The sequence below is a fragment of the Chlamydotis macqueenii genome, chromosome 4, assembly GCF_036417535.1.
Source record: "Chlamydotis macqueenii isolate bChlMac1 chromosome 4, bChlMac1.mat, whole genome shotgun sequence".
Classification (NCBI taxonomy): Eukaryota; Metazoa; Chordata; class Aves; order Otidiformes; family Otididae; genus Chlamydotis; species Chlamydotis macqueenii.
In genome coordinates, this window is record NC_141559.1 from 38,934,776 (window position 1) to 39,071,313 (window position 136,538).

Sequence of the window (136,538 nt, forward strand, 5' to 3'; positions counted from 1 at the left end):
TAGCTGGTGGAAGTTTCCCCCTTCAGAAGAGCTCCCTTGCCTGGAAAGACTGGACTGAGTATGCCAACATCTTGACGCTGTTCTTTTCCTCCCTGTTTAATGGGCTACCATAAATAGCTCCCCACGGCTTGCTGACTTCAGCAAATTTCAGTCTTAAGATGTCTGTCTGTACATGGAATAATGGGAGTGGCCAAACAGAAGACTTCATAGGTGTCATGACATCTACATTTTAATCACCTTATGCATCTGATTGGACGCATTACGATTATTAAAGAGTACAGCCATCCAGCACTTTTGGGGGCATTCTTTTAACTCCCAGCATTATAAGGGTGGAAAAAAAATTATCCCATCTGAAACAATCCTCTAGAGGCAGTTCTTTTGCATATACTTGCTGAAGAGAATCTTTTCCATTACAAATTGCTGTGACTTCCCTAGTTCTTTCCGTACCATACTCACTGTCCAATGGCCTAGAAGCCCACAAAGGTAAAAAGAAATGCTTCTTTTACATTGATGATTCGAAGCTTTTTAAAATGAAGTTAAAAGATACTTCCAATATTTGCACTTAACTTCTTAACAGTGTAAGAAGTAGAATTTTAAAAAGTGTGACTCACACTTCAACTGTTTACAGAACTTTGGATTATCTTGAAATTGATGATTGTTAAGCATCTTGTTTCCACTACTGTATGTTTTATTGAAATAAAATATTATCTGCTGAACAAAATTACTTCTTTTCCAAGTTGCTTAGCAACATTTTCTGTTGCAGGGTTAAAAACAGCTGAGTGAAATCCTGACACATGGGTTGCCTTTAACTGGGGCAATTGGAACTCAATTTAATAGAATTTGTTTATTCTGAAGGGCAAAGTCTTCTCAATGACTGTAACTGCTCTTGATGAGGTATGCAAGGATGTCTGTCCTTACCATTATTTCTGGTTTTCACTTAAGTTGATTATGGATATATTCAATGTCATCTTTGTTTCTATGAGGAACACAATAATATTCATTATTTCTGGGCTTTTTGTAACAACTTTATTTTTTTAATATGAAAACTACAGTATATCTTTTTAAAAGTTCTTTTACTAGTAAAAATATGGCTGACTAACAAATCACGGTACAAACATGTTCTCCTGCAGCCTCCCATCATGTTTCAGCATTAACTTTTTTCACATTGCTTTGGTAAAGGTACAGGAGTTTCAGCACAGCTACTTATTACAGATTAGCCATCTTTCAGATTGTTCCGCTAACTGTAAGCTCTAGACTAACTAGTTGATAACTGCTTAAGGCAAAGGTACAAAACAGGACCAAATACCGAAAAAGCTCTAACATGCCTCCCAAAAGACGAGAGAATACATTTCACAGATTCTTGTCTAACAGGTGGAAGCTTTTACTTATAGTTCAAAAGAATCCATTCCATCATTAAACAATGCTGTTAAAACTTCTAGCATGCATATGTGGTCCAGCATAAGGCACGTTATTACAGGAAAAGATAGTGCGTAAAGTTGTTTGCAGTAAATCAAACATCTTACAAAAAATCTGCACCTTTATAGAAACATATTGCAATACTGCTAAAAACAGTACGGTTTGGGATATGGGGCTTATCTAAAGCTAGTAAATAAGCCACATCCTCAACACAAAGTGTGCATAGGGAAAAACCTGAAGTTAGTTCAGCAGGCATCTCTGGAGTTGGCAGGGTTTCCGCTGGTGACGGCTCTTGAAAAGGCAGGCTGATAACACCTCGTAAGACACCACTTCCTCACCAGTAATGAGTTCTAGACGTACCACGCTCACAAGCTTTGCGTCCACCACATTAGCCAAAAAAAAAAAAAAAAAAAAAAAGGCGGGAGGAGGAGAGTATTTCATGTATGACATCGCTTGAGCTGCAACGGAAGAGTCTAAGAGCCACAAGTGACTCCCTAAACAAAGTTACTTTCCTCGGTGGCTTACATACAACATCCATACGAGTCATCAAGTATTTCTGAAAGAACTTCAGGCTCACGGGGAGCTGCTGAGGGAAAACAAAAATCCACGCGAACTCCCTCAAAACGGTCGTTTAAAAAAAAACCAACCAAACAAAAAAAAAAAAAACAAACAAAACCTGGTCCTGGCCCGACATCGAAGCGGGCAGCTCAGCGCGGCCCGGGGTCAGCCGCTGGGCTTGAGGGACTCGTAGCCCTCCCTCAGCAGGTCCCGCCATGTTCTGAGGAACCGGGCGTTCTCCGAACACTTGGTGGCGAGCTCCTCCACCTGCGCCGACACGGCCGACGTCGCCTCCAGGAGCTTCGCCAGCGAGAAGGCGGCCTGGGGGAACGGCAGAGAGGTTGGGGGTCGCCGACGCCGCTCCCCTCCCCCCAACCCTGGCCCCATTCCTGAGGGGACCCCCTCCGCCCGCCCGCCCGCCGCGCCGGCACTCACGTCGCCGATCTGCATCTCCACCGCCTCCAACAGCTCCCGCGCGTCACCGGCCGGCAGCTCCGGAGGCCGCGACCCCTCACTGCTGCCGCGAGTCCTCCGGGGCCCAGCACCGAGCGATCCCTCAATCCCCGCCGCGGACGGCAGCGGCCCGGCCTCGGCCATTCTCCCGCTCTGCTCCCTGGCCCGCCCCCCGCCCGAGCTCCGCCCCCGGCGTGCACCGGTGAGGGGCGGGCACGTCACCGCCCCCCAGCGGGGAGGGCGGGCTGGGGTGATGGGTGCTGCGCTGCACGCCGGGAGCGGTAGTTTTTCCCGCCGCTGGGCCTGGCATGGGGGGTTCAGTCTGCCGCTCCGCTTCCTCCCGGCGTCTCCCCTTTAGCTGTCAGGTGAGGGAACCGGTCCGCAGCGGTTCGAGCGTTGCCCCGCGCGGGAAGCTGTGAGGGAAGTCTTTCTGCCGGGAACTCTGGGAGCTGTAGTCCTGCCGGTGAGACGGGGCGGGGCCGGGGCCTGCCTACTGGCAGCCGAGTGCGCATGCGCGGGGCGTCCGAGGGCCGTCGGGGGGCGTGCGCGGGGCGGTCGCGGGGAGCGGAGGGTGCCGCGGTGGGTCGCGGGCTGCGGGCCGCTGCCATGCTGCTCTCAGGCTGCCCGTTCTCCAGCCAAGGTAACGCACCGGTCCGCTCCGGAGGCGGCTGGCCCTCCGACGGGGACTGGGCTGAGGCTGTGGCGGCCGCCGTTTGGCGGGGCGGGGCGGGGCAGGGCGACTGGCGCGGAGCGAAAGGAGAGCAAAGGTCGCGGCTGGGGGGCGCCCGGGTGTCCGGGCGGTGAAGCGACCGCTGGGCCGGGTCCGGCGGCGGCGCGGCCGTGGGTCCCCCTGCCCCGGCGGCCCCTGTCCATCTGAAGGCGCCCCTGAGCGGGGGGGCAGGGCGGAGCTGTGCGTGAGGGCCGGCCGGGCCCGAGCTGCGGCTCGTTGGTGCGTCCTGGCTGGCTGTGAAGCGGTGCAGAAAAAACGTGGGGGTTTTGGGGTGGTACTGGGTGTCACCTGTCTTACAGGGTAAAATAAAGCAATTGAATGCGTGCACTCATGAAATAACTGCAGAGACAACATCCTGACAGCAGTTATTAAAGAGCTGCGGAAGAGTAAAAGCTGCTTCTTAAAGATTATTTGCTTCGTGCAAATGTTTCACGTCACCTTACCAAGGCTGTAGGCTCTCTGTAGTGTGGTAGCACAATCTCGGTTCAGTCACTGGGCAAAATCTGCCCGTCCGGGGTTTGGACCTACCTTTGTAACTATCAGACGTGTTCTGAGCTGAATTTCACTTCTTTTGCTTGTGTGTGAAATAATTGACATTTTCTAACTATACTATGTAATTCATAGCACCATCAGTTCTGCTGAAATAAAAATATCTCAAGAATTAATTTAAGGTGTCGTATTTTAATGTGCATGTATAGATGTAGTTGTTATGCTTATAAAATGCGCTGCTTGTTCTCAGATCCTGCCTGGTTGCAGGTAAAGGATGATTAAGAGTCATGAGATGGTAGATAATACCTTTCATGTTATGTTGGTTAAGTACAAAATTGCTGTTAAGAAACCAGAATAGATGATACTGGTCTCTAAACGCGGGGTAATAAGTATTCTGACTGCCACCGTGCAGAGTTATAATGGAGAATGTTTGTGCTGGCCTTGCCAATGACCGTTCTCAACAAAATGTTTCAGTCATAGGAGGCTGGTGATTTTACTTATGTAGTTTTGCAGAAATACTCTACTTTAAATATTATATTCTCCTCCTTCACCCCTGAAATTAGAGAAGTGGACTCTTTAAAGGAAGGAAAAATACCTGTCAAGGTGCATTAGTTCACGGACCTTTTAACTATAACTAGTTTTGGTACTAACTAACCATACCAGTTTTCTGAGTATAAATTGCACCCTTCTTCATAACTTTTTTTGTGAAAGAGGAAAATTAGAACAAGAATGTGACATGTAATAGCCCTTCTGAACAGAGTCCTATTTTGATCATTTTAAGCTTTTGTTTAGTCCACTTGCTTAAAAAGAAATTCTAATTTGTTCTTGCAACAATGAACGTATCTGCAGCAAAGGTAAAGATTACCTGTATCTACTGTTCCTAGCTTTGGCTAAAGTATACTTGGGTTTAAGTCTGAGCTTTTATTGTAGACCATGACATTTATTTTAGGTGAACTGTCTAATATCAGTAACCCAAACTGCATGTCTCAGCATGCGTTGAGATGTCAGACAAGATGAACTTGCATGTCCTATATCTGCAGTTGTTCGATTACTTTTAATGAAGTCTGAAATAAATCTTTTGATGTTCAAAATAAAATAGGAACTTGAAATGTATTTCACCTGTGTACATGCGTGTTATCCTACGTCAGCTGTCAGAAATGGCTGGCCAGTGTATTGAGTGGTATTATGTGAAGAATGCTTAAAGGGGAAGCTCTTTACTCTTTTTTTTTTTTATTATTTTATTTTATACAGCACATTCCAAACTTGAAAATTTAAAAATCTGTGTTGATGACTCCTCATATTCACGTCACCTGGTAGCCTTTGGAGGGGGAGCTGTCATATTTGTTGTGCCACTTGTGTCTCTGAAAAGTTGAAAAACTTTGACTGATTTGACAAATTAGTTTCTTGTTTTTGCAGCACGTCAGTGCTTTCATGCTCTAAAGTTGATAAAGAGAGACAGCCTTTCATCAACACATATCGCAAGATGTGCATTTTCTGCTGCTGTGCCTCGCATAACTACACATTATACAATTCATCCTCGGGACAAAGACAAACGATGGGAAGGTAAGCAAAAAAAATGCATTCTTTAAAAGTTTCTTTACTGTTATTATTATTGCTCGGTTTTAAAGACACTGAAATGTGTTGCTGTTTTTTTCTTTTTACAGAAATTCTGTACTCTTAAGTACAGTACTAATATTCCGAATGAAATTTTGTGGTTACTGTCTCACAATGAGTGTCTTTAGTGCTATAAAATGGGATCAGATTAAACTTGATCCTAATTATTTAAAGAAAATATATAAGCAGCTTTTGCTTTAGTGACTATCACAACAAGATTTAATTCTGTCAGGTATGTATCTGTTGGATTTTTTTAGTTGTTCTTACCATGAGAGTTTGTGAGAAAAGAAGATTAATATATATCTCTGACTATTCCAGTCTCTACATTCAGCAATTTTAATGTCTTCAATTCCAGAAAAGACACTGATTAATTAGTGTAAAATAAAGTCACGTGTTCTGACTAAGGGTCTTTTTTCTCTTTTTTTCCTCACTTACCTAGAATTTTACTGAGTGAAACTTGCTACTTACTTATGGTGCATAGAGATTGGGTGTATGTTTTTATGGTATCTCTCCTTACAACTTGAAAAGAGCTAATTTTACGTTGGAATGCTAATCTCCTCCTGTACTCTTCCAAGTATTGAAATGGGGGGAAATGTGTTGAATATTTAGCCTCCTTTTATGCGAAGTAATACTTCAGGGATACGCAGTAGCCAGTATCGCAGAGCAAGGATTAGTGAGAGAGAGGCTGGGGAAATTGGAGATTGGTTTATGTTATTATCTTTTTTTTTTTCCATTAAAGGGGTAAACATGGAAAGATTTGCAGAGGAAGCTGACGTTGTCATTGTTGGAGCAGGCCCTGCAGGTCTTTCTGCAGCTATTCGACTCAAACAGTTAGCCGCTGAGCATAGCAAAGAAATACGTGTTTGTCTGGTGGAAAAGGCTTCTCAGATTGGTGCACATACCCTGTCTGGCGCTTGTCTTGAGCCAAGGTCCTTACAAGAACTGTTTCCAGACTGGAAGGAGCGAGGGGTATGTATGAGCGTAAAAGCACTGCAATTAATCACAAGCTTGTAATGAACTCCATATCTGACTCATTCTGGTGTGACTTAGTACCTTGGTACCATTGGCACTTAACATAATTTTAAAATATGTTGACCTAGCAAAACAAAAAAAAAAAACCCTCTACCTTCTTTTTAGTCTATTTCCTCTAGTTTGGTAGTGCTAAACTCTTATGTCTACATGGATGTGCCTTTACGTGGCATATTTTTTGTTCTCTATGTGGATGAAAAGCCTTTGCTTTTTTTGTGTAGTAGTCTTACTGCATCTAGGCAGTATGTCTGGTGTATCCTGGCATGCACTACACTTGCTGCATGTGTACAGAATCCAGCTCCCATGCACAAGCAGTCAGATGGTAGTTTCTTAGCAATTTCAGGCTTGTGGTTCTGTACAGTAGTTCTTCTAGTCTCAGGAAACGATGCGTAGTACACTGATTTTTGTGCAGACATCGTGGTGTAATGGAGGCCTAAGATGTTTTTAGGAGGGATGACAGCAAGAGATGAGCTGCCATCTCTGTCAGAACAGCCATCTGACTTGCAGCCGGCTGCCTGCTGGCACCTGGGAGCTGCAAGAAGTGGACCATCGAATAATTGCTTTGTCTTACTGGGCTAAACATGCAAGTTGAGCTGCCTTCTTTAGAAAGATCTAAAATATTGGTGTAGTACAAGCCTGTGTACGAACTATAGAAGTTATTTGCAAGGCCCTGTTCCATTTTTTTTTTTTTTGCCTCAATAGCTGTGTTAATTCTTGCCTGATAACAGCCTCATAAGGTACTTTTCTATAGAAGTGCTTTATAAAACCTTTAATTAACTACCAGTTTGATTGTTTTGCTTTATTTGTTGTTGTTTTTGTTGGATTGGCTACAAAAACACAAACCAAAAACAGAAACAGTACTGAGAGTTATTTTTTTTACATAGGCTCCACTTAATACTCCTGTAACTGAAGACAAGTTCGGAATTTTAACGAAGAAGTACAGAATTCCAGTGCCAATTCTTCCAGGTAAAGTTTGGTGAGGTGGTAGAGAGTCATCTTTCTCAATATCATTTTCAACTTTTCCATGAGTGAAACAATTGATTCAATGTAGTACAGCAAGTGTATGTAGAATGTAATAGCTTCCAGTGATACGGTCCCTGTAGATGATGGCTGCAATAACACATGACATTACTGTGAAGATAGTCGTTGTAGAAGAAGATACAACATCTGATGTATACAACTTTTGTTACTTTGCTTAGTGTTCTATGTTTTATGTGCCTGTGTCTTTTTTGCCTAGGACTTCCGATGGTTAATCATGGAAATTACATAGTACGTCTGGGCCACTTTGTGAGTTGGCTTGGCGAACAAGCAGAAGCTTTGGGTGTTGAGGTTTATCCAGGCTATGCAGCAGCTGAGGTAATAATGATGTCAGCATGTATATGAAAAGCATCTTTCAGAACCTGCTTCACTCCCAATTTATCTGTGCATTCACAACATTCCTCTTGAAAAGCAGTGAAACAGAGTGAAAATTGAGTGAAAAACAAAGTGAAAACTCTGTTTCTGTGTCTAGATTCGCTGGCCCAGATCCAGCAAAGTGCAGGTGGATCATATAGTATGTTAATAAATACATAATCTTCAAATTTAACCATTAAATATGTAGTCCCTAGAAGTTCTGCATTAGAACTTTTTATGAATGGATTAAAATGACAGATCATTGAAATGTTTTGTTTGTTTGTTTAAATATTTCCAAAGGTTCTTTTTCATGAAGATGGTAGCGTGAAAGGGATAGCAACTAATGATGTAGGCATTCAAAAGGATGGAGCACCTAAAGTAAGTAGCTGTCTTCCCCATAACTAGGGGTCTAATTGTGGAAATTGTACTTCTAACATCAGTAGTCTTGCTGCAGCCTAAGAAAAAGTATAAAATTCAGTACTTGTCTTCCCTCTCTGTATATAAAGTAGTGTCAGACTTTGGCTGATCTTTAGTGGAATCCAGAACCTGTGGTAAGCATGTCACCTGCCTGTGCAACACGTAGGGAGAATTTTGGCACCTCGGAATAACTCAGAACAAGTTTCACACAGAATTATCTGGCTACAGAAATTCTGGGTATAAGTGGTTTTTTAAGATGTACTTTCTTTTATGAAGTTTCTTACTAGTTACGTAGAGTTTCAAAGAAGTACTCACTTTCACATAGAGGTGTTGGCTATTTTTCCCATTTAAGGCAGGGGATGAGGAAAAAAAGACTAATTCTTGTTTTAAGAGAACATAGCTATTGGAGGAGGAAGTGGTCGCAGGGAAAATGAATATAAAGTTGTCTGTTCCCTGCAGGGATAGACACGTTCTTATTGTCAGGTATGCATTGTCTCCAGTAGGAGGCACAAGTAATGCATACAACTGGTTGTGCTAATAAGGGTTAGTTGGGGGTTTGGTTTTAAAATTGGAAGTAATTATGATTTTTCTTTTCTTCTTTTTTAAAAGCAACCTCAAAACCTTAGATTTATTTATTTATTTATTTATTCTATAAGAAACTGTCTATTAACTCCTTTAATGTACATAATTAGTGTGCCACTGCTGCAAACATTTTGAGTATTCAGGTGTTTTAGCTCTCAGCTGATTCTACCTGCAGTGTATAAAGGTTCAGGTAAATAAACCTAGTTTATGCAACCTTCAGGGCAAGAGTATCTTCAATGTGTTTGTACAGAGCCTAGTCGGATAGCCTGTGGTTAGTGAATAGAGTTTCACCTTGCAGTCAGCAATGCCTATGGTAAAAAATACATAGTAAAAAGTTGCACATTGATTCTTGTTTAGGTGCTGGAGAAGAATGTTAACTGAAATACGACTTTGTCAGGTTACCAAAATGTTTCAAATTCATGAGCGTCTGATATTTACAATGTGAAGTTGTAGTTAATGATTTATTTTATATAAATCTACTTTTGCTTCCCTTTTGCTTCCCTTTTTCTTCCCTATGTTTTAACATATAAGATTAGTGTAATATTAATAGTAATTTTATTCTGAGGTAGTGGGTTCTTTTGAGGGCAGGGGTAATGCAGGTTTTTCTTATCTAGCCTCTGTCTAGCCTCAAGCCTTTCTGATCTAGCCTGTGTCTGTCTAGCAAGTGTGAAATTATAGGTTAAGATTTGTTGTTCTGTCAGTGTTCCTTTGCACTGTGTGAATGAATGGATGTGATATAAGTATCCTCCAATCTGGAAAAGGTTCTCTTTTTCAGTAATGAATGGCGATTCACTGTAGTGCTGCTCTACTGGAATCCCCTTGCAAGATCTGCCGGAGGTGCATCATGCTTAGGTAGAAAGAATTGCAAACCATAGCTTGCAATGATTTGTAGGTTCTGAGCAGTGCCACAAAGCACTGTAAAATCACTTTATGGTCCTCCAGTTCCTTGCTGTGAGTTTGATGTGGCACAGATCTAACTGCTGATGAAATGCTCTACTTTTGCAGGCAACCTTTGAAAGAGGCTTGGAACTCCATGCTAAAGTCACGATCTTTGCTGAAGGTTGTCATGGACATCTAGCCAAACAACTGTACAAGAAGTACAATCTAAGGGAGAAATGTCAACCCCAGAGCTATGGCATTGGACTGAAAGAGGTATTGCCTGTGTAATTTTAACAGTTAAGGAAAATACTGTGAAACAATAAGGTAGTTCCTATTTGCTTTCAAGCTAATTTGTGTAAGACATTAGAATGACAGATTTTGCATAACGCTTTTAGACTTCAGAATCTGCTATTCTGAAGCAGATCAGAGAAGATGCTCCCTGAATGTTGTGACTGTTTTGTTTCAGCTGCTGCTTCTCTTATATCTGTGTTATAACTAGAGATCCCTGTGAATCCACTCTGTTAATGTCTCATTTTTATTTCAAATTACATTCATTTGTGAAATCTGTTTTCAGTATTTTTACTAAATGAGAGAGGAACTCATGCTGCCTCATTTTAGAGATTTTTAGTACCTGAGGAGAGGAGGAAAGACTTTCTGTGGGTTTTCTGTTTATTAATGAGAGAGAAAAGAGCTATTCCAGACGATGAATTGTAGTCTTTGAAACACCTTCTGGGTGGTCTTTGAAACACCTGCTTGATGAGCTGCTTTTTTACTCCCAAAATCCCTTCACTGGTCTTACAAAATTGGGATAGGGATCAGGTTTCCTTTTTGAAATATTTTATATTCAGGAAATATAACTCACGCAAAAGAACTGTGTTATTCAGAATATATTCAGAGTTTGACTGTAATATATTCTTTATTTATTACTTTAAGCATGTGCTTCCAGCTACAGAATATTTGTTAAATAACTAGTTTACGCTTCTGTAGAGATTAACCACTCTGCAGATGTTCCTATGTATGACGTAGTCTTAATTACAGTTTCTGATACCCAAGTTGTTGTTGAAGTATGGTTTTGCTATGTAGTTCCCTTGCTTCCAGATGCGTGTGTCTACTTTAGCAAACAGTACAGACCGATAGGAGTGAATCTGTAATGTGAAATAGTTGGTGCGGATGAGCTGTTATCCATGCTACGCACATTTCGGGTTTATTTTTACTTCGGACTGGCTCTGATCTAGTCCTATGGACTGAGTGCCCTTTCATGACTGGAATGCTTTAGATGGGCTTCTGCAGCCTGCCTTACAGTTTAGTTTCATGTGAAAAGAATGCAGTTCATGCCTTCCATGGCTGCTGTACAATGTGAACCAAAGCACGGTAAGTGGGAGGAATCAGGAGTCCTGCTCAAAAATGTGCTCCTTAATCTAAACTGAAACATTAATGTAGATGTACCCTCTGTGCTTGAGCTGATGTAATGGTACTCAGCTGCCCCTTTGGCATTAGACTGCACCTGGCACATACCTTCAGGATGAGGAGATGTCTTCTGAAAGGAGCAGAAAATTAACTCACTGGTGGAAACAGGAAGGTGCGTCTGTGAGTTCGCCATGGGTCAGACGAGCGCTGGAGATGTGTAGGAGAAAGCAGAGAGAGGACAACCTGTATGACAGCAAATATTTAGATCAACTCAGGCATATTGTTAAGCCTGACTTTGAAAAACTTGCAAGGAAATTGCAGTGATTCATAGGAAAAAATTACTTTTTTTTCCTTTAAAATGTTAATGTAAGCATTGCGTTCCTTGGCACATAAGTATCTATCAAAGTCACTAATATAAAGGATCTTGTGGTTGAATGAAAGTTTTGGGTGTAGTGCTGGAATCTGTCATGTTTTCTGATGTGCAATATTTCAAGTAAGGGAAGTATTAGGAAATTCTTAAATAGTAATCCAAAAAAGTATACTTACTACTTGGTATTTTGCTGTATGACAGCAAATTAATTTTCTTTTATGTTTAATTGTATGTTTGTCTTTTATTGTATTATTGAAAGGCCATTACTTTGGCAATATGAAGTTATTATTTTGGTCATCTTCATTTCAGTTATGGACTATTGATGAAAAGAAATGGAAACCAGGAAGGGTGGAACATACTGTAGGCTGGCCTTTAGACAGGCATACGTATGGAGGATCCTTTCTTTATCACTTAAACGAGGGGGAACCTTTAGTTGCTCTTGGATTTGTGGTAAGTGAAGTTGTTTTTTTCATGCTTGTTTGTTGTTGTTTGGTCTTCATTTTTGTGCAATTTCTTTTCTCTGTTTTAATATGAAGATGGAAACACAAGAATAGCAATAGACCAAATTTACTGCTTTCTCAATCTTGAGTGTACTTATTCCCATATCATGGTAGGTTAATTTGTCATTAGTCTGTTTTTAATCCAGTGTCTTTTATTAAGAAAAAATTGAAAACTTAAAAATACCAAAATTTGTTTGGTTGGCAAAAAAATATAAAGCCAAAACTAGAGGATTAAACAAAAGTGTGCTCACAAAATTTTTGCAAGTTAGGAAATGGCTACATCACATACACTTTGTACAATGCCATTTCCTCATTCGTTTGTCAACATTGAGGGCACCTCCACTTTATGAGAGTAGCATATGAAGTGGAATTGCTCTGCAGTTCCACAAGCAGCATCCCTTCCATTTCTGAGCTCTTCAGTTTGTTCTTGCCGTTCTTCACCCCCATTGCCTTCTTTAGCAGCTGTCTGTCTGAGTTGGACAGACAACTTCTTTCTTCTTATTCCCTCTTTATCAGAAGCACTGAGATCACTAGAGACACAGTCTTCTGTTGTTCTGCCAGCCAGTGGTGCAAGGAGCAATGGTAGGAAATGTTTTTCTGGGACCTACACTCCTAAACGAAGCATGCGCTATTTGTCCTGTGTGTGTGCTTTACACAAATGTCGTAATAATTACGGACACAGTTTGGACTCCTACCAGCATGGCATTGAAGTGACCCTTTGGTCTCCTAGATTGTGGAAGGATTCCAGAGTGTGTGTATGGGGGTGAAAGTTGTATTTTTGTCTAACTATTTTGTAAGAAACATTGAAAAAATTTGCTAGGTTTTCTCAGACATGCATACTTGTCCTGTGCCAATTTCCAGTATTGGAATTAATAAGTACAGACAATGGATATTCAAATTCTGTTTGTTTTTAGAAAGGTAGAGAGCTTTCATTCTCACAGAGAATGGTAATCAGTAATGGTCATGTATCTCCAGTTCAGACAGGAGAAAATCAACTTTTGTGTGAACATACAAGAACTTTGTCTTTGAACTTTACACCTGTGTCAGTCTGAGTTGATTCTTGTAGGAGGATTATCTTGCCCTTATTTTGAAAATTGGTAATTAACTTTGTCTAGCAAGGAAAGTTGGCGCAAGCAGTGTTCTTAAAACAGTGAGCTGCCAGAGAAGCCAAGGTACTGTTTGTTGCTGACTCATGATCTACTTTGTTACTTGTCTCAAATAAAGCTTGCAAAAACCAGAAATAATCCCTTTCTCAAAAGAGAAAATTCAGTGACATAAGTCCTTTTAAGAGTATGTTAAAGATGGGAAATGCAGAGTATATCTTTGGGCAAATGCATAAGGTAAGAATTGTAGGCGTCCGGCCAATTTGCAAAGCCTTTTTTACCCCATTTTTTTTGCTTTTATCGTTACCCTCCCTGTGCTTTATTACAGTGGCTCACCTTATTGGAAATTATAATTGACTCTGCTTGGAAATTATAATTGACTGTTTAAAAATATGTGAGCACCACGACATAACTATCTAGAAATAATTGTTTACCTCTCCTTCCAGAGAGAAGAGATTTTGAAACACAAATTTAAAGCAAGTTTTCTCACTTATCTTGCCCATTAAACCATTATTAATTTAATTTCACTGTTTTATTTCAAAGTGGTTACAATTCAATGAAATATTTTCCATGCTTCAAGTTTCAGGTAGGGCATAGAACAGTATTATAGCAGCAAATTCTCAGATTTACTTCTGCTGTACTGTTAATAGGAAGTATTTTTGGCAGTAGTTTCTTTCAGTAGAAAGATCCTGAAGTTGGTTTAGTGGAAAATAGATTTAAAGAGTTGATGTAGTAACATGTGATTGTTTTCTTTTAAAACTTTAGTTGATGATTCATAGTTTATTTTCATTAATGTTGCACTTTTTTTTTTTTTTTTTTTTTTTTTTTTTTTTTTTTAAAGGTTGGTTTAGATTATCAAAATCCCTATTTGAATCCATTTAGGGAGTTTCAGAGGTGGAAGCACCATCCTAGTGTACAGCCTACTTTGGAGGGTGGAACAAGGATTGCCTATGGTGCCAGGGCATTGAATGAAGGCGGTTTCCAGGTAATGTTTTCATTAAGTTTTTTACTTTGAATTCTCACTAGCCATGTTCTTAGTGCTGCAGATTTGGGTCGCATGCTGTTGGGAAACAACTGAACTATAACAGAGATGAACAAGGCCCAAAGTTTTGCTGGATGAACTAACAGAAAAGCCTTGTTATCTTGCTGGATACTAGCTGCTGAGATTTCCTAGACTTAGGCTTTGTCATACTAAAAATATTCTGACATAGTCACTTTACTTTCTAATTGAAATATGAAGTGAGTTTATATTGCAAACACATGTATTCAGCAGCAAGGAAGCTACAGGCATTCTTTGTTGTGCCTGGAACCCTGGGGAAGCGAGGGTAGCACTGCTCATCTGTTTGTTTTTTTTTTTTTGTGGGGTACAGGGGTGGGTATTGTTCAAATTACTTGTTTATTCTAGCAGAGGGAACTTCTTTCCGATGCTCGTCTGTGATGGTGTTGAAATTGTTATGTAGCTTGGCAGATCAAAGTCTTCACCTCCCTGGCTTCCTGCAGTTTTTGCAGTACAAGAAGAATTTCAGCAGCAGTGTAACTCTTGTCAGAGTCTTGCGGAGCTAGGCTTTGACACCAGTGTGCATGCCTGTGACCTGAGTAGTGTGGATTCATGAAGCAACTGCTTGATCACCCACATGATACACATTTCGTCAGTCTCTGGGTTGATTACTTTGTCCACTCTGAAGTGGAAAAATGTCTTATCACATTGTAACACAGCTGTGCTACTAGCTTATTTCAGAAACCATTGTTGGTCCATTATTAATACAGATTGTTAATAATGTTTGGTTTTATTTGCTGTAGATAGAATTATCTAGTTAATAATGAAGTCATACTTTTAAATAGCTTTTTTTTAATACATGCTTTCAGTAAAAAAAAAAAAAGCTTTATTAATGAGTCACTTAGGAAGATTTTTAAGATTAGCTCTTCTTTTGCATGTGTTGCTTTGATTAATAACACTAGCACTCTGACTCATTTGCATCACTGGAGCCCAGGAATATTTTCTTACATAAGTCGTTCTGTGGCTCCAGTTTTCATTTTGGTGACAGTATTGCATCAAATTGATGGTAATTTTATACACCAGTCTAAGCTTTTTTGTCTGTTGTAGATAACCTTATGACCATGTTCTTTAGTCTTTAACAGTAGTGATGCTAAGTTGGTGGGAAGAGAGCAAGCTAGCTCTTGGATATTTCCCTGGTTTTGTAGCTTTTTGGGATATATGGAGGGAGGAGACAGTTTAATAGACTACATTTATATAGCTGTTATTTCTTTTGTTTATTGAAATTGCAAATTCAAACACTTAAGAAGTTCCCATGCAACCTCTGTTATGTCTCAATTCTATCAAAAACTTTGAGAAGATCTAAGAGTTTTGTGGGAAAAAAAAATAAAAGGTATTCCTGGTTTTGAGCAATGTGTATTATGAATATCAGGGGAAAAAAAAACCTTCATACTGATGAATCATGCAAATGTCAGACACTAGACTCCCTTAACAGGTTTTGACCACTGAGCTGAGCTAAGGGGAGGAGAATGTGGGGTTCCCTGTCTGCTGGGGGAAGGACTCTGCAGGGAGCAGGAGTCTCGCCTTCTTCCCTCCTCCAAACCAGCTTTGTTTTGTCTGTTTGCTGCTAAGAGGGTGGTGGCATCTTCAGATTGAAAGGATTTCACCGTGTATCACCAGCCCAGGGAGGGCTTGTGCCATGCTGGCTTGATGTGTTCTTTCAGCTGGCTGTGAAAACAGGCTCCAAGTGCCATAGTACTCATAACAAGACAAAGCTGCAGCACGTGTAACCTTCTGTGTTCTGTGACTAACCTCATTTACACTTTGACAGTATGTTGGTCACTCTGTACCTATTATGTGAAACAGTTGTTGCAGAAGGAAAATACTTGATTACCATCTTTTTATGTAAATCAAAGAGTTAGCCAAGAAATCTTTCTCTGCTTATGTAGTGCTGCATCATTGTATCCTATTAGATATGACAGATTAACTGTTTTCAGCCCAGGGTCTTGTGAAAAGAGAGGGCATCCTACATACTGAATTCCTTTGATTCCTTTGAAATACTGTTATATAGCTGACCTTGTGACTTCTGGTCATTGAAAAGTTAGTTAAAAGTTGTAGATGTGTTTTCAGTCCAAATTTGGTCCTACGAACCAAATCACTAAGTCTGTGATTAAAGAAGTTGCCCGAAACACAGAGGATATGCTGTGTAATACAACGCTTTTTAGTGACTACTCTATGAATATTCAAAAGTAGCCAGCCCTAGGTGAATAATAAACAGATAACAACTGAACAAGCAGAAGAAACAAAACATTTGTTTCAGATTACCTTGAATTCCAAGGGATACTTTTTTTTGGACATTTTTCCTGAAATAAAACTATTTGTTTGGGGTCAAATTATTTAGGTTGTTAAAAATGAGTTATTTCAGGTGGCTTTAATAAAAGCAAGATGCTAGATTCACAGGCACAGCTCAGTACTACAGACTTTCAGAGGAAGGCTGTGTTCATAACTTAGCTTTGGCAATTTCAGATCTGGGATTTGATCACAGCTTGCTGTTCAAAATGCTGCAGTCAATCCGCATTGTCAGGCTGTTCCCTGTTTAAAACTATAATCTCATTGTATGAGGGTGAGAATAACTGTTTGATAGTTGAGGTATGCCTTAGTTAATCTAAGCCTATAACATAGTATATTAATGCTATGGACCTGATGTTTGCAAATTGTCTGGCTCTCTTAGGTTTGTGAATTAACTGTACTCAGTGATACTATGCTTCTTACAGAACGGGAGCAAGACAGCGATTTTGCACCAAAAATATATTTGTTGGCTGCTGAGCAACTTCTGAAATAAGTGAGATCTGGAGGGGGTGGAGGATGGACAGGGAGGGCATTGTGCAGTTTCATAGAAAAGATTTGTGGAAAAAAGCACAGGGTAATAAACTGTGAGATGAGATGCATACAGCTTACTGTGTGGAAAATGGGAACACAAATGCCTCCCCCAATAATTCACTTAAACTTGAAGGAGGAAAACCGTATCAGTGGGTGACATTACCACAGTCTTTTTGCAGATTAAAGCAACTGGAGAGGGGATATAAGGAAAATATTGTCTTGGCGTTATTTTATACTAGTCTCAGTACAATGTCTGTATTCTTATTTGCTTACTATGACAAAATTCCTTGATTAAGTAGAGCAACACTGGTGTATTTTTAGATAGTGCACATGCAAGTCTAAAAATGTAAAGGACACTCAGGCCTCATGCTGGTTTCATTTCCAGAACGTTATGTTCACTTTAAAAAACAAAACCAAACCAACCACCTTTCTTTCTGCTTCCTCTTCAGTCAATACCCAAACTCACCTTTCCAGGTGGATTACTAATTGGTTGCAGTCCTGGACTTATGAATGTTCCGAAGATCAAGGGGACACATACCGCGATGAAAAGCGGCATGTTGGCTTCAGAGGCCATCTTTAGCCAATTAATTAATGAAAATCTCCAGTCTAAGACAATAGGTAAGATCAGTGTACTTTGATTTGTAAGTACCTTGTGTTCAATGGGAACCACCAACAGCTTAGCCATAACTAAATGTGATCGAAGGAAGTGGTTTGGAATGCAAATAAATCATGAAGTTAGTGTTTTGGTTTAAAAAGATATCTATTGTTTATTTGCTGTTTATACTGTCAAATTATTTAAGAAAGAAAAAAATTAATCAAGTTTTGCTTATTTATTCTTAAGTATTGATCCTATTGCTAGAAAAATATGCTTCTAATGAGCATCTGAAAAGTAAGCATACCCTTCCTGTGTAAGTAAACAATAGTATGTATTTAATTCCTACAAGTATGTTAAAAATTAGCACTTCATGATTTCAGTGACACCGCAGAATCAGAGAAAAAAAAATTAAAGGGACAGATTAAATGTAAGCAAAACAGGATGAGATTTTTTCAAGTTTGTTCTTTGTTGATTGTTAGGATACTTTTTTCCTTCAGTCTTCTTTTTCTGTCTTTACTTTTATAATCTTCTCAGTTTGAGACTACATGTATTTCCTAATACATGTAATGCAAGCACATGGAAGTAATCACCTGATCCTGATCACACTGCAGCGATTTATTTAAGCCTTGGTTGTTCCCTTAAATCTGTTAACAAAGACTGTACAGAGAGAGAGAACCCAATTAGAATTTCAGTCATTCTGCAGATGGACACTAGAGCCAGGTGCCAGATGATTATTCTTTTAGAAATCTCTTCTCTATAGTGGTGGATTCAGTCCTCGTGAGCTCTCCTTGAACTGAAACATGCAATACACATTGCCACAGAGGGTATGCTGAAGAACTAAAACTTCAACTGATGTACCGGGTTAAAATGCTCAGAACCCATCCGAAACAGTAAACACTTTTATCAGGCAATGTGCCACTCATGTTTGATTATGGGCAGGTTTTATATGCTGTTGCCAATTTTGTCAAGACAGTAGAATATTACAGCCCGCTTTCTTCTCCATGTGTAGATGATGAGGTTTTTTTCTTCAGAGCCTTATGTGAGATAGAAAATACGAACTGAAGCATGTTTTCATGTATAGACAAGGCTTCAAACTTATTATTTAGAACATCTATTCCTGTACAGTAGTAATGGAGAATGGTGAAGGGGAAGCTCTGTGAAAATTCTAATTTGAAGAAACATTTTTTTTTCTAAGATAATTACTTGGCTTTAACTACACTGCGGTAGATATGTCACGTGTCAACTGTGCAGTGTCTAGCACTTGTAAAGAATATGATCAAACAGTTTATATCAAAAGTTTGTAGTCAGATATATCTCACTAACTTGCTGATTACAAAGGAAGAAAAAATGTTCTCTAGCGCTGACATCATCCATTGGGCCATAGTTGTAGTTACTGAAATCAGAGTGTTTATGGTTGCATAACTTGTAAAGAAAAAGCTTTTCAACTTTATAACATTAAAGTTACAAACCAGGCTCTTGGATCACAGGTAAACTCTCCTGGTCAATTCTTAAGATTCTATGAGTGAGTAGTTGTTTTCCCACAGAGGTGCCAGTAAAGCCACCTGGCCGTTTCTCTTTATATTTTGCTAAGGCTTGAGGCAATTCAATGCTGCTTGTGGGTCATTTAATAGAGGCTACAAAGGAGCAGTAGATATGTATCTGCTGATGACTGCCAACAAAATTGATCTCTTCAAGAGGCTGAAATATGTTGTCTGGTACGTTCCTAGCTGACTATTCTGAAATTCTCATTTTGCTGCCTTTGTTGCTAACAGTTGTCTTTATTCAGCAATTATTTTTTATTTCAAGAATAGTCTTTATGTACTGTAGGTACCTAACAAGTAATGTACTGCCTTAGGACTTGATGTACAAGAGTATGAAGAGAACTTGAAAAAGTCCTGGGTCTGGAAAGAGCTGTATGCGGTTAGAAACATCCGGCCATCCTGCCATAGCTTACTTGGTGTGTACGGAGGAATGATTTACACAGGTATATTTTATTGGCTACTGCGAGGAAAGGAACCATGGACATTAAAACATCCAGGTAATTTCACTATCTCCTGAAAGAAGATACCGAATGTGTATGTCAGTCTTCTCTGGTCTTAGTTGAAGCTAGAGCACACCTGGTCAAGTAGTGAAGCCTTAAAGTGTAGAAAAGAAATCAATGATAAAGCATTGAGGCAGACTTTGCCGTATTACTTAGCATAAAATGTAAATGAAGACATTTAAACACTATTCTACTTACTATAGTTTTTTTTATTTCATGAAAAAGGCTACCTTTTATGAAATACTTCATTCTGACGGCAAGGGATGTTAAAATAACTTAACGAAACTGTTTTTAAGTATCTGCACATTACAGTAATTCTGTACTGAAACTTATTTATTAAAAATATATTTAGGACCAGATTTTGCTCAGCTCAAGCCAGCCAAAGATTGCACGCCTATTGAATACCCAAAGCCTGATGGAAAAATCAGTTTTGATCTCCTGTCGTCTGTGGCTTTAAGTGGTACAAACCATGAACATGACCAGCCTGCTCACTTAACTCTCAAGGATGACAGCATCCCTGTGAGCAGGAATCTGGCTGTATTCGATGGACCGGAACAAAGATTTTGTCCAGCAGGTAGGTAATAAAAGTGTGTGTCTGAGCTGCTTTTGCAAGATGAAAGGCTAAGTACTTCCAGAAGAGGCCACCTGGCCAACTACTTCAAGCACTGTGTCCAAATCCTCCTCCTAGAAGAGGGTTCAGGTGCAGGTCTTAAAATGTTAACAGTACATTCATGATGAAATAATTAGTAAACATGGAAGAAGGCAGTTGAATCACACTCATAATATACTTCCCTCGTAACGCTTGCTGGTAAGTAGTAGAGCATACAAGCAGGAGTAAACTGTTCAGTGAAGTAATAGCTCTCTTTTGCTCTTTGCAGGAGTTTATGAATATATTCCTCTGGAAACAGGAGAAGGGTCAAGACTGCAGATAAATGCTCAGAACTGTGTCCACTGCAAAACATGTGATATTAAAGACCCAAGTCAGAACATTAACTGGGTAGTGCCTGAAGGTGGAGGAGGACCAGCTTATAATGGGATGTAAACTGACAGGAAATCTATTCAGTGACTTCTGATCACCAACAAATAAGTTGCAGTATTTTATGCTGCAGTGTAATTAAAGTACAACACTGAATTGAATGTTAAAGAGTGGAGACTAATGTGCCATTCTGAATTTTAGGTATGCCCATTGCATTACATGGCAAGTCAGTGCCTTCTGGTTAAACCCTAGCCTTATTTAAATAGGACTTCTTTACAGGAGTTGTGTGGCAGGCAGAAGAATGTTCTTCTCAGGACTGAAAAAGGAACTTTGCAGCTTGGATTTACTGCTGAAGTTCAGTGATAACAGGAGCCATACCAGAATTGTGGCTATGATGAAAGAATTTAGTACCTACTCTTAAAAAAAAAAAAAAGTAGTATTTTCTATCTGGAGTGATTTACTATATGTAATCCTACCTTGCAGTAGGGAAAATACATGTCTAGAAAATTGTCACTGCTTGTGTGTTACACATCAAATTTACAGTTAAATTTTTCTTTTCCTGATGATAATATGGAGCCCATCTGCAATACAACCTGTAAAGCGGTTTAAAAAAAAAAAAAAGTGTCATATTTGCACCTTCATTGTATGTCTACCACCATTTTTATTCCTTACAAGACATGAGGCCTCTTCTAATAAAAACTATTAGAAACTGCCTAAACTGTCTTGGTGTGAAACCGAGCTTCTTGGGAAGCACTAACTTATTAAGCTGCATAAACACAACCCCGACAGACTGACACATTAGAAATGCATCTGAGTTGCAAAACACAAGCTCTTACAACTTAAAAAAAAAGAAAAGCACTTGACCTTTGAACAGTTTTGTATTTATTATTAGACTTTTGAGTTGTAAACATTGAAAACTGCAGTACAGGGCAAATGAAAGAAGCAGCTCCATTTATCCTTTTGCATGAGTTAGTGCATAGGTTTAAATGCTTAGAAAAAAAAAAATCAAGCAAACATTTTAGCATAAGCTGCCTTCTCTTTCTCCTTTTGGGCTTTTATCTTCTGCTTGATTTTGAGTGTTTCCGTCTGGATAGCTGCTTAAAAAGAAAATCCATGATACAGTTACAGTAATCTCTTTACATTAGGTCTCCTCATATGTCAAGACCAGGTCACGCTGCTGCAACTTACCCATGTTACTTTGTTTGATAGAACTGCACTTACTCTTCTATTAGGTCAGATACTAGCAGCAAAAAACCCTTGTCTCTTACTTTGTTTCACCTGGTAAGGTACCCAGGTAGAGGAGGGTGTAAGTAAGCATAATATTGGTGCCAACAGAGAAATTATGAGCTAAAAATCTTACCCCATTAGACCAGGAAATTGAGAAAGTTACTAAGAGCCCTGTGAGATAGGGAGATGGTTCAAGGGGCATGCGTAAGCAGCGCAACAAAAGCATCGCTGCTGTGTAAAAAGAGGTTTTGCACCTCAGTGGGCTCTGCGCTCAATACATCAGCACTTAAGTGGTCAGAAGCCAGCATTTTAGGCATCACACTGGTATGATTTCCTACTAAATATTACCCTGGTTACTTGTTACATTCTTTAAAAAAGTAAAGAATTTACGAAGAAACAGCTTTATTTTACCTTTGTCTTCAGGAGCTATTTCATGAGCCTTTTTAAGATCAGCCTTAAATAAAAGGGAAATATAAATTAACGTTCTGATTAAATGTTTAGATTTAAAAAAATAAAAAAATACTGTGATCATTACCAATGCTTGATCGAGGTCTTTTATTCCCTGCCATCCTTGAGCCCGTCTGTAGAGAGCTTTAGTATTTGCTGGATCTATTTTAAGAGCCTGTAAATTTAATAAAATTGTCACATTAACATTTCATATACTTCACAGCCTCCCATCTCCGCAAATGGCACAGTTCTCACCAGCAGACAATCTCCCCAGTTAGTTTGAGGGTAAGCTGTCAAAACATTAACTGTGTAAAAAAGGAATGCTATATTGCAGCACACTGAATAGCTAGCTTATCAGTTTTAATACCACTGCACCAGAAGTGATCTTTTGTGAAGGACGAGCATACATGAGGATGAAATTGTGTGCCTATATATGTACGTACACACACACACACAGAGCTGTCAAGGTGTTGCTGCAGTTCATGTTATCCTAACCTTGAGTCTCACAACACTTGATATTGCAGATCTTTCCTTCACACCAAAAAAAAAAAACAAACATCAAATGGCATCATGAAGACAACACACAGATTTCCTGTAAAGCTTTTTCACTGTAGGCTAGAAAGATACATACAAGCAATCCATCTCATGCTTCAGGAACCTTGCCAAGTTCCGGTCGTCATGCCTTTTTTGAGCCGAATGGTTTCACTAATGCGTACATGCCAGCTCTGACATGACAATATCAAAATAAGAAATACAGTGGCTGGGCAAAGCGACTGTTCCACTATTTGATTACTTAAAGTTAACTTTTTTAAGTACCTCAGTTAATTTGGCTAGCTAGCTGTTTTGGTTTTTTTGCCTGTGAAAAATTACTTTCCTTTTTTTTTGTATTGCAGATAATTCTATAGTGTGTCTTTTTAGAAATTATTTTAAAGAATATAGTTTCGTAGTGATTACAGGAAATCCCTCTGCATGAATGTGTGGCTTTATTAATTTCATTTATTAACTTTAAATCTTTAATTAAGAATTATAAACATTAGAGGATGCATCCAGATTTTTTAAAATCACTTCTTTATTGGCTGTTAATATAAAGTATGAAGTATTACCTGGGTGCTCATCCTGATCAGTCTGCTATAAAGCCTAGAGCCTCTTCTGTGTCAAGGATTAGAAAACTGTTGTGTACACACAGGTAGCATTCCTTGGTTTTAGCTTGACCATTGTGCCTACTGCTGTTCTAAAGCAAGGTTTGTTTTAACAGCTTCATCCATTCGTAATTCCTTATTTACACTAAATAATGCATGTACTACAGATTGTTAATTTAAATTGGTTTTGGCCTTAGGAAATCATAAAAATGAAAGTGTACAGTTTCTCATTAACAATTACTGTAAACTCTACTAGTTAATCTTAGGAAACTGGTCTTCTGGTTAAAACACTGATACACTGTTGAGCACTTCTTATGAAACATAAGCCAAATACCTTACAGACATCTATTACAGCTATGGAGTTGCCTTTATCTAACAATTCTGTAATCTTAAAAAAAAAAAAAAAAGGAAATGGTGTTTGGGGTTTGTTTTTTTTTCCCCACAATAGCAAACACTATGATTAATAACTTCTATCTGTAACACTTAAAAGCTGTTTCAAATTTACCATCTTCTAGATGACAGATATGACATTGCACAGCTTTATTATTTTGTTTCTTTCCTCATTCCCCATTTGTCCATTCTGAACATAGGTTTCTGAAAGTCTTCCATGTGCTAATGCCATCAGCGGGCTAGAAAGCAAGCCAGCTCTCTAAACACCCCTCACACACAGATTAGCAGACTCATGCTTTCAGCAAGAAGCCCTAGGAGGTGCTGCTCAGGATCCTCTGCTAACAGATAAGAGCATTCTTTACTCTGTTTCCTTCAAAATTTTCAAGTTTTACTGAATTACTTAAAGTTTCCTCAAACGTACTAAATTCCATCAGCATGTCTACATCATTGTTCCTTTTTATTTTCTTTAATTCTGTTATTCAATATTTCTATATTTATTGTTTCCTTCTTTCTTTCTTACTGATTTTATTTCACCACTAAGCCTACCTGAAAGGGCTTACATTAGAAAGTCACTTCAATTAATAAAATACAAGACGATCAAATCTAAACTAAGTAAAACATTTTGCTCATACTAGTCTTCCGGAGAAAAGTATTCCTCTTTCCCTGAAGACAGTTTAACTCTTTGTAGTATACAAATTAGCTCTGCAAACCAAACTGACAATGACAGTGTGCATTTTTTCTGGCAGTAAGCAACTGCCCTCTTTTGTTTGTTTCTAATGAGTCAGTTCAATGTCACAGTATTTTTAAAAGCCACATACTGGAAAGTTAGTAAAAACTTCACAATCAGCCTTCTACTTTGTTTACTTTCAAATCATAAGCTTGTCAGAAGACTCTTTAAAAAAGCTTTGTATGTTCAGTCTCAATTTTCTACATAGGCCAATTGTTAATCAAAATACTAAACAACAAATTTACCTCTGAACAACTTTCAATGGCTCCCTGCCAATCAGACAGTTTTAGTTTACAAGCGCCAATGTTTAAAGCACAGGTCAAAGCAACAGCCTTTAACTTTGGTTTGTCTGCCTCCTCTGCCACTGCTTCAGAAGCTTCTACATACCTGTAGAAAAACAGATTTACAAAGAACATGCATTAGTGTTGCAACTTCCATTTTGTTCTGCCCTTAGCTATCTTCCCAGAGATATGTGCCTATCCCTACTGGTGTTTTTAAAGCAGCTTCAATTCCATTATTGCAAATATTTATTAAACTAAACTACAAGACCTACCCTAACAAAAACCATAAACTTCCTGGTGAATGTTTTCCTGTACCTCCTACTCCTCCACTGTACTAACAGCATTCTTTTTCTTAGACAAGTGCGCTACTCTAGATGGCATTAAACCTCAATGACGGTTTACTCTCAAAAAACACGTTGCTCATCAGTGGCAAAAAGTCAACACCACCACTGCAGCTTCCACATTCATGGGAAGCTTCATCTCTTCTTCAGTTCCCTCAGTAATATTTTAATTAGTTTAGGCCTTTATGGCTAAAATCTGAAGCTAACTTTACTTTGAAAAAGAGGGTGTTTTATGATCTCTCTTCACCTGGAAAGAACTCCACCTTCTTTCCACTGTCTTCCTTCATGACTTTTTTCCTGAACTTCAAAACTGACACTGGTTCAGGACTAAGCTGCCTCATTTACTGCATCTCTACTTCACAGGTAAACTGAAAGGCAAACTGTATCTCCTTCTTAATTTACAATCTGCTAATGCTGTCAGTTTTTTATTTCAAGTGGCAAAGGTCTGTTGTGGATATAAAAGTCCTAACTCACTCTTTTAATGGCCTACTTAATAGTCTTTCTGTGGTTCTTATTTAAAAAATAAAAATCATGTGTTTGCATACCTTCACATTTTAAGCATGCCATGATTAATGCAGTCTTTGCAGATCAGTGCCTATGTAAGTTCAATTTTTGCATGCCCTATCTTTTGAGTGTTGCATGGTTTGTATATAACTGGACCACACACACAAAAAAGCAATACTTAAAAAGTACATTAGATACAATCCCAGGGATTTTTTCCACTTGCTAGATATCATGCAAAAGATGAGAATCAGAAGAGAGAGAAAAGGGTAAAAAGCTAAGGAGAGTTATAATACAAAATGTGTTATGTTCAAAACAAACAGAATAGAATCATAGAATCATAGAATGGTTAGGGTTGGAAGGGACCTTTAAAGGTCATCTAGTCCAACCCCCCCTGCAATACACCTATAACGTTTATAAATCACACCAAAACATGAAAGACTGCAACCATTCTGGAAACAAAATTAGAGCTTCGAAGTCAAAATCAGTAAGATGAGTATCAAGGGAGATGATAGTAAGAAGTAATACATTTTTTTGACAAAATGTGTCAATTCTTACATGCAAAATAAATTTTAAAAAACTAGTTAAGCAGCAGTAAGACAAGAGAAAGAACAGAAGGTTATAATGGTTACTGTTGGTAAAAAGTAAAAATCAACACTGCCAGATGGTTTGCTAAGTGAGTTGTAGATGAGACAGGGGAGATACCCAGGTAAGAGCTACTCTATTCCTATCAGTTCTGGTGAAGTGCCAGCTGAAGTACACCGTTCTGCCTAAAGTATTAGATTTTAAGATACAACAACAGGGCATGTCCATAAAAGCATGGCCTATAAAGAAGAGCTGGAATTACCAGATTTGTTTAATCTAGAAGTTACTATCCTTCCCACCCAGAAGGACAAATAACTACCGAACAGAAGCTGTCTACTCAAACTGGAAGAGCCTTTGCTGGATGTGCTTAAGAGCGAGTAAGACAACTCATTTTAAGGGACGGCATAATTATACCTGATATTCACCTAAGAATGGCGGGACGAAATAGACAGATAGAACACAAAGATCCTTAAAGATCCTTTCCAGCCTTTTTTCTCCATGATTTCTGAAAGGTTTACATAGAAATCCTTTTTACTCTGGAGTTTCTGTTGGTCTATGATGGGCTTTTTGAGGGCAGGGGGAGACACTGCATCTTGGGTTAATATCTGTAATTAAAGGATTCGTTTTTCGTCAGTTAAAAATTCAGTTGAAACATTAAATGTGCCTGAATTCTTTTTTTTTTCATGACTATTACTGTTAGTTAACCAGTCATCATTAAGAAGGTAGGGATAAAGGCCAAGATAACTTTAAAAAAAAAAAAGTAGTTTTTAGGAGAAGCTCATATACACAAAGCAAAAAGCATGAAAAGAAGGAGCAGTATGGAAACAAAATCAGAAAGACCGTGATTTTGAAGGCAAGTCTGAATTATACATGAAGTCAGGATGATGGTATGGAGCCTCAGAAAAAAATAATAAGTGTCAGATTTGGGGGTACTCTCTCTTGAACTTAGCAATTTCCTAAACTTACTGTTTTTCAGAAATCAGAGAAAAAGTATTTCCCTCCTTTCCTGTCCATTAACTATCCTGTATAATATTGTGCTTTTCTTTCCAGTTATGCACCAGCACAGTAAGAGTATTTTTAAAAAAAGGAGCATTTAGTCAATTCTAAACAATACTTCCTGCCTATGGCTCTTACCTAGCAATGAGTAGAAGACCCATTTGAATAAGTAGCTAAAAATCAACTAGATGTTTGAGAAAGCTCTTTCTTTAGAACAAAAAAGAGCAGAGCAACAGGCACTTTTTAAATGCACGTATCATTGCTTGATAGCAGCAGTAATTCGGGTTACAGGAACTGTAACCTGATTGAATGATGATAGCCTTACCGTAAACTTTTACTATACTTTTTAGCTGCCACTGCCCAATTTTGCGATTTGAAGGAAGTATTTCCTATATTCTTTATGTCTTCTGCTATGGCCACAATCTTGTCAACCTAATAAAATAGATGGAAAATATAAAGTATGAATGTACTTATGAAAGAAGTCTTGAATTACTTAATGTTTAACAGTAGGATCCCATGTCCATCCTCTTCCAAAGATTATAAAAATCTCAGAATAAAAATATTCCTAATTTAGACAAATACTAGCTTCAAACCAGTCCTATAATATTCTCTACTTTATGTAACACAATAGTCTGAAAGATGAAATTCCTAATGGGTTTTCTACAGTATAAAGGGTGAGAAAATACCAGAGACAACACAGCAGTTCAACTCCCTCCTCTAAATGCTGCTACCCACACAGAGCTATATATAAAGGTATTGACCGTTATTCATAGAAAAGAAGACATGTTAACAATGAAAGTATTCAACCAAGACTGCCTTATTCTTGAGAAAATTTTGTCTTCTGCTTCTCAAAGCAGTATTAGTCACCTGAACTCTGCGTGCTCTCAAACTAGAAGTCCTATCAACACAATTCTTCTTCTCTCAAAACACTTGAAACATCTATGGAAAGAGAAAAAGAACAACTGCCTGTCTTTATCAAATCCATCATTTCTATTTCCAGAATGGCACACATTTCAAGTGTTAAGTTACTTTTCCAGTGGCAATAAACAGTTTATAATTACTACTGTCTATCCCACAGTTGTCTTAAGCTCTGTCAAATGTATACATTGCCATTTGTAATGCTATCGGTTTACACTTCTGCCCTCCTCGAATTAATGACCTTGAAAAAAACTGATCACAGCATGAGACCAGTGTCACCATGATTTCTGTAGTCAGTTCACAGGAACAAGTTTAAAATTAAAGGAGGCAGGCACCTGCCAACTTCAGTTCTGAACCACAGCAAATGCTGTCCAAAAACATTTTCACAAGTTGAAGTGCTTCTCAATAGGAAAGATACAAGGAGTTTCTGGTTTCTAGCTGTAACTTTTTTTACTATTCTAATTCTATATTGGGAATCTACACGTGCAGCCCCCTTTTTTTCCCCCTCACAAATCACTGTTTGTCTATTTCGCTTTCATGATACATTAAAAACCTGCAGAAGAGCTGCTTTCACCAGTCTGCGCCCTAACTCCCAACAACAGGTCTTCCTTCAGTTTGAACAACCTGAAAAGCAAACAACTGCTGGGAATTGAGAAAAACTAGCTCTGATATAGTAAAAATATTTTTTAAAGGTTGATCCTTTATTATTTCTAGTAAGTGAGGCAAAATCTTTTTAAGGGTGGATATTTAAGAAGTTGCACAGAAAAAGTGCGTAGGTACAACATTAAGTTAGTCACCTGCAGGATGGAATTCTAGTAATTGTAATTTTCACTACAGCACAAACAAAAATAAAAAGAAACAAAGAATAGAAAAAAAAAGTGTAATAATTGTAAGTAATTGTGGTTTTAATTATTGGGGGAAAAATCAGCTGCCCTTAGAAGTGAAAAAAAAAAAGAAACAGTCATCCCTTCCCACAGCATTCTCTTCCCTGAAATTGCATGTCAGCATTTAATCAGAACCTTGATCGATTCTTGGAAAAAAAGGCTTAATGAACATCATCACAGACACCGTGTAGCTCCGATTACCTACAAGTCTTGCATTCTGTAAAATACCTTGAAAGAAAAATACTTACATCTTTCAAGTCTATATCTGAATCTTCAGGAAAATCTGGATGAGCATCTCCAGATCCATCCTGGGGAACAATTCCCCAGTCATCTCCTTCTTTTAGCTCTCCACATTCTGCAATGACGCACAACTGAAAAAATAAAGTGTAAACAGCAGTATTGCTTATTAAGACAATTTAAAAAAAAAAACCCACAACTGCTGAGTGCTCTTTGAAATTCAGTAAAAACGCTTTTTCATCTGTTGTTTGGGTGCATCGATTTCAGAAAGCTATCACATCATTAGCCTATCCTCATCAAAAGGCTTTTATCACAGGAAGTGTTGAATTGCCAAGCTGCAACAAAACACAAGACATAGAAGTTCTACTACATTAGAGAAGATGGTTCTTTTCTTAAACTGCTACGTCTTCTAAAGTGACAGAGGTGTTAATTTTTCAAACAACCCCAAACTGACATGACCTGCACACTGATGGCTTTTTCAGAAATACTACTTCTGACATAAAATTCATAGAATTGTGTATCACTTAGATAGGGTTGTGAATTCCACCTTTTAATGTCGTCACCCATCCTACACTTCTAGCCGTGCATTTCCACCTTCACCCTGATAAAGGCTTCCACCCGTTCACAGCCGTATTGAACAACAGATCAATTGTTTGTGCAGGAGAAATTTACAGTGAAAGAACAAAAGCCTCTTAATAAGCACAGTAAAATGGAAAATAACGCTGTTGGTAAAAATAACTGGTTAACGTTTAATAGTTCTGGACATTACACCAAGCATTTAGAAGAAATGAATGTATCTCATACAATGGAAGAATACACATCATCTCTAGGTGCTTTGGATTTTGCTTACCTTAGCAGGACTTTCTCCTTTTACTTCAACGTTTTCTAATATTTTAACTACACCCATTCCTTTGATCACTTGGCCAAACACCACATGTTTCCCATCCAGGTGAGGAGTAGGCACCGTTGTAATAAAGAACTGAGAGCCATTAGTACCGGGTCCTGCATTTGCCATGCTCAGCAGCCCTGGTTTATCATGCTGCATTGGGGAAAAAAAAAAACACAACCAACATACAAAAGATCTGTTATAAGACTATACATCAGATTCTGTAAGGCTATTAATGTATCTAGCAAAGACAGCCATAATGACAACTTGGTAAATCAGAGAGTTACATGCAGTTGGCAACTAATTTCACCTAGCAAGACTGAAGAGGGCAAATGCCCAGCTCTGCATCTGCACTTGCCACCTAGCAGTCTAGCAAGCAGAGCCACATGTGCGACTTGATGCTGTAACATCTGTCTGCTTCACGTACACTCAATCCCCTGCCCAGCTGCTGAGTTCAGACAGACCATCTGAGAGACATGTGAAGGTCCTCACTGGGTTATTCAAGACCACTGGCCTCAAGTAACAAAGCAAAACCCCACTTACACCAACTTTAATGGTGCACTGTCAAGATGGGGTATGTATTGTTAACTTTACAAGGGCTACTCACACAAAGTATGTTGTAGAACTGTGGGGTTTAGGAGACTGTGGTCTTTATTATTTAAAGGTTAGTGGGGTTTTTTTTAACTCCTTCACTTTCTAAGAGAGAGAGTTTTTATTCTGTTGGAATTTTTAACCATCTAATTATTTTGGCTCATACTAGCACATCACAAACTAAAAAAAAATTACTAAACAGCCTAACATGAGAAGATATTGTTTATCTTGTTTCCCGTAAGTACTTTTTCTTTCTTTGAAATACGAATTATCTTGCTCCATCACACAGATTATTTCAATTTCACTTGTACTGCAGAAATGTACTTCTCATATGTGTTGTGAATCTCTTGTTGTTAAACTGGCATGACACTAAGATGTTATTCTCCCGAAACTGATCTAGTTACTGAATGCAAGGAACTCTGTTTAACGTAAGTCAGTATGTTATACCAAGACACCAGTACGTGTCTGAAGCACGCAAGCTGTGGTATTCCTAAGAAACCCGACACTGTGGGGAGGAGGGGAAGGCAGGAAAAAAAAAAAAATAAAGAAAAAGAATAATTACAGCACAGAGGAGACAGAAGCAGATACTGCTGTGAAGTAGGCCTCAGACCTCGACGGGAGGTTGATTAGTTTGAGACAACAGTCTGAGACAGCTGTACTTAAGCATCTGGTTTGTCCCTGTAGTCTCTACCACTCTGAACCTGTTGTTTTGAAAACTGTTTTCCCACATAGCGTTTAGATTTCCAGGGTGGTAGAGAGAACTCCTTGCCTGAGGTGTTAATCTAGTCATACAGCAGAAAGAGTCTTTATCTTTCAAGCAGGAACTGACTCAGGAACTCCAGGAAAAGGTTGTACAGCTGAGAACTAGAATTGTACCTAGCCAACAGAAAGCTACTGGAATAATCTTGGCTTTGTCTCTTCTCATCTTGAAACTCATCCTGAGAATCAGAGATGGCAAATGATAGAGAGGAAGCCTGTGTTCCACAGCAAGAGAAGGCATCTGGTAGCAAGCCTGCAGAAATGCAGCCTCCAAAACAGGCATCTGACATTCTGCATCGTACTGGATCGTATTTCCTGGCAAACAAGTTAATCAGAAGGGTTCCCTCATAGATTTTTTTCAAATACTATTTGAGGCTGTTCACTGATTCACTGCCCAAGAGGCAGAATAAGACCTGCAAATCTTACTTTTCTTTTTTTTTTTTTTCCAATTACAACTAATGCTAGACAGTAATGGTTTGTAAACAAAGAGACAAGTAACAATAAGCTCTGGTGTTGCCTTACACCTGCACGTTTACCTTTTATCTGTAAAGATTTGGAGGACAAGTTGGAAAGTTAAGAACAGAAGTCTGGTGGCTCTGATGTTCACACTTGGATGAAACCCCATTTCTTTTGGGACCAAGCCTCAACATTAGTCTCATGATGAGAGCCTTTATTTATAAACAGAACTGTTGTAATTCATGCATTTGCTTGCACTGCAGATAGATAGTCTTTCTTTTTATGGTTTTTGCTTGTCATTTTGTAAGCTTAGAAAGCAAGTAAGAAAGTCCAGACAAAATCAGATTCTCTGATAGATTCAAGGCTTGCAAAACTATGCCATGGCAGCAACACTGCTTGAGGACTGTGTAAGTCGGGTGTTTCACAACAGCACAGCCATTAGCTGGAGAAGTGACACTAAAAAAAGCCTAGTGGGATTGATCTGACATGGTAAGCTGAAGTCTTGCAGTTTATTCCGATTTACAGGAAACCATACGAACAGGACAAGAACAAACAGGTAGTTCCAGCGTCCTCAAATGTCAACAAAAACAATTCATTGTTGTCCGAGAGTGGTTTAAGGACACTTTGCAGGACTGCTAGATTAAGTGCAAGATCCAGTGAATTTCTGCATAGTAGAGGCATTTTAACTCCCACTAAAATCCCAATAGACTTGGCCAACAGATGATAAGAATTGAGCTCCAAGATTCTGTACAAGATCCAAGTGAGTTTTTCAACTCATCCCTGGCACACTGACAACTTTTGTTATAGCTGAGCAGTCGGAGAAGTACTGAAAGGGGGATCATTTGCATTCCATTCATAATTACCTTCAGATCTCACTTGACAGTACAACCAAAAAAAGTAACGATGACACAAAGTCTCCTTCTTCAAGGAGCCAGAGATCCTGTGACAAGCACCAATGCGGGAGAGTAACTTTAAGCAGCAGTGCTATGGGCACCACCATAGCAAATGTCAGACTTCAGAGAACACCTCTCACAACTGTAATTAACTCCACAATGAATGCTGCAGCTACGCTTCCAGCTATTGCTCCAAGCTTGGTAATGGACTTCAATGCCTGATTAGCAGAGGACTGACATATTTTCTTTTCTGAAAACACTGTTCAGAGGCAAGCACAATGGCAGTCAGGGCTTTGTTTTAACCACTGAAGAACGATGTCTGCAAGTTTGTTAGTCAGTGTTGTTGAGGAATCATTCATATGCTATCACATACTAACATGATGTGAAAACAGTTAAGACCAATGCTGAGAATTGTTACACCTGCAGCAGCGGGCGCCCTGGCTGCTGTTAAGGGGTACTTGCAGAAGTTATTTTTGCTGTTTCCAAGTAGTACTCCCACCCAGGTTCAAGATGCCCTTTATGTACAGCTAAGAACACAGATGAGCACTCAGAACAATTATTATGGTTCCCACTTTTCTTCAGAATAGGTAAGTCTGCTAGCCAAAAAATCTAAGTCACAGTGTACAGGTAATACTTAAATTTAGATAAATTTAAATTGTAGGCTTAAGGTACACTTGTAGGCTTAAGATCCGCTGTACGGGATGGTGAAAAGCAGTCGTCTTCCCTTTCTGGAACACTCGTTTTTAGAAAAAGGCAGAACTAAAATACTTTAAAAAAGAAGATTTAAAAATACAGAAAGCAAACATTTCTTCTTCAAAAGCATAAAAAAGAAGTCAATCTTATGTCAAAAGACTGACCCTGGAGGCATCAACTGCATTTGATTTTGATGACAAAGAGAACCCTGAAGAATGGTAATAGCCATTTTAAAGGTTACACCTTTGTAAAAGAAACAAGAAAAAACACAGGACACATCCTGAGAAACCTGTTGTTCAGAAATTGTACTTGTTAAGTTGTGTGTATAAAGCACGTGCACCTGCAGTCTTCCTGGTGTCACCAGATGTGGATCTTGAGGACAAAGACGGTTTTAGAATGTTCTACTCTCACAGCACAGCTCCCTCCTCTCTTCCCGCAGCTGAGCTGCCTGTGGGACTGCGCTAATAGTTGCTAGTAATGCAAGAGTGAGCTCGGATACAGGAGTGGGAATAAGTAATGGGAGGAGTAGGAATTTCTGCCATCAAAGCCAACATCTTTTAAAATGACATCTTCAAATGGAGACGTTTGCATATTCAAAATTTTCCTTTGTTCACAGCACATTTTTCCAATATTTTGGGAGAAAAAAAGCCATTCATAAACAGCCTTTTACTTCTCATATCATTGAAAATAACTGCAGTGGGGAAAATGCTTTCTTTTAAATTTTCCTTTGGATTAATTCTGCAATGTACTGTGGATTCCTCACTCCTTAAGAAAGGTATTTTTCACATCTAATCTTATGACTGTTATTAGTATATTAAAGAAGCATGCGATACATTTAACTCTAACACACTATATGCTTCAGTGATAAAATCTGCCAGTCTTTTAAAATAATATCCCCACTACAATGAGAACTAAAATATTGTTTCAAATTAATTTCCAATAGTGCAATTAAAAAGGACATTTAAACTATGGTTGTCTTTGTCTTAATGAGGTTGACCTCATTTTCTATGTATTCATACATGTACTTGTTCTCTATTCAACAAAGACATTAAGGACAAACTACTTCGAGGCTTTTTTGCTGTGTTCTTTCCAATGCTTAGAAATACATTAACCTTGGACTAAAAAGAGCTAATATTGAACGTAAAGAAAAATAATCACTGAAACTTAAAAAACTACATACAATTAGTATTTTCAATAGAGTACCTTATAATGAAAGTTTTCATCTTCAAATGTTTCACCATATATACTTTCTCCACCTGTGCCATTTTGGTTTGAGAAATCTCCACCTTGGACCATAAATTGTTTAATAACTGTAAAAGAAAATAATTATAAAATACAGCAGTAAGGCAAGAAAGGCATGAAGAAAAACAATTCAGAGATGAAGAGCAATCCCTGTCACCAGCACCTGCTTCTAAACACAACAAAAAAGCACCTTTTATTTGTCCAGTGTCCCCTAAGTACTCCTTTTCAGTTAAGCGGGCATCACTTGATATTTAATCCTTTACCTGAAATCCATTTCAACCTATTCACAACTCATCATAAACTAGTCTTACTATTACTAACTTAGTAGTAAATTTGTAATTTACTATTGTCAATGCACGGTAAGAACATCTAGTCATTAGGAGGACCAAAAAGTCAGAAACTTACTTTCAGTCAAGTTATTTCTTAAACCAATGTACCAAAATATTATTAAAGATTATTTCAAATACTGATAATGGAGCACTTCAGGTACCAACAGGAAACCAAAGGATTTATAAGACTTACTTCTGTGGAAAGGACATCCTTTATAATGGAGAGGTTTTCCAGTGGTAGGCCCTGTTCCCTTTTCTCCTGTACATAACGCACGGAAATTTTCAGCAGTTTTAGGTACAACGTCAGCAAATAATTCAAAGACAATGCGTCCAACTGAAACGACAAAGAGATAGTGAGATATATTAAGTCGCGTCCTTGGCATGGTGATGTGTTGAGCACTACAAGGCAAAGGAAATTACTGTTTCAGACGTTATTATTTTTATTTAGATTACTATTAAATTGACATTTTGAGGTCGTTCCACTGCAATTGCTGGCAGAGCTACATTAGGTTTTTAGCAAGGTTATTACCTACAATGAATTCCACTATCAAGAATCACTTAGGGGGGGTAAAGACAGATTCTTCCAAAAAAACTACCAAAAATGCCAAACACATTTTCTGCAAAAAAAAAAAAAAAAAAGCACGGGAAATCACACCACATATTATAGCCAAATTATGTATTTTAACATGCATACTTACTTTATGTCTATTTGAGCATACATATGTAGCTTGTTTAATCAAAACCAAATACAACTAAAGAAGACTGTTCTGTGGAGACTTTCACTTTATCAAAAAGCTTATGCCAAACATGTACACCAATCTTACTCCTCATTCTCTTAAACGCCAGTTTTGCTAAGACACAGTAATACTTAACATGCATATGAATAATGGCTACTTAGAGTTACAGGTGCTACAAGCAGTCGTTAAATCCAAAATACATTTTTTCACTACAGGAAGTGAAATCTGAGTAGCTAACAGATCCTGTAATAGCTGATAAGTGGATTCTGTGTCAAATTCTCATCTTTTCACAAACTGGCTTCTCAGAGAGCTATTTCTCACTCCTAGCAGCCGCCATCAGTTGATGCTCCTGTTTTCTCATCAGCCTCACAGTCAATTAGTTAACACAGCTTCACCCTACTGGAAGCTAAATGTAAATATATTAATTCAAATTAATACAGGAACGAAAACAAATTAGACAACTGAAAGTCAATAAAAGGCAAATCATCTTACAGACTTTCTTCTTTCACTCTTTTGAGCAGCAGAATGAATAAATGAAGCAATATCTTGACAAAATGGCAGCACCTATCTTAACCCATGCAAATTCTGAAAACCTACGTTTTCAAATATTACCCCAGCTTCCATGTTGTTGTTTTCTTAGTTTCATTTTGACCGTTTGCCCAGCTTTTCGAATGACTTCTGGCTGCACCGGCGATGCCAAGAGAACCATCAGGACGGCCGGTTTGCCAGAGCTTCTGCCCTCGCAGACCACCACCGCCCGGCGTGCCGCAGGCCGGCGGCAGCCAGGTGAGGCCTGGCACGCTGCTTCACGTCCGCAGGACATGGCAGGGGCGGTGGCACGGCTCAAAGCCAGGAGGGGCAGCCCGACACGAGGGAGGCCGGGCTCGGCACGCTGGCGGCACACGGAAGGGGCAGGCCGCCGCCATCGGTACCTGTGCGGCGTGGGGCAGCGTGCCCGTCTGCCACGCCGGGTAGGGCGAGGCTGCTCAGCGTGGCGGGTCGGGGGGACTGATGGCAGCATGTGTGCCTGCTCCCCTGCCTCACCCGCCGATGCGTCCCCTCAGCCGGGAGGTCCCGGGTAACGGGGTGCCAGTGCAGCCATGCTGCCTTTCTCTCTGTTTTGCTCGGGCCTGTTCCTTCTGGCGGGGAAACCTCCGAGGGAGCGCGCAGGGCGCCGCGGGAAGGCCGCACAGGAAGCCTCTCCGCGGCGGGGCCACGTTTCTCTCCCTCCCCGGCGCCGGGTGTCTGCGCGGGCAGCCCGCGGGGACAGCACCCGGCCCGGCGAGCCGCCATGCAGCCCTCCTCGTCCAGAATGTCCCGTCCCGCGGGCTGGCCCGGCCATCAGCCGTGCCGCTCCCGCCCGGCCCGGGCCGGGCCCGCGCGTTCCGCACAGGGGTGCCCTCACCCCCCACCCCAGCCCCGGCCCGGTCCCCGGCCCCACTGGGCAGTTCTCGCCCGAGTCCCCGCCGCGAGGGCCCCTTCCCGCCCCCACCTCGCTCGCCCCCGATGTCCACATCGAAGAAGGCGCGGGGGTTGCAGGCCTTGCTGGGCCGGGCGAGAGGGGACGGGTGCGACATAGCGCAGCTGCCCGCTGCCGCGCTGGCTCCGCCTGCTCGGCCGCCCGCGGGGTCGGGGCCGCTCCCCGCTCCTCCCACCGGCGAGGGCGGGCGGCTGCCGGAGGGGCCGAGGCCGCCTGGGGGGAGTTGGCGGCAGGGGGCTGGGGGAGGTTTTGTTGTCCGCGGTAATGGCAGCTGAGGGAGCCTGGCCGGGCCGCGCTCCTCAACCGACAGCGGGGGGGCGGGGGGAAGGCGGGTAGAGAGAGAGATTTTTTTATTTTGCTTGGGTCTATGTTTTATGATCGAAATGCAGGCTTTGTGGAAAGCTGTGAGCCATGGAAAAATGGGCAAATGGTCAAAAGTGACTATTGCCACATAAATGTTTAGAAACACTGGGTAACTCCAGTCTTCTTAAGGTCTGAAAACAAAAGGTGTTTCTTCCCAAAGTATGAATATCACAATAAGTGCTCCAAGGCAAACAATCAGCCACTTGTGTTGACCAACGGATGTAAATGCCATCAAACAACTTTTCAGGGGTTCCTCAAGGTGCTGCAGAATTCCCAAGCAATTGAATGGTCAAGACAGCCACATCCCATGCTCACTGGCATCACAAAGGCAAGGTATGTGTTTAGGCAAAAGCAGAAGGGGCAGAGGAGTGCTGGGCTCTGACCTTGCAGACTTACAGTCCTGGGAATGCTGCTCATCAAAATGAGCCTTCTGTATCCCTTGAACTTCTCTAATCCATCCCAGAAACCTCTGCATTCGTTCTTTGATTCATTGTATCCTCCAAAGGCTTTCTCCTCTAATTAATATCATCTTTGTATGTTTGGGTTTGAGCTTCATCAAGCTGGTTTTCATCTCTCACTCGGTATGTTCTTAATATTAGGCGTGTTAGAGGGCAGTTGTAATTCCCGTATTGAAAGAAAAGATAAAGTAGCATTGATATTCATAACACTGCAGTCCATATACTGCACTATGATTGTTCCCACAGCCTCTGTACAGATGTTGGATAGCAGAGGTGATAAGCACCAAGTGCTGTTGCATATTGCATCTGGGAACCCTTAACAGAAGGAAAAACCATCTGCTACCATCTGGGAACACTTAGTGAAGAATCAGTGGAACCACACTAAGGCATTTCTCTCTCTGAGCCAGCTGTATCAGGGATTTCACATGCTCCACAATGTCAAAGGCCACTAGAGCTTTGAGTCATCTGTAAGTCACCAGGCATCTGGCCATGGTCACTGGCTGAGATATTTTTGTCATTACACTTAGCATAGGTGAGGTGCGGTGGCGTAGGAGAAGTGATCTCAGTGAGGCAGTTGCTTGCCAAGTGAGTACGCTCTAGAAGAGATTTCTTTAGCAGATATCAGAGTAAAGTGTGTTTTGTCGGTGTATGTCCCCCGCAAGAGCTGCTGGCAGCTTCCTTTCAGGAGGAAGTAGTGATTCATTCTTCCAGCAGCAGACTTATGCAGTCCCTGCAGTTTTTTTTTCCTGGCCCAGTTGGAATAGTCTAGATTCTAGATTAGTAATTTGTATTACAGTTGTTGCTTGGAAGTCCCTATGTGCAAGGTACTATAGAGGGACAAAGAATGAAGCAATCCCTGTGCTAATTTGGAGACATAAAGTGAACAAGAGATAAATTAAGCAACTTTCTCAGTGTCAGTAGGAGATTCTGGAAAATACATGAGCTGAATGAGTATCTCCCAAGCACTGCAGTAGCATAATTACTGTACATATTAATTTATAGTCATTGACAGATTGTAAAAGACAAGTATAGTGTGACTTCTGTCAAGAACTTACTGAGTGATTTTGTGTTCAAGTTAATATATTAAGGTATACACTAAATTGATAGATAAATAATCTATTTCAAAGTCAGGCTTACTTTATAAAGTCCTCTAAAATGTGTTTTCATTGCCTGTGTGATCCTCTAATGCTTTGTGATCTTGTAATTTGAAAATATTTCCTATCACCAAAATATCTCTCATGTTTAGACATTTCCAATAGTTTACATAGTAAATACTTGTAAAGCAGTACATTGAAAATAGGCACTATAACTGAATTGTCTGTTCAATGTTTTAATTTAGATATTTATTTTTCTGCACCTACAGATTTGCCTACCAAGTAAAATTAGTTTGAGTATTGTCATTAGATAAACGCATGTTGAGGGTGCTAAAAACCTGAAGCTATTGCCTTCAAGTACAGGTCTCCCCTCCGCCACATACAATTGTATTTGCTGGAGTATGACACTCCAGCCTAATTGAACTCAAAGATCAGTCAGAGCAAGGGATGTGGATCTCATATATCCAGCCACTTCTAAAATCTTAGTTTTCACCTCTTCTTCCCTCCCTGACTAAAGAAGTTATCATTGATAAATGCATGGAAATGCATGTATCATTCTAAAACTTGTACTCTGATGGAAGACACAATAAGCAAATTTATTTCATAGTCATTCTAGCCTGTCAAATAGCATTCATGAAAGAATAAACTATAAAATAAAGATTATTTATAATTGTTGCTGATTATGTAAGATTGGCAAATAGGTACGCATTAAGACTAGGATTTTTTTTGCATTTGATTAATTTTCTTGCTCTTTTTTTCACCTCTAAATCTCTGTTTGACACTGTGAAGAAAATAGAAACTTAAACTTTCCACCAGAAAGTGAGTGCTTATGCTCAGTGCAGAACTGCCTTGTCTAAGAATATTAAAAGCCATTTTAGTTTGTATAGGAGTAACCATATGTTTGTGAGGTTTTCACAGGACTGAATTGTAACTTCAGAATACCGCCCAGTGGAGTACTGATGGGATCCAGCTGACAAGCGACTGAAACACATACCAGCTTTTCAGAACAGCTATCAAGAAGCTTCCAGTATGCAATTTTTGGTAAGAGTCTTGGTAAGGATGCTTCCACTGCTTCCTCTGGCACAGAGCAGCCACTCAGCCTTTCCTGCGCCATGTGACACACAGGGTGCATCATGTGCTATTCCCATGTGACCTGGCACCTCAAGCATGTCACCTTCATGAGAGAGAGAAATGAATCTGTTTTCTCATCATCAGGCTTGTTGTTCACCATCTGCACCAAGTCTTTTTCTACATAAAGCTGAATAAAGAGGTCCCAGATTAAACCCATACTGAGCAGTTATTGACTCTGAGATGATTCCTCTAAGCAGCATTAAAATGCAGTGTTAAACAATGAACGAACCGTATGTTCTTGTCTCGGGATGTTTTAAAGAGAAAATTATCTACACAGAGCTGAGATAATATAACAGAAATGGAAATAAAAGTAATGCCTTTACTCGTCACTAATTTTCAGATACACTGATCCCTAAAGAAATGATTTAGCTAAGAACCAAGCAAAAATAAGCCAACTTTTTAGTTACGTATTTTAGCTCTGCTTAGAACATGTTTTAGAGGCAAATAACCAGAGTAGCATTTAGGACCCTGGGACTTGAGGAGGCATGGCAGAGAGTGCCTGTGACTTCTGATGACAGAATAAGCCAAGGAGAGGCCCAAAATATTTGCTAGCTGCTGGCTGCTGTTGGCACAGTGGTGATGTGGGGTGTTGGTTTTGTGGCTAAATTCTTGCCCTCACCTTTGATACAAATGTATGTCCTCTATATTAATGCAATTTCATGTAGATGTATAGTGCTGTTTATCACAGTTATCACCAAAAGGTATTAAAATATCAATGATGATGACTATCTTCTTTATTATGCAGAAAGCCTTTTGGGTCTGCCTCTCATGTGAGTAGGATGGAGTCCAAGGTGAACTACATCAGCATGGATTTAAAGACAGGAGTGCAAACAGCAAATAGTAAATCCCACAACAGATTTTGCCGTTGAAAATCTTGGGCATGAGGATTTCCAGGTAGGCTTTGGATGGAGTCTTGGGCAGGAGGCTTAGAAATACAGTCTACCAATGGTAACAGCTCTGCTGTTGAGAGGAACCAAACCAGATTCTAAACAATTGTCTGAATATTCACAAATATGTACGTCTTCAGGCTCTTCTGAAGGAAAAAGTTCTGCACCTTTGCTTTAGGAAATTTGACAAGATACATAAGTAACAGTGATTTCAGAGGATTGTGAATACCTGTTACCTTCATACAATCCAATTCTCACCATATTACTCAATATTTATGTGGTAGTGATTAAAAGAAGACACCCCTTATCTGGCCTTTCGCTCTATTTTTATCACCAATGACTGTTGAAAATTAAGCGTTTCATTACATACCTCAGTACTTCCCAGTAATTTTGAAACAATTATTATTTCCCTTTTAACTGTCTTTCGTTTTCAACTGACTGTATCTTCTATGTAAAAAGTCAGTGAAACTGCTTATGTATATAAGACAGCACCTTTATGGCACAGCTCAGGGGCTGGGAAAAGTTGCAGCAGCAACAGCGTGAGTTACGTTACGCTCAGTTCATGCGGGATGAGTAAGCTGGTTTGCAGGGGGCTGCAAGCCCAAGCTCTCCGTTTCTGTTGGCTTCTGACCCTGCTTGCAAAGTAGAATACATTTTGTAATAGGTTTTTTAATTCTCTGTGGAGAGTAATTTAGGCTTACCGTGCTAAATAGTAATAATGACAATATGGAGAGAGAATAATTCTTGCCATTTCTTGATATCATATTTTACTTGGCATATTTGAGGCAGCAATAAGAATTGCATTTTATTTATTTTACAGAATCCTAGATGTTGCTGATGCATTGCAAAGTGTAGCAAGACTTACCTGCGTTCCTGTAACTTACACAGCATGTGTCACCGCACTAAGCCGTAAGTCATTAACAAGAATCCTGGAGTAACAAGCTTTTTGTTAAATCTTCAGAGCTTGCCTGTTCTGGCCTCTGCCGTCTTTGTGTAATACCTCCAAAGCCTGGTTCTGACGAAAAGGTCTAGGAGCATTTTGGACTTGTATGTTCAAGACTGAGAGGGATGGAAAGGAAGTAGCTGTAATGGAAGTCATCCAGGTCTGAGTGACAGGGAGGCAAAGTGTGACTTGGCTTTCAACCCAGTCTGTCCTGGCTATAAAACCCAGTTCCTACATTTTCAAGAGAGAATCTTCAGAGAAGTTAATGCTCTATGAAACACATAAATACTTATCCAGGCATCCAGCTATTCCAGGATTTAAATGATCCTTTTTATCTATTGACAACTTTCTAACAAAGTCCCATATATTTCTACATTAAGAATCTGAGTTCTTTTCTGGCTGGTGTTTCATCAATTACGTTGTCTTTCTTGGCACAGAAGGAGTCTGACCCTTAGTCAGAGTATTATGAATAAGGGTTTGATTCTCATATGCCACATTTTTATTTCCTGTACTTCCTTACAGAGTGAGGGCTGTAGAAACGTTATCTTGCTGCAAATGGTCTTTGCTTGACAGATGGTATGTTTTTTTTTTTCTTTACATCTGCTCATATTTTGCATTCATGGGTTAGTGAAAAATCACCACGTTTGCTTTGCCAGATGTTCTTTATAGCCGAACTCCCTTTAGTGTGGGACAGCGCGTACTGACTGTGAAAGTTATTTCATAGTCCTTTGCTGATTCTGCTGTGTTTTCCCCATTTTCTTTTCAGAAATAAGCTTCAGAACACTAGTGTCTCAATGTTTTGTGATCAGTTTCAGACCACAGTGACTGTCACACAAACAGAAAATATCGAGAACTAATTCTGCACCGAGCGTCAGCCAACGTGTAGGGTGCGTTTAGACTGCTATTTTTGCTCAGATCAGAAGTACATTTTTCCCAGTTGTCCTCACTGACTTTGTCTTGCTTCACAGTTTGGAGTGGCATCTGGGCGTGCAAAGTGTATAATTTCAGATGAAACAAAACCAGATGTTTTTCAGAAACATATTCAGTGTGCTCCAGCCACTGACACTCATTCTGCCAACAGGACCAGATTACAACTAGTCCAAAATAAAACCCTGTGAAACGTTCGTGATGTGGATGTCAGGCTCTGTAAGACAACTGTCTACGATTCTGCCCCCACTGGTCAGCACTGCTTGCTAGTGCAGACATAGCCATGGAGTGGCAGCCCTGGTGTTTGCAACTCAAGACTGTTCTGTGAGAAACAGAACTGTTCTGTCCAGTGCTTATTTCTGGAGCTGGATGCCTAGTTTCTCGTTCACAATGATTACTGTGTCAAGAATGATGTCTTTCATCTTGTCCAGCCACGCCCTACTATTCACTTCCCTTTCAGTGTGCTATCATCTCTGTACCCTCACTTTTCTGTCCTTCAGCTTTGTTTGGGTGGGTTGACCTTAATGACTGGGGACATCTGGTGGTGATGGTGGAAGCAAAGAATCAAAAGTAGTAAGGACATCCAAGCTGGAAGATTTATGTTTGTGTTCAGTCTCACAGATGAAGTGGTTGAGAGCCTTCAAAATGGTGATCCCTTCTGAGAATGGACCTCCAGACAGGGTCAGCTGAGAGTTGCAAGATTCAGTCTGGTGTTATAGAGGGAGCAGCTGATCAGATTATCAGGCCAGTCATCTCTTGATTTTTATTTTAAAGAAAAATCAGCTTCTCCAGTCACTGAAAAGCTGGCTGAGAAGCACCAGTATGTCCTCCACCTCTTCCACCACAACCAGATGTGAGTTTGCAATCAACTGTAGTAATGATCCATGACAACTATTGTAATGATGGCCATTCTCTGTGTCTCATCTCCAAGTTTCCTGAAAAAAACACGAAGGTCTCATGATTCTACTTTTTTTTTTCCTTTTTTTTGGCTGTGCCACACTATGCAGCTACCTAGCTGGTTAAAAAGGAGCATTTGAAGTTGTGTGCTCTTGGTGGGTACATGGTGGTGTCATCCTGCCAGTCGGCAGGCAGAACCACACAAACAGCCCTTTCCCCCAAATTAAACAAACAAACGTAAAAGTCCAAATAACCCCCAGATATTGCAGCATTGTCTAATTATTTTGTGAATTAAATAAAATTAAATAGATTAATGAAAAAGAAATGAGCTGCACAGTCGTAGCAGGGCTGCCTTTCTGCAAAAATATAATCGCTTGTGTGGTCAAAGGATGAAGTCAAAGACCAGGACTACAAAAAAACTTGGTTTAAAATTTTCCTGGACTGATGACTGGAATTTGTGTGTGGAGCAAAACGGGGAACACGAGGTACCTGAAAACCCAGCAGATTTTTGTCGAGCCATGGGCTTGGCTGGTGTGAGGCAGGAGGGGACACTGGAGCGGCTGCCACGCGCTTTGCTGTCAGCCCAAATGGGCAAATGGCCCCATCTGACACAGGCAGCTGGTTGGTTTGTTCACACTTCCTTCAGCGCATGGAAAAAAATTCTGTAAATCACATGTACATGATTTCCATGTGTGAATATACAGAGGACACATATGTACGTATGTGTATATGCACGTACACATGCATCTATATATAGAGAAATGTACTGTAAGATGTATGGTATGAATCATAGAATGGTTAGGGTTGGAAGGGACCTTCAAAGGTCATCTAATCCAACCCCCCTGCAAGGAGCAGGGACATCCCTGACTAGGTCAGGTTGCTCAGAGCCCCGTCCAACCTGGCCTTGAATGTTTCCAGGGATGGGGCATCAACCACCTCTCTGGGCAACCTGTTCCAGTGTTCCCCCTCCCTTATTGTAAACAGTTTCTTCCTAATATCTGATCTGAATCTACCTCCCTCTATTTTGAAACCATTACCCCTAGTCCTCTCACAACAGGCCCTACTGAAGAGGGCCATCTTTCTTGTAGACCCCCTTTAGGTACTGGAAGGCCACTATAGGGTCTACCTGGAGCCTACTTTTCTCCAGGCTGAACAGCCCCAACTCTCTCAGCCTGTCCTCACAGGAGAGGTGCTCCAGCCCTCTGATCATCTTCGAGCCTCCTCTGGACCGTCTGCAACTGGTCCATGAATGTATGCACGTGCTTGTTACTATGGACATGTAAAACATGTACCCTGTCTGTGTAGAGACACCCGCACCACAGGCCCACCAGGCTGTCCCAGCACAGAGGGAGACCCCCCCCCCGTCCGCCAGCGCCCTCAACCGCCACCGCCCTGCGCGGGGCAGGGCCCGTGTCCCTTTAAGCCTGCCTCCGGCACCTTTACCACGTGCCGGGGGCGGGGCCGCCAGCGCCGCGCAGCCAATGGGGAGCGTCGGAGGGGCGCGGCGCGTCCCCGTTCCCTGTTCCCGTCGTGCGGCTGCTGGCGGTGCGCCGCGCCGTGCCCTGTCCGGCGGGCGGGCGGACTCAGCCCCTCGGTCAGGAGACGGGCGGCCACCGGGAGCGGCGCGGCTAAGCGGGCCGGCGCTCCCCCTCGCTTCGCTTCCGCGCAATGCCGGGCGGCTCCGCGGCGGCGGGGATGCTGCCGCGGCCACCGGCGCCCGCCGCCCGTTGAGCCGTTGCGAGAGGCGCGGCGGCAGGGGCAGGGCGGCAGCATGGCCCCCACCCTGCTGCAGAAGCTCTTCAACAAAAGGGGCGGCAGCGCGGCGGCCCCCCACGGCCGGGCTCCAGGGGAGGGGCCCGCCTTCAGGTGAGCGGCGGGGGGGCAGGGCGGGCCTGGGCTCCACGTGGGCTGCCCCGGCTGCGGGGGGCGGCCAGGCGGCGCGGGAGGTGGCGGAGAGGCCGGCAGGCGGCGAGGATGCCGGCCGCAGGTGTGCCCCGGCCCCCGCGAGGCTCCCCTTCGGCCCGGTTCCCGCAGGGGCCAGGGGGGAGCGGCCTGCGGGGAGGGGGCACCCCCGGCGGGGAGGTAGAGGGCGGTGGGAGACCGCGCCGCGCCGCGCCGGGGGTGGCTCTTCCCCCCGCCCTTCGCTCTGGTCGGGTCTCTCAGCCATCTTATTCCCGGGTTGGAAGCGGCATGGTGGGGGGGCCGCGGGGCGCGCACGGCCGGGGGAGGGGCGCCAGGCCTGCGCTTTCCTCGGCTGTGGTAACTCGTGTGCGGGTCTCATCAGCGCAGGAGAATCAAAACCTGGCTGAGTTGTCGTGACCCACATACACGCGCGTAGTCTGATGACCCACTGAGCGCTGGGCAGCTTTCCCTGCGCTCTCGGCTTCTGATATCTCAGATCCTTACAGGTGAGATTTAGTAGCTATTGCTACTTCGGGGCTTGGATACATCATCTCTATCAGATATTGAGTTATTACTGCTTTCTAAACCCCTGGGAACAGCATTTTGCTTCGGCTGGTGGTCTGGGGCTTTGTTACTCCTAGCATCTGTTCTGCTCACAAGACCAAACCGGTCCTGGTGAGCGCAGTGACTGTCACATGGGTGTCCGGTAAGCTCTGTGTCTTTTTTTTCTGTTCGGCATGAGTTGACTGGTCTTGTGATCAGGCAGTGTACCGGATTCAATTGGAATCTGGGCTTGCACTGCTGAAACTGTCAAGAACGGTAAGGGAGAGAGGAGTGGAAAACGTCTTGATCCACGAAGTGCCGTAGTGCCAGTATGAAAGATCACAGTCATGGAACCATGATGATTTCAAAGACAGTCTGTGTGGGCTGTGGCCAAAGATGCAAGATCGTGGTGAAAAACAGAGTAAGATCAAAATGGCATTAGGACATTTGGTTTATAAGGTGATTACTTTGAAAATGGTAGCATGCAGTACTGGTGCTGCATTCATACCAGAGGAGAGTTGGTGAATTTCAGGAGGCTGTGAAGTCTGTATGCTGTACTTGCTGGCTACTTTTTGTAGCACATATTCATCACATGAATTAAGTGCCTCCTTTAATTTGAAAAAAACCCTCAGATATCTTTTCTGACTCTTTTAATGAGTCGCAGTTCCTGGGTAACTATTATTTTGCCTTGTACTTAAAAATCTTATCAAGTACTCTACATCAGAGACTGATGCTGTTCTAGTTTTAAGGCTATTGGATTCGTCAAGGATCTCCATGAAGGCAGATGCCTTGCTCATTGTGTCCCCTATTAAAATCAGTGAGATTGCTCAATCTGGAGTATTGTGTGAGATTAGGTCTTGTGTTTGTTTTCTTCTTCTTCCTATTTCTTAGGTAAGATATTCCACATGTAGTTTTCTATTTGAATAACATCTAAATAATGTAACACTTTAAACAAAAACTATTATCATTAAAACATTATTGTAGGTAGTCATCACTCTTTTTATCCTCTATTTTCTCCCATTCTGTTGCTATCTGATTAGTTTTTGCCAAACTCATGGTTAACAAAGTTATTTGAGAATATTTATTTATTAAAAAAGTTATTTGCATGTGGAGGGTTTTTTTTGCCTGTTAATATTGCATTAAGCTTCTTCCTTATGACTTTCAAATGTGCTGTAATGCTTTTTCTTTTTTTCTGGTGATTTTTTTTCATGATTTGCAGGAGCATACTTATGGGATCTTAGAAACCCTACTACAATGTTTTTAATAGACTTTCTGTTGAGTGATAATCTCCGTTGGCAGATATGTGATTGGACCTAAGTAAGAGGGAAGATTTAGTCTTTTGGTAGCCTCTGTATTAAGCGTATGTTGCTGATCACTGTTAATGGCAAAGTGGCAGGATCATTTTCTGTTCTAATGGCAAGCCTATATTTTTAAAGATTTTGGTTATTTTCATTCCCTCTTTGTGTTTTGTTAAGTGAGGTGTCTCCACATTCTATGTCTTGCTGTGCATGGCTCTCCTAAGCAGCTGTGTGAGACCAATAGCAATCTGTATCCCGGGACCTTGAATTGTTATGAGGGTCTTGAAAGCCTGAGTGTCTTCATGCACCCTCCTTGCCCAAAGCAATGACAGAATCACCAAGCATCTCTTTAGTAGATAATACCTCCTCATATTGACTTAATTTGACAACTTGTTCTTCAAATACATCATGAGGAAGCTTTGCATTTTTCTAGTCTTCCCAGGAACACCAGAAGTTTTGCACTTTAATGGGAACTAAAACTTGACCAAATGTCGATGGTGCTTACTCTCTTTAGCTCTGAGGAGAACAGCAAGCTACAGGGTCCATGCTGCTTACCAGGATGAGCTGGCACAGCCTCAGAGAGAGAGACATGGTGCTTATAGCTGAATTTGGAGCCACAGGAAATGGATTTCTTGGGTGCATGAGCATTAACATCTTAATTTGGATCAGGAGTACTCTTTTAAAGAAAACCTCTCAATTGTCTCCACTTAGTTGACTACGTGAGCCGACGTGCGGTGGCTTTGGTGCGTAAACTGTATTCCTGTTGTATTGAACAAAATTAAAAAGTGTGCTCCAACCACTAATGGGCATTCAGTCCCTGGGACCAGATTACAGCTGGTCAAAAGTAAAACCCCAGAACATGTGTAGTGTGGGTGTCAGGTCCTTAGCACCAATTAATTCACTCTGTGGATCTAGTCCTGTTGGGCTGCACTGTGCGTTCATGTACACACAACTATTACTTGCTGGGTGAGGAGAAAGTAAACATGAGGTGTAGATGTTAATACAGAGCTGTTGGGATAGTAGGACTTTCTACTGTCCCGCACCTCTCTTCAGAATAATGGAAGTATGAAGTGATAGAAGGGTAGTAGTTAGAATTGTAAAATATCTTAATTTTTTTTTCTAAAAAGAGACATTATAAACCACCTAGAGAACAGATGGGTATTAGTGACATGATACTGTATTTGTTCTAAATAGTTTTATACGCAGATCTTCGATTTCAGTTTCTATTACTACTGTTTTTTGCTTCCCTTAACTGAAAATATCTGTGTGCTTGTGTGTGTATGTGTATAATGCATATGTAAAAATATACGTGTGTATATACAGACATATGTATGTATACACACACGCCCCCCCGCCCCCCCCTTTTGACAGAGACATTTGAGTGACTGTAATTAAATATATTTCTTTTTAGCCTCTTACACTCTGAGGAAATCCTAATTACTTTGTTTCTGAGAAATGTGTATTTATGAGGCTAAATTCCCCTAATATTTCTTATGTCATTATCAAATGTTACTTCCCTTCCAAGATTGATGTAGAGTAGGTTGTACAGGTTTTTGGAGTGCTACCAGGGTCATGTGCTCAGCAGAACGGTAGCTCTTACTGCAAAAACACAGCATCCTACTCGTGAATTTTAAATTTTAGGGATTAACTGGAGTATTTTATAAGCACGTAGTATCTCAAGACTGAAATATCTCAAGTGCTGAGCATATCCTTGAGTAAGATATTGGAGACTGGCTTTAAGGAAATTGATTTGGTTTGCAGATAGTTTGATTGTACTTAAATTTTTATCAGTTCCTCTGTAATTGTATTTACTGATTCTAGAATGAATCTAGACTTCCCATCACTTTTCAACGTGAAAAGTTGACATTATCCTTAAACTGAGGGCTGAGGATTCACACTAGTTTCAGTCGTTGTTAGGGCTTGATGTGTGGGTTTTTTTGTTTTTGTTTGTTTGTTTTTCAAATGAAGTGCATGTATCCAGGAATGTAAGAATGAAAAGAAATGCCTTTGTAGTTTTTGGAAGACTGTGCTTTCACAGTCACAAGACTGTAATTTCTGCATTGCAACTTCTGATGAAATTTCTTTGATACTGATATGTCTAATGAAGGAATGTAAAACGGGGGAAAAAATCTCATTTTATGTGGATTCTATTAAAAAAAATTGTGTTATTTCAGCTGTGTCTGAAACTTGGAAACAGGCTGTTTCTTTAGCTTTAAGTATCAGCTGCTCCTTCTGGTGTCTATAATGAAGCGGATGTCATGTAACTGCAGGATATCTATCTGGTAACAGTTTGTTAGCTTTGGTATATGAGATCATTTGTTTGGCAGCTGATACTAGTAATTCTTTTGGTCATAATGCTTAAATACTTGGTGAGATCCTACTCGCTAAGCATTATTTCACAGCATTTATTACCAGCCTGGCAATGTTCCACCTTCTGGAAAAGGAAAGAAGGTGGTAGTGAACTTTGAGTCTGCTTGCATGTCAGTTTGTTATATCTTTGTTAAAATAAAACACTTTTTCAAGTAAATTTTTTTGTAGCCTAACTGGGTTTCTCTTGAGCTTCTTGCAGCTTTGTAGACATCCACACAGCACTAATGCCACTGAGTACCCGTGTACATCTTCACACATGGAAATATCATTAAACATCTGGTTGTAAACCCTTCAAAAAGCATTTGAGAGAAAATCGCTATTTTATATGCTGTAGGAAGGGCAATGCATCCCAAGGCTAGATCTGAGCGTGAGGGCAGGGAAGGTTAAACAGCAAGTTTAGTCCACATACCTCTTGACTGACAGCTGAAGGTACAGTGTTATACTTCTGCTCTGGCATTAGCCTTTCCTCAGTAACAAGAGCTAAAGAGTAAATTCTGCAGAAAGAGATTTATTAGTCTCGCTCAAAAAAACAGCTTAGAGAGGAAGTGATTGAAAGTATGGTCTTTTGACATGGAAACCACGCTTTCAGCCTAGGGCTGTTTTAAAGGAAGACAAACCAACCCGAAGTCCTCTGGCTTTTGAGCTTTGCAGGAACTAAGGCTGTTCTCCTTCTTAAGTTGTTTGGATTTTCCCGCCCCTACGCACTTGTCACTGAATAACCTCTTGGCTTCCTCTAGCTTTGCTCTGAGACTAATTCTCATTCTGTCTTAAAGCTGCAAGAAGACACCCCCTTCTTTTTTCTTTTTTGACACAGATGGCTAAAAAAAATGTGTGGAAATGCAGAAGCTACTGATATTCTGAGAGGGATGGATGTACCTTGGTTATTTGATTTCATTCCGTGAAAAGATACATGCTTGCCCTACTGATCAAATTGGTTTTGCCAGTGGGTTATCTTATTTCTGATTTACTACTAACTTCTCCGTGTGGCATAACCAGCTAGCAGTGCATTTCCTACACACCTGACTCTTAAATTGATGCACAGTTGGATAGTAGGTGCTTGATTCCTTAGTCTTGGTGTACTTCCACTGTTTACGTGTCCAAAACTGTGTAGGTGAGTACTCTGCCACATGCTGTGCTCAGCAGAAAGTGATTTGGAGGTATAGTAGCAACAGAAAGTCTTGGGGCTACCTTTTTTTTTTTTGGTAGCACAACTTAAATCACAATACATTACATTCTAAAGCAATGGTGCTAATGTGGTAGGGGAATACTTATCTGTTGATATAAATGGATTGATGTGAGTGAGAAAATGGAGCTGCTTGGGGCTGAAAAATGTGGACATTCATCAAGCTGAATTTGTATAGAGACTTGTAAAAAGCTGATGCAGAGCTTTATTGCCGGTAGAGGCTGGCTTCGTGTAAGCTTAAGTGAACTTCATAACTTTTCTTACGTAAGCTTAGTTGGAGTAGAATAGCTTTATTAAAACTTCAGAGGAAAGGAAGATGGAAGAGGTTTGACAAAAATGTTGTCATGATTAGTCGTTATGTCATCTGACTTTGACATTGTGGGATGTAGGTGTTCCAGTGCATGGTAGTGGACTTTTGCTGTAGCTGTGGTCTGAATAGTAAGTAACAGGAGACCGAAAACCTAGCAAGAAATATGTGACAAAATAGTTGGGATCAGAGGTGCTAGAAAATAAATAATTGTTTTCATAAAAAGCAATTTATTTCTTGTTCTGGCATTTCAGTAATATTGAAGCTGTTCAGAACTTATTTTGCAAAGTGAATTCTTTGGATTAATGCTGACTATGTATGCTACAAACCTTGGTGACATACCTGTTCCTTTAGGTATTCCTTCTGACACTAACAATCATGTGCTTTCATCTGTAATCTGCTTTGCACCTTAATGATGTTCAGGGGTGGCTTCAGTTTCAGAGCCATGTGTTGTGTTTTATATCTGTCAACAGTTGTTTCTACTAAGTACACCCTTGATTAACAGCACACAGTTGTCTTGCATGCTGCTTAGACGAAGTGTGTAAGAGGAATGTTCTTATGCTCTCCTAATTATCAGTATTTGCTATGGGAAGGTTTCCATGGGTACACTTGTTAGGCGGAAGATGAGGAATGCAATTCTGTAGTTTGGTGGTTAACAGGCTCACTAGAGAGAACAAGCAAGAAAAGGAGGACTTCGAATTGGGTACTTCTTGTGTGAAGACAGCAAATGTGTCTGCACCCTTGCATGCACTTCCTGTGGTAAAGTGTCAGATCTGACTAACAGGCATGGACACATAGGTCATCTCTTCTGGGTGTGCTCTGCTTCCGCTTCTTAATTGTCAAGCTCAGGTGGTTCTCCTTTCTGCTTTCTCCTTATCTTAATAGTGCCTTTCTTGCCTCACTCCATATGTAGTATTTGTATGTGGTTTTCACTGGAATACTGTAGCAATGTCATGTTTTTGTATACAAATTGAGACAATCAAGACAAGCTTCGGCACTGATTACAGGACAAAGCATTCTTCTGAGGCACTGAGAGGAGTTTAGGAGTTTCAGTTAGAGTGCCTGTACCTTCCTCTCTTCAACTGGGGCAAGTACCGGGTGCTTTTGCATGACCAACAGCCAAAATATCTTTATTTTGTCTATCACATGCTTCCTGGATATTGGTGAGATTCTTAGAATTGCACTGATAAATGGGCGTGAAGGTTTTCCATCACAGTTGCTGCTATTAAAACCGAGTCATGATCTTCCTTCTGTAGTTTGTGCTGAAGTGAAACTTGAGCTGTGTGTGATGTAGTTACTGAATCAGTATGGAGCTTTCTCTGCAACGTGTTCTCTACTCAGTGCAATACACTTCAACTTTTCTCCTCCAAGGTGCTCAGTGGAGTTTCACACACGCTAATGAAATCAAGTGTATTAAGTAAACAATCTGACAATATTTATTTACTTTTCTAATAGAGGTGCTAATAGACTGAATTTGGCATTAGCACTTTCAAACTAGAAATCTGAGCACTTCAGTGCTTTATATTTTATAATAAAGCCAGGAAGCTTCTTGCAATAATAGCTCTTACCTTTTATTGTCATGAAGTTTACTGACTTCCATGGAAGAAAATAATGGCTTGAATGAACTCAGTGCTCTGGATTTCTGTGCAGAGTCTTGCACTGAATTCTGAATCTGAGTATTATATGATACCTGAAACTGCTTAACTTTTGGGATTGGATATGTGAATGCACAGCTTCACTGCTACTGAAAATCTCGGCAGAGTATATTAGATTACATTTTTGAAGGAAACTCCAGAGAGAATGGTCTGCAAACTGTTGAATACATAGTTCCAAGCAGATTATTCTTAAATTGTTACTCTTTCACTAAATGTGGATAATTTTGCGGAATTTAATATAATATTATAATGTTAAAGCCCTCTGCAGTCTGGAAAAGACAACTATGGAAATTTTAAAAAGTCTGCAACTCAAAGATATTAGCTTATGCTCAGACAAATTTTTGTGTCTATCTTCTGTTTTTCTGTGTGGACACATGAGCTAGTCCAACTATTGCTGACTAGTTGAGTACTTGTATCTGCTGTCTTTCCTTGCCTTTCCTTTCATGTTCCCACAAAATGACCTTCTAAAATCTTCCCATTTAACACTCTGCTCTCTAACTTGCACTCTAAAATGGGTTGTACTTTTTAAGACATATCTGCTATAGGAAAAATCATGGGCCTTTTGTTTTTGAAGTCCTGGCTTGTTTAGTATGACTGAGTTAAACGAGCTGGGCAGAGACCTGTTAAGCTGCTGGAAGGGAAAGCTGGTGACCTGTGATTCACAAGCATAAGAAAGAGGTGAGTTAGATGCAGAAACCACTTTGCCCAGCTGTACAACAGCGGGATTTTCTGTGTGTGTTAAGTCTCTGGTCTTGGCAAATGGTTGCCGTGGTGCAAGATGCTATTCACTTCTCCCATGGTGTGCTGAAATTGATTATTTGCTGGACACTTGTCACTTCAATGTTAGTGTTGATAGAATAGTGAGTGTTGGAGCCCTCCTCAGTCTTGTCTATATAAACGTCAGTGTCAACCATCTCTTGCAGTAGTTTGTGTAAAGCTGCCAAACTTCATGAAGAAATGGTTAGGGAGGGCTCATATGTTCTAGTCATCAGCTGTGTTGACAGGGCTGGAATAAAGAGCTGGGAACTGGTAACCACTTCAGTTCACTTGGCAGACAACTGTAGTGACATGGACCTGAGCTCTTAGTTGATCTTGGCTTTTAGCCTGGGGGAAGGTTGCTCTCACATGGTAGCCAGTTGAAACGTCTTCAGGAGTGCCAACCTCTGCCTTACCAACTGTTAAAGAGTTTCTAAATCACATCAAGTTAAAGAGTTGGAAAAATTAACCCTCTCTGATTATGAAGATATTTGACGTATGGCTGTGGATATACAGCATGCTTCCTAAATGCTAAAACTGTTTCTTATATGATACCAAGTTCTAGAGCGGGTGAGTAAGACCTGATGACTTCAGTTATCTGGGACACTCAAGGATATAAGTCATTTGTCCACTGTAGACTAGACTAGAGTACAGTTTAGTCCAGAAAAAAATCAGGTACTAAATGTCTTGTGTTCAGAAGTTCCTGTGTGGAGTCTTACAGGAATATGTTTGGGAATTCTTTTAAATGGAACTAGGAAAATAACATGTATTTGAAAACTAGCTTTTTTTTTTCCTGTTTGTCACTTTAAGGTGGCACTTGGTAATTGTAAAAATGCCTGTGTGTAGCTGGACTGGATAATGAGTCCAAGGGTAGGTATACAGTGGAGAGGAAAATGAGAACAGAACCGTGTATTTTGTAGTGGACTTGAGTTTTTTTTGAAGCAGTCAACTCGATGAACCTGTGTATACATTTACACTACATCTGCCTGATTTCTTTGTTTTTAAACAAAAAAAGATGACTTGAACATCTGAATTAAACTTTGCTTATTGCTTAAAGAAATAATTAAAGAAATAAAGAAATATTTGTGTTGAAATGTGGTGGTGTCATGTCAACTAGAAATCTGATTGAAACAGTGGCTTTTTATTTGCATTACTGAATCACTAAAAGTTGGCTAGAGTATAGCCTTCATTAAACTTGTATCCCTGGGCCCTGGCTTGACTAGAAAAGTTTTTATCATTGAATCTTCAATGTGTGAAGCATTTTCCTATTGCATGACAAGATTACACTGTGCTCTTCTTTTTTTTCTTTTTTTTTTTTTCTTTTTTTTCTTTTTTTTTTTTTTTTGTCCAGATATTTTCTGATTGACAGACTGCTGCTTGCCAGCCAAATGTTAGCATGTTACTGGGTGTGGTCAGCTGTAATTATTTATAAACCTGGCTGTATAAACTTTTAAGTCTAACATAATACCAGTGTTTTTGAGAAAATGTTTAGGATCATATGTGAGTAGTTAGAGCGGTTGGCCTACTTTAAGCAAGAGGCTATTTCATAACTTAATGATTATTTATACATTCAAAGTCCTACGCAATTGGTGGTAAACAGAACGTAACTCTCTTGCATGGTGATTTGCAGTAAGCTTAGGTTTGGCCATGCCAGTCAGCTGCAGAACTGTGGTTTGTTTGTTTGGTTTTGTGTGTAGTTTTTTTTCATTGAGAAGGTATTACTATATGAGTGACTTAATTTCCCTCATCTTCTGTATGAGATCCTAAGATGTTACTCCTCCTTCCTGTTCCAGTGAAACTTGAAAATAAATGTATGTAAGCCTTCAAGATTCAGTGCTGGTTACTGGAAAGCTACCTTCAACACTGCCTACAAGAGAGAGTTAAGGAAAGTGGTTTTGGATGGACTAGACAAATTATCATAACAACAACAGGAGGAGCAAAATGTATTTTTGGCTATAACTAGTGAAAAATGCCGGAGCTGACGTTATATCCATCCGTGTTATCACTTCATTCAATCTAAGTCAGGATTTCCTGGCATTCATCTAGACAGAGGCGATGGACTTTGCTGTTCATGCTATAGCAACTTTTGGGTGATCGCGCATGGCTTCTTGTGTATGTGTTCTTTCCCGTGTCCTTGCTGGTTGGGTAAATCAATAAATTTTCATAAATATTAAACATACTTTAGTTTTTCTTCCTTCCCTTCCTAATTATTGCAGATGATAACTTCTCACTTATAATCTCTGTTTTAAGAGAATGAAAAACTGTCTTATTCTTACCACAGTTCAACATAACCATTTACAGAGGCTCACTGATAATATGTTAGCTGATCAAAAAACCTGGACTGCTTCAGCTCTCCGCTGCTAAAGCACTGTACCTGTTACCTTTGGCTTTATATATTGTGAATTTGGGAGGATATACCTAGAATCAGGTAACTTCTAGTCTTATTTTAGTGAAATCATACTGCTGAAAATGTTTGTTAGTTGACATTGACCCTTTCTGAACCAATTTCCCTTGGAAGGAAGGACATGAGGTCCCTGGGTGCTGCTTGCCTCTAGCCTTGCTTGAGAGCATTCTCTTGTGTGGTAGGTGCATGTGTTCAGACCAAGGACGAGGAGGGGATTTGCAAAGTTTTCTGCACCCCTAGAATCAAACTTACAAAGTTTGGTAGGGAATGCCACATCCTCTGAAGTTTACAAAGCCCTCTTGTGTGCATAGACTTTTCTTAGCAGAAATGGAGGAAGTTTGTAAAGAAATTGGTTCTGTTAGTATGTGGGTGTTTTTAGTTACTTTGGGTGAAGGTATTTGTGTGTGTCTTCTAGCAAAAGGAGTGTTTTTCAGCTAACTAGAAAAAAACATGGAGGGATGTTGAACATCGAACATTGATGTTTATATCTCTGTATCAGCTGGCATTAAGATGCATTTAAGTCTAATAAATAGTACTATTTCTTAGTCATTTTTTACTTTCATATTTTAAAACTGCTCCTTTGAACAGAGGCTTGAAAGGTGCATACAGTCTTTTTCTTATTAAGTTAAAAAAAAAAAATAGGACTTTACAGAAGAGGGAGAAGGAACAGGAAAGAGCAGGCAACCAAACCCTTGCCTCAGGATACCGCCCCTGAGGAGTGGTGGTGATGCCTCTGCCGGCCTGCTCATTTACGCAGGAGATATTAAGGTCTGAGATCCGTCAGTGCTTTCACACAGTGTTGAAATGCAACAAGAGCTGGTACAGTGTTATAAATACCAGATTCTGCCTCACGTTATTGCTCAAAATTCTCCTTCAGATGTGCGATGTATAGTTCTTCCTTTTGTTCAAGAGAAGGTGGGGAAAGACAGAGGCAGTAGAGCTGGCAGGATAAGAGATCTCTATTCATCTCATGTTCTGGCAGAAGCAGTTCTCAGACGTGCCTTGGCAGTGTCTGCATTTAGTAGCCGTGTTCCTGGATGCTGGCCCAGTCACATGGCGCTGCTGGAACAAGTGACATGGGAATGATGCATTAGCTGAGACCCAGCGTTGCGTGCCGGAGGAGGTGGGGTGGCCCGGCTGGCCGGGTGGCCTGTGCCCCGGTGCTCAGCAGAGACGCTGGCCTGAGCACCGCTTGCTCCCGGACGGCAGCTGCCGTTTGGCTCAGCCTGTTTGGCTCCAGTGAGAGCTGGGAGTCGGTTACTGGGGGCTCCTCCAAACCCTAAAGAGCATTAAATTAACAAGTAAACCTTCAATTCTCTGAAATTATAAAGATTATTACTGTGAAACAACTTCTGCAAAATATTTTACTTAATTTAGATAAACTGAGCTCTCCTAACTGTTAAGGCTATAAGGGTGAGGGAGGAAAGTTGATTGGGACTAAGCAAGGCTTTCTGTACTGAGGAGGAGACTAGGTGGTGGATCTAGGATGCTAACCTTATTGCGTACTTTAGCTTTCTTTGCTTAAAGTTCTAGTTTAACAAAAATAAACACACTTTTCTTCGTGATGAAAAACAAATATATGCACTTCTTTGTGCAATTACAAGTCATGGGCTCTTTCCTTTGTTGTTGAGGAATTCCATTTCTAAGGCTAGCAACTGTGAGCACTTTCTGTGCAGTTTATGGTGCTGCTTCAAACACATTCTTGTTGGGTTTTCTGTTTGGTTGGGGTTTTTTGTAGTATGAGTTGTTTTGGTTTTGTTTGTTTTTTTTTTTTTTTCCCACATTATCACTGAGGCACTATATGAAACCTAGCTCCCAAACTTCTGACTTGTAGATGAGCCAATGAACAGTGAATCCAAACTTACGAAAGTTGTCTGAGTTGTGAAACACTGCTTTAATAGGGTACTCTTGATGTTTGTGGAATGCTGATGCGTGCAATTTCTGGTGACTTTAACTTGTGTAGATCTGTTAGCCTCTATCAGGTGTGTGTGGTTCTTGTCGCCATTTTTTGTGCATGAGTGTGATGGTATTGCTTTCTAGCAACGAAGATGATGAAAAAATGCTTCCAACCATGCAGAAATCCTTGTATATTCTCCTCCTCTAAGAAGGTAGTCTGTGGAATTCTAACTTTTCAGTGAATGAATATATCCAATGTTGTTTTGCTTTTCATACAGTAACAGATAGTATTATCTTTTTTTTTTTTTAGAAGTAAATTTTCTGTGTAGTGATCTGATATAGGGAACTTTATTTTTCTTCAGCAGGACTCTTTAAACAGGAAAACCTAAACAGAGGGAGAGAGAGAAAGAGAGAGGTGCTGCAAATAACATGTTCCTTGGCTTGTTGCATGACTAATCTGCAATGTATCCCGCCTAACTTGTGTGAAACTAGTAACCATGTATCATGCTTGAACAAGGTGGTTCATCTGAGGTTAATAGTGCTTTACCTTATTAGGAGTACCTGAAATCGTGGTGGAAGAAGAATGTGGTGTGGCATCGGCACAACTCTTCCATAGCCAAGGTTTTAAAAGAGGAGGAGCAATGCGGGGTAAATACTTCACATTGGGAGGGAGGAAGGGAACCCACAACTTCTGCATAAGCTATTCAACAGACTAAAAGAGGGAAATTCATCATTAAGTAATCCAAAATAGATTCCAGTTCACCTTTAAACATGCGTTTTGGCACTCATCCTGAATGTCTGGGTCGTAGGCATTTTCTATGTATCAATTTTGCTAAGTGTATGTTTTGCAGAAACAAATGCTCACTGAAACAGCAGGTATGATTCAACTTTTCTGTTTTCCTACACTCCTCTAGCTTGCTTCTAAAAGCTATTTAGAAGATAAAACCTTACTGAGGACTCTGCAAATATTCTGTTAGATTTGAAAACATTATTGAAGTTTTAGTGGGTAGCTGTAACTTCTGCAGAAAATTAATCTTAATTAGATAACTCCATCATATATATGTCCTCTTTCCTCCACCCTAAGTTTTCATACTAAAGTGTTGCCTTGAGCTGAAATCATTTAGGCAGTTGTCTTGCAGTGGAGGTGAAGGATAGGAAATGACCTACAAACAGAGCAGGTGACATGCTGTCACATAAGCCTAGAAAAAGAGTGATTAAACTCAGCTTCCCAGAGGATTTTGTCTGGAGAGCAGGGCACTTTCTTCCATTTTCTGTATTATCCACTGCTTGGACTCCGGGTGTTTTCCATGTGTGGGTTTACATTTCTTTCAGAAACTGTTCTGTGGATTTTTGGTGGTAATTCCCTAGGTACTCTGGGATTTATAGTATTCTACAGATGACCTCATCTACAGATGAGGTAGTGTTGTGAAGCATTAGGAGTTCCTACTTCTGGTGTTGGACGTGAATCCAGTATTGTGGTCATTTAACTGAATGTTTCAGAATCTTGTTTTGGTTTTTGTTTGGGGAAAAGATAAGACAGAAGTGAATGCTATCAGTTGTTGATCTTAGTCGAAGTGTAGGAACTTGGCCATCAGTTGCTTGTTTCATTTGCACTTCAAAGGTGACTAGGAACACTGATGTTTAAGGTAGTCCTCCTCAATGAGGTGAGGGCTAGGAGCTGCTCTCTCCTAGATGGTTTAAATAACTTGAGAACAGGCCAAAGCTTTTCACTTGTTTCCCTCACTTGGGAGAAGGAGTAATTGTGATCTAGTACTTGTCACTACTCTGGGAATTGAAACTGAGGGTTTTTATTGCCATAGGCTTCCCTCTGCCACTGAGCAAGTTGTTGAATCTAACCGTGTTCTAGTTTTCCGCTTGACTTTTGTCCAGTGTTTAGAGGCTGGGGTTTACTGAGATTACAAAATCCTTTTAAGAAGGGTGCTGTGCTATTTAGCAGGTGGCACGTAGCACTGGGTTTTGAAATCTTACTGTGTTTTCCAATTCTACTGCTGTATTTCTGGATGACCATTAGCAAAGTTATTTTCACTTTTTAATCTGAAAGGGAACTAGCACTGTGGCTGTTATAAAATGTCTAAAATTTCACTGGTGTGGGGAAAGCTATGTAACACATGAATTATGAGCAGACAAGTATGGACAATTTTTTTTTAAAGCAGGGATGGGGAAGAGGACTTTGTTCTGCAGTGGAATTGCCTGAGCTTGAACAAAATGTCAGGTTCTTTCGTTCTATTTAAAAACTTAAATTTTCTTCATCAGAAGTATTTTATTATAATTTTTGTCGTCAATACTGCCATTAAATTGTTTCAAACATGTGCCTATAGGTTCTCATCCACCAACTTGGTGTCTGTGGCAAACATTTTGGTGGTTTGTTTCCCATGCTACTTTTTAAAAAAAGCTTTCCAAAGTAGTAGTTTCAGATTTCTAGCCAAGTGTAAATACTATTTGTCCTTAAAAGTAAAGCATTACAGTGCAGAATAACTACTGTGTTTTTTGGTGTTGGTAATTTTTTTTAAAGTGATAACCATATGGCAATGATGACAGATTCTTATTTGCTCCTGAGCTATATGAGGTTGCTAGGGCTTGTCAGATGACACTTGCTCACATGAGAGCCATTAACAGGGTGTTGTAGCCACTGTTAGAACAACCCTGCAACTAAGGGCGAGTCACTGCAAAAGCAACTATGCTTTTTTTTTTTTTTTTTTTTTTTTTTTTTTTTTTTTTAAAAGAGGCCATATGGTTCAGTCTTGTGACTACATAATTGCCAGCTACCTAATCACATACCAGGAAACAAACATAGTTTAAGTCAATATTAGCTGTTGTATTTGCTACAGCTTTGCACCGGGCTTGGTAGGAAAAAATCTAACAGCAGCAAGAGCAAGTCTATGATGGCTTCTGGAACTTGAAAGTCATGTCTACTCCTCTGTCTGGATTAATTGCAGCAGTACATTAGCTACAGCTGTCTTTCTGCATTAATGGCTTATAGAATATATGAAGATATTTTTGCCTTTTTTTCCCCTAAGAGGAAATTCAGCAGACTGTGTTCCTGGCAAGAAAGCCGATGGTAAATTACCATCGTTAATGGTTGATCTGTAGTAAAGAAATCCGCTTGAGGCTGTACCTCTGTTTAGTTTATTTGAGGGAGCTTTACGAGAGGATTTGTAGCAAAAAAATATGTGTGGGGGTACACCAAAAGCTACAAATGGCACAGGGGGACAAATAGAAAGAGCGAGAAATAACAACGATGTACAACTTGGAAATAATCTCTGTTGTACCAAATTGGATGAAAGGATTAGAAAATCTTTGAGAGACCAAAGTGTCAGCTGTGTGAGCAAAGTGAGTAGAGTGCTGCAAAACAGGTATGCATCTAACTTATATATATATATATATATATATGTATGTGATATTTGATGGAAAATGGACATTTTTAGTTAATACTAGATTTATAATCATATGCTTGAAAGGCTGTTTTGTAAATAATCGGAAAAGTTGTATTAGAAGCTTATTCTTGATGATGGTGACTGGTAGTCCAGAAAGTCTTCCCTGTTGTTTGAAACTGAATCTACATTCTTGACTGTCATGTGTAAGATTTATGTATATGCAAACTGAGGCATGAAGGGTAGCTGTCTGTCTTTTCAGTTAAGGTTAAATAATCTTACTTTCTCTTTCTAGTTTTCTAATTAGTTTATCCTCTTTTTTTTTTTTGTCTGTGTTAGTGGGTCGAGTAGTAACAGTGTGCAGAGCAGACGAGAGAATACTGTGAAGTAGGAAAAGAATGGAGAGGAGAACTCTCTGCTTTACTTGTAAATGACCTCTAGATCAAGCATTACATCAAAGTAATCTGCAGTATGAATGGTGTTTCTTTGACTTCTTTGTGGTGTCTTTTTCAGATGTGTACCAGCGTGTACTGGTATGTAACCGTGTTGAAAATATGGTTCAGGGCAGCTTTTTCTGAATTCTAATGCTCAAGGGTGTTAGAATAAGTACTCCATGTTCAGGATTGCTGATCTAAAAAGCAGGAAAAAATATAGATATATAGATATGTTTCAGTCTTTTTATTTCTCTAGCCTATAGATGTTGCACTGAAGTAGTGAGTGGTTAGTCACTTTCAAAAATGTTTTAAGGTCAGCTGAAGTAGTTTTTAAATATAAATTTGTAGGTCACTCTTCAGTTACTGCATGTATGCTGAGTATAATGAAGGTGAACCAAAAGCTTTCTTTGTAAAGATCAAGGTTTAGAGATCTATATTAACTGAAAATACTGATTCAGGACAGAATGGGGCAAACTTCCTGTGACTTTTTTCCAGAAGCAAATGAGTCTGCTTTCCCCTAAGTAACAGAGATCTTCTTGTTGAACAAGCCAAAGGAAAGTAGCTTATATGCCAATTTAAGAGAAATAAAGCAAGCGTAAGCTTAATATGGAATCTGGGGAGAAAATTTGCCAGGATATCTGTCAGTTGTTCAAAACTTGTGGCTTTCTTTCAGAAAAAAAAAATAAAAAATGTCCAAAGTGTTTTAGTATCTTTAGTAATCCTTGTGTTGTATGAATGTAGACAGCTTGATTTTATTTATTTTGACTTGAAGGTGATGATTGTTAGTTTTAGTATCTTCCACATGCAGGAAAGATCCACTCTGAAGGTGAGGCTGGATAAACTGAGCTGTTCAAACGGACTGCTGACGCTGAAGGGAGTAATCGCATTGCTCTTCTTCCTTTGCTTTCTGGCGTCATACTCTTGTCCTTTTCCCCCTCTTGCTCGCTTTTGGCCTTTCCTGTCTTTCTGGAACTTGCTCCTCTTAGGGAGTGAGTTCAGCTCACTAAGCAGGCAGAAAACTGACTTGGGAACATGAAAACTCAATTAACATTCTAACTAGCCTCAATACTTACTTAGAACATATAGGAAACATTGTCTTTGTGCCGTTTCCTGAAGGTATACACTCTGTGGATGAAGAGGGTTAGTATAATTCATGCTGCCACCAAGAGGTGGAGGTTTCATTGCCTTCTACTTGTTCCTTCCTTTTTCCGGCTACATTTCTGATCCATTTTCATGTGCTGGGACAAGCTGCTCCTGCTGCAGAGAACTCTGCAGAATGATATAGCAGTTACCAGAGTGGACTTAGGAAGGGTCACATTGTAACAAAATGTGGCTTTTATGGTCCAGTAAGAAAACGTTATGTTCCATCAAAATAGCTACACTTAACCTGAAATATGAACATCTGCATAAGCTCTTATTGATTTAATTTAGCTAATTTCTAAGAATATGTAGGACCTGGCATAATACATTTGTTTTCAAGCCAAAGTAAAACATTTCAGTTAGCTGTCAGTCTCTTCGCTTCTGTAGCTTTCTAGGGCTGTAATGTTATCGGAAGCCTGTTTTGTCATTTTGCAGTATGTTGACACTCAGGTGGCTGAAAAAAACCTGTAGTATAATTTTATTCATTTTATTTGAAACATTTGTTTTATAAGTCAATAGCAATATATATTCCTTCAGCACAGATCTCTTATCATTCTATTTATTAAGTAGTTCTTAAACAAGAATTGAACAAGTAAAATCTTTCTTGTATAAGCAGAATGAGAAAATTTTTATATAAACGGAGCTAAGGCAAATGATGTTTCAGTTCAGTGAAATTTATTTTTGAAGGCTTTTTTTTATTAAGCTGACTGAAAGAAGTAACAGTTGTTATCCAAAAGTAGTGATTGTAGCGCATTTATTTGTGCTAAAAATTAATCAGAAACATGAAGCTTATCCTGGAGTTTATGTATTTGTAATCAGAAGGAACACTTTCAGCAGTAGATACGTATGCAAAACTACTCTTATTATGTAGCTTTCACATAGCTTCCTTCTGTACTTACCTATGGTTGGGTAAGCCGTTGTAGATAGAAATGGAAAAAGGAAACAACAGTGTGCCAATGTACATTTTACCAAATGAGTATAAGGAAATCAACTGTATCTTAAGACATGAAGTAGGAGAGTGTCGGGATTGATGGTGAAGAGCTGGAAGGGCACTTCTGATATGAGTAAACATCAATATTTGTTATAATTGAACATGGAGTAGACTGTTAGAATCTCAAAATGTGGTGCAGCTGGAAAATAAGGGGCTTTTTGTAAGTGTGTTGAGGGTTTGCTTTCTAGTCCATAAGCGGAAGAATTAATAATTTTGTTACAGAGTTGTCCATGAAAATGGAAAATTCAGCCTAATGATGTGCAAATTCTAGTGCAAGCTTTTCACATAATGCTTTCAGAATCTTCTCTTCCCCATCCTCTACCACAAAAGCATCATGAGGATTTTTTTTGTTGCCTTAAAGTTAACATTAGTTCATATTGTGGCCTTGTAGGGGGAGGGGAAAGAGTCTTATCATAGAATGGTTTAGGGTCGAAGGGACCTTAAAGATCATCTAGTTCCAACCCCCCCTGTCCTAGGCAGGGACACCTCCCACTAGACCAGGTCACTCAAAGCCACATGCAACCTGGCCTTGAATGCTTCCAGGGATGCGGTATCCCCAACTTCTCCAGGCAACCTGTTCCAGTGCCTCACCACCCTCGCAGTAAAGTATGTCTTCCTTATGTCTAATCTAAACCTACCCTCTTCCAATTTAAAACCATTACTTCTTGTCATATCACTACATATCTCTGGCGAAAGTTCCCTTCCCAGCTTTCCTGTAGACTCCCTTTAGGTACTGGAAGACCGCTATAAGGTCTCCCTGGAGCCTTCTCTCCTCCAGGCTGAACAGCCCCAACTCTCTCAGCCTGTCCTCACAGGAGAGGTGCTCCAGCCCTCTTATCATCTTCGTGGCCCTCCTCTGGACTCACTCCAACAGGTCCATGCTATAGTCTCCTTCACAATTTCTTTTTGGAGGATAGCAATATGTATCCCTTGGTCAAACTTGGTGGTTGACGTTGATTAGTGAATTAACAAATAATTGGGCAAGGTGAACTATATGCATATAGGTTGCCTGTGAGCATAGGAGCCTTTTTTCCTTAAGAAAAAACAGGCTAAAATATCTCTTGTTTATTTCAGATATTTTTGGCCTTACTTTTTAGAAGCAACTGATGGAAGAGTGAAAGGTTTTTTCTTTTTAGTTGAACCCTTAAGCTGTTACTTTCTAACACCTAAAGGAATGAGAAGCTATACAATGCAGAAGTGTGGTGGGTTTTCTTCATTAGCTGATAGATTGTGCAAGAGAATCTTGCCTCTTCTTCAAAAACTGTATGTGAAGAAGAAACAAAGCACATGCCTTTCAGCATTGCTAAGTAAGCAAGAAGCTGACAGAGATAAGTGTGTAATGGTTTGAGGTTTTGGTTTTCAAGCGTGTGAAAATGGAGTTAACCAATGAGTCTGTGTACTGACTGTATTCTTCAATACTCTGCTTTTAGGAGATTATTGAATACTCCTCCTGTCCCTGTTTTCGGGGCTGTGTGTTATATAAGCTGGCTTAAAAAATAAAGGATGGAAGTACTGTAAGCAATCTGCTCATTAGCTTTTGTGACGGTAAAAACATCCCAGTCATCTGATTAGTCTTGGTTCTGGTGCTAGATTCCATGTGGAAGTAATGAGACTTCGGGTTTTTATGCCTGTATAAATTGCCTGTAGATTTGCTTGATTTTATCAAATGAAGTTTTAGTAGGATGGATCTCTTCTCTAGCGGGTAGGACTGCTGCAGGAACTGCATCTGTGTCGTGAATAATTCAAAGCCTGAAAGCAAAGGCTTCAGTAAAACATAAGTTTGATATTTGGTTAGTAGTGTAAGAAGCATTATCTGAAGTTAGTTCCCTAGATTTGGTCTATTAGTTACAAAAAGCTCTGTATGATAGATTTGGTGTAACTTCTTAGCTTATTGCTGTCTGGTACTGGAATCTGAAGTTCTGAAAGACTGCAGCAATATGCAATTCTAGTGTGCTGGGTGGAAAAGGCACTTCAGCAGGCTGTTAAATTGGCTTCTACTTCGCATTTGATACAAAACCCAGTTCATGTCTTAGACAGAAGCTGGCATCTTACAAACAACGTGAATCTTGGTTTAGTGCAGAATGTGGGAGTTCACCTTTTCATAAGGAATCCTAAATTCATGCAGCACAAGTATTGAGCATACTTTTAGCATCGGTGGGCAGCTGTGTGACTGAAGAGGTATCAGAGTATCTGGTCCTGAAGAGCATCAGATTCATGCGGCAAACTAGAATGAAGTCTGATGGCTCTGACTTCTCTTGCATTCTGTGTAACTGGATTTTGTAATAGCGTTGCACAGGCAGTGAGCGGGCTGAGAACCTAGTAACAGACTTTGAAAACAGATGGTGTAGTTGCAGCTCTCTGTATATGTGAGGTGTGTAGGATCCTTGTTGGGCAACTGTCAACAATGGTATCAGGTCTGATCTCATGCAGGTTAACTTAATGCTGTGACTCCCTTTGAAAAGGAAGAGTTGAAAAGAAGTCTGCCTGACACTCCTAGCATTTTGGATGCAACATGGTAGAAACACATCAACAAGTTTCCTCACTGTTAATGGCAAAACAGCCTTTAGATCATTCCATGATCTGGCTTTGATGTGTGCTGGACTCGTGTGTGTTATGTATATAGAGTATACTTGTATCGGAGAACCTTACAGTCAACCTACAGCGGTAGGTATCTGGCTTATCCTGTCCCAAGGTATTTAAAAATCGAATAAAACCTTCCAGATTTGTGAGGTTTTTCAGCTTTGAAAAAGGTGCCTATTTAGGTTTATTTTTCATTCTAGCTACACAGAAAGGGGAGTTGATCTCTGAAATGTGAGATGATGCACAAAGAAGAAATTAAGCTGGCTTTACTTACTGTGATTTTAAACTTGCAAGTCTCTGAGTGCACTTCTAGAGCAGTTGCCCATGGTTACCTTACTGACGCTAGCAGGAGTTGATGGTGTTTACCTCACTATTGATTTTTTGGCTGTTAAGAGAGTGTGGAATGAAACAAATAGCTTCAGAAATTCTTGTCTTTCAGCTATATAGAGTTTTTGTGCTTTTCCCTCAGTTCTCTACCTTTCTTCACTGTAGCACGTAGTTTGGGAAGATTCCTAAATGAAACATCCTTTTGGGTAGGAGATCAGTGTGTCCTTGACTGAAGTCTATTTTGCAATTTGTTAAACCAACAACTATTAATAACACTTGTACTCTTACCCCCTAGATGTGGTCCATCCAGGTCAGCGATGAGGCAATATGACTGAGCACTGGTGCTGTGTGGCACTGCTTTACGCTGTACTAGGTTTTCTACATTAATCTCAGCTTGTCAGCTATGTAACATGAAAAGCATTTTCCATAGCAGAACCCGAGGCCAAGCAAGCCTCCGTGCTGTGATGTGCAGACAGACTCCTTTTGGAATTAGGAAATAGTCTCTTACCATCACAGCCATGATCGGTTGTGCTCCTCAGCTTCCTGCAGTAGCGCGAGGAAGCAAGTCGTGTGCCGTGGTGTGTCACTGAGAGAGGGGCAGATCCTGGCTTGGGAGAGTTTTTTTGCTTCAGATTGCATTTCAGTGGTATCTTGGTTTCATCTACTAAATGAGTTTCATTGTAGTTGGAGATCAAGTCTTGGTAATCATGATTGCTTTGTAAACCCTGAAATGCTTCTGAAAAGAAAGGGGAAAAATAACAACGTGAACTTGTCTTTCAGTTACAGGAATTAAACTTTGGAAAAATCATCACTTATATTGATAGGAATAGGTCAAAAGGATTTGGGTTTGAGTTGTTTAGAGGAGAGAAGGATAAGGGAGCGTGTATAAGCCTTGAGCTTGTGAAAGGCTGTAGTGAAGAGGATGATAATCTGGTTTTTGTTGCCACTGAAGGAATTGCACAAAATAGTATGCTTACCTTGCAGTAAGGATGATCCAGACTGTGTACAGAGAAGGGAGTAAATTTAAGAGTACTTAAGCCCCTGGAGTAGATTGCTGAGACAAAGTTTTGTGTTACTGTTCTGGAAAATTTTGAAGAAAGGTTGAATGAAAGTTGGTCTGGCTGTGACTGCTTGTGTATCAGTGGCGTTTGTCTTAGATGCTCCTTCGAGTTCTTTTTGGTCATAGTTCTGTGATCGTAGCCTGTTTCTTGTAAATGCTGAGTAAAAGATGTATTTGCCGAATACCTGTTTCTTCACTTAAGCCTGTAAAGTAAGCACGCTATTTTAACATCTTGTGTTTATAATCTGCAGCTGGTCCTCTTCAGAGTTTGACCTGAATGAAATCCGCCTGATAGTTTACCAAGACTGTGAGAGGAGAGGCAGACAGGTCTTGTTTGATTCCAAAGCAGTCCGCAAAATTGATGAAGCTGTGGTTCAGGTATGAAATGCTAATTTTGCTTTTGTCATACTGATCTCTAGTTTTCCTTCCCAAAAGCAGGAATTTTAAAATGACAGAGTCAACTTATTAATCTTAGTTGTGATCTTTTACTTGGTCTCGATTCCGTGATACCTGCAGCAAGAGTGAGATTCCAAAAAGCCTGTGAACACATACCTGGTATTTGGTGTTAATAATATAAATATGGTATTGAAACATAACAACTTAGCCCTGATTTGCTTTCAAAGCAAGCAACCTGTACCTGTTTAAAGTGGATATTTCCTTAGCCTTTTCCAATTGGGATTGCTTTTTGTTGTTAGCCCTGATTGTGCAGTCCCCTTGTTCCTGTGATGTCTAGAATGTCTCTAAATGTCCTCGTCTTCCTTTGGTGTTTGGATTAGTAAAATTGTTGGTTTTACGTGAATTAAAACAACTCCACTTTGGCTAACTATGCTGTAAAGTGTAAGACTGACTTGGTAATATATGGCCATATGAGTTTTGGTGACATGCATAAAAGGAAGAGTAGATGTTGTGAAGATGTAAATTCTTTGTGCTGCTCTCCTGGCACGCAAATTGTGGAGTAATGCTTCCAGCAAACTTAGGTAATTTTAAGACAAATAAAACAATAATAGTATTTTCTGTTTTGTGGTTGTTTTGGCGGGTTTTGAGTCTGATATGGGTTTTCAGGTTTTTCTCCCCCCCCGCCCCCCCAAATTATTTCGTTTGTTTGTTTGTTTGTTTTGAAGCTTTTGTTACAACTGGCAGCTTCAGCCTGTCAGAGTAGCGTAGTTTATTGTAGAATCACTAGCTATATATATGAATAGTTGTTACTTGTAGAAGTTACTTACGAAGATGCTTAAAACCCAGCAATCTCTATTTCAGTCACACTGCGAGTATGTCATTGTGCCAAATCGGTAAGACTGAGCATCATCAGCTGATGGGTGATCATCTGCTTAAGAGGGTAAATGGGTCAGACTGGTCTGTTAATCTTGGTCCCCTTCTCCTCCTGGCTAAGGTCATTACTTTGTATCTTAAAGTTGATTTAAAACGCACAGCATGTGAGGAAGAAATGTATTTCTGGCTTAATTTAAATACTCAAATGATTCCACTTGCTTGAATACTTTAAAGTTAACTACAAAATGTCCTATCAGAAACTCTATGCAACGCTGACATAAAATAGATTATAACCTCCCTCATAGCATATGATACAGGCTATAATCTGTTTTCTAGCCAGCTACTAATCTACATAGCCTTTGAAAACAGCCAAAGCACTTTGAATGGCAGGAAAACACATAGGTGTTAAATGTGATCTTGAACGTTTGGTCGTTTGTTTGGTATGTGATCAAACAGCAAGTCTAAAACTTGATTAATTTAAAGTTAAGGCAAAGTTACTCTTGAGCTCAGTCCTGTTTAAAGTGAAGAGAGTGTGTCTGTGTGTGTATACTGACCTTTATCCAGTTCACTGAGATACAGTAAAGCTTGTTCACATTGGCTGTTCAAATACATTGTTTGTCTTTGAAGTATGCAGTAAACTTACCTGGGAGATCTAGCAGTTCTGTATTCCATTTAACCATTTGTTTGTTTAATATACTCCATTTCTTTTCAGTGTTTTTAATCTAACCTCCAATTCTTTGTGCAGATGGTGTATATCAGACCACGTTTATTAGGCGTTTTTTGTCACTAGCTCATTAAACACGTGACTACTGACACTGGTGCATTTCTAAACCTCTAATGACAGTCACATTGGGACTAGATGAGCAATAGCACATAAATACTATGCTAGGAAAAACTGCACAAAAGGAGTGCAAATATAGGATAAAATGTATAAGTCCAGGGTTTTACTTTTTTTGACATGCTAGTGGGCTAATTTTTAAGGAGCTGTACTATCACTGTAATTTAAACTAAACTTTAAAAAAAAAAAATGGCAGATCATCTGCTCTACTTTTCATGGCTTGCTCTTCCTCTTTTTCTTCTGCATCTTTCCTTTTATCCATTTTATCATCTTGTCATTGTGACTTAAGTATTCTAAAACTTACTTCAGTTGCTGCACTGTAGTATTTAAAGTGTTCATTTTAAAAAATCAGTGTTGTGGAATATTGGATTCTACTTTTATTTCCATTTAATTTCCTGTTATCAATCCTTTCTTGTCCTGTTGAGCCTAAAACATATGATGTAAATTTGGCTATGGCTGCTTTTTGCTACCATCTTGGCTATTACTATTTCTTTTTCCTGGCTTGCTTGTTTTTTCTATAAATTACCTACATGTACCTTGTTGACATTGTAAAAAAATTAAAAAAAAAAAATAAAAAAACCCTTAGTTAATCTCTGCCAATGCACATTCCCAATGAGGTAAACTGTGCTAGTACAAAATGAGACTTATAAAAATACACTTCATTATGATGTGCACTAAATTAATTAATTTTTACATTAATACACATTAAATATATGTTTATTAAGGGATTCTGAATTTCTTAAATGTATAAAAAGTTTAAGAGTTTGAGATAAGCTTTCAAAGATTGTCTAAAGAGTTTTCATTGCTGCAAGGTTACAGTTTTGCTCCCTTCATATAAATAATTTCAAGTGCGTGCGAGAAGTATGTTTGAAATAATGTGGCCCTTTAAACTGACATCTAATGGACATTCAAACTGGGGGGGGAGGGGAAGCAGCCATTGAAGAAAACAAGAAACTCGTTGGTTTTTGTTCAAGAAAACTGTATTAAGCAAATACCAATGAATAAAATGTAGCTAGTTTTACAAAACATGTACAAGTAGTATTAGTGTAATAGATATCTTTCTGAGGCTTCCTTTACACCTTTCTAATGAGTTCTAAGATGTTGTTAAAACATAGTGACTTGAGAGTAAACTTTGAGTTAAGGAATCATCTGGATTTAAGCATTCATTTGCTTGCCTTTTTTTTTTTTTTTTTTTAACACCTTTACAGATTTGGTAATTCTACCAAATGATGTGTTATTCGCCTCTTGTTTTGCTGGCTATTCTTCTGTTTAAGAAATCTGTTAATCAGATGGGAAGCAAAAGGTATATGCAATTTGAGTGATTAACTGTGCAAATGATTACAGAAATTGGTTTGTAAGCAACCCATTTTGTTTACATAAACTTTGGCAAATGTTACACAGAGCAATTCATAACAATTGGGAATGATCTTCCAGTGGAACTTTGACTAATTACTCTGACTATGTGTGATACTATGAAAACTTGTCTGACAATATAAATCTGAGGGTAGTTCTGCGTTTTCTCTGATGCTGGCCTTTTAAAAAAATCTCTTAAAACTGATACATATTTTTTGAGCCAAATAAGAGTGTATATTATTTCTGTTGCTTACCTGTAGTTTAAGAAAAACTGTGCTGTGGTATGTTTACAGATGGGAGTTCTGATGTTTGTTTTAATTGTTTTCATCATTTTGCTCTGTTTTGACATAGAAAATGGCAGAGGATGCTTCTGTAAAGACTTCTGCCAAGAACTGCCAAGCAAGCAATGGGAAGATTTCTTCCCATAGTCCCTCAATAAGCTGTATGCAAAATATCAAAGAACAGATACCAAAGTATCAGGTAATGTTCATTACTTTTCTTGCATATGTTTATCCATTTTACTGAATAAGTTTATGTATAAAAAACCTTAACTTAACATGCGTTGAATGACTAGTTATTCTTCTAGTACAGCACAAGTTAGTCTGAACCTTGAGATATCTACCCTGTCTTTAAAGTGTTGTAAAGTAAGAATATGTGGGTATATGTCTTAACCTTAACCTTTTGGTCTATCTTGGTCTTGTCTTTGAAAGAGTTACAAAATATATTTAATAGCATTATTATTTGTGAAGGGCATAAAAGCACTATAGTGTTCTCTGTTCTTGTTTTGAAAGATGTCACCTATGCTTCAGGTCAGTTCTGAAGCTGTTGAACATGGTATATTAAGAGTCCCTTTAGCCTTTCTTAGTATAAAATATGAAAAGTTTGAGAACTATTTTTTAGATACTCTGGCTGTTTCTCAGTAAAAGCATAAACATTTAATCTAGAAAAATGTAATTTGAAGCATGTAGAGGTCAAGGTAGGGGGGAAAAAAAGATATTTAACTACAAGTAAGTGATTTCCTTCAGAATTAGCAAAGTTCTCTCCGTATTTGCTATTGATGATCAGTCTTTGAAACAAAATAAGAAATTGGTCTGATTATACTTAGAAACACAGTCTTCTCAAACTATTTTCCAGTCAAAATTGTTTCCAATAAGCTTTATATGAGGGTATGGAAAGAGAATACATTCATTTGAGTAAGGAAGAGGGTAGTTGGGGATCCAGAGACAATACTTGGGGATCCAGACCACAGAATTGAAGTCCTGTGGACATTTACAGGTTTCATTAAGCGCTTTGTTGTATGGGAACATTGCTGGACACATCTATTTCCTTGGAAACGCAGTAGGTCTTTTTCTTCCCTTCCTTGCCCTTCCTTGCCTTTGGAGGTCCCTCTGGAACAAGGGTAACAATGCTCATATAGTGAGCAAAACAGAGTACATCTTCCATCAGTATTTGCTTGCACTTGTACTCGGTATGTTAGAACCACACAGGATCTTAGTCTGCATGGAAAAGCAGAATTTATTTGCATTCTCTGTTCAAAATGTAGCACTATGGCACTATACTGAATTGAAATAGTATGCTAAGTTATTACTGACTTTGCTTTTCACATCTTATTGTCTGTGTAGTACACCAGACCAGCCTCTGATGTCAACATGCTAGGAGAAATGATGTTTGGCTCAGTGGCAATGAGTTACAAAGGCTCTACCTTGAAAATTCACTATATACGGTGAGTGTCCTTTTCTGTGATGCACTGTCTTGTCAGACACTTGGAATTGTTGACTCATTGAAATGACTGTTTATCCTTTCAGCTCTCCCCCGCAGCTAATGATAAGTAAAGTCTTCTCAGCCAGGGTAGGAAGCTTCAGTGGAAGCAACAATAAGTAAGAACACTTTTTAATTTTTTTTTTCTTCCCCATCAATGCAGTTGTCTTTCCTTCTTTCTCCTTTTCTAGTCCTTCTGTCACTGCTTCTAAATTTAACTTAGCTGAAGTGGAAAAATCTAGTAGAAAATCAGAAATGGCAGCTATGGAGGATTCTCTTGATAGATCCCAGCCAGGCCACTCAAGTTTAAAAATTAAAATCTCTCTAAGTTTCTGAAGCTTAATTTGTCCAGGGCATGCAATAAACTTCAGAGGTTAGGTGCTTTGGACAATCAAAGCCTCTATCTCTTTCTAGAAGGGTGAAGGAGGGATATGTGTTGAGAAGGCTTTGTGTCCCTGTACTCCACTTCTGTTGTCATCAACAATGACAGAATGTAAACTGTTTCTCATCTGTTCCCCTTTTCCTTGTCACAAAAATGGTCAAATGTGAATAAACTGAATCACATACAGAACACGTACAGAAACTTACAATAATTCATGGCATACAGAATGGCATACTGAAGCTTAGAGCAATTCAAAGAGGGAGCCTATATAGAAAATACATGCTTATTTCCTTACAGTTTCAGAAAACCTACTGGTCCTTGAGTTTAGTTGTAAAGTTAATCTTCAGCCTTCTTTTTTCCATAAAATATTACCTTGAGAATTAGGCTCATTAATGCCTATTGATCACATTCTTAAGGAACACTGGCTTTTCCTCCTTTTTTAGCTTACAAGATAGCTTTGAATACATCAACCAAGATCCCAGCCTGGGAAAGCTGAGCTCAAATCAGAGTGGTTTGGGAACCTGTCGCAGTGGAAGTAATTTAGGTAAATATTTCCAGGTTCTATGTCCTTCTGACAACATGAGGCCATCTGTTCATTTAGTTTGTTTTTTTTTTTCCTGTGCATCACCTTCTTTCTCTTTTTTCTTTTTTTTTCTTTTTTTTTTTTTTTTTTTTTTTTTAAATTTTAACTTTTTTGCATTGCATTTTCTCTACATTGCTTTTATTTCCTAGGTGTGTTACAGCTGTGTAGCAGCAAACTGCTGCAGGGTGTGTCTGAAGGAGGTCCCCTCCGGCTCATCCGCAGTGCTTCTTTCTTTGCAGGTTTGTGTGGAATGCCAGCCACAGTGTGACCCATCCATACGCACACACAAATCCAGCTCCTTCTGAATCCTTGCAGGACGTGCATAATTGCTCTCTAGAAACAGAAAGGGCTAAAATAGTGATAACAGATGTATCTAGCTTATACTTTAAAATATTTCTTCCAAAAAAAAAAGCTAAATGAATTGCTGCTTGTTCATATTTCTTTTTTAATTCCTGTGTTTAATTTTAAAAGTATTTTTATGCAGTATTTTTAATAATAAATGAGCCCTTGTGTTTCTTAGAGAACTTATGCTTCCTGGCTTACAGCTGGTTTTTCGCTGGTGTGTAGGTGTCTTGCTGGAGTACGGCTTTTTCTTCTCTTACCTCTTGCTACTTTGCAGAAATTCAAAATTAATTCTTTAGCTAAGTCTGGGAGGCTTTAAGATTTTTTGTTTAACAATATAAATTTCTTTAATTTTCAAAACTTTAAACTACATCAAGTGTCCTTTTACAGGCATACTGATGACCCATGCAGGTGGGTATATCTTAAGCCTAATTAGTTCTGTTAATGGCAAAAATATGAACTGGAATAGTAATGCAGTTTCTTCACAGCCTTTGCAAATCTTGCATGCTCTGTAATTTGAGTGACTCTGCACTACTAACACTTCAATGTAATACAGCATAAGCTGAACGTTTCATACTGTGAGGCTTTGTGGATAGCAAATCTGCCTGGGGAGTCAATGAGAAGCTTAATGGACCTCGTATTTGATGATTTCATTATGATATAGACATGTGCAAAATGAGCATCTTGCACAAACACAAATATCAAGAGTGACGTGTGGGGGTACCACCAGCCCTCATTTTCAAAGTGTATCTGATTTCTGATAATGTAGACTGCACTCACATTCATAAGCCTCTTGGAGATGTTTTTGGATTGGGGCAAATAACAAACTTCCTATAGTAACTGGATGTGCAGTGTGGGAGTACTGTTTGCTGCCATCTCTCATCACAGCAAACTGTTTATTTAGAGTAACAGTACAGGATGTAACTTTGCTGTTTTATGACCTTTAAACATAAACATTTTTTTAAATGCTGACAAATAGTATGATGAGTTATGTAATATTTTCTATTGATCTGATTTGTTTGTTTTAGCACACAGCACACCTGTTGATATGCCTAGCAGAGGACAAAATGAGGACAGAGACAGTGGCATCGCTCGGTCAGGTATCTGCTTTCTATCTTGTTTGCCTGCATTTGTAACTATGTTACAATTCTTTGGTGCAGTGATTCACCTGACATACAGGAACCTTATGATCCGTAAATCCAAAACTTTGGAGATCTACTAAGTCGTTTTCCTTCTGTTTTTGCCCCAAGCCTTAATGCAAGAATATTTGTAATTATATTCTTTGTTTATGGCCATTTTTTTTCTGGATTCTTAACCAATTTATAATTTGGTGAAGGAACTGACTGGAGCCTTTTACTAAAGCAAGGGAAGAGAATATGTTTTTGCACTGAACAGGAAAAGGAGACCTGGAGATCTATCTGTCTGTAATGGGAGGGCAATACTTCTCAGGACAGAATGCTTTTAAAGAGAATAAAAAGACGTTTACCATTTTTAGTAGGGAAGATCTCTGACTCTATAAGAAAAGAATGTCCTCAGGCAGCACGAGTTATTTAAAATAATTATCTCTCCTGTTGCATGAGTTATGTGGAAAAGATCAGCAAGCAAGAGCAATATTTGTGGGAATTTGTTCCCAGTTAAAGTATGAAGAAAAATATTTAACCAGCACTCCATAATTCAGTACGTGTGGGGTTTCTTGCTTTCTTTATAGCATCTCTGAGCAGTCTTCTGGTCACTCCTTTTCCATCTCCAAGCTCTTCATCGTCATCTTCTAGCAGCTACCAACGTCGCTGGCTCCGAAGTCAGACAACCAGTTTAGAGAATGGAATTATTCCAAGGTGGTGAGTGCAACACCTTTCTTCCTACAACAGCTGTTTGGTAGTAATTTAAGCTAAATAGACCTTAAGGCTCTTTTCTCTAAAAGGACAAATCCTGTTACTAAATGCTCTCAATTCAGTTTAACTTCTGCACATGTTAGATAAGATTGCCAATATGAAGAAAGATCAAGTTTTGCCTGAGTATGAACTGCAAGGCCTGATTTGAAATATACTTATTTTTATTGAACGTGTAGGCTATGTCTGAAGCCAAATTCTGAAAAGCAAATTAAACTGTTTCTGAAGGAGCAGAGCATCCTGTTGAGATGAAAAGGGACTGTAGCAGCACTGCTACCATAATTACATTATACTATGATGAAGTCTGACTAGTGAGCAGTTACTGAAATTTTGGAGTAATAGCCCATGATGACTCTCGTGGCTGGTATAGGATGTTCTTGATGTGACTTCTGCCAAAACAGGAAGGAAAAAAAGATCTGTGATCAAAAAGCTTGGCTTCTGTTTTGGAATTTTATTAGCTTTTCTAGCTCAGTGGCATAACAAAGCATGGAATGCAGCAGACCTTTCCTAGCTAATAACCAAATTCTTCCCTTGTCAGTTGCAAAATAGCAAATAGTTCTTGATTACCTGCTCATATGTACTCATCCACCTGCACCCAGAGACAGCATGGAATTAGTGGAGAGCTACAAGAAATTCCTGCTGTGTTTGGCCTCTCTCCCTCTTTGCTGTTTTCAGTTAAGAGAAGCTTGAAAGCTGCCAGTTAAAATATGTGGTCAGTAAAAAGGAAAAAAAAAAAAAAACCAAACCAAAAACAACTGCAAACATTTTTTGAAAGACTTCTTTTCCTAGTGTTGACACTTGAACCCTTTTCCTGGATATTCCTACAGAATAATTTTTAACATGAAGAATCATGCAGTGGTGCTAATGTTTCTAAGTAATTCTTACAGTTGAGAATAAGCTAGCAAGCATTTTGATTTCAGTAAATTGAAGTACTACTTAGTCTAGTTTCCTAAAGAAATAAGGCTGAGAGCAGTGCATGCAAAAAAGTGAAAACATTGAGGGTAAATAAGATAATTTCAGCCCAAATTAAGAATTAGCCAAGGTTTCACAAATAGAAAAGTTCCTTAAAGTGTTATGAAAGTAACAAATTGTTTAGAGGAAAGTAGCATTTTGGGCTGCTTATTCACTGTAGGGAGTAGCTTGTATTTCTTCCGCGCTAGAGAATCTATGCTGGGGAAAGATATTGGAAAGAGGACATGATTAGTTCCACTATCTAGAACTACTCTTGATTTGGTTTTCTTTGTAAGCCAAAAACCCTCTTCAAATACTTGTTTTCTCCTTGAGAAATAGTAGGCTTCTGGTTGAATACTCCAGTAACAGCAGAGTTTGCACTTCGGTTTGTACAGCCAAGATTCTACAGTCTCTCTGATGTTTTAGGCTAATAGCTCAAAGAAAATGAGATGACTAGCTGGAACTCCATGTAGGCATTTGGCAGGCAAGCTAGATTAGCAGCTTTGTTGAAATGGCTTCTCACACAGACCTAAATTCTTCAATTTCAGTTCCTGGGAAGCAGTACAAAAGCTTGTGATGTTTCTTAGATGCTGACTGACCATCCTTTCCCAGTTTCCTTGGGAAATTGTGTCTCTGCATGCAAGTTCCTCAAGTTCAAATGAGGTTGTTTTTGTTGTGAGCTCTGGTTTCCCACAAGCTGTTTTCTTGCTGGGGTTTTATTGTGTATGTTTTTTTCATATATTCCTGGACTCATACCTCTATGATGAGAAACTTTTGTGTATTTAACTTTGTCAAACCAATTAAGCTGTAAATCGCTTATTTTTAGAATGAATTTAGAATGAGCACTTAGCATTCAGGCTTTCCTCTTGTTAACTTCTTCATACTGGTCTATAAATGCCACAGGCTTCGTTTCAAGATAATTCTGATATGAAAAGCCTTCAAGCTTTTAATTACCTCACAATGATTCTGCACTCTTAATTTATGAAGAAACTCCAGAGCTGCTGCTCTGAATGTTCCCACTTGCATTCTAATGGCTTTTCCTTGTCTGTTTTTACCCTTCTGCCCCTATAATTTCTTAATGGATTAGAAACTATTATTCAATTGAAGTTATTTCAAAAAGAAATTTTGACCATACTATTTTACTTATTGATGTATATGCTTTTAAAATATTATTTTTCAGTGAAATTGATCAAGAAACTTTAAGCAAGAAAAAAAAATAATAGCTTTCTAAATCCAGCAACATAAATATCTAGCATTGCGATGCAGGTACTTAAGGAGGAACAGGATGAGGGGATTGGCACCCTTTTGTATAATAGCAAAAAAACTTATGCTGGGCTGAGACTTAGGAGTATCATCCAAATTGGTTGTACGTGCAAAGGACTAGCTTGGAATTTAGGTCAAGTTGCTGTGGAACTTGTCTAATTGAGTCTTTAAAATCTCCAAGAAAGGGAATTCCACAGCCTCTCTGGACAGTGCCCTCTGGTGTGTTGACCGTTTTCCCCCCATTTGGCATCGTCTACAAACTCGCTGAACGTGTGTTTTGATCCACAGGCCAAACTGGCAATTGAGCGGTATTGATCCCACTATCACCCCATGTGCAATTCTGAAAAGTGGCATAACCATTGAAGGAAATGTGGCAGAACTATCAAACAAATAAAGAGAACTTGGGGAAATAATAATGGTTGTAAAATAGCCACTATATATATATATATTTTTTTTTATTATTATTTTAGCAGAAAACAAATCATTTTAAACTGAAGTATATCCAACTTTGAGTTAGGCATACATGTATTTGTAGACATTAAGTTTGTGTTTTCACACTAATTACTAAGTAGTGACATTTTGTCTTCAGTTAAAACAGAAGGTTTTATTTTGCGTGGTTAAGTGCCTTAAAACATCCATCTTAAGATGCTGAAACAGTATAGATAGCATGTTTTCCAGCTTCTCTCCTGAGCAACAGTACAGATTCAAGAGCATCATGGACATATGGCTGAGCACCTAGGCAGGAGCTTGGGTGCTGGATGCAGTTCACAGCTCTGAAATTACCTTTAACCTTTTTTGCTAGTGATGGTTGTGTGTTGTATTTCCGTTCTCTTTTCTTTATCTCCCTTAAAGATAAATCCAGAAGGAGGGATTTTGTGGTAGCTCTGTTTCAGAGGAAAGTATTCGCACTACTTTAGGACCAGCCCTCTTTGGGAATTGCCTTACTGATCAGGCATTACTTTCTACTATATAGAGTTATGGATAGAGAACAAATTATTTCTCGCTATATAGGTAACTCTCCTAATAAATCTGTCTTGCAGGTCCACTGAGGAAATGTTTAGTATGGCTGATGAAAGCTGCAGCTCCAATCCTGCAATAGTTCGGAGGAAAAAAATTGCAATCAGCATAATCTTTTCTCTGCCTGAAAAAGAAGAAGCACAGAGAAACTTCCAGGACTTCTTTTTCTCTCACTTTCCTCTTTTTGAATCTCACATGAACAAGTTGAAGTATGCAATAGAGAAGGTACAGATTACTATTTTGCCTTAATGTAGAAAAATAAGTGTCGAGCAGAGTGAAGTATTCTAGAATCTGATGGATGAAGAGTGGGAGAAGGTGGGTGGCTTCAAGCTTCCCTCCTTCCTTACACATGTAGTCTTGAGGCTGAGCCCAGTGTTGGAATTTGATATTTGCTAAAAAAGAGCTGCGGTTTTTTTTTCTAGTCAGAATGAGAATGGAGAGTTTTATGCTATGGATGTTTTTTCTTTTTCCTTCCTTCTCACCATATTTCACTGAGATTTTCTTGACTCCCTGGAGACTGTGGAAATGATGGTATTCTATCCTTTCATGCAGTCACTTATAAAGAGACAACAAATGTTTGTCACTGCCTTCCTCTTACTCTCTCAGAAATGTTCTCTTCTCTCCCTGTGTCAAGTCTTAGGGATTGGTCTCTCATGAGGTGGAGGGAGGTTGGCAGCTAATGCTGTCCTGAGTGGCTGTATAGCACTGGGGCTAGATCTTAATTATTTTCACATGTTAATGAAGCTTAAAAAGATAAAGAGTGCACATCCTTTAAGAAACTGTTTTGTGTCTTTAACTCTTAATCAAGGCCATGATCTCATGTAGAAAAATAGCAGAATCCAGCCAAAGAGTGCAGGTTTATATCAGCCGTGTCATGGATGCCCTGGGAGAATTCAGGTGAGTTGATGCAATTCTGAATTACAAGGAGAGCTCTTCCCATGCCCCTCTGAAGATACTTGTCACTTCCAGTTATAGGCAGCTGAGTGCAGGGTCTTATAATTTAGCCAGTCTTGAAGTTATTGTGAATGAATTTTCTGTATTGGGTATTAGGTAAATGTTTTTAAAGAACTTTAGCAAAACCAGCTCAGCCATTTTCAGAACGAAAGCAAATAGTTCTGTTACTCACCTGTACCTGGGATTGTCAGTTAAAGTCTTTAAGATCTTATGAAGAGTTGGCTTCTGCTGATGCCTGTGCAGATGAGTGGACTGGTGGTTGTATTCAGGCAGATGAGTTGTCTGCTCCTAAACATAGGTGCTGAACAGTGTAACTGACGAGAGAGTTGCTGACAAAGGCTCTCTTTTTGGTACCTAAGAGAGGAAGGAATGGCCAGAGGCCAAGAAAGGCAACCCAGGAGAGAGAGACAAGGCTTTGGTGGGATGGAGTTTCTGTAATGTCTGGAATGTGGAATCGAATCACTGCAATGAATAGAATGGGTTTTATCCCCCCTCAAAATGATTTCCAAGTCTTTTCTCTGAATACAAATACACAGGGGAATGCAAGAAAGGGAAGACAGATATGTAATTCATATGAAGATACTAAGTTACTGGTACACTGAATTAAACAGAGTAGTATTCTGGGACACTAGTGTGTCTGGAAAACTCTTCCAGGTTTTTTTGTATCCTAGATCTTACAAAAAAAAAAATAAATGGACAATAGAAGAGGAAATGGGATAGTTCTATTTGAAAGATTGAAATGTGCCTGTTAACACTTACTTTTTGGGAATTTTCTCTGAGCAGAATTACCATCTGGAACCTGTATTCCGTTCCAAGGATTGCAGAGCCTGTGTGGCTTAATATGATGTCCAGCACCCTGGAAAAGAATCAGCTATGCCAGCGTTTTCTTAAAGAATTTACGTTTCTGATAGAACAGATCAACAAAAATCAGTAAGCTTCTGCCGCTCCCTTTTTCTTAAAAAAGCTTGTGTGCTTCCCAGTGCACGTAGATATGTTAAAGCACTTAATGAGATGGTTTTTTGCTGGTATGACTTTGTTTATATTCTTTTTCCTAGGTTCTTTGCTGCTTTGTTAACCGCAGTGCTGACATATCATCTGGCTTGGGTCCCAACAGTAATGCCAGTTGACCATCCTCCCATAAAGGCCTTCTCTGAGAAGCGCACATCACAGTCTGTGAACATGCTGGCAAAATCCCATCCATATAACCCTCTCTGGGCACAGCTTGGTCAGTAGCAAATGAAAAGCTTCAGACTTCTCTACAGCTAGCACCTTCCTGCATCCACTCCTTTTATCCAAGAGCTACTTCCGATCCAGATCACATTTGCTGACCTGCCATGCTGTAAGCTGGGCAGAGTTACCGGCAAATGTCTTGCGTCTGGTTAAACACCATTTGGAGGCCTGTTTACATTGCCTGAGTGCTCTGCTTTTTTCCTTGGTCCCTTGTTGCACTACCTGATTAAGTAACTTGTTATAGAAGTGTTAAGAGAGTGCAAGTGCTATGAATGATCTGAGCAGTCTGGGAAGAACAGGAGGAAACAGACTGGATGGAGAGGAGCTCTCTGGGCCTTGGAGGCCCTTTGTAGTAGAAACTGCCCTGGCTATCTCCTTTTATCTCTCTCTCACAGAGCTAGGATGGACACTAAGACAACAGAAGCAGCCTAGCAACTGTCAGTGCCTCCATTCATTCATAGTTATGTGAGTGGGCTTGGGCCAAGATTTCCTTTCCATGCACAGCTCCTCAGGCTGTTGTCGTACAAACATTTTATAGCTTGTAGGTTATCTCAATACAGCAGATTAAATAACTGCTGTTAAATGAGTGGGTGAGTGAGACCTGAGAGAATAATGCTGCCAGTGGTAAATCCTTGAATATTCCTCCTCTTCTTGGCATCAGCTGCGAATCTCACATCAGATTGGCCTTAGCTTTAATTGATACTATATTGTGATGTAAAATAACACACGTGCACACTACAGCACTAACGTGACATTTACACTGTGCTACTGGTCATGTTTCTTGCTAGTTTTCTCAGTCAGTTTGTTCTCTGCAATCTTTGTGAACCTGGGAGTTGCTACCTTTAGCCATGTAGTTGTAGCAGAAACATTTCCTGTTTAAGGATGTCTTTAAAATAGTATGCTGAGGAGCAGTGGATTAGACTTGGAGGGAAAAATAGAAGCTTGCTCAGGAAGTTGGAGCATGGAGTCAGGCCTGGGGTTATAAAAACCGGCTGGACTGGAGGTGTAAGATAGGCATTAGCTCTTGTGGTCACTCCCAGGAGCCACCACTGGTGACTGGTCAAGAATCTGTTTCCCTCTCACCTTCCCAGGCCATATGTTGTTGCCAGCATTGGCCTAGCCAAGTTCTGAGTGCCTGAAATGAAAATGCTTTCTGATTTGGTTTTGTTCTTAAAAAGCCCCGAAGTCATTATCAGGTGGTTGCAGTAGCTGATAATGGAAGTAAGATGTTGCCCTCTGCTGGTCTCTTTCTTTAGAAAGAGAGAGGGAAAATTAAAAAAATAAAAAAAATCGTAGGGCTTAGTGCTTTAAAATGTAAATTCCTTTTTAGTAAGGAAAAGATTTTGACATACCTGTCTTTCTGTCGTAGTTCAGCCCTAGGTTCTCGTTACATATTACCATCAATTACAGTTACCTAGTCATACAACTATAAGTACCACTATCAGGAAGACTTAATACTGTTTGTTAAACATCAGCTTCAATCTAATGGTCTTAACAGTAGGAATTAGTATGTTTTGAAGACTACAATTTTGACTTTTTGTACTGTCTTATTAGTAATAGTTTTTTATAAAAGTCCATTGTGCAAATGAACATGAAGCCTGAATCTGATTTCCATAGCAACTGTGCTAAACTTGAAAGTATAAAGATATCTTCCCATTTCCTTTCTAAAATGCTAGTCCCTGTGGCCCAGCAGGCATTGACGTTTATTCCAGTCTGAAGGCCACTTTCCATTACTGAGGAATGAATTTGCTGGTGTGTTAGGCGCTAGTTGCAACGGTGCCCTTAACTGGGGTAAGACCCCTACACAGGACCCTCTCCAGTCGAGCACTGCCATCATGGGAAATGGCAGATCTTGGCAGGGGAGACAGTAAGTGACAATGGTGGAATTACTGTCTCATTGATCCCTTTTTTGCAGGAATGGAGTCAGAAGCCTTATTCCTTTTATGTTCTGTATGGCGAAGAGGAGGCTGGGCATAAATGTATTGGGGGTTTGGGTTTTTCTGTTTTAGTCTCTTCATGTTGAAGTCAGAGGTCTCATTGCTCTTGATAAACACCTTCCTAAAGCTCTGATTATAACTTTCATTTAGTGTTGCTTATTAAGGTCTAGTACAAAATCCTGGTAGTAAACTTGGTCCAGAACGTTTGAACACCCCTGTGTAAGGACTTAGCACCTAAAACAATCTGGTAGAGTACCAGGTAGCTGATAAAGGCTCAAGCCAGAGAAGCCTGCTTTCAAGGTGAACACTTAAGGTGGCTAAAAAAATTTGAACTTTTGGTGGTTCTCCCATCTGCTGGTGATACCAGCCACAGTTTGGTGAGGCAAAGACATTTAGTGAGTGTTCTCTAATTGGTATCAGGTGAAGACAGCTGGGTTAACTTAACCTCATAATAGACTTCTTGAGTTAACCCATCTTTATCTGATAGAGCATGTGAATGTTCCCTTATTGGCCATCTATTCTTACTTCTCCCAGAACTTTGGAGTAGAAACCCTTCAGCTAATAGAGGATTATAGGCAACTAGAAGATAGTTACCACTCTCCCAAACACATATGTTGAAAGTAGGATATGTATGACCTTAATTCTGTTTAAAAAAGCAATTCTTTGGGATAAATGAGCTAGCAAATAAGCAGTTCTTCAGGGGACTCAGATTATGTTGTAGTACCTACCTTTCATATTACAGTTGTATTTTAAGTAGTGAATATATTTTTCTAGTTTTTTACCACCCCTGCCACTAGCTCATGCTAGTGAGGTTGACTCCAAGTACATAGAAGTGCACATGCCTTGCCCAATAAGGTAGTTACATGTCTCTCTTTTCAGAACCTTATTTATTAAGTAATATTCAGTCATTTCTTTGCTTTTTTGATACCTTAGTCCTGAAAAATATTATTTAGATTTTTATCTGTATCAAAATTTCTGTGTTTTAACAGAAAAAGTGTAACTTTGATGTGAAAGAAAATGCGTAGAAAAATTGGAAATAGTCCAGCTGGCTTCAGAGTTTAGCTGGATCTCTATTTTTCTTCACCTCTGTTGTGTCAATTCCCAAGGGATAGTATCTTGTAAGCATCATATAAATAAAATCCCTGGTGGCTTTGAACAGAAAGAAACTGAGTAATAGCAGCTAATACCTCACAAAACACCAAAACCCTTCTGGACACAAGCCAGGTATAAGAAGTGCTAGGGGGCTTCTTTTATTATTCTTTGTTTAAAACTTTTAGGAACTTACTGTGAAATAAATTACCTGTTTAATTTGTATCCTAGTAAATGTTGTTTCAAAATGTGTTGAATTTAAATGGTATTTATAAAGCAAATATAAGCATGTGAAATTTTTGTTTTTCTGTATAGGTGATCTCTACGGTGCCATAGGCTCTCCAGTTAGATTGACTCGAACAGTTATTGTTGGAAAACGCAAGGAGTTGGTGCAGCGCTTGCTCTATGTTCTAACTTACTTTATTCGGTGCTCCGAGCTGCAGGAAAATCAGCTGACGTGGAGTGAGAAGGCTGGGGAAGGAGAGCAAGTGCTAAATGGAAGCAAGATCACAACTGCACTAGAAAAGGGAGAGGTAGAGGAGTCTGATTATGTGGTTGTCACTGTTAAAAATGAACCTGCTCTTGTGCCTCCAATCCTACCTCCAAAGAATGATGGAAGTAAGAACAAAAGTACTGCAGAGTGGGTACATGACCCAGAAAGCATTCATGCTGTTGCAGCCTCTTCAAAAGAAAAGAGAGAAGTAATAGGGAAGGCCAGTCAGAATGCTGAAGAATCTGTTGACGATCTAACTAGCAGTTTCCATAAAGGAGTACCTGATGGTAGGAAAAGAACTGTCACTGATGCAGGAATCCTATCCTATCACTTCGAAGAGCCATCTAAATTGGAGGATTTAATGGATATAAAGGGGAACAAGAACCAGAATGAGAGAGAAGTGGAAAAGCAATTGTCTAGTAGGTCATCTGCCTTACCTTGTCCTGAAAGGTCTGGCCACAGGAGTTCACACTTAGAAAAGGTCACCTTTCAGATTGGGAGTTCTGCATCACCAGAGTCAGACTTAGAAACTCATAGAAGGGAAATGGAAGAAAATCTGAAGGCATTCAGAAAAAATCCAGAGGTGATACATTGTGCCTCAAGTTCCACAAATCTGACTGTGGATGTTTCCCAGAAACAAAAAAGTTCTGAAGCTGCCTTTATACCCTACAGTAAACATAATATCTGTTATGCACAAATCCCACCTTGTGAGAGGAAGGAGAGTGTATTTAATCAACATATGGAAAGTAAAGGAACTGAAGTGAATTTAGCGAACACAATGTCTATTGAACCACTTTTGCCCACAGATAATATAGAAACTGTAAAATTGCCAGGCCTGAAAGAAACTAGAACTTTATGCTCTGGGAGTCTGGAGAACTATCCCCCTAGCTGCATAGAAGTAGATTCTGCTGTCAAACAGGTTTCCCCTAAAGTAGGTGCTAAAGATGTCCCCTATGGGGATGCTGGAGGGAAAATCCCCTTCAGAGTTGAAGGGGACATTCCAAGGAATGAGAGTTCTGACAGTGCTCTTGGAGCCAGTGATGAAGAAGGTGATTGCATCCCTGAAGAAGTGCATCACGATAATGTCAGCAAAAGACTTGAAGAGTTTGCAGAAGTGGAACTTCCTTTACCAAGGTAAAGAAGATTAAATTAATTTAGAACTAAATGAAGTCAAAAGCTGTTGCTACTTCAGAGATGTTCAGGGTTTCAAGTCTGAAATCCTCTGGGATCTTGGCGAAGTTCCCAGTGTGATTAGGATTCTTGTAAACAGACTTGGCAAAAAGAAAGCCAAGGCTGAGCAGGTTGAAATATAAGGTTATATAGGTTTTCTAATAGAGTTGTTCTTCAAGTGTCTAATAAAAAAAGTTTGATCACTTTTTATGTAAAGTACCTGAAACTTTTAATGTGAACATATAGACAGAACATCTGAGGACAAGCAAAATGTCAGCTTTCCTTAAACTGATAATGTTTTGATTTGGCATACTTGACAAATCAAAGACAGTCTTGAAATAAATACGGGCGTCCTATTTGAAAACTTTTGAGCTTTACAGGTGCACATGGAGCTTGCTGATGCTTAAGGGAGGTAGCTAGAAAGAGTTTACTACTTTTGGCTGAGTTTTCTCAAACTCAAATTTAGCAAAACTCTTAGCAAATTTAGCAAAACTCTTGTTCCTCTTGTGAACAGGAAGCTCACACATACCAGAAGCGCTAATACATTTAGATTTACCTTTTAATAAATTTGAAGGAATCAATACATTATTAAAGTTCATCTTTTAAAATCCTTGTTTCAGAGAGCACTAGTTTGGTTTACTATATTCTGAGCAGAATTGTTGATGAGTATTTGCAGTAGAAGCAGGAGTGATAAATGAAACATACCATTCATATAAATCTGAATGCAGTCTGTCAAGCAAGAATCTTACCTGCTTTGTGTTTCTGTATTTCAGGTCAAATACAATCAGCAGTCAATGTGTGAAAAATTTTGGAAGATCACTTCTAGGTGGTTACTGTCATACATATGTACCTGATCTGGTGCTGCATGGAATAAGCAATGATGAAAAACTCAAGCAATGTCTACTAGCAGACCTACTTCATGCAATGCATGTGAGTTAAAGTACTGTTCTGAGTCATAGTAGGAGTTGTAATACTACTGAGATCCCAGAAGCAGGTCCTTCGAGTAGGTCCTGTTTCTTTCTCCTTACCTGTTCTTAACAGTTACACTTGACATGTCTTCCTTCTTGAAAGATGTAAGCTCTTAATTCATTGTGTGCAAAGCTTGTTTGTGCAAGAATCACATGTAGTTTCTTTTATACTCTCTTAAGTCTTCTTTTCAAAGATAAACACAAGGAAAATTGCTTGCAACTTCAAGTTACAAACAGAAAAAAAAAACCCTCAAACTGCTGCTCTTCAGTTATAATAGCAGACAGAATTATCTATATTTCATAAAAATTATATACAAGTTGAAACATCTTATTTTGCCACTTAGTGGCATGTGTTGCGAGGGAGATGAAGTCTTGTGGAGGTCTATGTTATACTAGACTCTAGCAGAGATGACTGACTACAAAAAGCAATAGTCTGTAGGTAAGAACTTTGCCATGTTTTTACTCTACTTTAGATATTCCTAAATTATGCAATTAATTTATAACTGACCTTTCACTAAAGTAACAGTGTGACCTTAGTATGCAGTTTTAAATCTTTATTTAGTAATTGTCAACAGCTTCTCTGTGTAGCAATTAAGAATTATCCTGCTGGAATGATTTCATGTACTATCCAAAACAGTGATGCATGTAACTTCTTTAAACAACATCAGATTGGTCTAATACAATACTGTCTCTTCATCCATACCCTGCCTTGATTACCTCCTGAAACATTACACTTTCATCATCACTGGATCGGTATAATTATTACTCTTTTCATTTTGGAATAAAATTATCTTTTTTGGGAAGGTGGTAGAATAGTTGAAGAAACAATATTGGAGTAGTGATTTTTGAAGCACTGTTTAAACAAAATTAAATGCCTTGATCAAATTGGCTTTTAAGACTTAACTGACCTGATGTTGTTGAATGTATGTAAACTGTCACTGAAGCTGGTATTCCTTGTAATTTTTGAGATGCCTTTAGTTTCCTATTGGACAAAAGCATTAACTGGATAACTTTCTTATTCCCTGCCTCAGTGTGAATAAAAGTAGAACCTCAAACTAAGTTGTGGGCATGCATATGAAAGTGCCACAGAATGTTTGTGTTTTTTTATCTGTTGCAGCATCCAGTGCTAGATGAGCCCATAGCAGAAGCTGTCTGCATTATTGCAGACACGGATAAATGGAATGTACAAGTAGCTACAAGTCAGAGAAAGATGATGGACAACATGAAGTTAGGCAAGGATGTTTTGGTTTCGAGTCAAGTATCCAGTTTATTGCAGTCTATTTTACAGCTTTACAAACTCAATGTCCCAGCTGACTTTGTAAGTATTTCTTTACTGAAGACTGAGGCTAATGAAAATTGTTTAGCTTAAATAGCAAATGCAGAGTTTTGTACACTGTCTTGCTATACCAATGAACTAGTGCAGAGTTGGTGTGATATATTTAAAGGAATGCATGCTACAGTCCAGTAACAGATGCTATTTTATCTGTAATTTACATCTAATAGATCATATTAAAGTTAACTACTCCAAAATACATATATCAAAACTAAAGTTGTTTAGGCAGTTATAGCATGGCACTCGTGTTTATGATTAGTGCTCTTAAATTTGGCTTTTGTTTTCTTGTTTGTAAAGTTTCCACACTTCTCTACCCTTTATGTTGTTGAATCTTCTACCTACCCAGGCCTGCTTCAAGCATATTGAACTTTCTGTTCTTGGGCTTTCTCTCCAGCCCAGTGCAGTGGATGCCTCTTCTCTCTCCTCCCCAAATAATTGTGCCTGCGTCTATTTACTTGGCTCTTCTGTTTTACGCGTGTTTCAGTCAACCCTGTCAGCAAATGCTGTCTCAGATAGTCTTGCCAGTGTCTCCATAGGATTGCTGGGAGGAGACTGAAACCTGAAAACACCTAGGGGTTGGGTGGGTTGCAGCAGGGGATGTTACTTTGTCATATTGTGTGCTCCCTATCCCACAGCATCCTTTCCCGTCCTTGTTAGTGGAATTCATCAGAGCAAATCAGTAATGCTGGTTTTACTGATATCAACAGAACTACCCACAAGTCTACCAGTAGTAATGTTAACACATGATTGTGGTGAGGGGAGACGGGGTGTTTTTTTCAGTTAACAGAATTGGTTTGTCCTTTAGCAGATACCCTTGAGAAACTTTGTACAAAGCCTGTGTAATAACTGTGTTAGCAAATGGAAGGGGAAGATAGGGATGAACACTAACAGCTCTAAATAATGTTAGTCAACACTGTTTTGGATATAATGAGTGGTATTGATTACGCTAGGTTCTTGAAATGAAGTGCTAGACAAAATAGGTGGGTACATTGTCAATGTTGTCTCTGGATTCTTCTGGGCATCGAAATATATGCCACTTTAGTTAAAATTTTAGCCAAACACTCACACAGTAACACCTTAAATGCTGGCATTTTTAAACTGAATAGTTGATTCTGCAATTGAAGTGTTCTTTCCAGTGTTGCTTTGGGTTTTGTGTACACAATTTCTCTATGCTTTGTGTGGTGTGGAAGGGGTTTGGAGGTGGAATGTTTTTCAGGGGTTTTTGTTTCCTTTTTCTTACAAAAAGGAGCAGTGAAGTGACACTGCTAGTGGTTTGTAAATTTTCTATAATCCATGTTAGAAAGCCTTTGGTCCTTTGTCAGTGGATTTTAAAGCTCTGCTAAAACAGAACCATTGGTGCATTGGAAGTTAATTGTTCTACTAAACTCTAGGGGGAGAAGTGTAACTCTTATCGTAGCGATCCTAGTGATTTAAAATTAGACAAAAACATACCTACAAATATTGATCAGAGATGAGCATAATGCAGTATGTTTGAAGTTTCCTTTAGGAGTGTACATTTCTTTTCATGCAGTTGCTGTTCAGATGAGTAAGTTTTGTTGTTTGTTTGGGTTTTTTTTTTTTGTGGTAGAACAAAAAATAAAACCTGGGTTGAGACCAGATAAAAGGCAAGTGGTGATATCTTTGTGGTGCTTCAGAGTGGTCACCATACTGCAGAGAGCTTTGCAGTATGCCAGGCTGAGAGGAAAGTGATAATCACAACTGCTGTGTATCAGCAATATGTCAGAATTTTTACCTCATTTAAAAGTACTTATTTTAAGTTACTTTTCTGTTTTTAGAAGTGACTTGACGCTCTTTTTCTATTTGGCTACTGAGAAAAGCTTGCAGAGGAAGCAAACATGAAAAAAACTTCTGTACCTCACTTAATGTGGACATTTTGAACAAAATGGATTAATGTACTGAAGTTATGAGGAAAAATAAAAATGTCTTTTGATTCTTTTCTGACTTTCAGGAGGGGCAGATAATCCTCTGTAAAGAATCTCTCTTTTAGAATAATATGAGATTCTTCCTTACTTGCTCCTTCACAACTTAAAAAAAAAAAATAGTCCATAATCCTTTAGCACAAGTACTGGAATTGAAACATATTGAACAGCTACTTGGTAAATTAGCTGCATGGCTCTCCTGAACCACTGAGAAAGCGCTCATAGGCTTTTTGCATTAGGGTTGCCTGTAATGGAAAACGTAAGAATATTTCCCTTTTGGCTAGAATCAGAAGTGTTATAATGACTTGAGTGAAAACTTGCTTGAAGCAGATAAATCAAACTACTCTCAAAAAGCTTTTGCCTTTCCTCCACTGGTGGCAGTGATCTTATTCTACTACTATTTAACATGGTTTTTAAAATGCCTCTTTATCTTCTGTAATTAAGATCTGATATAAGCTCAGAGAATCATTAAAAATTTTCATCTTGTTCCAGACTATCAGAAAAATACATGGTAGGCTACCTACAAGCATGAGTCTTTTTTTGCTTATTATATTTTAATTAGCAAAACCAGTTTCACAGGATCTTATTTCTAATATTTATGGTTTTTATTCAACTTGAAAAGTACATTGGATGATGGCCTCAAGCTAATTGCTGCTACTGTTTCTAATTGCTGTCTGTGCCTACTGGATGATTATACACTTGATAATGTGAGGTTCTGCATGTGCTTCCTGCTTTAATCTCTTGGAGTTTGGAGACCTGGACTACTTTAACTTTTTTGAAGTGATCATCCCTGTGAAAAGGACTGTCCTAGAACAAAATACTTGACAAGACATCCTACCTGTTGACTTTATCTTACCAAACTCCTCTCTCTATTAGAAGCCAAGGTTCATCTGCTCTCCTGCAGTTGATGTATGAGAAATTACCACGCACCTCATGACTGTATTTAAAAATAATATACATTTCTAGCATGCTATTGCTGAAAGAAAAGGGGAGTGATTAAGTTGGTATTTCAACTTGAGCTGTTACCTCTTGGCGAACAGCATCAAATGTTTAAGCAATTTAAATCTAGAAGTACCTAAGACTAATAAACACAAGTGCCTAAAAAGGATTCATAATCTAGCTTCTCCAGTAAAGTAGTGAGCAGGAGAGTTGTAATTTTATGATAAGTAAGATAATGGTGTCTTCCATTTCTTGAGACTTATTTTCTTGAATGGCAGATCCCTAGAGCTAGAGAGTACTAATTTTAGGAGCTATTTGAACTGGGGCTTTCAGAAAAAATAGTACTGACTTACAACAAAGACATCTTAATCCAAGTATTCTGGTTTGATTCTTGGATGTCTTCAGTGTCTTTGAACCTGACTAAAACTACTTAAGTCAGCAGAAACGCTGTGGCTGACTTGAGTGGGAAATGGATGTGCAGTTTGTGCGACAAACTTGCTGCCCAAGTAAGCTGGAATGTCCCAATTCTATGAGGGGGTTCCCCTTTGAGGGGGTAGTGTAACTTTTTAATGTTGCTAGCACAGCTGTAACAAAACCAATTGCCTCTTCTGGATCTTGGAGTGGAGATTTAGTTTGAAAGATGTTCTAGCTAAGGTAGAAGCTAAAATGATAGGCTTACATTTCTGTAAAACTTGCATGTGATTGCTAAAGCCTTTCTGAAGTTTTTGGTCTGTGTTTACAGTGCATAATGCATCTTGAGGACAGACTACAGGAGATGTATCTCAAAAGCAAAATGCTTTCAGAATATCTGCGAGGACATACAAGAGTGCATGTAAAAGAACTAGGAATTGTACTAGGGTGAGTATTGCAAATATTGATCTTAACCAATGACAAAACTCGGGGCAGTTATTTTCCTTTTCAGTTTCTGAATGTTGACATCTTGTTCCCAGAAGGACTTGCTTCTTCATATTTAGCACTCTCCTCTTTTGTGTGCCTAATGAAGTGTAAAAATGGGTTCTACTGAGCCATCTGGAAATCAGGAAGAGGCACAGTTCAACAGCAAGAGCGAATAACTTGTCATTCGTAAATCTTCAGAATGAAGAGAGCTTGGATTTTGGTCATTAGGAGTTATCCACGCATTCATACGCGCTCTTTCTGTCTCAATCTCCTTAATGAAAACTTCATCCCAACAAATACTTCACAATTTTTGGAAGGTTAGATGGTGCAGTTGTATCTTGAAGGAAGAGGGGTTCTCAAAAAGCAAGTGTAGGAAAATAGACAGATGTCCTGTTTGGCAGCTGTCTTCTAAAAATAGTACTTGATTGGCATACAACCTTTATGGGTGCACCTGCTGAGAACAGAAGAGGGGGAAGGGGGAGGAAACGAATACACATGCCAAAGATGATGGTTTTTAGTACTGGAGGTAAAACTTAGTTTATCTTTATCCAGACTGTCCAAGATTTCATACTGAGAAATGTAACTGTAAATAGTGAAACCTTGAAATAAGCACTTTTCTCAGTGTGTGTATAAATACATCCTGGCTTCTAAGTAGCTTTACATTGAAAGTGGTTGGAAAGTGACTATAGCATCTGAGAGACATTCTTGATACTGTTCTTGCATAATAATTAATAATTTCAGCTTTTGGTCATTTTTGGTAAGAAAATTTTCCTATATGGTGAACTGAGTTACATTCCATACATGAAATGTGCAGTCTTCCATGAGCTGATATTTAGTACTTTCTTAAATTGGGCTTATTGATGCCTACTGGTAAGACTACAAGCTAAGGCTTATGGCTTAGCAAATAAGTAAAAGTTTTTATCTAAACTGAAAAAGGCTATATACTCTAAAATGTCATACTACTATCTTTTGACTGAAATGATAGCATACTTCTTAGTTTTAAACATTTTTACCTAGCTTTACCGGTATGTTATGAGTAATGGCAATAAATAATAACTAAACAATGAACTCAGTTATAGCAAGACACTTCCGGTTTCTTTGAAGTGGATGAAAAATATCCTCTTGTGTTTTATCTTCTTTTGTGAAGGTGACTGTATATTTTAAAGTCTATCTCTCTCTCTCTTTTTTCTTTTTTTTTCTTTTTTTTCTTTTTTCTTTTTTTTTTCTTTTTTTTTTTTTTTTTTTCAATTTCTAGGATTGAATCCAATGACTTGCCTTTGTTGGCTGCTATAGCAAGTACTCATTCCCCATATGTTGCTCAAATACTCTTATAAATTGAAATCTCAGGATAGTCGTTCCCTTAAGGTAAAATAAAGAAAATGGGAATGTTGAATGAAGAACAGAGGTGCCATACACTGGTAAAGGGGAACACTGAGGAAAGCAGGTGATGACTGTACATTCTACCACCTTCTGATTCTGATTTCAACCGGATGTTTTATCGGAGGACTTCAGTTTACATAACGTAAAAGGCATTCAGGTTTTTCTTGCAATCTCACTTCTGACTTAAATCAAGAAAGTAACTGCATCTTTGCATTTTATTTTTTTTCAAAGGACAAAAGTTAACACTATGTGGCAGACCAGGAGCTGCCGTCCAAAACGCTGCTCAAAACCATGAAGTAACAGTTAAAAGAACAAGTGGGTTAGAATGGATTTCATAATACTATGCTTGTGAGTGTGGTGTGGTATATGTTTCTTTCCTGGGGAGGAGGAGGAGCTGTAAACTATGTATATAGCATTCCTGTACACAAGTGTATTAGGTGGGACATGATTTTCTTGCAAAGCATACGCATGATTTTGTATAGTAGAAGTGACGGGCTCAGAACAAGGAACTGGAATTCAGCAGCCGAATGTTATGTGGGAATGGAGGTGTGCATGAGGTGATGTGACTTTTCCCTTAAAGGACAAGAGTTTAAGAAACTAGTGACTGCTTCTCTTTTAGTGAGGAGGCATTCAAATGAGCCCATGGCTAGAAGTGGAATGGAATGGACTTCTGAGATAGGGATTTTGTGGGAAAGCCTTATGGAATTTCTGCTACAAGTTTACATTTGTTGCTGATGCAACTTCAATAACTCTTTTGAGTTTCTATGTGACTGTAGTCCTGGGAACTAAACCTGTGTCTTGTTGTCATCAAGTATTACGATCTCCGAGGAGTATGAATCTGACAAACTTCTGCATGATAACCAGTGCTGTTAGTGCGTGGCTGTGTGCACGTGCACCAAGCAATTGGCACAAACTGAAGACAATCTTACTGGGGAAATAAAAGACAACAAACAACCCCCCACCAAACCTTTAGTCAAAACTATTACTTTTTTCCAGCTACCAGTTGTCAAAGTAGGAATAAAAGAGGAGTGTTGTTTGAAGTAAAATGACATGGAGGGGGAAAACCCCAGTATTTGATATTGCTATGAATGTTTGCAATTACCCTTTTTCATCCTACAGAAACCTTGAACTATGATCTGGGTGCCTTTCCTTAATAATAGGTCAACTACTGAAACCGGAAACTACTTCTCCACTAGTTGATACTGGCCTTCTGTGTTTCTAGAAAGCAAAATTTTGTATTTTACTCTTTCCATGTGGTTAATAACATGAATGTAAAAAAAAAAATTACTTTTATTGCATAAAGCACTGTTAAGCTGGATATGAAACTGTGGACTAGACTGAGGAAAGAACAAAAGATCAAAACAAACATTCTTAAAGAAACAGAAAACTCAATGTTGGACTGTTCTGTTCTGAGCCAGCAGGAATGAGGTGTCTGAAATTGCCAGCTTGCAAGCAAATTGCTAGCAACACAATTGCTTGGGAACAGTGAAATCTAATAAGAAACTCCTGGTCACCAGTTGTGAGTTCTCCTTGTTGGTGATTACAGATTTTTAACACTGAAGGGACACACTTTTATTAAAAGTGTTTTTATTTCCTACTACCTTGATGTTTGGACTTTTCTACAGTAAACTTTCAACTATTTGAAACAATGTGCATATCGTGAGTTGTTTAACTGTGGTGGGGCTCTTGATTAACCTTGTGTTGCTTTTTGAGGGAAATAATCGGTAGACTGACCTACTGTGAAGAGATGTTTTTTCCAGGTGAAGGATACTTAATATTCTGATACGCTGCTCCTAAAGCTTTTCCTTATATGCTGAGTTTCTGACCTAACATTCCAGATCTTTCTTTTATCACATTTTCCTACTTGTCCCTAGTGTTCTGCCTGAAAAGGCTAAAATCTTTCAATGGGTCAGGTTTTCTCCTACTGCTTATAGTTAAGCAAACTTTTCATATCTTTGGTCTGTGAATCCTTCTGTCTGCTGGAAAGTAAACTTATATCTGCGTATAGCTGTTAGCAGATACTACGCTATTCCACAAGGTTAAGACAGAAGAAGAACCATAAAGCAAGTCACGTATTCCTGAACTACCCCTGTTATGGAGAATGTGTGTGTGCGCATGTGTAGGACCACAAAACCTCTTCCCTGAGTGTATATAGAAATCCTCATGTACTTTCTATATTTCGTGTCATTCTTAAATAGTAGCTGAGTTCATTAAAAGTCAATTTCAGTTCTCTTAAAGTATTAGTTGGGTTTTTATCTGGACAGACTCTGACAGTTCTTCAGAGAAATATGTGCTAACATAGAAATACGTGCTTTTGTTATCATAGAGTGTACTAAGGAAGTCAAAGGTCAGCCAACATTAAGTGATTTCAAGACTAATACCATGACCAGTAACACCTGAGTTTACTACATCAACTATTTAAAAAAAATAAATAAATAAAATCTGTCTTTTGGCAAGACACCAAATTAACCTAGGGGTGGCATGCAAGCCAATAGTCAAAAGCATTTGGATTTTCTTCAGCCCAGGCTAAAACTTTATAGTTCTTGCTGCTTTCTCTAACATTTTGCTGCTCTTCAGAAATTACATGATCTATCTCGTTCTCACAGTTTTAGTTTTGGGGGAAAGAAAATCCAAAATGAAAGCTGTTCATTACCTTTAAAGGCTTTAGACTAAAAGTTATATACACATTTTTCCCCTCCACCAAATGTACTACCTCAGTTGACAAGATTCCACCTTCTAGGGCTTTTTTTTGACTCTAAGTCTTTAACTTGGTTTTGGTAGCATCTTGCTGTTTATGTAAATTATTGTGGCATGACAGGGCAGTAAGTATTTGCAGATGTGTTGCTAGATATCTTTAGGGCATGTTTCTGTTTTTATTTTAATAGGATGAAAAGTGATATGAATGTACAGATGTGTTTAAAATTGATAATGTAGCTTAATTTTCAAATATTCCAAAGTTGTTTTTATCAGTATTACGTAGTTTTTTGTAAACCTAAATACATACTTTCTTGGTTAAGTGGGAGTGCACAGTCTTTCCAAAATCCCACATAAATGCAGTTTACACAGTGCAGTTTAAAGAATGTATGGGTTTTTTTTTTTTCAGGCAAGACTAAACCTTTGTACACAGAGGGGAGGAATGAACTGCTACATTGCAGTATTTAATCTAAATTCATTCTTTCATTCAAAACGATACCAAGATCTAAACATTTTAATTTAAGTAGATACTCTTTGAGGTAATATACACAACTTTCTCCTGCCCAAAAGAAGTGAGTAGACACTGATTCTGTGATTTTGTAATTCACATTTCTAATGGTATCCTCCAGGGTTAGATTGATCTTCCCTGCTCCCTATTATATGCATCTTTAAAGTTGAAAACCCTTTTCAGACACACTAAACTCTTATATAAAAAGTTTACACAAAATGATCACTTATCCTTCAACTGTAACTTCTTCAGTTAAAAGGATCAAAATCAAGTCTAAAATGCTGAATATACTCCAGACACTTTTTTTTTTCTTTTGTTTTTTTTTTTTAGGTTAAGTGAGCTAATTTGACATACATAGCAGGTTTTCCATAGTTGAAAAAAAAAAAAAAAAGATATGTGTTGCTATTGCATGTTTGGAGAGCATAGGCTTTTTTAGGAATGACTGAATACCAATGTCAAACTACCTGGTTTTTTTTTGTTTTTTTTTTTTTTTCTTATAGTTGTTTATGTACACTATCATTTTGGTCTATTTCTTTGCGGCATTTGGTGCAATAAACTTTCTGAAATGAATGTAAATGGTATTTAGTATCTTCCTTTTTAAAAATGTCCTTCTGAAATACCTGTTCTTGTTGTGGCTGAGATCTAACAGTGCGTGGACATCTGATGACCCATTAGTGGAGTAAGTAAATGTTGCAAGAAATATCTAGCAGGAAGGCTTCACAAAATTTGGAACCTGATTGAACACTAGCATTTTTGGAAGTTTTACCCCACTTATATATGTAAAGAAGAGCTCTTACAGTGTGAAAATTAACTGATAAAAAATAATGGTAAGTGGAAACACTGACTGTTGGAATAGGTCCTGCAGAGGTTCCACACACCTCTGTGGCTGTCACATAGCTCCAGTGCTTATGAAAAGAGCTATCTGAAAAATGTGTCACTACTACATAATATACCCAATTTTAAAAATTACTCAACCTAATAGGAATGAATGACACCTTGTATCTACTAGATTATTTTAAACTCATGTCAAGTCCATCAACAAATCCATAAAGAGGTCTTCAATTTATGTCAAACTCTCCATGACCTGAATTTCTATTTAATATTCTACTGCTTACTGGAAAGTCACTATTTACAAAATAAAAATGGAGAAGAGATGATCAGCTAATTATGCTGAACATCTTGGCACAGGTCTGAGGTATGGTCTGAGTTGTAGGGTCCAAGCACTTCTTACCTGTACACTGAAATGTTTGAGGTTTGCTTGTTGGTCAGGCTAACAAGGATAGGAAATAAAACAAAAAGCATTGTCTGCTATGATTCCTGTGTAATTTCAGTTCCTGTTAGTAGTCCCACACAAACAGTGACCTGTACAGAGATTAACCGTATTTGGTGTTTATGAGAATGAAAGTTTTTAGTGTGAAAAGTACATTAAAATGATGGTGGTGTGGTGATCTGTAACCTCACTCCAGCTCTCTTGCCGGATTGTCTAGCTGCCTCCCTCTTTCTCAGTCTGTGCTTTCATGAGAAGGCTTGAAACTATTTAATAGCTAACCCCTAGAACAAGAAGACCACATTACCCTGTCCAGTCTGTCCTCCTGTCATAGTAGCTGCCTCTGCAAGTTGCTTATGCAGTGGCTTGCTCTGTTGCTCATTGCATCACTTTGTATCCAAGTGCAACACGTTTGTAGAAAAAAAAAAAGTGTCTGTTGGGTTAACAAGTTGGTATTTGGCTCCAGTAAGTGCTAGTGTAAGGGCAAGGGAAGAGGTAGGACCCCTTAGCTAGGAACAAGAGAAAAAGTGTGTGACTGCTCCAGCTCCTGCTGTCTTTGATACTTGTGGGCCATTGGATTGGCTTGATGGTTTGTGCGAGGCAGCAACCTGGGCTTCTACCCAGGCTTTGTAAGACTCCAGGAAGCTCCTCTGCTCTGACTTCACTACTTCAAAAAAGTTGTAGGTAAGCTGTTGGTCATATCAACTGATTTAACTTTTTGGTAAAGGACAGTTAACCAGTCTCTCAGAATTCATATGATTGAGACTTTGGCATGTTAGCAAGAGGTAGGTGGCAAGTGCTGGGAAAGGGTGGAGACCTGTATATGTGGTACGGCTGAGAGGGCTGCCAAGGAGCTTTTAAAACTGATGGCTGCAAAGGAGAAAATAATGCCTAGATTTGAAAAACCTTCAAACTCCGCAGTCAAATTCTATGATTTGTTCAAAAGATGCAACTTGAAATAATACGAATATTAATGGTGAACATTAATTTAAACATTTTCCCTCTTAAAAATGGCAAGGAGGATCGCAGAACTGATGAAGAGATTCTCCTCATATGTAACATAGAGTTCAAGGCTACAGCAGGTGTAAGTAAACATGAACTGTATCACAAAGCAACTCAGTCTTGTGGCAAAATTCTGCCAGTCTTTCCCCATCCTCTTCTCTCTAAATAAAGAAGTCATATAGCATAGGAAAACTTTCAGCTAGTCATCCAGGCACCATATTCTTTGGTTTTCAGTACATACATGGTTGAAGAGAGCAAGACTGAACATATGAAACAGGATTTTGGATATAAAGGACGTGCAGCTGAGTGACAAACCGTGAGACTGTGACCTGTAAGGCTTCTGATCTCATATAAAATTAGCTTAAGTGGCCACATGCTTGTAATCCACATGCTGGAAGATGACTCTTACAATAGTTGCAGTCAGTTGTCTGTCTGGCGCAATCCCAAAGCTAAAAGAGTTTAAGCAGCACAAGTAGAGTAGCATCTTGTCTTGAAAGCCTAAAGGTCAACACAAGGCCAAAGGGCTTAGAGTGACAGTCAAGCACTTAAAAATAGATGTAATCTCATAAACTTGATTTCTTCCATTTGGAGGTACAAGAGAGATTCCACTGTGATGTGGCAAAATGGTGCTTGAGGGAGAACAAGACTCCCCTGAGGAAGGAGAAGCTTCCAAGCTTCCACTAAGGAAGAAAGCTCCCGCTCCTATGGGCTGAGAAAGGTTTGCGGATGGGGACATACAAAGTGATGCTTAGGTCTGCTTGAAATCCTCCCAGGGAGCAGTTGTGCTGTCTGATGAGAGTGCTGTGGGGTCAAGGCCTGGGATATTTGGCTCACAAAATGTTTTCCCTTTCATTGGATTGAATTCTAACCCAGAATATAACAGAATTGTTTCAAATTGGTCCTTAACTTTAACACCACTTTGGCTTTATTTTGTTACCTCACTTCTGTTTCCCCAGGCAAAATGAGCCTGGAGAGTTTTCTTCTCTCTTCTGCTCATTACATCAATGTTTTCATTTTTCATTTTTTTACAGTATTGTATCACCATTTTTTTTCTTTTCAAGATCTGCACAGGCCTTGTTAGCCTTAAGATTGATAAGTCTCCTAAAATTGCTTACTTTAGCATTGAAAAATAGAAGGATTTGGAATTGAACATTTTTTGTTGAACTATTTGCAATTCTTTACAACGTGCAACTCCTTTGACCTTGAAGCTAACTTTTCTCCTTTGCCCCTTTGTTTACTGTAATTGCACTTCTGGCAGTCTCCTGTGAGGGTCTGATGTGTCAAACGTGAAAGGGTGACTGGACCTGAAGGCTGGTTGAGCAAGGTCCTCTACATGCCTATCTGATATGATTCCCAAAGTGAACGATGAACTGGCCTGCGTCAGCGCAGTACAACAGGGGATGTAACTCAGACACCAGAGTTTCAAGTGAGCTTGTCAGGCCTGTGGTATCTAAGCCATTTGTCTTAGACCTAGCCATGACTACACCCTGAAAGTAGACTGTCGCCGCCTCTGGTTTTCCATGTGCCATTTTCTTCCCACAAGAATGCAGTAGCCTCCTATTGCTCAGCGGCGGGTAAACACCAAAAGCGAAGGATGCAAAGCCCATTTGTAATGTTGCTAAATAAATTCTGAGTGTCATAGGTAACTTGTTGGCTAGTGGGAGAGGCTGGAGGAGTAGTTCTGCGTTGTTATATGCCTGAATCAAATAAGGTTTGAAGACCTGATGGCTTCCCAGATGGGAGTGCCTATGCTCTTGGTAGGTGACGAAGCTGGTAACTCAAGAACTCTGTTCTCATCTTCAAAAGGCTCCTGTCCCTGAGCCTTGTGATGTTTAAACTACGTTGTTGCTAAGGTCCTAAACTAACTTGTTCATCTCTGGGATCATACTAAACTTTACAGGGAACCTGGTTTGCCTCCTCCCCGCCTTGCTTGTTTTTAAATTAGTATTCTCTGCTTTTCTTCTAAATACATGAAGCTTTTTCTGCACGTCTGTTTTTGTGGCTAGCAACTGCTCTGCCAGCCCAGGATAAAGCCGGTATGGACTTTGTGTTTTGTGCTGAGATTTCAAACCTTGGTCTGGTTGGGTAGCTGAGAGCTGGGTGGTCCCATCCCGGGAGGCAATGTGCTTGAACCAGGGGTCCCTAGAAATTGCTGTCCTGATGAACCTGAGCGGCAAACTGCACTTGCAGGTTGTCCCCAACTAAGTGTCACTCTTTCCCCAATGAAAGGGGACTATGCTAAAAAGCATGTAACATCAGTTTTGCACAAAAATGAGCTTGTCAGTGGTCTGAGGTGAAGCCTCTGGGAGCATCAAACTATGCTTTGCACTGTAACGCTTCCAATAGTTTGATGATGGTTGGGTGCCAACGTGCGTTCCACTGCCCTTTTTTTTCAGAGCTGTGACGCTGAGCTGAGTTGTGTTGTAGTTGAGGTTGAAACATGACTGTGAACTTTACAGCGTGGAAGACTTGCTCGAGTTAAGCGCAGTTTTGCATCCTCTGCGACGATGCGTAGTGTAGAGCATCCTGATAGCACAGTTCGGCAGTGTAGCACTACGCAGCAATACTGAGATCGTCTCTGGATTCACCAAACCTGTCTCTAGTCACCATGTAACACATCTTAATTTCAGTACCTTGCCAAGTTAACCACACTGATTAACCGTTCCTAATTCTTGATTAAGCTTGGCTGGTGGCAGGTCAGGAATTTTCACCCTGGATCTGTGGCTCAGCATACAAGCAGCTCCTGTCTGTGTTCTCAGCGTTCTGGTAATGACGGCCGTTCATGACAGAAGGATGAAGCGATTGGCCAAAGGTATGCAGGGAGAGGTTAGTACCTGATCTTCCGAGTCCTGAGTAATGCCTTCGTCATCGGACAGTCCTACCGGCCCAGCTGGGGTGGGGGGAATGCATACACCTCCCTATTCCTTTCCTGGCAATTTGTTTACAGAATCAGAGACATAGTGTCTGGCATCCAGACACCTGTCTTTTGGGAAAGAAAAAAAGAGAAAAAGAGTTCTCTCATTTTTATATGCTGCCTTGAAAGCTTGTTGTGTGCAATTACAATTGTGCCTGTGAGGATAGTTTAGCTGAAAGTATCTACTCCATGGATGCTGCCAAATAAATGTATTTTGGTTTTCTAAACACCTGCTTCTTTGCACTTATGCATCTTTATTTTTTGCTTGGGACGCATGAACAGTGTGGGGAGAAGTAACTCGTGACAAGCTGCTGAGCAATGCTTAGTGAGAAATAAGGAGTCGGTACCGCTCAAGAGAAGCGCTAGTTTTCAGAAAAATAAAGGCAGAAGTGAAAGATCAAACTTGTCTCGGAGTGAGTTTCTTGTTTGAGGCAGTGGGAAGGTGTTACAGGCAAGCATGTGGAGCATACAAGATGTTAACTTACTGCTTCACAGAAACAGCTTATGCAGTACCTTTTTCACATTGGCGTGCAGGTATCTGTAATGAACAGCTGTGGCAATGCAGCACCTTGATATCTGTCTATTTTGATATAGAAAATAGTGATATAATGCCGTTTTGCTCTGAAGTATGCATGCGAGCTGAAATATTGTAGCCAGTGTTATGGCTTTAAACTACATGACAGGATAGGAGCAGGAGGAAATATTAGAAGAATGAGCTAAAAAGTAAAATTATGCGTCATAAATGCCACTTGACTCTGTACCAGTGTCTGTTATGAGTTCCTGATTCAGTCTTGGTGCTGCTTATTTTAATCCATGGGGTGGGAATCGGAAGATGAAAAGCAACCATGACCAGACAAGATGTCACTGTCATTCTGTAGGGGGATAAATTGCCATGGCAATCCTGGCTGTTACTGGTGGGGAGCCAGCTGATTTTGGCCAGCTGCTGAGTAGCTGGAGATGATGGGTCCCCTTGGGGATGAGATGCCTTTGGGATAATTAGACAAACATACAAACTATCTCAAAACAAAAGATATGAAATGATTTATTTCTGCTGCTTGAGATTAAGTAGTGGCTCTTGTTGTACAAATTAGTAGTTGAGAGGCACTGCTGGTTTCTGAAGAGAAAGACGGCAAATGCCAAACCCAGTTGGAGCCTGACTTTTTCCCACATGCCAAGGGGAAGAACTGCAAGGTCTGACAGCAAGAGAAGTAGAAAGCTGCTATGGGCAGGAATACTGTTTGTGTGAAAACACATTATTTTGATGTTTGTGCTCATCGAATGAGGTCTGGTGTCTCAGCCCATCACCCAGATGTGTGGGTGCTACTGCCAGTGCAAGTGGCTGCAGCAGGTGAAGAGGACAGCAGGTCTGCCCCTTCCAGCACCGTCCCCTTAAAGCAGTAATGAAATGGGAATCCCGGGCAGTGGGTGTCACATTAGTTAAGCCAGTCTGCTGCTGATCACTTATGTTTGCTGGTGGAAATTTACCTTTACCTACCTGCTTGCAGTAGGGGTCAGATGAGAGCTACTGCTGATGCCTTGAGAATCCATAGCCAGGTGTTGAGGGTGAGAGGGAGAAGCAAGACTCGCCTTTCCAGCATTGCCTGCCCATTACTTCAGCTTAGCTGTAGCATGAAAACTGCACCCTGAAGGACTGGTGAAGTAACAGAGCTATAATACCAAAATGCACATTCTGTGGGACCAGTGCAGATTCAATTCTCCTTTTCCCCAGCTACAGTTAGTGGAAAAGCAGATTTCAGATTGCTTGCCTTGCTCTAGATTGGCACCAAATAGCTCTGCTTTGCAGACCCTATTACCCTTCACGATATGTGATTTCCTAATTGTTGATTTTCCTGATTGTTCCCTTCCTCACCTCTAAAGCCCCCTGTGAGGATAGCTGTTGTTATTTCTGACTTTAATACCACTCTTAACAAGAGGAGTAACTCCTGGAAAAATGCAATACATCATCGTTCTCTTTCCAGTTTGTAACTGCTTCCTGACCGTCACAGAGCATCGGCAGGGATGCGAGGCTGACGGTGGGCATCAGTGGGAGCAGGAGCCAGGAATCCAACCGAGTATCTCCCACAGCTGTGAAAGCTGTAGAAGGGCATCATGTAGCTCTTGCTCCCTTTGAGAGTAGAGTCCTGGTTCTGCAGGAGTTACGACTGCGATTGTCGGCATTCCAAGCACCAGCAAAGCAAGCTGCTGATAAATCAGGTGCAGCAGCAGCAGCTGCAAAATCGCTGTCCTGCTGGCTGGGGAAAGGCAAAGTCATCAGAGAATTAAGATGAACTGCTAAGCGTATTTTGCACTCAGAAGGCAGCTTCGTGGGAATTACAGGGAAGACAGCGCCATGTAAAAATTTCTCTAACTTCTGTTGGAGTGACAGCTGTTGTTCTTCAGGCCTAATATTCTTCCACACGATGAACGGCCCCACTCAGCTTCTTCAAATAGGATCAAAAGGGTCAAACGGAAAAATCCATAAAGAGATGGAGCAATTTGAAGAAGAATGCAAAGGCCTTGAGTAGTGGCTGCTTGGAAATCAAGGTCAAGTCATGCCTTCATAGCTAAGAGTACACCCAGGAGTTCAGATGTCTTAAATCAGACTCTAATGACCATGACCAGGTAGAAGACAAGAGTCCAGATCTCTTCTTAAACTCCTGTCTTCTGCATGAAAAAGTGGCTGTATGCCATCAACAGAGAATAAGAAAATGTTGTCTTCCTTTTTCAAAGATTTTTGCTCACTTGAGGTAGAGACTTCATGCTAGCCATCCTATAAAAAATCAGTAGGGGACCCTAAAGCAGGAGTAAACACTCAAGATGTGCTGTGTTTGGCACATGGGAGTCCCACTGGAACTGGGTCTTGGTCATCTTCTTAATTTAGACAAAATTATATTCACAGTATCAACTTTAAAATAGTTTTTCAAATTGTACACCAGTGTAACTTGTCCTAAGTTATTTCGGTCACGTGTTCCTCCAGTTCAGGACTTGTGACTGCTATAGTGCTATTTGTACCTTTTGCAGTGTGTTATTTCAGTTATATGTTAAGTGCAGCAAATCTGTCATTCACTTTGCAGCTAGCTTCCTTTGCCCAAGGAAGGGCAAGCTAAGCTAACTGGAAGCTATTAAAACTTTGCCTTAAAACCAGCAACAGAAATAAAGCTGCCTTCTGTCTTTCTCTCTTGCTGGCACCCAATTTTTCCTGGTGCAGTAAAAATTCAATTTAAAATTACCTGTAAATATGACCTGCACAGCTGAAGAAAACTTTGAATTAAAAGCATTTTGTTAGCGTAGCTCTGATACCGTGCCCTCTTCACAAATGGTCTAAAGAACCTGCCAGAAGTCTGTTTTGCTGGGGAGCTAGCTTCTACCTGCTCAACACAGAGAAGACTTAAGCAGACCTTTAAGACCAGTTCTCTGTGCATTTCTCACTCTAGAGGTCATGAGCAAGACTTGAACGCACAGGCTCTGAAATCCAAAGACGGGACTCTTCTCAGTCGCCCCTTTTCAGGAGTGGATGCCCAACCACCACCTCTGTGTCCAGTAAGATACAGCTTTTACCCGTGTGTTGTGTCCGTGTCTGCAGGGCCACTGCAGAGCACTGGGCTCAGGCTTGGTCTTTCACCCTCAGGTCTAAAACCAGACTGTGGGTAACCGGCAGCAAGGCCCATTGTAAAGGTGTGTGTGGGGTTTTTTTCCCCCTTGTCTGAGCCCCCCGGTGAACCCTCCTCTCTTGTGTTGGCGACGCTGTGCTCCCGTAGCAGAGAAAAAGGCAACCCCGCTGCCGGCAAGTGGGTGGTGGCTGCCGGAGGCATGTGACCAAAGCCATGATTTAGGCCTTTAACTTGACAGACCTGGGCTCTTTCATCATCCCTGTCTGCCCTGCGATTGTGAAACCTCTTCACGCGCTGCAAAATTCCTCAGCAACGGTAATTCCTCTTTCCCAACGGTACAATAAGGTGAAAAGCTGGCCCCGCAGCCGGTGGCTCAGTATAGCTTCCAGGAGGCTACAGGGCAGAGTACGCGGCTGATTTATTTCTCTTTCACGAGGCTGCCTGCTCCGCGGTACGTAACTGCCTTATTCCCAGGGGCTGCCCTTGCTGAAGTTAAATACATGCCTGCCTTTGTTGAACTGCTTTCTGCGATTTCTGCACGTTTCACAAGCTGGTTGAGTTACTGGGGAATAGAATTTACAACCAGAAACCTCAGACTCCAGAAAACCAAAGAGGAGTTGCAAGGTATTGTACGCGTTTCAAAAATTAGTTTTGAGGTGTTCTGACATGCAAGTTTAACCAATGTTATGCCAGTGATTTTTTTTTTTTTGTTAATAAAATCTTCACATCTGAAAAATGTGATCACTCCAACAAAACAAAAAGCTTAACCTTCAGAAATGAAGCATCTGCAGCCGGTAGTTTGGCTGTTTAATAAACTCCCTCGGCTTACAGCCTATATCTATGCTGTCTTAGTATGTGAAAAATGTGCTTGGTGCCACAGTGATGTCATGAGCCCCGAGCTGACAGCGGCTTATGGCTTCCAGCTGGGCTGCCGAGTGCTGGGAGGCACCGCAAGCTGAGCGGATCCCTGTTTCGGTGGAAGCAGCATCCAAAACCTACCGCATTTCCAGTGACCCAAATCCCCGATTAGTCAGGAAAACGTCGACGTTCTGTGCCATGGCTCATATGCGGCAGCTTTCTGCTCGTTTGTGTGAGCCCCATCACCCTGCCGACTGCTGCAATGGGCTCAGTTCAGGGAGCCTTTCTGTGGTGACTCAGGTAGTCAGTGTCCTCTATTGCATCTGTACTGATGGAGAAAGGCTGACCTGAGGCTGCCTAAGAGATAGGGACCAAATTTAGGAAGCGTTCCTGTTCTGGTGAGAGGAGAAACTCCAGGGAGATGTTTAATTGCTGCAGATCAAGTTATATGAAAGGTAAAGTTCTTTATCCTTTGTGTTAGTAACAAAATGTCATGCTGCGTGGATGTGCACTGATTGAGTTACTCTCTTCCCTTACTGGCCAGAATTCTTTCTTTGCTAACCCTACTCTCTCTATAGTATTTTTTCTTCCTCTTCATCTTGGCATATCTAAAATTAGATGACCAGCTTTCCCAGGCAGGCACCTGTCCATGCTTATAAAGTTTCTGGTGTACTGTTTGAAGGCCACAAATAGATTAGCTAGCTCTTTCCCTTACTGTACAGTCTCAAAAGGGAAACTGCTGAGACAAGATCTTTCAGGAATGTAAATTGCTCCCTTTGTCTATGCTACAAATGAAGAAATGAAGATAAATGTCACCCACGAGTGACTCCTTCGGAGACTGCTCAAGTCCAACCGGATTGCTTTGGTTCAGGCGTTCCAAACCACCACTGCCTTCATACCTGAGTTAGGAAATTGGGGATTTAACTGATGAATATGATGCAAGTATTTTCAACAAACCACATATGTATTAGAGGTTCATCTACAGTACGAGGTTCGAGGATTACTGGCGTGCTTCTACCCCATCTGGAGGCTGGACTGGGAGGCAGAAGGTGACCCATGGTGCAAACCAGTTTTCCAGGCTGGGTGATGTGAAGAGGGCAGTGTGCTCTGTGACCGGCCTGTGAGCGGGGCGTGTGGGTGAGCAGAGCTTAGCGCACGTGTTCGCACGCACAAGTTTTCAAGAATTTTGGCTCTTCTCTTGTGGTGATTGCTGTTTGCTCATCTTTTTCACTTAAGACAGAATAATTCTCCATGTTTGTGGCTTTCCTTCCTTTGAGGTAGGTAATGCAGAAACCATGGTGGCACGTCCAGGCTGCAGTCTCAGAAAAACTGCTTGAATTTAATGTTGAGGAAAATCTGATGTTCCAACTTTGAGTCAACGCGTCATGTGTCAGGCTTTCAGCAGCATTAACTTGCCAATATCTATAAAAAAATTCCTATCCATCTGGCTATCCTTAGCCATAAAACCAACAAAAAAATCTCAGCTACTCTCCAACCCTAAACCTGTTTTCTTACTGAACCAATCTGGATGTGTCATATGCCATTTAAAAGCTCACATCAATAACAGAGTTATAATCTGTGCTTTTGTTTGAAAATTTTGCCATTTAGAGCACTAATTTTCCCTCAAAACTTGCCTTGAGTAAGAGAGCATCAATTATGACTTTTTTTCCCCCAAGTTGCATGGATAATTGTTATTTAAGATATATGTAGGCAAAAAAAAAAGCCTGTAGGTAACTGATAGGAGGAAGAATTTTTATCCACACAGCAGTTGTTCTGTAAGGGGACCAGAATTTCTAGGTTGTCAACTCTTTGTTGATTATTTGCGTTTTTCCTGTGCTTTGCCCAACAGTCAAATCTAATTGTCTTTTAATGCTGCTACAGTAGGGATTTTTTTATTACATTGAAAAAAAAGAAATTAAAATAAAATTAAGCTTGCAGAAGGCAATTTAAAGGTAGGACATGAGGGGAATGAGAAAGCTACACAACCCAACAGGGAAAATCATGCTGTCTGCTAGACAGCAGAGGTATGTTGTGGCTCAAGAGCTATCTGTTTATTGTCAAATTCTGAAACAAAGTGTGAGAGAGGACAGATTAAAGACCTCTTCAGTTCCCATCTCTACATCTCCAGCTTCTGCCTTTGTCTCCTCCTGGTTTGCAGCCTTTCCCCTCATCCTCTGCTCCTGCTGTTGGTTTTGGGCTCTTCTGTTCTCATCTTTTTCCATCTTCACAACCACCTTCTCTCACTTTGTGTCATTTTCATACCTTCTCATCTTTAGACCTATTCTGCCTTTTCCCTGTTCAAAGGACATGGAGCACATGCAATACTGGGGATATTCACTGAACTTAGGTGACAAACTCTTATAGTTTTATTCTGAGAATGATGAACTGCTTCCTTCAAGCTGTAGGACTTGGTCAGGTGGAAACTGCAGAAGCACAACCTCGTCATGATGGTAAATTTGAGGAATTTCAAATGTCCTTTTTGGAGTTACTAGGTGTGAGAGCTAACAAACCCCATTCCTTTTACTTGGTTTTTATAACAAGGGGAGAGCAATTTACATTTCCAAATTCTGAGATAAAGGTGATCCATTATAGCTGAATCTTTTTAAAAAATGAGACTGCCCATCCACCATCAGCCATTTTAATTGAATGGTTTATTTGGAAAATATGTAAATCAGCAAAAAGTAGTTCCTTAGAAAGGAATCATAATTACAGCTGCTGCTGCCTCTAATGCTTGACATACAGAAACCTGACTTACTTTAAAATAGCACTTAGGACAAAAAAGAGAAGAATTAATATCATAGGCTCTACTGTATTTCTACCCATCTATCTGGGGAGTATAAACTGATGCGTATTCATCTTTTTGCTTGGACAACATTTTAAAAAGAAAAAAAAATAGCCAATACAATCAGCAAAATTCTTCTCCTTCATTAACTAAGTGCCCAAGAGACAAATGGACAAAGAGCTGTGCTCTTCTGTTCAGGAGGAGGTTGCAGATGAAATGGTGCAATAAATTTACCCCTGGGTTAAAAGTGAATTTTCTTTTAGCATAAAAATCACCTTTCAAAGATGTTGGAAACTTTACAGGATGCAGGCTAAAATGGTAGGAATTAGCACTTTAGAGCTATGGATGAGATAATGCAGAAGTGATGTATATCTACAGCAGTGTCCTTTACACCATCGCTGGAACAGACAACTATGGCTTTGGCCATTTAGGTGGAGAGGAGAAACTCCCTGAAATGGCAGTTTGTCTTAAATATTTAAAATTTAGTATCAGGTAGCTGTCTTCTAAATAAATGCTGTGGAATGTTGTGCACAATTAGGTAAACTGCTAAAACCAATACTTACTGGTTTTTCCAAGTTTATTGTTTTTCCCAATGAGACTCCTAACAGTGCATTTCCCATATGTTATCGGCTTTATGGAACTGTATGTCTTATTTCACATGTGCCTCACTTTAAATATTCAGTAGTATGTATTTTCCATTTATGACAGAATATTTCAGCATCTGAGAAGGCAGGTAAATCCTATTTGTCTCATTTTTGTAGCTAAGGCGGCTGGGGAATAGACAAGTCAATGCTTTGTGATATGATATATTGGCATTTTGCTTGTGACTAGCAGCCTCCTCAAAACTGAAAGCATGACCTTTTGTAAAATGGCATTCTTTTATTGAACAAATGTGTTTTTAATGTATTCTGTTATAGCTGCTTGCTGTTACGATTATATGAAATTGAACTGCCTTTTGCAACAGTGAAAATTACAGTGAGAACAAAGGGACTGAGCTGGTTTTGACTCTTTATTTTCTTCTACAAATCTACAAAAGGATTTGCTGTAGCCAGTGCAATTCTGTTGCTGCAAATATTAGATGTCAACTTCCACAGTTTTGCTACAGGGTAGCCTGAAGTCATGAGTTAGTGAAATGAGAAATGAGAGAAACTTGAGCTGCAATGTTTTCATGATTTTTTTTTTTTTAAAAGCAGAAACATTTAGTCAAGCCAAGTAAATCCTTACTCGTTTGCTTGCAATTTTAACTCAAAATATAAGCCAGCAGTGGCTGGGAACAGGTTATGTGAGTTCTTTGTGAAACCACTTCGTGCAAGAGACAACATTCTCTTTCCCTCAGCTGAAGGCTGAGAAATCAGCAGGTCAGATTTCTGCTTATATCCAAGCTCCACTTCTCTGTAGTCCTGCAGCAAGCACAGCATCAGCAATTGTAATTCCTGACATTTCTAGCTTGGAGGAGGGGAATGAAAAAGGTAGAGGAAATATATTTATTTTAGAGAAATATGAAAGATGTGTTCATCGCTAAGAATGCATCAGCAGAGGGCACAGACAAGAAAATATTTTTTGTAGTTCATTGCTTAAAATGAAAATGTATTCTAGGTCTTGTACATAAAGAAAACCTTCAAGATATGAATCAGTGCACAGCTGGCAGTGTGAAGGTAGGAAAAATAACTTCTCCATTGGGAATGACACTGTATACAGTGAGACATGACAGCTATGAGCTGGAACTACCACCTTCATCTCTGAACATGTCCATGTTTTGAACCGTTTTGCTGCTGCTCACTTCGACAGACATAGCTAAGTACATAGGCAAAACTCAGAAGAATACCACCATAGCCTTGTCACTAGTCTTGGTTGCATCTATGGAGATAGAAGGGGCTGAGAAAGTAAATTACCTCTTTGTTACAAAGAACTGTGAGATTTTAACTATTGAGATATTCGTTATTCCTTTTTGTGTGAAAGGAAGATACCAGGAAAAATGCATTAACATTAGGAAGAGAAGGACTGTAATCATTAACTTCTGGATTAAAAAACTGGGATAGACCATTCTATTAATATGCGTGGTGTGAAACTGAAGGCCTGATGGACTGAGTAGGGGCTCCCCAAGGTGTTTGTGACTTAAGATCCATTCAGGACATAGCTTGGGTTGGTGGTTCCTGGGTCTGTTTATGAAGGTGTGTCTCCAGAATGTGTTTGGCTTTGACATATCCTTTCTCTTCCTCTCCCAGAATAACTCACAGCCCATCCGGGGAGTATCTTCATGGTACACAATCGTAACTGACCTTTGCCTAGGGAGGCAATTACCAGCATTTCCTACAGCAGCTATGTGATTGCTAGATGCAGTTTGGCAGCTTTGTGCGTCTGACTCATGGTGGATCTGGGCCTGAGGTTTTCTTTCTTTTGTTTTGTTGCCTTCTTATGTTTGCATCTAAATGAGACGCTAAGGAGTAATGAAGAACAAGGATGATCTTGTGGTTAAATGTATTAGAGTGGCAATCCGGAACTGGGAACTATTTCTGGCTCCGCCACACCTATGGCCAAGTTCAAATAATTTAAGATCTCTAGGTCTCAGAGTTTTCCCATTTATGAGATGAGCATGAAAGCCCTCTGTGGGTGACTGAAAGCTTGAGTGCTTGGATTCCCGACAGAAAGAGCTAGAGAAAATTTAAAAAGCATTTCCAAACTGACAGTAAAAATAGATAGCAGATAATTATTCTGTCGCTGTCTCTTCTCTGCTGTGTCAGAGAGGTTCTGGTTATCTGTGAGAAACAGGATGCCCTGTGCTACCCATCCCACAGCCCGTTTGCCAGAGCTGGGCCTCTGTGTGGTGAGACAGGCAGGTGCTGATCTACGCGCCAGTGAGATGCGAGACAGGAAGCGGCATGCGTGTGGGAGTGCGTCTTCTTACCACGCTCTGTAAGCGTACCTGAAGAAGTAGGTTATGCTGTGGTATGCACCAGAACAGCACTGAGCAGGAGTAAAGCAAGAGTTATGCTCCATCTTTCTCTGATTACTCCAGCGGGCTTTACAACCTTAACGGTGAACAGTAGAGAAATGGCGTTATTTATTCATTCTGATTTCACTTGCTCTAATGGGAAGTAATTCCCCTGAAGTCAACGGGATTGCAGGGGTGTAAGAGCTGTATCAATTTCTATGCCCTCAGGCTGATGAGAAAAACAACATATGACCATACCGTAGCAAACACATTTTAGATAGAGAAAGGGCCTCAGGGCAGGGAAATATTCTGTAAATGATATAAAAGCAACATATTTAGCAGATGAGCATTTAAAAAGTAGGCGCCTGAGGAAGCTTGCTGCTTGGCCAGTGTACAGAGGTGTCGCAAACATTTTGCCTTTCGACCTCAGCACAGAGGTTCAGCTCTCCAGGATGCAAGCCTCCTTCATGGGCTGTCACTGATGGGCCAAAAAAGTTTACAACAAGGCAAAAAAGATTGATTCCCATAAAAGATGGCCATGTAGGTGGCAGCAGTCATCTTTCTGGCTACTCCTGTTTCATGCTTAGTGCAGGAAGACAGACCAAAAGTGGGAGGAAAGAGGAAGGAGGCTGAGGAATCGAGGGGACAAAACCCATTGCTGGAGCAGAGGGCAACCCCCTCATACGGCAAACTCTGAGCACAAGGCCCAGCCGTGGCTCGTGAGCTTCCCCTCCCTGCAGCTGCAGCTCCGCAGGGCGGCCTCCGCTGCGCACCCCCTCTGCTCCACGACACCAGCCCCAGCACCTCGGGCGCCGGAAGTGATTGAGCAACAGGTAGGGAACTGAAAAAGGAGGATAGATCGAACCGAAGAAACCAAAGAGGTTTCAAGAGTGTGATATAGGTTATTATTCCTTACAAAAGGAAAAAGACGTTTGATCCAGCCTTCCGGGGGGTGACATGGCAGTGTTATTCAGAAAAAGTGGGGTGGAAGGGCATGGAAGCCATAGGCTGGTGGGGGCAACTGGGAAGAGGCTCTTGTGTCAGGCAGGTGAAGAAGGACAGGGTGGGCAGCAAGGGGAAGCAGTAAGGAGATCATGAAGAAATGTTTTGTCTTCTGTGCTGTCCCTGCTCTAGTGCAACAGGGTCTGCTTTGGTTTGGAAGGAGTGGGAGGCAAGAGAGAGAGAGAAGAAAAAAAAAAGAAGGCAGAGTTCACACCTCCCTTTCTTTTTTTCATCTATAACAGAGGATTTGGGTACATTCCACAGGCAACTTACACCTGATTAGTTCAAGGGGATTATATTCATGCAACTTTGAGTGTAGGCAGTCTTAAATCAGCTTTATCTTTACAGAGCATATTAACTGCAGTGTTTTTTTTTAATATATTTTTTAAATCAGAAGAAAAACCCCATGTTTCTGGTTTCACATCCCAATCAGAAAAATCCCCTTTCATTTACTTAAGTTAATCCCAGAGAGATTCACCCAGTAAATGACAGGAAGAAACAGATTATTGTGAGTGGTGGCGGTGGGAGGAAGGGACGGCTTGCTCCAGGGAGTTGAGGGTCAAGTTCCTCATTGGAAAGCTACAAGGAAAAGTTCCAGTGCTGGGCTGGGAGAGGATGATTGGGAGATCGGGGAAGCATTTTTAAGGTATGGAGGGAATAAGGGGAGCAAGCTCGGGGAAGTGGTTGGGCTGGGGGATGGTGGTACTTGTGAATATTTAAGCAGCTACATCACCAGTCCAAAATATCTCAGTTACTAAAAGCTGCCTACAACTTGGTTATTTGCTTTTTCCAACAAGGAAAATATTATGTCTTGTGGGAAGTCGTGAGGATGACATACCCAAGAACATTGCATATTTGATCACTAATAATATAAAGTAAACATCTTTTAAATATTTCCAGCAACATCTGTCCTAGTTTAACTACTGGTTCATGTTGCATTCCTTTATGGAATAATACTCATCCCAGAAAGCAGAGCATGTGTCACTGCCATCCATTACAAGAATTAAACTTGTGGGATTTTCCCTGTCTATTGAAGCTGAATTCCCTTCAACCTTTAAAAATTGCTTTCTTTTCATTTTCCACCATTGCATAATCCTGATTCTCAAAAAGTTTGAGTGCTTGCCTATGATCATATACATTTAATATTTGGCTTGAATAAAAAGGGAGCATGGTGAGATAGTGATTGCACTCATACTGGGGGAAAAATATCCAGAAAAGGGAGCTGCACCAGTTTAATAGGAATATAAGCTTAACCTTTGGGGAGGTGCGGGAGGTCAGAAACAAAAAAAAACCCAAAAAATTACAACTTTGAGCAAATAGCAGAGATTAGCATTGTTCTCCGAAGTGGGGGAGGGGAGGATATTAATGAATGACTTAAAACTTAAAATAGCAAACAATAGCAAAGAAGAATGTGGACAGAACTCCATCTACAGTAGTGGATGCTGAGGCTACCTGAACAAGGCACATTTGTCCTCTACTGAGGTATATAGATTATATGTTCTAACATAGAAAGTAATGTATGAAGCAGGGATATGTGTTAGCATTTTGGAGGAAAATAGTTTGTTTTTACTGTCAAGGACTGCCTTCTTGGTAGCTTTACCATTTTTGCCAAAAAAGTAATTTTTTTTTACAGCAGAATTTATGATATATCTCACTTCCGAGCAAAAGTGCGAGCATATTAGAACTGTAATTTTTTTTTTTTTGTGAAAACAACCTTTCTATCAGTGAAGATACAACTTTCATGTTAGAGAAAAAAAAAAAGGAAGAATAAATCTTTTCTGTTACTAAGAGTAGTAGAATTCCAGCAACTCTAAAAAGTTCTGGATGTGAATTCTCTGTGACTTTGAATTATGCAGAAAAGTCTTTGGAGGCCATGAAATACAGGCATATATTGGTCCTTGAACTACCTCTGAAAAAGTAGAATTTTTCTCTCCCGATATACAAAGTGATTGAGAAAAATCAAACCAAAGTAATGTAAGCACCTTATAGCTCCATCAGTGCTATAAAGAAACTGAGGTGTGTCAAGTACCAGTTTCCCTGTAGGGATGTTTAACTCTCTGGTACCCTCCTGGGAAAGTTGCTGACCTGGTTTGGGTAAACTGTAGGATGAGGGTAGCTGAGGTTGTGCAGAAGAAGAAAGGTTGGGAGGGAAAGGGAAAACAAATTTTGCAATAAGGCCAATGTCTCGACACAAGATAGAGCCAATTCATTTTACTGAGATGGTACCAGCTAGTCACTCCTGTGGCAGCAGTTCTCCTTGTCCATGCAGTGATAAATCCTCCCACTATCAAGCTGGGGATTGGAAAAGGAGTTGTTTAGCACTTCAGAGCATCAGTGAGCATTTTGGCTTGCTTGCTCACCCAAGCAGGAGAGAAACAAGGAGAGCACAGCTGTACGAGGCCAAGTTTGCCTACAGGGGTGTCTACCCCTGGATGAGGTCAGCTCTCATGTCAATTGTCCGTATTATCAGCATAAATCCCCTCATTTCTCCTTGGCATTGAAACCAGTAACTTGGCATTGGACTGCTGTTATCACAACCTCTTTTCCCTGTACAGGCTGTTGGACTCCACTTTTGGCTACAGAAGTGAGACAAAGGGTAGTGGGGAGTGGGAGTGAAACAGCAAATACAGCTAGGCTTCTTTTTACTTTTTTTTTTTTTTTAATATTAGATGTGAACTCTGCAAATCACAGATAGCAAGACTGACCTAAAGATACAGAGTTAGTTTCCATAGCAATGAGACCTATGAGTTCTCAAAATATTCAAGTCTCTATTAGGCTAGAAGCAGATAAAAATAATTTGCTTACATAAGGGCATACCAGATCTCATCCAGCAAAGCACTCAATTTTAAACACTAGTATCAAGATAATGGAGCTCCACATGTACCTGACTCTCTTGCTTGCCTGGGAAAGAAACACTCTTGGTGAAAAGTGCCTTCACGTCCCTAGCCAGCTGTTTTTCAACTCTGCCCCACCCTGTCCAGAACCTTTGCCTGTGCTTCCTGCTGTCAAGCTATCTTTAATGGAGAGTTTGGGTTTTTCCATGGGTCAGATTGGTTCCTCTCCACCAAGAATGAGGGGCAGTGCCAAGCACTGCTCCTTCCTCCAGCCTCCTCTCTAGCTTGGCTGGGGGGCACCTTGGACCCCTCATCTCATGATTTGGATGAGATCAGATACGTAAAGATATAACTGATTGTGCACTGCATTTCCTAACTACAGACCCTTCAGCATCCCACTGGGACAGCATGAAGGGAACAGAAAGTCTTGCCACCCCACTACCACTGTGGTAGCACATCAAGGAGGCACATCTGGCCACTCTATAGCTGTCCCTAGCAAACACCACACCACTGCTGATTAACCTGGTATAAGTCAGATGGAGCTCATCGAGAATAACATTGTGAGGGCAGGACCACAAATTCAAAATACTTGCGTCTTCCATTTTCAGTTGTTCTGCTGTAAAAAGGCATAAGAAGCCACTGGTGATACTAAATCATATAATAGTTTGTGAAACTGATCTCTGAGAACACAGAGTTCTGTTAGAAAAATCTGAAATATGTTCCTTGTACTCAGGAATTGCACCGGAGTTATTTAGCTTAGAAACGCCTTTCACAAATTAGCACTGATTGTGAGACTGAAGAGAATCAGGACTGAAAGGTATGTCGGTGAAAGGAAAAAGCCTGTAGTGAAAAATAATCTCTTGAATATTTCGGAGAGTTTCTAAACAAAAAAAAAAAAAAACCCAACATGTTAATGACTTAAAGAATCTCAGTATATTATGAGGAACTAATTTAATTTTCTAGTAGTGCAACCTTTTGTGAGACACTCCATTAGCTAATTGAGTGCATTAAATTTATTTGGTTCCAGCTTGGGTGACTTTGTTTTCCTATCCACCTTCCTATGGTGAAAAGCAAATAAAACATTCCCCAACAGCAAATTGCTGCTGCTTTGTTCAACAATCAGTTCAGGCCAGGATTACTTTCCAAGCACTTAATAAGGTGTGGGGTTTTTTTATGAATGCTTTACAAAAAATGACAAAGCTGCAGCGCTGCCTGATGGTGCTGGCTGCCTTCCAGCGATGGACTGAAGACACCATGGGATCACAGATTTTGTGGAAGCCATTTTTATGTCATAGCTCATCACTGAGCTGCGAGAGTCTCAACAGCACGCTACTGTAACCACCAAAACAAGCAGTAAGTTGATAATGACTTCCTACACCCGGCAAACTAGGAAGCATAGCCGTGTCATGCCGTAGTTTAGCGAGCAAGTAAAGCTTTTGAAGACCAGCTGGCCCATCTGGTCCTGGTAGTGCTGCTACTCCCAGCAACATGGAGTTCAGCCTGGAGGAGCTGCTGAGGTGTTCCCCTGGTTTTGCACCCGGTCGAGCTCCCGGCGGCTGCGGTAGCACAGCTGCTGCTGCTCCAGGTTGTACAAACAGGCAAGGGGGTAAAAAAAGAAATGGCTTAATATGCTGTGAGAGCTCCTCTGCTCTGGGGTACTGAGGTGTCCCAAGGGCTGCAGCTCCTGTTTGCTGTTTATGCAGGTGAGAGCGAAGGGGAGGGAGGAACAGGCTAAGCAGAGCCATGTATGTGCGTCTGTCTGCGTGGTCTCGCCCCCCTGCAGCACATCTGAGGCAAGGCCGAGGCGCAATTTTGTCTGCTGAGCAGGGGCAGGACACGCTTCTGCGGCTCTGGGAGCAGGTGGGCATGTTTGGAGACCTGCTGGGACTGGAAATGCACTTTAATCATCACCTGCTGCTTCCCAGGCTACTTATAGAGAATTTCAGCATCTCCCATTTTCCAGTGGAGGTCACTGCCTTGCACTCATTAATATACTGTATTTCCCAGTGGGTTATTCTTGGGGGAGGGAGAGGGAGTACAACAAAACTCCTTGGGTATTTTGTCCATAAACGCCCTTAGTCCTTTTCACTGCTCCGTTTTCTCCCTAGGTCTCCATTACAAATGCCTCAGCAAAGTTCCTGGTTGTGGTGAACCCCTTGAAGTCTGACATATTGCTGACATGGAGTAAGTTCTTTTCATATGCATGGTTTTGCTGGAAAAGCTCTGTCAGTCTCATAAGATTTTTTGTACTGTCACTCTCCAATTTCTGTGGCACATTCGTAGCTGAAGATGATTATTGCTAATTATTGCTTTATAAACCTGAGATTTCTCTCAAGATGCATTAATCAAAGTAACCGGAAAATTAATTCTCACTAAAAAATAAATGGGGTTCTGTGAAACAGGGCGCTCTATTCAAAGGGGATTTAATATTCCCCAGAGAGCTCTTCTAGTTGCTTGAAATGTATTGTAGTTTGGCTCTGGAATACCACTATTGATTTACGACAAAGTGTCAGCTAAATGCTCTATTCTCAATGTTTCTCTGCAGCGGTGGGTGCCAGTGGTAGGCTCTCCTTAGATCTGTTGAGCTTCAAAGTCAAGTATGCCAATAATTTGCCTATTCCAGGAATTCTCAGAGAATGTCCTCATAGGGCAGTGATTACAGCAAATTTTTAAAAATTAATAAGTGGTTACCATGGACTTTGGTACCAATGTGTTGCTTTATCTCCAGTAGCCTGTCAAATTGTTTCTCTCTGTTAAAGAGAAACAGAAAAAAACCATGGCTCAATGTTAACCTTAAGGTATAAGGCCTCTTCTCCAGTAGTACTGGGAAGCAAGACTAGGTCCATTTCCATCTGGAAGGTTTAAGTGGAGGTATGACAATGAAACTAGAGAATGTGAAAAATAACAATCATTACTTGCTGCCACATTGTGCAAGGGTTGTGGAGCCAGTGAGCTTGGCAGTGATTTGACTCCTTTAAAATTTTGAAAAGAATTATCTAAAGAGGTAATAAAGTGTCACTTAGAGAAATGCCTTTCTGCAGATTTTTTTAAGCAGAGGAAGAATTGTTGGAAAGGTGAAGGATTATTTAAAACACATCTAAAGGTTGCAAATGGAAAAGAGAAAAGGGATAAAACCCAAAGTCCATGACAGACTGTACCTCTGAGATCACAGGACACAAATGCAGCCAGGATCACAAATACCACTGTAAGGCAGTCAAGGTTCAGTCTTCAGCAAGAAGCTGTTTTTTTCAAGTTAACTTGCTTGAGTGGGATAACCACGTGTGTTATATTTGGGGAGAGAAGCAATACAGCACAGCGTATGTGTTTGTCAGCAACACCTACACCCCGAGTAGTCTTTATTTGAATTCCTGTCATGCTTATCTGCAGGCAGGACTTGGACCATATGTCGGGAAAAGAATCGGTACAAATAGCTGAATCAGAGCTCCTCTGAAGCACAACAAAACAGGATGCCTTAGCTGTTCTCCCTGACTTCTCTGCTTCTTGGTCTTATTTGCTCTGTGCAGTCGTTTAGGTCCTATGCAGTTGAACGGTAAAAATGTCAGACATGGACAAAGCAGAGACAATTGCTTAGGCAATTTCTTTTTTCTCAACCCACAGAATTCAAGTGATATTGAAGTTTTAGCGCATAATTTTTCAAAGGTGTACTTAGACCAGTAGCCAGACAAAGGCTTCAAACTGGCCCATGTCCCCCAGTTTGTCTCCCCACTCAAAACTGTCCTTCCCTTCATCCTTCCTATCCTGTTCTCCTCTTCCTCTTTGTTCTCCTTAGGACTCTACTAAAACATTTGTATCTGTCATGTGGCCTCCTTCAACTGCTGAAGAATTTAGACATGCTCCTGAAAAAAAATAAGCATCCCTGTTCCCAACCAAAGGCTGAAAAGAGATCCCATTTTACACGTGAACCAGTGCCACAGTTGCAGTACTAGCAAGTCTGAGCATCGGGGAAAAACTGCTCCAGCATTTCGCTCGTCCAAGTGTTGTAGCACAGTTTGAGGCATTATGAGGAGGCAGCCGGGTAGACATTGGTGCTTGGACTCAGCTGCACAGATTTATCCCCTTTGCTCAGATGGAGAGGGACTTGCCAGCACTCCTGTGGCTGTCACAGCAACCCACAGCCCAGAGGAGGACGGGGACCTTCCTTCCCACCACGGGTGCTGCAGGCTGGGCCAGGGCTGGCTGCAGGCAGCTGCTCCCCAAGCAGCCCCCCGAGCTGTCTCAGCTGACGTCCTGGGGGAGAGCAAGGCAGCCGGCATGGGGACATCCATCACAGCAGTTACTGGGAGTTACATTTTTTGGGGGTTGTTTTTTTTTTTCCCCTGGTAAGGCATGTTGAGAGATAAGGGAACATATAGCAGCTCTGTTTCTCAGAGATGTCAGAGGAGATAAACTGAAGTTTTTCTGTGGTTTTTCCCTGGCAGACGTGAGCAATTCAGGGTACAAGCTCTAGTAAAAGGTGCAGCAGCAAATTACTCTTTAAAAATTTGGTTAGGTGTGATTCCACTGTACCATTTGCACAAAAGGGAGATGATTCCTGCTTTGTGGGGGTTGAAGCTGCCAGGTCACTTTTGCTTTCTACAGCTTGAGAAATGGAGCTCCACTGAGCTTATCTACCCCCTCTGGACCAGCTGCGTGTGTTCGGGCTCCAGTTCACAGAGTCAAGTGCCTCAAATTGGTTGAATCCATATTGCCTTCAGGGTCAAAAGCACAAGTCCCTGACACCACCTACCCCACGCTCGCTTTTACTTGTCTGGACAGGCAGCCTGGCTATTTCTAGAAAGTGCAAGCAACATCAAGGACCAGGGGATCTGGGCCAAGCATGAGGTCAAAGCTGACATGACAGAGCAATTAGATAATCAGCTTGTGAAATCAGTGGCTGTTAAGCATATGCAGCCCAGACATCATGGTGATTGGCACGTAGCAGTGTTGATGCTGAGGGTTTGTTGGCTGAACGAGCAGCTCCCTGCTCCAAATACAGGCGGTATTTGGGAAGAGCAGATGATCTGCCGTCAGTCCCTCTCCTCCTGCCATGGCCATCAGGGGTGGCAGGGCGAGTGGAGCTGTCCTCTGGGTTGGATTTGGCCCATGGGTCACAGTGTAAAGCTTTCTGTGTTAGAAGGGGTGTTTATCACTGCAGAAGCATTTAGATTGTTATCATTTGATATAAGCTTAATCAAATTGGTATTTTAAGGGGTTTTAGTTTCATGGGCCTAGCTGTCATGGAAACAAGCATAAATAAGAAAGAAGAAACTAGACTAAAAGTCAGAAAAAAAGTGGCAAAACAACAGTTTTGATCAGTAATGGTGCTCCTTGGGTCTAGCAGGGGGTTTATCAGGAGTAAGGCCGAGGAAGCCGATTGCAATTACACACAGCAAACCAAACTCCACATATGTTGTTGGTTGGCAGAGGAGTCCCGCGCTGAGCGGCGTGCTCAGGCTTAAATACGCTTAGCTCAGAGATACAAACTTTGTGTTGAAGTCTCTTCTCATATTAAAAAAAAGTATGACTTTTGCTGTCATTTATAATTTTCCTTGCCCTTACTAAGCACTTATACAGGCCTATGAATGTGCACGGCACTTCACTGATCAGAGAAATTGCTCCCCTGCAGTGATTGCTCAACGGGGCGTGGGGGTAAGGACTTCTTGCGGTGAGATTGCGTAGCACAAAAGGCAGCCAGCTTCAGGGATGGAAGTGCGTAGCCCTTCTGCACTGCATTGATTTTCACTCTCTAGCTATTATGAAATAGGGCCAGGCAGTTATTTTTATAATTATTTTATTTACTGGAAGGCAGCTAACAATATTTATGAATCTGAGTTCAATTTTGCAAAAGTTTCTGCTGAGCAAAAAAAAGGAAACTGTTGTAAAAGTACTTTCAAAATGTCTTCTTTTTTTTGCCTATTTTGAAGGAAAAATAAGTGGTTTTGGTTTGCCAATCCTAGAAAAATATTTTTGTTTTGGTTTACTCAAAATATTATCTTTCCTATGTTTTACAGTTCATTGGCCAAATACAAATAACAGGTTCTTTTATCCTTTTCTGTGGATACAAAGACTGTGTCTGTTCTGTCTGTCTGTCATTTTAACTAAAGAATTTCCATTGCATTTATTCAAGCTGATTGTTGTCTTTCCTCTATCTGAAGGGTTATTGTATTCTTTATCTTGAAAAATTCACCAGACTACAAAATAATATTTGTGTTTCTACAAAGACTTTATTTAAAACCTCATCTAGAGAAACCATCCTCAAGAAACCAAAAGCATTTGTCTATAAAGAAAGCGCGCTTGTTTGGTGCAATCAAGGAGACATAAATAAGGGTTGCAAAGTGTCATCTCTATGGTGACAGCATTAAGGCCCTTGTTCAGCATGCAATATGCTTTCACTTTCAGAAATTTGGGGGTGTTAACAGTGGCAGAAGCACTACAAGTTAAGAATTACCACTTTGTACAATATGTTTGAAAGCATTATTCTAATAAGCCTGGGTGTCTTAAACACGCTTAGTCAGAGTATCTCAACAGCGTCTTTCTAGTGTAAAGGAGAATCAATATAAGCTCTGTATTTTAGCTTAAAATTAATTAAAGATCATATGATAAATAATGAGCTAAAAGCTTTATTTTTCTAATAAATTGTTCTAAAATCGCTTTACCATAACATCACTAAACACCTTAAATTGTTTTTATTTTAGTCTGTGCTGAGAGCAATTATCTGCAGATCAGAAATCAGAGAGGTGAAATTATTTGATGATGCTTAGATATTTGAGAGAGAGACTTGGAATCCATGTCTACTATCGATTTCGTGTGAAGAAAATTGTTCAGAAACATTTTAGTGCTAAGAAAAGCCCACTTAGAAATACAAAGTAGACCATAAAATCTATAGGCTATAAAAAGGAAACACTATTGAATACAGAGAGTTCATTCTATACTGTTTGTGGATTAATAGATAGATGATAATGGAAAAAAAAGCTGTCGTAGTATGTCAAATTTAACTGCCCTTTGCCACACAGGAGATCAGGGGGCAAGGCAGAAGGACCTCTGGTCACCAATGCAGTGCTCAGCTTTTGCTGGCCTCTCTCATGGCTGGAGCTGCAGCATGTGTTGGGCTGTGATAGCGTATTTTACACCGTAATTCAGAGACCTAACATCCCCCTTCTCTACTATTAAAATCTGCTCTGTGTGTTGGCACACGGCAATGCCCCTGGGATGTTCACACTCACATTGGGTAAGTTGTTCCTGAATGACTACTGCTTCCTAAGAACACATAGCTTTGTGCAAACATCCCAAAGCACCCCTTAGTACTGCACATTGGTGCTTTTTTGTTAAGAAGGAAGAGAATTCAAGTGCATGTTGTTGAATTCAGAAAAGCAGTATTGCAAACCTACTGTATAGGTATAACACACACTTACACCTATACGTGGAGGTCATGTATACGTGTAATATATATGCACGCCCTTATTTGGGTTTTCACAAGTTCAGACTCACACCAGCTCAGTTTCAACAGGAAATGTGTTCTGAGTAATGGCAGATGTTAGTCAATACAACAGTTTTTGTCAGGGCTGTATGTCTATTCAGACCTGGCAGAGAAATGATCGATGAAGATTCAGAGTTTGACCTAGAAAGGTGGTGTGCAACAGAGACACAAAAAGGGTGTCCTCGGGGATCAAACGAGGCTTGCAGAGTGAACGCTGCTGACTTTTATCTCCCTGCATCACATTAAGTCACAAAGAATCAACTCCTAGAAACTAAAGATTTATCAGTTTCGGACCAGATATCACTTCCTTTCAAATAGATCTGATACAGTTAGGCTTCTTAATTTCAATGGCTAGTTAACCTAGACAAGTAACTCCATCCACTTAGCACGTTTCCATCTGCAGCTACTTTCATGCCGTGCTACTGAATACTTTCCTTTGTTTGTGAATAGATGTGAGTAGAGGAAAACAAATCGAGTGAGTTACTTCTCTTCCTCTTCTCTGCATCCAGGTGGGAGGATCAAAAAGGAAAATCTACCCCTCTGTCTTGCTTTTCTTGCCCCCAGGGAAGTCTGTTGTGTGCTTGGGAAGAAAACACCTGATTCCCATGAGGACCAAAAAGTGCAGAGCTGATAACATAGCGGCTGGTCTTTTCTACTTGAGGGGACTCCAAGTCAGCTACAGATTCAAGGAAGCCCTACCATTTCCCTCAAATGTCCTCAAGAAGCACAGAAGACCAGTTAAACTCAAAAGTTGATTTCACGCTAGCAGATACTAAGTCAAGGCAAATTTTGTAATTGCAGAAAACTGACCAAAACCAGACTCTGAAAGGTTTGTACACACCCTTAACCTTGCTCGCTCAGTCCATGTGGCATGAGTCCTCTCCTCCACGTTCACTCGTTCTCTAATAACCTTTCACCAGCTTCCTGGATTACAGGAAATACTACACAATGTCCTTTGGCTCCCCAAAATTATTTTTCTTTCCATCACTTCAGGAGCCTGTGCATCTGCTGTTCCCAGCAGTTTTCTAATCCCAGTTATGTGACAGCTTTCCAGTTCCCAAGATTTCTTCTTTCTACTTGCTTTTTCTATCTCTCTTGCTCGGTCTTTGTGATGCTTCCTTCCCACCAAGCAAGCTCATTTGCTCCCTGGAGGGATCAATTTCCCTTCCCCTTTCTGTGTCCACTTAATGAGTTATGTCTATGTTCAACATGGTGTGTAATAGACAAAAATTATTAATAACTTACATACTTTCTCTATTTTTGGTGTTTTAAGAAGGGTATACTTGGAGGGATACAGAGTGTTCAGTGCAGATACACTGCCGCACAACGTGAGAGCACCTTAACTATTGAAAAGGCTTGTTTTAGGCAAAAACCATTGTAGTACTTTTTTCATAGAGCCCTAAAAAACCCCAAACCCTAGCCTATTTTGAGCTTCTAAAACTACTGTGCAATAAACATAGTAATGTTAAATATACCCATATATGTGAATTTGCATGTGTATGTATAAGAAAAAAGCAATGTACATCATATCTACATATACATACATATATAAACAAAGTTGTTTTCAGGAATCAAGCTGTAGGACTTTTTATCATAACCTTATGCAAATATGAATTCAGCTGTAACTAGATGTGTAAGTAAGAGGTTCAAAACGAGGACCTAGAATGAGCAGAAAGAGGAACAAATTGAGGTATCTGAAGCTTGTTATCTACTTCCGCGCTCTACATGCTGCATGAGACTAACATGCAGGTTTGCAGAGTTACCGGGGGTCTTTAAGCATCTGTGTGCAAAGACTGCAGGGTTCTGCTCACACAGAGGTTGCAAACCTGATACATTGAGTCTCTCAGCACCATTTAAGGATTGGCCAGGCGGGATCAATTGATGGCTCATGTCGTGTTAGACCTTGCTCCCTCAAACATCTCCTTCTTCATCTCTGTCTACTCCAGTCACATGCAAAAACCCAGCCCGTAGCCACTCAGCATTTAAAAGCAACTGTTGTATTATGTTAAGTGGGTATTTTAATCAGGTTATTTTTCAAGCATCTTCATCCACCGGGGAGCCTGACTTTGGGAAACTCTTACAAAAATATTTCTTGAAGCTCCTAAAGACCTGGGCTGATGTTTTGCTTAGCACAGTTTTTAATCTAACAGCTGTACTCTCTCTTGTTCCTTGCTTAGTCCTTGATTAATCTTGGCCCTGATGATAATTCAGAATGAAACTGCAAAGCAGAGCATAACTTTCTTCCACCTTCTGCAACTCAGGTAATTTCATATATGAAGTCTTCCTCACCTTAATCTGTGCTCCACTCTGGAGCTGTCCCCTGGTGAAATGGCTGAGCTCCCTCACACCCCACCCAATTTTGCCAGGGTAGTGAGGTCTGCGAGGTGGTACATACGAAGGATGGGGGGCCAGGCGCCACAAATAGTTAGCATTGCTGGTACCCTCTACTGCTGGTATAGTTATTCTAATCCAGAATTAAAGTGGTTTTAATTAATTTTCATTTACTTCAATGTCAAGTCAAAATATCATTGAATGCAAAGTCACTTTACATAACAAAGCCCACTGATTTTAAAAGATTCTTCAGGTCATTAAGAGATGTGTCTACAAGGAATTTTAGTGCAGAATTAAGAAAGGGTCTGAATTTATGGAATGAGATGCTGTTCCACCTGATCAGGTGCAAATCCACAAGGCACAGTGCAAGAACCATGAAGCAAAACCATGCTCCCCGCTGCTGGGCCACTGAGCCTTCAGGTGGGACATCTGGCTGGGAAGCATCACAGCTCCCATTTAGCTTGAGTACCTGAGTTTTCCTTCTTGAAACTCAAGACATGGGAGGGTGAAGCCTAAGGCACAGGGCTGACCTCAGGGTTTCACTCACGCTGAGGTTCACGAGTATCCTCCACACCACTGTTTCACAGTCCGTAAAATGGAGGCAGTGGTGCTCTTCACCAGGAGCACTGTGAACTCCATAAGCTGCTGTTATTGTCTGTATGGACTAAATATAAATAAGTAAATCAAGTATTTAGAAAACTGCTTTAGCCACACAGACAGCTAGAAACTTAACCTGAGGGCCTGTGATTGCAGGCTGTGTCTTTCACCTGTGCAGACAGGGCAAAAGAGTGTTACAGGAACTCATAAATCATCAGAGTCCCTGTAGCATCCATTTACAGACAGAGATTAGTATTGATATTTTTGCTGCCAAAACTGAGGGTTGTTAGAGCTTGACAGCATACAAAGGCAGATTCTGCCTTAATGGTTATTAAAAAGCACTTGGATAATAGCTTCAAAAAAGACACCCCAAATTTAGTGTGACTAAGTTGTTAAGATCACGATTGCCTGAGAGGGACAGCCTTGTTACCATTTCCATCATCACCTCTGTAACTGGAACTATATAACCATTCAGTCATTGAATATCATTTAGCCAGACAAACACCACACAGGTTTCCAGCTGAGGAAGGAATATCTGTCATCCATGTTTGTGAAAAAAAATGTAAAGCTCTAGAAATATTTAATCATTACAGTGGAAGACAGGTCTTTGGGCATCAATGGGAGTTCCTTTTGCAGCACACTCAGCCCTGAAGCTTTGTCACACAGGGAGATCGTAAAGCTTAGCGTGAGTTCAGGCCTCTGGAAAAGCCACAAGCCATGTTTTTTGTTAAAAGGACAAACCATTAGAAGTGTGCTGACAAAGTCTCATCCTGGAGCAGCAGCTGATGACGCCAGGTGACTTCATTGCTAGTATAGATTTAAACCAATTCCCTGCTGGTCTACTGATATTTGTGCTATTGCTTTAGCTAGCAGAGCTGTATTGATCCAGGCTAACGATAAAAAAAAATCATCCTCCAAACTATCACAGTTATCAGAAAATAAAAACAAAGGTGCAAAACAGGAGGATGAGTTTTCACACGGAGAAGCTGTTAAAAATGAATGAAACAAAACAGGAACAGAACGGAACTCTTTTTGTGAAACACTTGGTGGGTTATTCCAGAATAGTTTCTATTATTGCATGTTAATCCAACTGAACTTTCAAGTGTAGATAATACTTGACTCCTATTCCAAGGCAAGGGATTCATTTCCAAGCCATGTGTCTTCTCAGGATCCATAATAACTGAAAATAGATCAGGATGTGCAGAGAGAGTTGAAACAAAGATCACTCCAATTCAGTTCCAAGTCAGGTTAGCCTCTCAGTGAAGGCTAATGATTTTTGTTTTAACTAACTGTATTGCATTAACAGGGAAGGGCACCTTATAAAACCAGATTCAGTCCTATTCAGCATGGGGCTAAATTTTAAGTGTGGGTAGTCCATGCAATGCTTCCTTTAACATAGTATCTGTATTTCCAGCACCCTGTGATCAGCAGCTGAGCTCTGGGGAGCAGGTACCAACAGAGCCTGCTTCTCTGAGTTAGTAGCTGACATACAGTGTGGTTCCAAGGCCTCTGCATGATGGGATTCTGCTAATTTATAAAGTTTTTCACCGTTAATTAAAGGTGATGGGGAAATTTTCCTAAGATTGTTTCACTAATCCAGTTTACAGCACATCCCCCAAACAGTCACATCAGCGTAAGCGCAGAGGCAGTGGACTGTGTCATAGGTGCAAAAATAAAAGACAAGAACCTCTTAAATCAACTTTACTGCCAGAGTAAATACAGCTTGGAACTATGTCCAGATTTTTCCATCGAGTTTATTATTTTTCTACTCCATAGTCTGGACTCTCATGTAACTGAACATTCTCCTTTCCGGAGAAGAATCTTCACTAATTACATGTGTTATTGTTCCGTCTGGGCTTCAGAAAAAACAATATATTTGAATAATCTGTAGAAATGGAACTGTAATTTAATAGAAAGTCAAGCATTCTCTCAATGCCTCCCATTGTGCAATTAATACTCTGTAAGGAATGCTTTAATGTTTGTCATACAAAAAGCAAAGTTTAGACTTTCGTTCTTCCTTATAGAATAAGGGAAAGGGTAAACAAAGAAAATCAATTATAAATGTTCCATTAATAAGGATGAAGATGGAATATATCTGTCACTGGGAAAAACCCTGGCTTGATTCCCGAGGGACTGCTTCTCAACAGTTTTGGCTTAGCAAAGGCGTTTGAGCAGGCTATTCTGGGTCAGATAAAGAGAGGCGCTGCTGGCAGCGCACACTCTGTAGAGACTTGAAATCTCTGCAGTATGTTCCCTAGCTTGGTCCAGATGCACTGATTCTCTAGGCACAGTGAAAGACATATTTGTTTGATCAAGGTTTTGGAGAAAGCTGTGGGTATATTCCCAGAATGATGAATGGGGGAAGAGAGGATGGTAAGAATGACAATTATTCAAATAAAATTGTGAGTAGTTTTCCTTTTGTTTCATTATTACTGCTGAAATATTAATTATAAGCTAGAATATTTAATTTTATTTATATTAATGCAAATAAGTAATCACAGAAATCCTAGCAGTCTTACTACCCCATCAAGCACATATGCTAGTAGGGTATATTTAAAACACAGAGAACCAAATCATTGCTAAATACGGAACCATTCCTTGAATTTACAATACCCTTTAGGCAATTAGTGTCCTCCCACTCCCCCAACAACAACAGAAATAGTGCATCCTGCCAGCCAAACGGTAACTTCCAGGTGACACTGATTTGACCAGCTGAAGCTGCTGGTTAGGATTACTACTCATGGTGGATACAGTTAAGCATATTTTGTGTAAGCTTTCAGAGAATCCAGGTGAAAATTTGCCTCGTCACCCTGCGATGAACATCTTTAACCTGACCTAAACCATATAAACATATAGGAAATACCATGAGTTGTGCTTGGTGTTGCTCTGATTAAGTCTTTTCAAATTAATCCCATGTGTGGACTTTCTTTTTCTGGAATAAGAGTTCCTGGTTTCAGTTTAACTGGAACATCCCGATTGCTTTTCCAGTATAAAATGGCCAGAGCTGGTGTTATCTAGGAATAGCTATTTCATGATGGCTTAATGAAAAGCATAAGCAGACCCAAGATGCATGTTTACAGCAGAACCTGAGCTGAAGATACTCTGTGATTTGCAGGCGGAGTGAGCAGCTCAGAAAACAGAGCCCTGGGGCCAGCAATTCTAAATCAGTGATAAGAAGGTTTTCTATTCTGTTTTAAAACTGGTAAGTCAAGCCAGACCGAGTGCTAAATATTAATTTGTGAATGAGAAATGGAGAAATAATGAAAAGCTTAAGCTCTGTTACAGACTATAATTTCAAACATTACTCCAAATGCAAATATGTCTCTCCAGCTTATTTTACCTCCAGTATTTTCTTCAAAAGATGGAAGCAGAGTTTCAGCATCACAAACTGCTTTCCATCTTTCATCCATTAAATGTATCTCCTCTTGAAAAGCACCAAATGGCAGTCAGTAAGCAGAGGTAACCACTTGCCAGGGACAGCATAGGCATCAACAACACCTGCAGCTCACTGCTGGCTTTTTGCCTGTTTTTCTCCCTATCTTTAGAGGAAAAAATATCTCAGATATCTCAGCCTCCTGGGTATACCTATGCAAATGGCAATCATGATGATCACCTGCTTGGTGTCAGAATCCACACTCCCAGAGCTACCCTGAGATCAGCATCTAATAGTAGCCACCAGTGCCAGGTGGGATGCCACGTGTCATTTCTTTGCAGTGCTGCCAGGTCCACCCCCTCCGCCTGCCTACCCAGGGCGGCCTATGGTGCCGAAACAACTGCTTCTCAACAGCATGGTAAAATGCTTTGGTTTTTTTTCCTGGTTATTTTTAACACAGATCAGTCCGGTGATCTCATTTTCCATGTGGCCTCGGTGGGGGTGTGGCTTGGGGAGAAACAGTTGTGCCAAAAGAAACAGGGCGAGATGGGAACAAGTGGCTGAAGGTCAGGAGCTGGAATCGTCCTAAGCGGTGCTCCCATCCTGGCACGCACACAGATGCAAATGCCTTTGGGTCCCTGGGGGGGACCGTGTGCAAACCACGGGCTACAGCAATCGGCAAATGAAGGCTGGTGCAGAAGAATGGTCTCTAGGTCTTTCAATCTAACCCTCCTGGGAGGCTCTGAAATCACAAATAGCCCATCAGCTGTGGCACTTGTGTAGAGTATGGAAGTTCAGACACTTGTGTAGTTGTGGTTCTTCGTTAGTACTTTCCTTCTTTACATATATGTTATGAAGACAGAGACAAATGGGATCCTTAGACACAAGAAGTGTCATTTTAACACTTCAATTAGGTATCTTCGTAATGTAACACCTTCCCCATACTTCAAGTAGTATTCAACTCTGCTTTTATTTGCTTAGCTTTTTCTCTTAAACTTGATTAAGAGCTTGAGGCTGGAAAAGAACAGAAGAAATAAAAGCAAGCTGTACTCTCCTGTCACCTGCTAACAGTCATTCAAGCAGTTAATCAAGATGCTCTATGAGAATGGCTGAAAGGATAGAGTGAAGAAGTCCTGCTTGGTCAGGTTTAGTATTCAGTTTATCACCTTTGCTTCCTTGAGCAGATGGTTTTTGAGGCTATAGGAGAAGGTCAAGCCCCTTTTGACCTTAGGGTTGCCAGCTGGGTCAGGAAACACAGCTGTGGAGGCATGCAAGCACGCTATTTTTTAAAAATTGGATCATGATAAAAGAGTCATATATTTTGTTGAAATCAGAGCAAATAGGCTTACAGATAGTATTACATTAATAAATCTCTTTTTATTTTTAAGGAATTATTTAAGAGATTAAAAAAAGTCTTAGAATCTTTAAACCACTGGAAATGGAACAGTAATTGTAGACCTATCTGTAATATTAGGAACTTGAAACATAGATGCTTGGTTGGCCCTTTGTCTTAAGAGTCCTCGAATATATATTAATAATATGCTAATTGTGAACCAATCTGCTAACTTGTAAATCTGCAATAACACACTTGGTCCATTACATGCAGCAGAACTCTATAAATAATCAGGTGAAATTTACTTTTCCCTTTACAAGATATCAGTGTCACTAATAGCAAGCTGTGCATTCTCAATTAGCGATTATGTTGCTGTGATTAAGTTACTTCTGGTGCTTTAAAAATAACCTTGACTATTCCTCTTGACTCAGAATTGCCTGGCAGAAATCATTCACAGGAGCAACGCCTGTGTCACACAACACCATTGCAACGTTATTGGATTAAGGACAGTCAGCAAGAAGAGTCCAAAGCACTTTCCAAGATTAGTTCCTCAGGAAAAGTGCTTTCCCCAGAAAAACCTATGCTCCTAAGGGAGTGTAATCTACCAGCTACGGAGAGTAATAGCAATCTTACCATTATATTAGATAAAAAGCAGGGTAGAAGAGCTCTTTAGTAGAAAAACCTCTTAGGACAGCATGTAGCGCAGTAGTTGGATCAAAATAGGTTTATCCACCTTGAAATTTTTCTGAAACATGCTCTATTTTTTAATGGTATTAACAATGCTGTGGAAGAGTTGAGTGGCTAAACTGACAGGCTGGTTTTGTCACTGGGTGATGTTTATACAACTTAGATGATGCCATTTTACCCCTGTGTGCTCCACTGTGTGGGGATGCTGCCATGCTGGCTCATAGCAAACACGCAACTCAGTGTGACCTCCAGATGTTATGCCACTGAATATATTAGTTCTGCATCTATATCTTGAACATTGTGCGCTGTTTCGGTGCCCCATTCTTACTCGTCTCATGAAACTGTCTGTTAAAATGATAAAAGGTACTGAAAGTGGTTGATGTGGATGTACGTATCTACCCGTGCCATTGTGTTAATCCTAACAGCTGAAAATTACCAGTAAGCTAGAAATAAAGACAATGTATTTGACTCCATTTTTTCAGGAAGTCTAAATAAATTTTATGTTCTCTCTCTCAGAAATGACTGAAGAGATCGTAGTGGAGAGCTTTTAAATAATGACCTTTCTGCAGAAGATTAATAAGGAGCAATTGCAACATTTTATAAGCCAAAACCTAGAATTAAATTGCTAGGAATGGATTTAGAACATCAAAAGAAATTCTTTTTCATGCAGTTCATAGCTAAATTGAGTCACCTTTTTCCGCAAAGAAGTTGCAAGGCAAAAATGGTGAACAAGATTTAAGAGCAATTCTAGAAAGGATATTAGATTATATGGATTCTTAATCTGACCTCAAACTGCAGTTTTTATGTTGCTGTGACATGTACTCCAATAGCAGGAACTACTGCTGCCTAGAATGTGAAGAGCACACATCCGTATATTCAGTGTTGCTGGAATACACGTACTGTATTGTACCACAATTTGTACTGCCCAGATACTGTTTCTAATATCTTGGTATTTAAGAAAGAAATAGAATATTGATGTACAATTAATACAATTATTGTTTAACTATACAAGTGCACCAAAAATGCATCAGTCTCTAAATTTATACTATTAAAAAAAATCATTACTAATGAGAATCTGTGTACAGATCATCACTATAATTTAAAAGCAAGCTCCAAGACAAATTCAGATTCATTTCATAAAGGTCCATATTTTTTTAGTTCACCGGTTTTATTCTTCAGTCTGCTCTTTTATACTAGTGCATTTGAAATTCAAATGGAGCTGTAGGAGGAAAACATCTCTGTAACTGCTGTTAACTACAAACACCCAGAAATCCTTGCTGGCTCGCAGCAGGAGGTTTTCATTCAGCTCGTCAGACCAGGACCTCGTTCTCTCCTCGAATATCGCCAGGCCTTTTTCTTCAATACGCAGGTGCAGGACACAGTTCTGAAGCCATGAATGAGAATTGCTGAGCGGGGCACAAAATCTTCCCAACTTAAAAATTATCCAGTTCATGTTACTGTCTCCGGGTGTGCACGTGTGTGTGTACCTAGCATGCAATAAATAATGCCCTGTGGCTGAAAAGTACCCCGATACTCACTTGATATGAAAAATATAAACAACGATGGTAGGTTTGTTTTTTTTTTTCTTTGTAGGAGTCAAACTGTCCAGTGAAACAAAAACTGTGGCACTGTTTAACACACATTTGTTGCCGCTACTTAATCTTTCTTATCTGTGCTGCTTGTACTTTAATCACCAATCTATCAGGTCAAACAAGGGTTTGCTGAACCAACTCCAGCCATGCAGACAGGCAGGAACGCTGCCCTTTCCCTGTCCCGTAGGACCTACACTCCTGCTCTGGGCTGAAGCAGCATCTTTGCCATCTGAGGGGCTCTGAGACCCCGGCATCATAACCTACCCCAGAATGCCACCCTTGCCTCCACAAGTGCCTCCCGCTCAAAGGCTTTGCCTGGGGAGGAGAGCATGGTGTGGGCTCTCCATGCCTGGGAAGAGTCCACGCCTTGCTCCATCTGGGCTCCTCTGCCCAGCACCGTGATGGCTGTGGCCTCTTCCTCCTGCGCAGCCACTGAGGACTGGCGCATTGTGACATATCATCCCCTTGGCTCTGCCAGTGTCCCTGGGGCTGGCGTGGCTGTTCCCCCGCCAGCGGGGCGGCAGCCCCAGGGGACACAGTTGTCCTTGGAGAGCTGACTCCACGTGAGGCCCACATTGGTTTCCATGGGTGCAATAAGTCTGCTAGAGACTGCACATTGACAAGTAAAATGATTTGTGTCTAGGAAACTAGAGTCGTAGAGATCCTGACTTTTGGGTTTTCAGCTGCTGTTTGGTGCCTTTATCCAAAAAGGTGGCTCCTGGGCAGCACTTGTGCCTCTTCAGGGTGCTCTGCTCCTTGAAAATGACCTAACTGAGGGCATGAAGGTCTTTTTCTAGAGTTACTTTTTCTCTGATTCAGCCAGTAATTTTTTTTTTTTTTTTTTTGTGCTGGCAAAAGATACGGAATAAGAGAATCCCAGACAAAAGTCTGTCTGGTGTGCCTGGCGGAGCTGCCTTGATTTCCACCGATCCTCCAGCTGCTGGTTCCATCTGTTGTCTCCTGTTTTTTCTTTCACTTGTAAACACCTTAGGGCATGAGCCATTTCTATGTGCGTGAATCCAAAGGGACTGGTATGGTGTAGTGCAAATCCTCAGTGCTTCAGCAATACATACAATATTAAAAATGCTCAGGAAGATATTTCCACTGTATTTCCAAGCAAGAGATTTCCAGTATATTTCCAACCATATCTGAAATAAGACTTCTAATTAAAGAATAATCAAGGATAGTTCAGTGTTTGTTAGCATTCTAGTTAAACATGCATGGCACTCTGATCTGTGTACTGAGGCTTTTTTATTGTTGCTTTAATAGTTTTCTTTTTCCCAACCATCCCTAAAGGGCAGTGTCTGAGTGTCTGGGTGATGATGCTTGTCTGTGCACGCTGGCTGGCAAATGCTGATCTTCTGAGTAGGAACTGACCTGGTGGACACTGGCTTTGAATCACCAAGGGTTACTTGCACAACAGCATTTCATTCTTGGCTCCTCTTCTTGACCCTCCAGCTTCAACCCCCAAAATGTGACTTGTCTAGGTCTCTCCTCCTCTTCCCAGTCTGGCCTCTCCCATTTCTCACTCCTCCCCCCTTTACTTTCCCAATAGCCTCTTCCCCAAGCCTTTCAGCCAGATTGGATTTTTCCTCTGTCAAGCCAGGCTGGGAGCTTGCCCAGTCTCTGCTGGCATCTCCCTGACAGCCTCCTGCTGTCACCTGCAATGCTGTACCATGCCACCCTGCAGCTGGGAGGCAGCAGGGCAGAAACGCACAGAAGCTGGCTTGGTCCTCAAGCCCTTGTCTTTATGGAAAAGTCTAGCTGTTTAAAATACCAGTGCAACTGAAGAGGTGTCCAGCTACACAAGTGATGCTACACTTGTTAAGTGTGCTTATGTTGGTATTGATTTTCACACAGGAAGGGGAATAACCTTTATTTTTCTTGTTTGTCTTCGCACTATGCAAACTTATTCCACAATTGATGGTACATGCCTAATTATGAAAGCAAAAGACCACTCTTCTAGTTGGCATAGTTAAATTTTGTGTAGAAAAAGCCTAAGTCACAGAAAGAGAAAAGATGGGAAAATATGACTGCTGTGTCATTGGACTATAGATTAAGTCATACGACTTCAAAATTTTCAGCAGCAGTATTGTCATTAAAAAAGTTTGCAAAAGTACATCCAGTTTTGAAGCAGCTGCACGGTGGACATCAGGAGTTCCTCGGGCCATACAAACAAATTGTCTTGCTGGAGGAGACTATTCCTGAGATGGAGGGAGACAGGAGGCAACACTGAAGCTGCAGCACAGCTTCTGCTTTTTATACCTGCTTAGATCTGGTAGTTTATTTTAAAATGGAGTTTCTAAATTAACGACTGTGATAGCTGGATGCAGCAATCTATGAATACAAGAATGTAAGGACTTGCTGACAATGTTTTTGCTGTAAGGTTGGGTTAAAAAAAAAGGGTTATGTTTTGCTTCACATCATTTATTGGTAGCAGATATGAATGATGTTGTTTATTTGGTAGCAATGTCATTGTAGGTGGTGTAAAGATGATAAGGTATGCTAAAGATTTTGCCCTTAGTATGTGATTTTCATGCTTCCTGAGGTTAGACTCTGAGGATTGTGCTTTGTCTGTCACTACATAATGTGGTTTTGTTTTGTTTTGTGTTTTTTTTTTTTTTGCCATGAAAATGAATATATTTGTCACTACTTATGGCAAGTCTG

The 136,538-nt window shown here is 40.2% G+C and overlaps 4 protein-coding genes across 6 annotated transcripts; 2 read left to right on the forward strand and 2 right to left on the reverse strand.

The window, feature by feature from the left end:
* Nucleotides 1–996: 996 nt before the first annotated feature.
* Nucleotides 997–2,595, reverse strand: C4H4orf46 (chromosome 4 C4orf46 homolog). Its single transcript, XM_086746200.1, has 2 exons — nt 2,410–2,595; nt 997–2,295 (listed from the first exon to the last, which is right to left on the reverse strand). The coding sequence occupies exons 1-2, from the start codon at nt 2,569–2,571 to the stop codon at nt 2,140–2,142; spliced, it is 318 nt and encodes a 105-aa protein (XP_086602326.1). The 5' UTR covers nt 2,572–2,595; the 3' UTR covers nt 997–2,139.
* Nucleotides 2,596–2,776: 181 nt separating this feature from the next.
* On the forward strand, nt 2,777–21,143 carry ETFDH (electron transfer flavoprotein dehydrogenase). 2 transcript variants are annotated; one of them, XM_086746198.1, is made up of 13 exons: nt 2,777–2,792; nt 5,063–5,209; nt 6,000–6,229; nt 7,174–7,255; nt 7,527–7,645; nt 7,982–8,059; nt 9,686–9,832; nt 11,646–11,786; nt 13,781–13,924; nt 17,263–17,431; nt 19,264–19,446; nt 19,802–20,023; nt 20,328–21,143. In XM_086746198.1, the coding sequence occupies exons 3-13, from the start codon at nt 6,008–6,010 to the stop codon at nt 20,489–20,491; spliced, it is 1,671 nt and encodes a 556-aa protein (XP_086602324.1). In that variant the 5' UTR covers nt 2,777–2,792; nt 5,063–5,209; nt 6,000–6,007; the 3' UTR covers nt 20,492–21,143. The 2 variants fall into 2 exon arrangements, with proteins under 2 accessions (XP_086602324.1, XP_086602323.1); XM_086746197.1 differs by lacking the exon at nt 2,777–2,792 and adding an exon at nt 2,955–3,067.
* A 141-nt stretch (nt 21,144–21,284) lies between these two features.
* Nucleotides 21,285–37,308, reverse strand: PPID (peptidylprolyl isomerase D). The gene is made up of 10 exons (XM_086746199.1): nt 37,177–37,308; nt 35,141–35,281; nt 34,580–34,686; nt 29,949–30,137; nt 29,110–29,232; nt 27,385–27,491; nt 24,601–24,742; nt 22,188–22,274; nt 22,064–22,106; nt 21,285–21,519 (listed from the first exon to the last, which is right to left on the reverse strand). Exons 1-10 carry the CDS (start codon nt 37,259–37,261, stop codon nt 21,431–21,433), a joined length of 1,113 nt encoding a protein of 370 aa, XP_086602325.1. The 5' UTR covers nt 37,262–37,308; the 3' UTR covers nt 21,285–21,430.
* An 8,141-nt stretch (nt 37,309–45,449) lies between these two features.
* Nucleotides 45,450–97,849, forward strand: FNIP2 (folliculin interacting protein 2). 2 transcript variants are annotated; one of them, XM_086747021.1, is made up of 18 exons: nt 45,450–45,730; nt 68,354–68,480; nt 71,914–72,042; nt 73,185–73,285; nt 73,368–73,439; nt 74,146–74,246; nt 74,435–74,524; nt 75,656–75,727; nt 76,336–76,465; nt 79,771–79,972; nt 80,556–80,644; nt 81,485–81,631; nt 81,757–81,926; nt 85,273–86,584; nt 87,394–87,550; nt 88,706–88,906; nt 92,543–92,658; nt 93,953–97,849. In XM_086747021.1, exons 1-18 carry the CDS (start codon nt 45,636–45,638, stop codon nt 94,029–94,031), a joined length of 3,390 nt encoding a protein of 1,129 aa, XP_086603147.1. In that variant the 5' UTR covers nt 45,450–45,635; the 3' UTR covers nt 94,032–97,849. The 2 variants fall into 2 exon arrangements, with proteins under 2 accessions (XP_086603147.1, XP_086603148.1); XM_086747022.1 differs by lacking the exon at nt 74,435–74,524.
* Nucleotides 97,850–136,538: the final 38,689 nt, after the last annotated feature.

What these genes read in the sequence shown, in the direction of transcription:
- ETFDH (XM_086746197.1), top strand. Translation starts at nt 3,034, where the DNA reads ATGCTGCTCTCAGGCTGCCCGTTCTCCAGCCAAG. An exon ending in CAAAGACAAACGATGGGAAG is followed by an intron (nt 5,210 to 5,999) that starts GTAAGCAAAAAA and finishes TTTCCATTAAAG; the next exon opens with GGGTAAACATGGAAAGATTT. An exon ending in CAGGCTATGCAGCAGCTGAG is followed by an intron (nt 7,646 to 7,981) that starts GTAATAATGATG and finishes ATATTTCCAAAG; the next exon opens with GTTCTTTTTCATGAAGATGG.
- PPID (XM_086746199.1), bottom strand. Translation starts at nt 37,261, where the DNA reads ATGTCGCACCCGTCCCCTCTCGCCCGGCCCAGCAAGGCCTGCAACCCC. An exon ending in AGGATGTCCTTTCCACAGAA is followed by an intron (nt 34,687 to 35,140) that starts GTAAGTCTTATA and finishes TTTCTTTTACAG; the next exon opens with TTATTAAACAATTTATGGTC. An exon ending in AATAGCTCCTGAAGACAAAG is followed by an intron (nt 21,520 to 22,063) that starts GTAAAATAAAGC and finishes CTTTTTAAGCAG; the next exon opens with CTATCCAGACGGAAACACTC.
- C4H4orf46 (XM_086746200.1), bottom strand. Translation starts at nt 2,571, where the DNA reads ATGGCCGAGGCCGGGCCGCTGCCGTCCGCGGCGGGGATTGAGGGATCG. An exon ending in TGGAGATGCAGATCGGCGAC is followed by an intron (nt 2,296 to 2,409) that starts GTGAGTGCCGGC and finishes CCGTTCCCCCAG; the next exon opens with GCCGCCTTCTCGCTGGCGAA.
- FNIP2 (XM_086747021.1), top strand. Translation starts at nt 45,636, where the DNA reads ATGGCCCCCACCCTGCTGCAGAAGCTCTTCAACAAAAGGGGCGGCAGC. An exon ending in AACAGATACCAAAGTATCAG is followed by an intron (nt 72,043 to 73,184) that starts GTAATGTTCATT and finishes TTGTCTGTGTAG; the next exon opens with TACACCAGACCAGCCTCTGA. An exon ending in TTCAGTGGAAGCAACAATAA is followed by an intron (nt 73,440 to 74,145) that starts GTAAGAACACTT and finishes CTCCTTTTTTAG; the next exon opens with CTTACAAGATAGCTTTGAAT.